This window comes from Microcaecilia unicolor, chromosome 5 (genome assembly GCF_901765095.1).
Source record: "Microcaecilia unicolor chromosome 5, aMicUni1.1, whole genome shotgun sequence".
NCBI classification, from domain to species: Eukaryota; Metazoa; Chordata; class Amphibia; order Gymnophiona; family Siphonopidae; genus Microcaecilia; species Microcaecilia unicolor.
The window spans coordinates 170,245,291-170,389,469 of NC_044035.1; the positions used below are offsets into that span (position 1 = coordinate 170,245,291).

The following is a 144,179-nucleotide window of genomic DNA, read 5'->3' on the forward strand; positions in this document are numbered from 1 at the left end:
TTTACATAAGTACATAAGTATTGCCACACTGGGACAGACCACATTCTCTGGCAATGAATTCCAGAGTTTAATTACACATTATGTGAAAAAAAAAATTTTCTCTGATTCTTATTAAATTTACTACTTTGTAGCTTCATCACATGCCCCCTAGTCCTAGTATTTTTGGAAAGAGTAAACAAACGATTCACGTCTACCCATTCCACTCCACTCATTATTTTATAGACCTCTATCATATCTCCCCTCAGCTGTCTTTTGTCCAAGCTGAAGAGCCCTAGATGCTTCAGCCTTTCCTCATAAGGAAGTCATCCCATCCCCTTTATCATTTTTGTCTCCCTTCTCTGTACCTTTTCTAATTCCACTATATCTTTTTTGAGATAGTGACCAGAATTGAACATAAGAATTGAACATAATATTCGAGGTGCGGTCGCACCATGGACCAATACAAAGGCATTATAATGTCCTCACTTTTGTTTTCCATTCCTTTCCTAATAATACCTAACATTCTATTTGCTTTCTTAGCCACCACAGCACATTGAGCAGAGGGTTTCAACGTATCATCAACAACGACGCTGAGATCCCTTTCTTAGTCGGTGACTCCTAACGTGGAAATCACAATATTGTATCGTTATAAAAGGTGCAGCACAATGCTTTGTAGTTCAGTTCAGCCAGGTAGATGGAGTGGAGGAGTGGCATAGTGGTTAGGGTGGTGGACTTTGGTCCTGGGGAACTGAGGAACTGAGTTTGATTCCCGGCACAGGCAGCTCCTTGTGACTCTGGGCAAGTCACTTAACCCTCCATTGCCCGCCGCATTGAGCCTGCCATGAGTGGGAAAGCACGGGGTACAAATGTAATAAAATAACAAAAATAATCTGATTGCTGAATCCCTGTCTCTCAGTGCTGATATATTAAACACTTTCTTATAATGCTATGGGAACTGGTTATTTAATTCTCTACTAGTGATGGTGGATGGGAATCTGGAGACTTTGAAGTGGACTGTTTCAGATTGCCCAGGGATAGTGGTTACCACTTGGCACCAGCAGGGGCGTAGCTATGTGGGGCCACGGGAGCATGGGCCCCCCAGATTTGGCCCTGGTCCCTCCCCCCACTGCCAATCCTTTTGACCCCCCCTCCCCCCCCCCCCCCCCCGCCGCCATCAGGTACCTGTGCTGGCAGGGGTCCCCAACCCCCGCCAGCCGAAGTCCTCTTCAATGCCGGTCTCTGGGCCAGTGTGTTGCTGATCTGGAAGGATTCTGTTTCTGTGTGAGTCGTTCTGATGTCCTGCATGTTCCTATGTGCAGCCTGCACGTAGGAACATGCAGGACATCAGGATGACTCACACAAACACAGAATCCTTCCAGATCAGCAACTCACCAGCCCGGAGACCGGCACTGAAGAGGACTTTGGCTGGCAGGGGTTGGGGACCCCTGCCAGCACAGGTACCTTATGGCGGCAGCAGCAGGGGAGGGTTGGTGGTGGCAGGAAGGGGGGTCAAAAGGGGAGGGGAGGGGCGGCGGTGCTGGGGGGGGGTCAAAAGTGGTGGTGGTGGCAGCGGCGCCGGGGGGGGGCAAAAGTGGCAGGGGGTCGGCAGCGCTGGGGGGGGGCCAAAATGTGCCCCCTCACCTCGGGCTCTGGACCCCCCTCCCGCCGAAGTCTGGCTACGCCCCTGGGCACCAGGCAAGAAAATTTCTTCTTACTATGGTGCTGTGTATGGTTGGGTTTTCTCTGTGGTCCCTTCAATGCCTCTTGATCTCTCACTTTTCTTTCCCCCTGCTAGTAAAATGATGTAGTAGCCACGTTAGTCTACTTGTAAGTTAGTCCAATAAAAAAGGTATCATCTTATTTTCTTTTCTATATTTTGTTTTATTTTTATTTATTACATCCTGCTAGTACAAACCAATATAGCATTATAGAAACTTTGAAGGTGGTTTATTGTAACCCAAGGGGTTAAAATAATCTTGACTGGGCTCCTCCAGAGAAAAAAATACTGGTTCTAAAGTGACATCACTCTGGGACAGCAGCTGAGCAAGCTGAGACCTGGTTGCCTTGGCAATGGCTTGCTGGTCAGTTGGGAGGTGAGTTTTAAGCTGGTCAGACGTGTGTTAGAGGTCTGAGAGCAGCTGTGTGGAACATACCTTTATTTTCAGACATATTAAGTGTACATTAAGGGTACTGGTTAAAGAAAAGTGTGATTGATGTTAGCTGTACTATTTTAAAAGCCTTCCGGGTTGGTAACAGGCTTATAGCGTGTGACAGGTGTGGCTGAGAGTTGTGGGACAGGGCTGGAGATTGTGCAGCACAGCTCTAGTATGAATCACACTGCTGTAATTGGCTTGAGGTTGTGATTAAGCTAAATTACGCTACAAACTGAGAGGGCGTATTTTTGGGTAATGTGCCAGGGACTATTCTAAAAGAAGTACTATTGAGCCTGTTTAGAATTGTGAGGTAATTTTTAAATGAAAATACCTCTCTGAAGGCTGTGTATGCTGTTGTCCCTATTAATTGCAGTGATTGAGAACTTTAATTTTGGAAATAAAAGGAATTATTTATATGTTATATTTCCTAATGAAATATTTTGTGGGAGGGATAGCATAGGGAAAAATAATTATCCGTTTTTTTTATTTGTGGGGAGATAGAGAGGAAAGTAATAAAACCTGAGCTACATTAATTATTTTTAAGGTTACAGTATTAGGTAGATTTTAGAGACTTTCTTCTGTTCATTTATTAAAGTTTAGTGTAGTAGGTTCCTGTTTGGGGGTTCCAGTGATCTTCAAGCAAGTGTATGGTACTCAACATTTGAAAGAAAGGAGAAGAAAGAAGAACAAGTCAAGAAAGCTGGAAAATAAAGTATCCTTTAACATCACCTACAAGCTGCAGTGAAATTGCAAAGGGACATTAATTATAGGAGTGTAGAATAATATACATTTCATACTTAACTTGCATTATCAGAAGAAGAACCTGAAAAAGAGAGAAAAACCCAAAGAATCAATTCTTGACAGCTGGCATATCCTGAATAGCTTTTTTTGTTATTGCAAGCTTGTTTAAGGTATAAATGGAAGAAATACTTATCTGATGTTCGTGGTATACTTTGACTGGGAGAGTGAACCTGTAAAAAAACAAAGAAACAAATGTTAATAGCTACTGTTGTTAAAACTTGAAAAGGTCAATGAGCAATAGAAACAAAGTTTGCACTAGAAAATTGAAACATAGAATCTTAAGTGTTATGATTTTGATGTGTAGAGAGCAATTTGTGAATAGAGAAGAGTATTACCATCAGCTAGTGAACAAGTTATAAATACTGAATTGCTGAGTTTAAAACAAATGTTTTAATTAAAGTAACTTTTAATCAATTCTACTTTTCACTAGTTTTTTTTTTGTATCTCCTCTCCGCTTCTGGTGTGTTTGTGCCACTCGGTCCAGACTACATTGGAAACCTGAATCTGAACACATTTGGTAAACCAGGAGTGGGGGAGGGGATTACATTATTTAACTGAATAATTTGGCCAAATATTTCAGCTTGCATTTTTGTTACTTCCATTTCACAGATGGGGAATTTTTCTGTTCTTATCTCAGGGTTTCACTCTCAGGGCTAGTTTCAATGATACCCTTCTTTCCAGTTTGACGAGCCCCCTTTGGGTGACACCCCTCTTTCCTGGTTGAGGGGCTCCCAGGTCTGTCCCATCAGCACCCGAACTTACATCAGCTCTATGAGTGGTGTACATGCGGCCACCTACAGGTTAGACGTGCTGCTAGGTTATGCTAATTCTATATAATAATTCTTACATCCAACATTCTGAGGCTGCCTGGAACCATGGATCATGTTGGAGTAGATAATAGTGATGTCACACAACCCACACCAGATTGGCCAGTAGAAGGGAGAGGGGCGGAGCCATGATACAGGGAGCAGCGAATCAGCACAACACGGGGAATGCACAGCAGCAGGAACAGAAGCCTCTCTCACACAGTCACTCTCACATACACTCTCTCAAACATACACACTCAGAGGAAAACCTTGCTAGCGCCCGTTTCCTTTCAAACAGAAACGGGCCTTTTTTACTAGTATTCTATAATAGAACTTAGGTGCCAAGGATAACATTATAGAATATACTCCTACCATGCAGCCTCAGGGTGCATCATAGAGGCACAAAGTTACAGAATTACCCTGTATAAGTCCAGTTCCCTAATGGTGCTGCACTGACAGAGGCAGCCAGGGAAAAAGTCCTAGTTTAGTGTTGCAGGACTGGGAAAGCCCCCTGATGACATGGAGCACCTGTGTTGCAGCAATAAAGCCAGCACCAGGGCATCACTGTCTGCTACTGACAAATGTTATAGGAGAAAGAGGAGCCCTGGAACACTGTACTACAAAATAGGGTGAGAGAGTGATGAATGGATGAATGGAGTAAAAGTGTCAATTGGGAAAATGGTATTTTCACTCTAATTGAATCTAAATGCAATGGTAACATTCTAATGAGGTTGGTGACCCAAGCTAAAGCTGAAGCCCTGATTGGTGTTGCCGTAGCAACTCCATGGGTGAGAAGTGATGAAAATATCCATGGAAACATAACTTTCACAGTTGAAAGAGCAGATGTGTGAATGGTCTGGCTCCTCAGTATTAAAATTGCCAAAAATACACTTTTAGGAGAAAGAACTTGTTGAAAAGTAAGAAGTGTGAAAAGAAGAAGGTGTGAGTGTTTTAAAGTTAACCCTTCAGCAGAAAATGGGATTTTTTTTCCTGCACTTATAGGCCCAGATGCTCAAAACCTAATGGCAGTACTAGGAGTGATTGGCACTGAAATTGCACAAATGTTAATGTCAGCAGCATGCATAAAACCCTCTGGTACCCGTGCTAATCTGTGCGCTGAACGTTAGCGCAAATTGTATTTAAATGCACTGAAATATATTCAGATCAGGGTGATTATGTAGTCTCTCCAATGCTCAGAAGAAAGCGCAGAAACTGATGCTGGACTTAACACAGAAAACATACTGCCAGGTTGGGAATGTAAGTTTGTGTTTGCAGGTTGGTTCAAAAGTGTATCCCATACTGGTCCAAATGCAGAGCTGCCAAGGGGTCCCAATTTTTGAGAGGGAGATTTTAGTACAAGCCCTCAGCCCCGCCCCACATTGCACTGGCTGCACCTACTCTACATGGCTCCGCCCCCTGGTACACCTCAAACCAAACTTCCAGACAGCCGATGTACAGATCAGCAGGACCCAAACCAGTCCACAAAAGTAAAACCAACCAACCAACCAAATAACAGCAACACAGTTTATACCTAATTGTTCAACCACCCTTAGGATTCACCTTTGGGTTTATTTATTTATTTGTTACATTTGTATCCCACATTTCCCCACCTATTTGCTGGCTCAATGTGGCTTTAAAAGCAAAACTATGTGCATGTAAGGACTGGATAAACGAATTAAAGCAAAGTTTACAGCAAATGCCCTTAATATGTAATACTGGGTATAAATAATGAAACAGTGATGGAATATTCACATAACAAGCAGCCTGCGCCAACAGATTTATTTTCCATTGAACATAATTAACTTTGTATGAACTTGGTAGCTAATAGTGTCTTAACTGGACAATGCTGGCACATTTAGACTGCCTGTGAACAGAACTTCTGCATGAAGGAATTACCTATCTATGAAATAGTAGTAATATAAAAAACAAGTGCGTTTTTAAAATATACCACTGCATTCCACAAAAAGGAGCAAGTTGATAGGCACAGGGGAAAAAAAAGATGTTAAGTTAAATGCTCCCAGTTTCAATCTAATTAATTTTTTTTAATTGTACTTATAAATAGTAAGTCTGATTGTTAAGTACCTGATTCTCATAACATGATGTCTATTTTGGTGGCCCTTTACTAGGTGAAAACATCTCTGCACGAATACAGGGAGTGCCTATAGCCAGCCCTTCCAAATGACACAATGATTTCAATATGTAAAACAAATAGTACTGTAACCGATAAAACCAATACTTCCTCTGTGTACAGCCGTATGCTGCACAAGCCAGTCTGTTTGAAAATATAAGTTAGATTAAATGAAAATGCTACTACCAACAGTAAAGAACGACAACGACGATGCAGCAGTTCATAGGTTTGCTTGCTTTGTTTTGAGTGTACTAGGTGACGGCTGCGCGGGGAAGGGGAAACAGAGACTAACCTAATTGGCTTTCAACTTTTTGACGTCATCCCATCTCGTGTTTTCTTCCCTCTTCTTGGTGGCTTCGCCTTTTGACGTCATGTCGTTTCCTGTTCTCAATCCAAGAAAGTTGCGTTCTCCAAAGACAAGCAGGCCAATATTCTCACAGATGGGTGACGTCACGTCGGTATCCCGCCCCTTTCAGTTAGCCGGGCCGGGGGAGGACTAGAGGCTTTGCTTACCCGGAAGCAAACCACGAGGGGCCGGCTGGGCTGAGGAAAGGGTGCTGGGGAAGGGTTGGAGGCGAGATAGTGTGCGTCTGCGGTCCTTGTACAGAAGCCTAATGAAATGGCTATTCGAGGGGTGCTGTAGGGTGCGGCGTGCGGGTCAGGTAGTGCAGGATGCCTGAAGGTTAAAAGAGTGAAGGGGGAAATCACTTTTCATCGCTTATATCTGAATATGGAATCCGAAGCAAAGCGTCTAAAGGTAGCGCGGAGACTCCGCCCCTTGCTCTTCCCAAGTCGAACCAGAAAGGGGAAACGGGAGAGGGTTGTCAGCTGGCCAATATTTGTGTAGCCAGGTGGCTTTGAGTATAAGGGTCAAGAATGTGGTAAACCAGGATGGAAAGGGAGTCAAGGAATTCTGAGGGCTATCATGTATATGGGCTTTAATGGAAGGTTTGGGGAGGCTACTGATGTTTTCGGGTAGGGGATGTGCCTTTAATGACTGGAATGTACTTTTTTTTTTTAACAGACAGGGGATGAGGTTCTGGGGGATGGATCATGACTGGGATGTGTATTTGAATGGCCATGGAAATAATGGATAGGGCTGGGAGGGTAGCCCAACCATTCGGCAGGGCTAGGGCAGCAGCTTCTTGGATGCAAGAAAGAGCAGCTGGAGACTAGAGTTAAACAAAACCATAGGTCCTGACAGACATACAGACTGAAAGAACCATCTGCATATACTTTAACTTATATTTTTAATAGGACGTTGTGTATTGATCATGATAGTTGAGTTAATTATAAAAACTTTGGAAGGGGCCGGAAAGCTAATTGGGGGGGAAGAGATATAAGGTTGTAGATTTGCAAAGCCTGAACTATATGGAGAGCAGAGTTTGGACTATTATAGTTCTAGTGCGCTATAGAAGTGATTTATAGTAGTAGTAGTAGTAGTAGTGGAGGAGTAGCCTAGTGGTTAGAGCACCAGTCTTGACATCCAGAGGTGCCCAGTTCAAATCCCACTGCTGCTACTTGTGATCTTGGGCAAGTCACGTAACCTTCCATTGCCTAAGGTACAAAATTAGATTGTAAGTCCTCCAGGGACAGGGAAATATCCAGTGTACCTGAATGTAACTCACCTCGAGCTATTACTGAAAAAGGCATGAGCAAAATCCAAATAGTATGCCCACTTTTAGGGAGTAATTTCATATCACAGCACCTCTGTAAAATGTTGAAAAATTAGCTGGCCTTTTGCCTTTAAGAAAGAGAAATAGGTTAAATGATTAGGCAAGACTAGACAGTCTTCTAGGGCAGCAGCTTCTGAAGGGTAACAAAAAACAACAGCAGTCAAAACTAAATAAGCCCTGATGGTAGCTCAAAGAACCAACAGCACATTTTTTTTAACTTCAGGGACAGTGGGCACAAACATACAAATCATAAAGCTTAATATTTAAAAGTATGATATCTAAGTATTCATTTTTTACAGGATTGTTAAGTTTAATCATCAAAATCTCAAGGGGTTGGAGAGTGTAAGGCTGAAGGTCCACCTATGACAGAGGTTCGCAAACTGGGGGTTTGGGGTCACGATCTAGAAGGACTGTCCATAGGTACATCATTGTTCTGCATCTCTCCCTCAGCTTCCGGTATACCCCAAAAGCAAACTTTGTGACGATGTAGTCTATTTTCCAAATCTTCAACTTTCTCAGTTAAGGCGGTTACCGTTAAATTGGTGGAATCCAAGTGTAGTGTTGTAGAAGTATTTTTTTTCTAGTTTTTCCAAACATTGTTCATTTTCCTCTACTCTCAAGCCCAGATCCTCTAGGTCACCCCAAACATTGTGTATCAAGGCCTTGAGCTCATTGATACGAACTGCTGTATTTTTTTTTTTTCAAAGATTGTTTGAGATCGAGAAGTAATAACTGCATGTCCCATTTTGTAAGGGGTCTCGTGGCTTCCCAGAGTGTCAGTATCACTTAAATCATTTGATTGCAGGGGAGATCCCTCACCGAGATCTATAAGTTCAGAGGCACATTCTCCACATGATTCCACATTCTCCATTTGAATTTTTGCCTGAAAGTAGTGCTTACTACCAGTCTGCTTTTTGGACATTATTACACAATCAGCAGAGGTTCTAATATCACATAAGTGCTTGTGGTTAAGAAATGCTAGTAAGGAAATGCACGTTTTCCACTTTGAAATGCTGGTCTGATCGGAGCTCCGGTACTAGACTGCCATCTTATCGATGATGTCACCAGAACTCCCTCATGTCTTATTTATATATGAATAACATTTATGTCCCACATCATCCCAAAGCTAGTTCAGGTTCTTTGTGACTTACATTGAAACAGAGGCAATTAGTTACACAATTACTAGATTACAATAAACAAAGTGTGAAGCAGTCAAAGATGTATAATTGTTTGTGAACAATGTGGTTAAAGAAACATTGGGTGACAGGTAATGGAAATAAGAACTTAAATCTGTGGTGTGTTAAATATTGTGTTGAATTCTTCCATCACCAATAGCCAATTTTACCAGGTATGCTCTTTAGCATTTTATGAAATTAGGAGTATTCTTGTATGTGCCATAGTTGTTTAGGTAGTGAGTTCCAACTCTTGGTACATTGATATGAGAAACCAGCAGTATGAGTCTTTTTATATTTAATTTTATTATGTTGTGGGTAATTAAGGCAACGGGGTCTCTGAAGGTTTATTAATATTTCTTGTTGACATCTCAATAAGGTTTTGCATATATGATGGAGGCAAACCATAAATTATATCTTGAATTTCCTTCCAAACTTTGGTTGGGCCTATCTGTTTTATGTACGCCTCAATATAAAATTTGATTAGAAAATGATCAGTCCAAGATAAGGATGTTATCTCAATGCCACCAACCTTGTGTTCAAAGATGTCGACCCCTTTGCAGAACACCAAGAGGCTCATTTTCAAAGCACATAGACTTTGTAAGTATAATTGCTTTGAAAATACACCTAGCATATAGCCCTTTTCATGGTTTGGAGATTTCATCACCTGAGTAAATCCTAGAGCTGCCATCGTATCAAGGAAGGCAGCAGTGGTGGTGTCTGGAGTTGCAATGTGTAGGTTAAAGTCTCCCATGAATGGTAGCTCGGGGTTACCTCAGTCACCAGATTTTGCAAATCTTGCACAGATGATGTGTTGTTGCGAGGTGCTCTGTAGACCACTAGCAGCCACATTGGTTTCTTATTTCCCAGCTGGATTAGGAGGCATTCTGACTCAGGTGGGAGATGGAAATTCTGCGCAGTAGAATGTCTCCTGGAAAAGCCGTATAAAGCTATCCCCTTAAACGTGCTAGAATTGGAGGGTCAGCTTTTGTTCCCAGCACAGCATATAAAGAGCTTAGTTGTTGTCCTTGACTGAGCATTAACTGTGGAAGAACAAATTACATCTGTAGCTGAAAAGGGTAGATGCACACGTAGAAAGGCAGCTGAAACCGTTTTTACAGAACTTGAGCTGAGGATGATAATACAGGTTGTAGTGTTGAGTCAACTTGATTGCTGCAATGTTGTATCCTGTGCTGCAGCTACCAGGGTGATCATTGTGGGGGCGGGGGGGGGGGGGGGGGGGGGGGGGGGGGGGGGGGGGGGGGGGGGGGGGGAAAGAACCATAGGCTAGAGCTACTCCAAAGCTTATTGCTCTTCACTGGTTGAGGATCAAGTTGTGTATAATTTTTAAGATCATTGTCCTCTACACACTACAATGTGTGTAGAGGACCCCTGAGCATTTCTCTGAATGACTGTCTTGGTATAATCCTTTGTGATCAATGAGGTCCACTGAAATGACTTGGGAAGATCACCGTACACAAGGAGATGCATTGTATATGCTGCTGGCAAAGTCATTCAGAAGAAAGTATCTTCTGTGGAGCACACTGCCCTTAGATCTGAGATCTTGTTAGCAGAAGAAAAATGGTGGTTATATGATTTGGAATGTTCTTATTGACTTTGTGAATTACAGGAAATATATTAATCTTTATTTGTCATTGTTTCTTGTATTGATTGTGCTCTGTGTTGAGCCTATTTAAATACTCTCAATAATTCTTAAAATACAAGGTGTTTTGCTGCCTCCACCACCTTTATGGGGTCTCAGATGGGCCTAATATCAAAGGGGGGAAGTACATGGTTTGAAGGAGATGGGGCAAGGAATGAGTTTTTCTCTTTTACGTACTTGGTAACCCGAACAATAGGTAGATAAAGTTTTGTTGAATATTAGGGATTTGGAGTACTTGGAAACATCATTAGGAAGAGATGAGGCAGAAAAAGGAGAGAATATTGAGAGGCAAAGCATAAATTTGTTGCATCTTCCTTTTTGATTCAGATAATGGCCGATAGTTTTAAATAGAAATCACATTTAAACAGACTGGAGGGTAGTAGAAAAAGAAGACCAAAGGAGAGAATGAATGAATAAATTAGGTGGTGGGATTTTGGTTAAGGTATAGAAGCATGCTATCATACATTTGGAAAGGCTGAAGGCCAGAAAGGGGAAATGAAGAAGCAAAGTTGAACAGAGCAAACGGGATGGCTGCATTAGTTCTTAAACAAGGAAGCAAAGTTGACCAGCCCATAGCATCAGGGATCTGTTCAGTCTCGGTAACTGGGGAGGTTGGCAGGATGTCTGGCGTGAAAAAACCAAAAGGAGTTTCAAAACTGAGCAGAAGTGGTGAGAAACATAAGGCTATATACACAGAAAAGACCATCAAACCTTAAATAAAGGAAACCAGATAGGAGGCATCCATAGAGCAACCAGATCGGCTATGTGATCTCCTGTAGCACAAGCTTATTTCAGATCTGCAGCACTTCATACATATTAATCATTTGCCTAAGTATTTTTATGAAGATTTCAATAAAATAAAGAAAATCAAAAACCCAAAAAACAGTGGCACAAGTACTTAACTGACAACACAATAAAACAGCGCTGAAGAAAAGATGAAGCTCCCGATGCCCACTGTTGTCAGTTAAGTACTGGAGTCGCTGTTTTTTAGGTTTTAGATTTTCTTTATTTATTGAAAACTTTCATAAAATACTTCAAATTAGATAATAAGAAATTAAATAGAATTATAATCAAAATGTTTTATCCAATACAGGAGGCACGTGATTAATATGTATGAAGAGCTGCAGATCTGAAATAGCTTCATGCTATAGAGATCAGCTCTATGATGCCTCCTATTTGGTTTTCCTTTATTTCTGTTTATTTATTATTAAGATTTTGCTCATGCCTTTTTCAGTAGTAGCCTCAAGGTGAGTTACATCAGGTACACTGGATATTTCTCTGTCCCAGGAGGGCTCACAATCTAAGTTTGTACCTGGGGCAATGGAGGGTTAGGTGACTTGCTCAAGATCACAAGGAGCAGCAGTGGGATTTGAACCAGCCACCTCTGGATTTCAAGACTGGTGCTCTAACCCCTCTAGGCCACTACTCCAGTTTTCTGTGTATACAGTGGGGGAAATAAGTATTTGATCCCTTGCTGATTTTGTAAGTTTCCCACTGACAAAGACATGAGCAGCCCATAATTGAAGGGTAGGTTATTGTAACAGTGAGAGATAGACATCACAAATTAAATCCGGAAATCACATTGTGGAAAGTATATGAATTTATTTGCATTCTGCAGAGGGAAATAAGTATTTAATCCCTCTGGCAAACAAGACCTAATACTGGTGGCCAAAACCCTTGTTGGCAAGCACAGCGGTCAGAGTCTTCTGGTTAGTTGATGATGAGGTTTGAACACATGTCAGGAGGAATTTTGGTCCACTCCTCTTTGCAGATCATCTCTAAATCATTAAGAGTTCTGGGCTGTCGCTTGGCAACTCGCAGCTTCAGCTCCTCCATAAGTTTTCAATGGGATTAAGGTCTGGTGACTGGCTAGGCACTCCATGACCCTAATGTGCTTCTTCCTGAGCCACTCCTTTGTTGCCTTGGCTGTATGTTTTGGGTCATTGTCGTGCTGGAAGACCCAGCCACGACCCATTTTTAAGGCCCTGGCGGAGGGAAGGAGGTTGTCACTCAGAATTGTACGGTACATGGCCCCATCCATTCTCCCATTGATGCGGTGAAGTAGTCCTGTGCCCTTAGCAGAGAAACACCCCTAAAACATAACATTTCCACCTCCATGCTTGACAGTGGGGACGGTGTTTCTTTGGGTCATAGGCAGCATTTCTCTTCCTCCAACACGGCGAGTTGAGTTCATGCCAAAGAGCTCAATTTTTGTCTCATCTGACCACAGCACCTTCTCCCAATCACTCTCGGCATCATCCAGGTGTTCACTGGCAAACTTCAGACGGGCCGTCACATGTGCCTTCCGGAGCAGGGGGCACTGCAGGATTGCAATCCGTTATGTCGTAATGTGTTACCAATGGTTTTCGTGGTGACAGTGGTCCCAGCTGCCTTGAGATCATTGACAAGTTCCCCCCTTGTAGTTGTAGGCTGATTTCTAACCTTCCTCATGATCAAGGATACCCCACGAGGTGAGATTTTGCGTGGAGCCCCAGATCTTTGTCGATTGACAGTCATTTTGTACTTCTTCCATTTTCTTACTATGGCACCAACAGTTGTCTCCTTCTCGCCCAGCGTCTTACTGATGGTTTTGTAGCCCATTCCAGCCTTGTGCAGGTGTATGATCTTGTCCCTGACATCCTTAGACAGCTCCTTGCTCTTGGCCATTTTGTAGAGGTTAGAGTCTGACTGATTCACTGAGTCTGTGGACAGGTGTCTTTCATACAGGTGACCATTGCCGACAGCTGTCTGTCATGCAGGTAACGAGTTGATTTGGAGCATCTACCTGGTCTGTAGGGGCCAGATCTCTTACTGGTTGGTGGGGGCTCAAATACTTATTTCCCTCTGCAGAATGCAAATAAATTCATATACTTTCCACAATGTGATTTTCCGGATTTAATTTGTGATGTGCTATCTCTCACTGTTACCAATAACCTACCCTTCAATTATGGGCTGCTCATGTCTTTGTCAGTGGGCAAACTTACAAAATCAGCAAGGGATCAAATACTTATTTCCCCCACTGTATAGCCTTATGTTTCTCACCACTTCTGCTCAGTTTTGCTACTCTTTTTTATTTATTTATTTATTTATTTATTTATTTATTTTCAATTTCTTACTGAGGAGTGACAGTTTTTCCCTATTAGTTTTGTAGATAGGATGTCTGGCATGGGCAGGAATAAAAATGGCAATTTCAATTAAGCTGCTGATTGGGTAAATTAGATGGGCAAATCTGCCAGTAATTTCTAACAACATAACTTTAAGGATATTTTTAAAGAAATGCTGAGAGGTTTGAAATTGTCTAAAGGGGTGCAGGTTCAAAGTACATGTTCCTAGGGATGCCAGCTTTGCAACGGGTCTAAATGTAGCCACATTGTAGCTATGGTTAGCACTTTGCTCTTGGCAGTTCACACCCGAAACATCTGTGTGCACAACTCTGAGGCTTGATGCATGATTCCCTATATAAACTGCTCGTTAGAGGATCAGCAGTGATCTCCTGCAGGTCGGTCACTCATGGAGCCAAGCAAGTATGTTAGCATAGTGACTGCTAGTAAGGAATTCTGATGAGCAGAACTTTAGCAAAATAAGTGGTCAGCCTTGTTTGGCTAACAGCTGGGTGATTGATCAATCAAGCAGACTTTTTTGGGGGGGATGGAGGGCAGGGTGCTAAATGGTCATTGTCTGTCACCATCTACTATGTTACAGTGGGGATAAATGATTAATGGAACAAACTCTGAGGAGAACTGGTAATTATGAGGCTCCTTCCTTGGGGGTGGTATTTAAAGAAATTATGGCAGAAGCAGTACCTAGCCTGAGGGAGGGATACATGGATTGCAGGTACATTTCAGCCCCTTTGAGCTAAGGGTTTCTAAAGGAGCCTTTTAGGCACCCTACTAAAAAAGGAGGGTAGTTCTTGTAAGACCCGGTTTACATATTAGAATGGAATTATGTGGGACTAACACCCAATAGTATATATCCCGGTTTTTCCATGAGCAAGTTGAAGCTGTAATTCCTTTTTTCCCTATAGAGGGTAGAGGCAACTACAAAATCATCCAGAGCTGCCAAGTTACCCATTCCAGGAGGGAGACTTTGGCCGGTCCTGGATTTCTGCTAATTTCATCCTGGTGCATTATGGGACCTGCAGCACTGATTTCAATGGCCAGAATCATGGACTACAATTACTACACTGCTTTGGGATGTAAGTCTAAAATCAGGACTGGCCAAAAGGTCTCTGTCCTGGAATGGGTTACGCAGCGCTGTCCTGTATGACAGCGCATGTGTACATCTGACTAGTGGGATCCTGATGAGGCATATGATCATTGGAATTAGGAATCCCACTAGTCAGATGTACACATACGCTGTCATACGGACAGCGCTGTGTAACCCTTGTAGCGCTTTAGAAATGTTAAGTAGTAGTAGTAAAGAGGGTTCCATCCCCCTACACCTGCTGGAAATTGGAGGTCTCCTTTGATCGGGGTGTGGAAGGGAAACAGATATTTCTGAAGGTCTGTCTGTTGTGATCAGGGTGTGGAAGGGGGGGTATGTGTACCAGATTGTAGGATCCCCTATGTGCTGTGCTCTGAATTTTGCTTCTTGCTTTGTAGCTAGCAGATGATGTTGAAGACCGAGTCCTTTCTGCAGGTGACAGTACTGGGACCCTGTCAGAGTTTTTAGAATGGTGTGAGATGATGGGACTGAAGATCAATGCAAAGGTGAGGAAGTTTCAAGTGTATTTATACTTGATATACCACACATCAAAATCCATCTGTGTGGTTTACAATTTTAAAAATGTAAGATTTAAGAGAAAAGAACATCATTACTATCAGGGAAAGGTAGAACAGATATCAAAGCAGTAGTTCTGAAGCCTTGAGCACTTCATTTTACACCCGCTGCCATCCATGATTCGGTTTGGTGTATAAAATCTAATTGCCAAATATTTTCTTGAAAAGGTAAGTTTATAGGGCAGCTGTAAACTTTTGATAGGAGGGTTCAAAATTTAGATAATAGGGTAAGGTGTTCCAGAATGTAGGTCCAATTACACTGAACATTGAGAAACGGATCTCGGCAAATTAAATTTGTCAGAATGATGGGATCACGGAATGACTATTTTGTATTGAATATCTAGTTTTTGTGCTATTCTCAAATTGTTGATTTAAGATTTAGCTGAGTTGAGCATAAAGCATGACTTGATATTTAAGGAATAGAAGGAAACCGGTTTATGGACTTTTCTTTTAGGAAATTAGCCAAACCTCATTTTAAACAGTGCTAAGCTAACTGCTTTTACCATATTCTCTGGCAATGAATTCCAGAGTTTAATTACATTCTGAATGAGGAAATATATTTTCTCCAAGTTGTTTTAAATTTATTACAGTACTTAGTAGCTTCACTGTGTGCTCCCTAGTCCTAGTATTTTGGAAAGAGTAAACAAGCAATTCACATCTACCCATTCCTTTCCACTCAGAATTTATAGACGTCTATCCTATCTCCCTTCAGCAGTCTCTTTTCCAAACTGAAGAGACCTATCCGCTTTAGCCTTTCCTCATAGGGAAGTCATTCTGCCCCCCCCCCCCCCCCCCCATCATTTTTGTCACCCTTCTCTTTACCTTTTCTAATTCTGCTACATCTTTTTTTTGAGATTCAGTAACCAGAATTTCCCAAAGTGTTAGAGGTGCATTCTATTTGCTTTCTTAGCCGCTGCTGCACACTGAGTAGAGGGTTTCAACTTCAACGATGATACCTAGATCCTTTTCCTGGGTGGTGACTCCTAATGTGTAACCTTGCATCACGTAGCTATAGTTTGGGTTCCTCTTTCCCACATGCATCATACTGCACTTGCTCACATTAAATATCATATGCCATTTGGATGCCCAGTCTCATAAGGTCATCTTGCAATTTTTCACAATCCTCTTGCGATTTAACAACTTTGAATAATTTTGTGTTATCAGCAAATGTAATTACCTCACTGGTCATTCCTATCTAATATAATAATTTGCTCCTTCAACATTCCAATGTGTCTCACTGGGATCGTAACCACCTGCTGACATCACTCCTCCAACGTTCTCCGTCCCCCCTCCCTCCCAGTTCCATGGGACCCTGGAACTGGGAGGGAGGGACAGAGGGAGGGGGGACCTTGGAAATGGGAGGGAGGGAGGGGGGCCTGGAACTCGGAGGGAGGTGGAGGGGGCAGGGGAGAGATGCTGCACATGGATGGATGGAGGGGGCAAGGCACAGAGGATGTTGCCTGCATATGGATGAATGCAGGGGAGAGAGCATAATGCAGGGAAGGGAGGGGACCCTGAAACTCGGAGGGAGGCAGGGAGGGGACGACCCTGGAACTCGGAGGGAGGGAGGGGACGATCCTGGAACTCTGAGGCAGGGAGGGGGACAACAACCCTGGAACTCGGAGGGAGGGAGGGGACGACGACCCTGGAACTCGGAGGGCGGGAGGGAGGGGGGACCCTGGAACTGGGAGGGAGGGGGCGGCCCTGGCACACACTCTCATGCTCACACACACACACTCACTCTCTCTCTCACAGACACACTCGCACCCAGTCTCACTCTCTCTGTCACACACACACACTCGCACACTCACTCTCTCTCTCTCTTTCTCACACAGTCACTCACAGACACACTCTCTCAAACATACACACTCTGAGGAAAACCAGTGGTGGGAGGCGGCCGGCGGGGCTGGTGGTTGGGAGGCAGGGATAGTGCTGGGCAGAATTATATGGTCTGTGCCAGAGCCGGTGGTGGGAGGCGGGACTGGTGGTTGGGAGGCAGGGATAGTGCTGGGCAGACTTATACGGTCTGTGCCAGAGCCGCTGGTGGGAGGCGTGGTTGGGGGGCGGGGATAGTGCTGGGCAGACTTATACGGTCTGTGCCCTGAAGAGGACAGGTACAAATCAAGGTAGGGTATACACAAAAAGAAGCACATATGAGTTTATCTTGTTGGGCAGACTGGATGGACCGTGCATGTCTTTTTCTGCTGTCATCTACTGTGCTACTATGTTAACCTTGCTAGCACCTGTTTCATTTGTGTCAGAAACAGGCCTTTTTTACTAGTCTCTAGATAATGTATAAATATGTTAAAAAGAAGTGGTTCCAGCACATACCCCTGGGGAGTCCCGCTATCTACCCTTTTCCATTGAGAATACTGACAATTTAACCATATTCTGTTCTTTGACCAGTTTTTAATCCACAATATGACATTCATTTCCTATCCCATGATTTTCTGATTTCCTCAGGAGTCTTTCATGTGGTATTTTGTCAGATGCCTTTTGAAAATCCAGATATACAATATTGACTGGCTCACCTTTATCCACATGTTTATTCACCCCTTCAAAGAAATGTAGTAGATTTGGTGAGGCAAGATTTCCCTTTACTAAATCCATGTTGGCTTTATCTCATTAATCCATAATTATGTATATGCTCTATAATTTTGTTCTTTATAACAGTCTCTTCCATTTTGCCCAGCACTGACAGCAGGCTCACTGGTCTATAATTTTAAAGATCACCTTAGGAACCTTTTCTAAAAATTGCCATTATATTGGTCACCCTCCAATCTTCCAGTACCATGTTTGATTTTAAAGATAAATTACAAATTACTAACAATAGCTCTTCAAGTTCATTTTTCAATTCTATAAGTACTCTGGGATGTATACCATCTGGTCCAGGTGATTTGCTACTCTTCAACTTGTCAAATTGTTCCATTGTCTTTTACCAGCTTCTTGCTTCTAACATGCCTAAAAAAGTTTTTACTGTGTGTTTTTTGCCTTCAGCGCAATCCTTTCAAAGTCTCTTTGCCTTCTTTATCTGCACTTTGCATTTGACTTGCCATTCCTTATGCTGTTCCCTATTATTTTCAGTAAGATCCTTCTTCCATTTTCTGAAGGATTTTCTTTTAGCTCTAATAGCTTCCTTCTGCTCACTTTTTAACCATGACGGCTTTTGTTTGGAATTCCTTCCTCCTTTTTTAATGCATGGAATACAGTGGGGGAAATAAGTATTTGATCCCTTGCTGATTTTGTAAGTTTGCCCACTGACAAAGACATGAGCAGCCCATAATTGAAGGGTAGGTTATTGGTAACAGTGAGAGATAGCACATCACAAATTAAATCCGGAAAATCACATTGTGGAAAGTATATGAATTTATTTGCATTCTGCAGAGGGAAATAAGTATTTAATCCCTCTGGCAAACAAGACCTAATACTTGGTGGCAAAACCCTTGTTGGCAAGCACAGCGGTCAGACGTCTTCTGTAGTTGATGATGAGGTTTGCACACATGTCAGGAGGAATTTTGGTCCACTCCTCTTTGCAGATCATCTCTAAATCATTAAGAGTTCTGGGCTGTCGCTTGGCAACTCGCAGCTTCAGCTCCCTCCATAAGTTTTCAATGGGATTAAGGTCTGGTGACTGGCTAGGCCACTCCATGACCCTAATGTGCTTCTTCCTGAGCCACTCCTTTGTTGCCTTGGCTGTATGTTTTGAGTCATTGTCGTGCTGGAAGACCCAGCCACGACCCATTTTTAAGGCCCTGGCGGAGGGAAGGAGGTTGTCACTCAGAATTGTACGGTACATGGCCCCATCCATTCTCCCATTGATGCAGTGAAGTAGTCCTGTGCCCTTAGCAGAGAAACACCCCCAAAACATAACATTTCCACCTCCATGCTTGACAGTGGGGACGGTGTTCTTTGGGTCATAGGCAGCATTTCTCTTCCTCCAAACACGGCGAGTTGAGTTCATGCCAAAGAGCTCAATTTTTGTCTCATCTGACCACAGCACCTTCTCCCAATCACTCTCGGCATCATCCAGGTGTTCACTGGCAAACTTCAGACGGGCCGTCACATGTGCCTTCCGGAGCAGGGGGACCTTGCGGGCACTGCAGGATTGCAATCCGTTATGTCGTAATGTGTTACCAATGGTTTTCGTGGTGACAGTGGTCCCAGCTGCCTTGAGATCATTGACAAGTTCCCCCCTTGTAGTTGTAGGCTGATTTCTAACCTTCCTCATGATCAAGGATACCCCACGAGGTGAGATTTTGCGTGGAGCCCCAGATCTTTGTCGATTGACAGTCATTTTGTACTTCTTCCATTTTCTTACTATGGCACCAACAGTTGTCTCCTTCTCGCCCAGCGTCTTACTGATGGTTTTGTAGCCCATTCCAGCCTTGTGCAGGTGTATGATCTTGTCCCTGACATCCTTAGACAGCTCCTTGCTCTTGGCCATTTTGTAGAGGTTAGAGTCTGACTGATTCACTGAGTCTGTGGACAGGTGTCTTTCATACAGGTGACCATTGCCGACAGCTGTCTGTCATGCAGGTAACGAGTTGATTTGGAGCATCTACCTGGTCTGTAGGGGCCAGATCTCTTACTGGTTGGTGGGGGATCAAATACTTATTTCCCTCTGCAGAATGCAAATACATTCATATACTTTCCACAATGTGATTTTCCGGATTTAATTTGTGATGTGCTATCTCTCACTGTTACCAATAACCTACCCTTCAATTATGGGCTGCTCATGTCTTTGTCAGTGGGCAAACTTACAAAATCAGCAAGGGATCAAATACTTATTTCCCCCACTGTATATCTGGTCTGTGTTTCCAGAATGGTATTTTTGAATAACATCTATGCTTGATATACATTTTTGACCTTTGCTGCTGCTCTTAAGGTTTTTTTTGTTGTTTGTTTTTGGTTTTTACCATTCTACTCATTTTATCATAGTCTGCTTTTTGAAAGTTAAATAGTAACATATTGGATTTTATGTGTGTACTTACTCCAGACATTATATCAAATCTGATCATGTTATGATCACTGTTATCAAGTAGCCCCAGCACCATTGCCTCCAGCACTAGATCATGCCCTCCACTAAGGACTAGGTCTAGAATTGTTCCCCCTCGTGTTGATTCCTGAACCAACTGCTCCATAAAGCAGTCCTGGATTTCATCAAGGAATTTTGCTTCCCTGGCATGCCCTGATGTTATATTTAATCAGTTAATATCAGGGTAATTGAAATCACCCATTATTATTGTGTTCTCCAGTTTGTTAGCCTCCCTAATTTCTGATGACATTTCAGCATTCTTCATCCTGGCCAAGTACATTCCTATCACTATTCTTTTCCCCTTTACACATGGAATTTCTATCCATAGGGATTACAATATGTGCTCTGTGTCCTGCAGAATTTTTAGTTTATTTGATTCAAGGCCCTCCTTAATGTATAATGCTACCCCTCCACCAATTCGATCCACCCTATCACGGCGATATAATTTGTACCCTGGTATGACAGTGTCCCATTGGTTATCTTCCTTCCACCAGGTTTCAGAGGTGCCTATTGTATCTGTCTTTTCATTTAGTGTAATATATTCTAACTCTCCCATCTTCTTTCTTAGTCTTCTGGCATTTGCGTACAGACGTTTCAAATAATATTTGTGGTTCCTATTTACAACATGCTCAACAGTTCACAGTGATAATTTGCTATCTTTAATATCTGTCTGCTTTTTAAAGATTACTAATTATCAGTTTCAACTGCTGAGCAAGTTGTAAATAGGAACAACAAATATTTGCAATGTCTGTATGCAAATGCCATAAACCTAAGAAAGAAGATGGGAGAGAGAGAATATATTGCACTAAGGTGCAGATGATCAAAAGCCCTGCACTGTTCCAAACAGCGCTCTAAAAACAGCACTGGAACAGCGCGGAGCTTTACTGTTCCTATGATCAGAGATAATAGTGTGCAAATTTAAGCACGCTGTTATCTCTGATCATAGGGTAAAAGTGCAGGAGGGTTGTGTCCAATCCTCCTGCACTTATTGGATAGGTTCGGGCTGTCAAAAGCCCAGACCTGTCAAACATAGGGGCTGGAGGTCGATGGGACCCCCAGACCCCCCTGCAATGCAAGGCCCTGGTGGCCTAGTGCCCCCCCCAAACCCCTACACCCCCCCCCCCAAGCCAGCGACGGGTGCTGGAGGTCCGGCAGACCTCCAGTCCTACCGACCCCCCCCCCGACACAAGTTCACGGGGGTGGGGGGGTGGGCTGGAGATCCGGTAGATCCTAACCCCCCCTTTGCACCCCCCCCCAAAACAAAAGCCCTGGTGGCTCAGTGGGCCGTGAACACAAGCCCCCCCACCCTGGTGGTCTAGCAGCCTCCTTCCCCGCCCACAGCCGCCTTGAAAATGGCGGCACCCAGCCCTGCGCTGCCATTTTCAAGGCGGTGCTAGAAAAGGAGGGATTGTACTACTCCCTCCGCCACTCAGGTACGGGAGAAGGGGCTGCAAAACCACCACGGTTGGAGGGCTTGTGTTCGCAGCCCACTGGACTACCAGAGCTTTTTTTATTGTGGTGTGAGGGGAGGTTAGGGGGGGCTGGAGATCCGTGAACTTGTTTTGGGGGGGATCGGAGGTCCGCTAGACCTCCAACACCCATGTCACTGGCTTGGGGTGGAGCTCGGGGGCTCCTGCGAGGGGTGGCCCATTGGGGGGGATGGGGGCCTGCTGGCATGCAAATGCATGCTGGACAGGACTCACCATTCCTCCCCAGTGTTCTGCCAGCTCCAATATGTATTACTATTAAACATTATTTAGTTATCTTAAAGCTATGTTGATATTACTGACATTTTAGTATTATCTAGTAATTTTTGCACGTTTAAAATGTTTGAGCTAAAACACAATAAAATAATGTCATTTAAAAGATACAATTAACAATGTGTCACTGTGAATACTCAAAGTGCCACCCCAGCTTTACCACAGGCCTTCAGTCACTTTGGAAAGTTCTTAAGTCTTGTTGATTGGTCCCTGTGACAGGCTGTCTCAGATAATCTGCAGCGCTTCCTTGATTTCGGCGATTATTTGCGGCTTTTGCTTGAGCTTGTGATAGGCCTCAGATGCTGCTCCCCCCCAAAAAACCCAAGTCACTTTGACATCGTTCACAGTAAGTTGGTACCCCCAATTGTTGTTGGGTTTCATTTTTCAAATTACGGAAGTTTTACAGTGCAAACATTTTTGAATGCACGAAAATCACTGGGTGGTCATACTAAAAAGTCTGTAACTTCACCGTGTTTAAAGATAATCTCATTCTACTCAGCATATAAACATGGTTAGTAAGAACCGATAAAGCTGAGTGGCCGCAGTACAAAACTGTTGAGTGCTAGCAGGCTTTAGGTGGGACTAGAGCAGGGGTGTAACTACTATTGAGCAAGTCCTTCAAAATGCCCAGGGCTGCCCAATGGTAGGGGCTGACTGAAGTTGCATCTTACTCCCCCCCCCCCCCCCTCCGAGTCCAGTATTCCTCTAGCTTTCCCTACCAGTTCTCCACATGCAGCAGAGAGAGCACTGGAACCTGCCTCTGGCTGGTGGGGCTAGCTGGTGTGATGCTAGACCCACATGGCTGCGTGGGGGGGGGGGGGAAGGTTAGGGGAGAGGAATAGGAAGGGAGATATGTAGGTATGGTGGGGTGGGGGATGGAGAGATGGCGAACTGGCTGGTGGGGGGGGGGGGGTTCGAGGGGGAGTGATGCTGGACCTGGGATGGGAGCAGAGAAAAAACGAGAGAGACCTGGAGCAAAGGGGAGGGGAAGAGAGGGGAGAGATGGTGCATTATGGAGGGGGGGAGCGTAGAGAGAGGTTGGACTAGAGGGATCATAGATTTCATATACCACCTTTCTGTGGTGCAACGGGAGAGAGGAGGACAGATGCTGGACCAACAGAGGGAGAGAGATATCAGACCACAGAGGGTGATGTGGGGTGAGGGGTTAGGGGGTGCAGGATGAAAAGAAGAGAGAAACTGGACATGGGGAGGGACAGAGAGACAAAAAAGGTGCTGGTCCTGGAGGGAACACGGACATGGACAGAGGGGCGATACTGGACACAAGGGGAGGGATAGAGTGACAGAGGGGTATGCTGGACAGGACACAGAGAAAAGATACTGAACATAGGGAGGAGGATAGGACAGGGACACACTGAACAGGATGGATAGGGGGGACACAAAAGATGAATGCTGGACATAAGAGAAGAAATGTCAAGAGTATAGGAGACCTTGCACAGAGTTAAGGAAAACAGAGAAAAGCAGAAGAGAGACACTAGGATCAAAGCAATGCTCAAGACAACAAAGGTATAGGAAAAGTATTTTTTTTCTGAATTTATTAAATATAATATGTCAGCTTTGGGAAATGTGCACCCGGCCCTTCACTTGCCCCCATCCCCAGTCTCCACTACATTGGGGGCAATATCAATACAGCAAGGAGGATTGCCAGTGCAATCGTCTTTGGAAGCGGGTGGGGAAGCTAAAGAAAAAGTAAAAGCAGGGAGAGGAAGGGTTGTGGGAAAGGTGACAGGAACTGAGATAGGCAGGGTGACTGGACTGAGAACACAGGAGAAGGTTATACAGGAGTGAGGGCATGGAAAAAGGAGACAGGACAGTGAGCTACTAGGGAAAGAGCAGAAGTGGAGGAGTAGCTTAATGGTTAGAGCAGAATCGGGGACTCTCTACTACTACTACTATTTAGCATTTCTATAGCGCTACAAGGCATACGCAGCGCTGCACAAACATAGAAGAAAGACAGTCCCTGCTCAAAGAGCTTACAATCTAATAGACAAAAAATAAATAAAGTAATCAAATCAATTAATGTGAACGGGAAGGAAGAGAGGAGGGTAGGTGGAGGCGAGTGGTTACAAGTGGTTACGAGTCAAAAGCAATGTTAAAGAGGTGGGCTTTCAGTCTAGATTTAAAGGTGGCCAAGGATGGGGCAAGACATATGGGCTCAGGAAGTTTATTCCAGGCGTAGGGTGCAGCGAGACAGAAGGCGCGAAATCTGGAGTTGGCAGTAGTGGAGAAGGGAACAGATAAGAAGGATTTATCCATGGAGCGGAGTGCACGGGAAGGGGTGTAGGGAAGGACGAGTGTGGAGAGATACTGGGGAGCAGCAGAGTAAATACATGTATAGGTTAGTAGAAGAAGTTTGAACAGGATGCGAAAACGGATAGGGAGCCAGTGAAGGGTCTTGAGGAGAGGGGTAGTATGAGTAAAGCGACCCTGGCGGAAGATGAGACGGGCAGCAGAGTTTTGAACCGACTGGAGAGGGGAGAGGTGACTAAGTGGGAGGCCAGCAAGAAGCAGATTGCAGTAGTCTAAACGAGAGGTGACAAGGGTGTGGATGAGGGTTTTGGTAGAGTGCTCGGAAAGAAAGGGGCGGATTTTACGGATGTTGTAAAGAAAGAAACGACAGGTTTTGGCGGTCTGCTGGATATGAGCAGAGAAGGAGAGAGAAGAGTCAAAGATGACCCCAAGGTTTCGAGCTGAGGAGACAGGGAGAATGAGAGAGCCATCAACAGAAATAGAAAACGGGGGGTGCGGGGAGGTGGGTTTGGGGGGGAAAATGAGAAGCTCGGTTTTGGTCATATTTAATTTCAGGTGGCGTTGAGACATCCAGGCAGCAATGTCAGACAAGCACGCTGAAACTTTGGTTTGGATGCAAGGTGAGATATCAGGGGTAGAAAGGTAGATTTGGGAGTCATCAGCATAGAGATGGTAGGAAAAGCCATGGGATGAGATTAATGAACCAAGGGAAGAAGTGTAGATAGAAAAGAGGAGGGGACCAAGAACAGAACCCTGAGGTACGCCGACAGGCAGAGGGATAGAAGTAGAAGAGGATCCACCAGAGTGAACACTAAAGGTGCGGAGGGAGAGGTAGGAAGAGAACCAGGAAAGGACAGAGCCCTGGAATCCAAGTGAGGACAGGGTATCGAGAAGTATGCTGTGATCGACAGTGTCAAAAGCAGCGGAAAGATCAAGAAGAATGAGGATGGAATATTGACCTCTGGATTTAGCCAGTAATAGGTCATTGGAGACTTTAGTAAGCGCAGTTTCGGTTGAGTGGAGAGGGCGAAAACCAGATTGTAATGGGTCAAGAATAGCATGTGAGGAGAGAAAATCAAAGCAGCGGCGGTGAACAGCACGCTCAAGTAATTTGGAGAGAAAAGGAAGGAGGGAGATGGGTCGGTAATTAGAGGGACAAGTAGGGTCAAGTGCAGGCTTCTTAAGGAGAGGTGTGACCACAGCATGTTTAAAGGCAGCAGGGACAGTCGCAGTGGAAAGTGAGAGGATGAGAATGTGACAGATAAAAGGAATAAGAGTTGGAGAGATGGCATTAAGAAGGTGGGTAGGAATGGGATCAGAGGAACAGGTGGTACATTTTGAGGAAGAAAGGAGAAGTGTAGTTTCCTCAATAGTAACTTCAGGAAAGGAGGAAAGGGAATGAGGGGAAGGAGAGAGAGGGGAACGGACTAGTGGAGGGAGAGGTGGTGAGGTAGAGAAAGCAAGGTTTATCTTTTCAACCTTGTTGTGAAAGAATTCAGCAAGGGTCTGAGGAGATAATGAAGGGGGAGTTGGGGGAGGGGGCACCTTGAGGAGAGAGTTCAATGTGGTGAAGAGAAGTCGAGGATTAGAGCCAAGAGAGTTGGTCAGTTGGATATAATAATCCTGTTTGGCACGTAAAAGAGCAGATTGGAAGGAGGTCAGCATGAACTTAAAGTGTAAGAAATCAGCAAGGGCCCGAGATTTCCGCCAGAGGCGTTCGGCGGAGCGGGTACAGGAACGTAGGTAGCGGATATTAGAAGTCAGCCAAGGTTGGGGTTTTGTACGCCTTACAGGGCGGGTCTTCAAAGGTGCAAGAGTGTCTAAGGCAGAGGATAGAGTATTGTTGTAAGAAGAAACAGCCTCGTTGACAGACGTGGATGGTGCCACAGTAGAGAGGAGGTTTGAAACATGGGAGGATAGAGATGAAGGGTCAATATCGTGAAGATTCCTAGATAAATTAGATAGGATAGGACGGGACTTGGAGGGAGGAGATTTAAGTGTGAAAGTTATAAGATGGTGATCAGAGGAGGGATGATCAGAGGCAAGGAAACTAGAAGGTGAAGATGAGATCAAGACAGTGACCATTTTGATGAGTGGGGGAGGTGGAGCATAGTTGGAGATTAAAGGACGACGTTAAAGCGAGTAACTTGGAAATATAAGAGTTGGAAGGATCATTAGCAGGAATATTAAAGTCACCAAGGATGAGAGAGGAAGGATCATGGAAGAAGGCAAGCCAGGCGTCAAAGTCACTGAGAAAGGATGAAAGGGACTTATTAGGGGGACGATAAATGACCGCTATTCGAAGAGGCAGAGGAGAGAAAAGGCGGATAGAGTGGACTTCAAAGGAGGAAAAACAGTGAGATTGAGGTGGAAGAAGGGGTTGAAATCTGGAGGAGGGAGAGAGAAGTAGTCCAACACCGCCCCCACGGCCAGCAGGGCGAGGAGTATGTGAAAATAGATAACCGCCATGGCACAGGGCTGCGACTGAAGCAGAGTCATCAGGGCAGAGCCAGGTTTCTGTTATGGCGAGCAGATGGAGGTGACGCGAGATAAAGAGGTCCTGGATATAGGGGAGTTTGTTACAGATAGAGCGATTCAAATCCCACTGCTGCTCCTTGTAGTCTTAGACAAGTCACTTCCTGTTCCCTCAGCTCATAATCTCAGCCATCTTTGTCTCTCTCTCTCTGCATAAATCTAAACCAAATAGATCATTTCTTTCTGTTCAGATCACTAAAATATACCCCTTCTTTCTGAGCATGCCACTAAAAAGCTTATCACTTCCATCACCTTTGCTTAAAATAATGCGACCTACTCCCGCAAAATCATCTTTCTTCGCTGTGCTTTATTCAAAGAACAGATGAACAACTTATCTTGTATATTGCTATGACCATGTAACCACTCTCTTAAAACTATTGCATTGGTTCCCTGTGTATTTCAACATGCAGTTTATCTTGCTGACCTGCAAATGCGTTGATTCTGCATTGATTATCATCTATCTGTACACCCGTTTTATCTGGCACATCTGTGTGTTATCCTACATTCTCCTAGATCAGTAGTTCCCAAACTTTATCGGTTCAAGGCGCCCTTAGTGTGTCAGTAATTTTTTCACAGCGCTTCTAAGTCAAAAGAAATACCTAAAGTTCAGCTTATTGATAGGGTTGCCAGCACAATTCTTAAGAATTCCTCAGTTCTGAAAGCCCCTGGAAACTGCATTAGAAATATGCCTAAAAGAAACTCTTCCTCTTAGAGAACTTTCCTCTAGTTATCACGATTCTAAGTATAACAATAAAGGGCTACTGCTGTATCTTTCCTGGCAATGCGGACAAGGTACAGTCGCAGACACCACTATACAGTCATACAAGGTCAGTATTTAGAAGCATAGCGTGCACTAGAACAGTGGCCCCCATTAAACCTCCTTGGTGGCCTTCATGGCTCCGTCCCTCTGGACACCCTTTTGCCCTGGCACTCACCATAGTGAAAGTTCCCCATGTCCGGCTCATAAAAATAAGCGACTGCCTTGGCCATGGCAGTCCTCAGCACTGCCGGCCACCTGCTAAGGGGAAGGATCAAAAGTCCCCACGCTCTCCTGCGACTTCGCAGGCCGATCAGCAAGCGCTGCCTACCGCCCTACTCTGCAACTTCTGGCCTGGTCATCGCCATTCCCTACACATCACCATATCCTGGCGTGTTATGACAGCATGCTCCGCCCAGAAGCTGGCATGTCATGTGCAGTGTCGTCTCCCTCATGAGTTTGCCATGGCACACAATTTGGGAAATGCTGTTCTAGATGCTCTAGTTTGTGATGTATATGCTTTGTCTTGATTAGACCATAAGCTCTTTGCAGCTGGGACTGTCATTTTACGTCCTTGTGTAGTGTGGCATATGGCTGAAGCTGCTTGTGATTTTGGACAGGTCGCTTAATTCTCCACTGCCTTGGGTAAACACCCAGAGTACCTGAATATAATGTGCCTCAAGCTATTACTGAAAAGACCTGAGCTAAATCCAAATCCCCTCATAGCACTTTAGAAATAATTAGTAATAGTCAAACCAAAGCATCAATGAGCATGGGGAGGCTGGATTTATTTTTTGCACACTATGCAGGGGCAGCTGAAGGCAATTTGCTACCTGAGGTGAGGGATACAGACCTGCCAAGTTATCAGTTCAAGAAGGAAGATTTTGTTGGCCAGTTCTAGTTGTAAAGTTACATCCCAAAGCAATTTGGCATTTGTAGTCCTTGATTGTTCTCATTGAAATCAGTGCTGTGGGTCCCATTATGCAACAGGATGAGCTTAGCAGAAATCCAGGACTGCCCTGAAATCTCCCTCCTGGAACTGGGTAACTTGAAAGCTTTGGGGTAAGATGGTGCATGCCTCCCTTTCCCCTACTACCAAGGCACCCAAGAGAGGAGGTTCCAGCTAGTCTCTCTCTCTCTCTCGCCTTTATTTGAACTGGATGAACAATCTGTAGCCACTTAGCCTGCTACTGCTTCAGGTACAAACTTAGTCTGTAAACTAAGATACCTGCTATACATAGAGCCCTTCTGTATGACAGATGTTCTATAATCCTACTCTTGAGGTGATGAGGTTATTACAACAGTACATGGTATATAAATGAGGCGGTTTGCTTTATCAGGGTACTGCCTATGCTGTACCTTCGTGGGCAGGATAGGGGTTATTCAGTGGTGAATCCTTGGAACAGTTTTCCAGTAGAGATGGTGGAGACAATTCAGTACCTTATGAATTAAACACTGATATGTTTTGAGGGAGAGGAAGGGATAAAAGAGCAGAGCAATTGATGTGGATGGGCAGGAGAGGACATAGAGGGAGCAATTCTATTACTGGGCAGTACAAGTTAGGCACCCAAATTACATGGGCTGTGAGCGTATTATATAAGAGCACTTATGCGTGTAAGTCGGCATATAGGTGCTTACATTTAGGCCATGCCAATAGTATTCTGTAAATTAGATGTGTAAGTGTTGGACACCCCCCACATCCCGCCCATGCTCCTTCCATTGTGAATAGCCCCTTGCATTTATGCACTAAGGCAGCTGTGTGCATAAACGATAAAATACCACTGAATGCACAGCTTGCAATTACGCATGTAATTGTAAAAGTTACATGTGTGAGTGCTAGTAATCTGTAACTTACATGCACAATTGGCACCTAACTTTAGGTGACCTGTTACAGAATGAGGGAGATGGTCTTCTTTTACTATCGTGTTCCATCTTTCTATGGCTAAGAGATTGCTTAATTTTATTTACATTTTAACATATGCTGACAGTTATTCCTGATTTCTATCCTGATAAGCTGTTCCTGGAACTGTGAAAAGCAGTTTTGTATATGTGTGATTGATGCGTTTCTCATTGATTCATGGCCTTGTCTCGCCTGACAAGGACCCATGGGTCTTTTACAAGGGTCAGGCTGCTCTTTTGAGAGCGAATAGAGCTTTCTGTTCTGTTGATAATGGGGCACAGTACCAAAAGCTATTCTCAAATCTGATTGTAGCCCTAAGGCCTCAAAATCCTACTTGGAGCACAATTTCAAGGAATCTTGAATAGCCAATAGTAAAGTTTCAGTGGTAAAGTCAGGTTGAAAGACTGACTGAGCAGGATAAAATGCTTCAGTATCACTTTTTCTACAGTTTTCAAATTTTAAGTCTTTCAGATAAGTCAGATGTGTCATACTTGTGAGAATTAATGATAGGAGATATTTAATTTCTCGTACTAAAGGGATATTTATATCTTTGAGTTATTTTATTTATTTACTTTATTTGTATCCCACCTGTACCCAAAGCGGGTAACAGAAAAACATCATACAATTAATAAAAATGCTTAAACAATAATTAATACATCGACCCAATTAGCTGAAAAACAGTTCAGTACGCTTCATTCTTCCAGAAAGGCCTTTAAAAAATAGTGAGTCTTTAAAAATCGTTTAAAATGCTGAATATTATCACACAATCTTAAATGCCCAGGCAAACCATTCCATAGCAGAGGACCAGCAATCTGCATAGTGATACATCGCTGGAGAAGGCAAACAGAGCTGTTTAGATTTCTCAGTTTTTAACGATCGTCCTGGCTTGTACATTTTTAAAACATTAGAAAAATAATCAGGAACAATCCCATATATTTGCTGGTGTATCAACACAAGAACCTTAAATATAACTCTAAATATAACAGGCAGCCAATGTAATTTTTTTCAATACTGGAGTAATATGTTCTGATGTAGACACTTTAGTAATCAAATGTGCCGCTGCACTCTGGATGACTTGCAGAGCCTGGAACCCTTAAGGATAACATACCCAAATATAAAGAATTGCAATAATCAATTTAGATTCCATTCTTTAATTTAAAACTTATCTTAGAATACTGGTTAAAAAATATTTTTTACAAATTTAAAAGTATTAAATTTAGAAAACTTATCAGAGATAATTTTAGAAAGATTGTACAGGCTTTGATAATTCCATTATTTGATTGCTGTAACTCATTATTTCTGGGCATTCCAAATAATGTGTTAAAATCAATGCAACTTGCACAGAATGCGACAGCTTGGCTTTTATCTAATACAACAAGATTTGACCGTATATCTTCAATATTATTAGGATTGCATTGGCTACTGATCAAATGATGTATATAATTCAAGATGCAAAATCGGAAAGAAGCAGAGAGATCGTGGATGCTTTTCAAAGTGCTTTACTCAGACAAATGGTGTCAGAACCCACGAGGGAGGGAGCGACGCTAGATCTGGTACTCACAAATGGGGATAATGTGTCAAATGTCCGAGTGGGTGCCCACCTGGGCAACAGTGACCATCAAACGGTTTGGTTTGATATGACGGCTGAAGAGGAGGGTGGCCACTCAAAACTCAAAGTCCTGGATTTCAAACATGCTGACTTTAGTAAAATGGGGGAATACCTGAGGAAGGAGCTGATGGGATGGGAGGAAATACAAGAAGTGGAAGGACAGTGGTCCAGACTGAAAGAAGCTATAAATAGGGCCACGAACCTTTATGTAAGGAAAGTAAATAAAAGCAAGAGAAAAAGGAAACCGATATGGTTCTCCAAGCAAGTGGCTGAGAAAATAAGGCTAAGAGTTGGCGTTCCAGAAATACAAAAAAACTCATGAAAAGGGACACGAGGAGGAATACCGGATGAAACTGAAAGAAGCCAAGAGAGAGATACGACTGGCGAAAGCGCAAACGGAAGAACAAATGGCTAGAAATGTGAGGAGGGGTGGCAAAATTTTCTTCCGGTATATTAGTGAAAGGAAAATGACTAAAAAGGGAATTGTGAGACTAAAAGATACTGCGAACCGCTATGTGGATAATGATGAAGAAAAAGCAAATTTGCTAAATAGATACTTCTGTACTGTTTTCACAGAAGAAAATCCTGGAGAAGGACCGCGATGGACTGCAAAAAGTACAAATGAGATTGAAGTGGATAGAGCACCGTTCACGGAAGAGAGTGTGTATGAACAACTTGAAAAGCTAAAGGTGGACAAAGCCATGGGGCCGGATGGGATCCACCCTAGGATATTGAGGGAGCTCAGAGAGGTTCTGGCGGATCCTCTTAAAGATTTGTTTAATAAATCCTTGGAGACGGGAGAGGTTCCGAGGGATTGGAGATCGGCGGATGTGGGTCCCACTTCACAAAAGTGGTGATAGGGAAGAAACTGCAAACTACAGGCCGGTAAGCCTCACTTCAGTTATTGGAAAAGTAATGGAAGCGATGCTGAAGGAAAGGATAGTGAATTTCCTGGAAGCCAATAAGTTGCAAGATCCAAGACAGCATGGATTTACCAAAGGGAAATCGTGCCAAACGAACCTCATTGAGTTCTTTGATTGGGTGACAGGAGAACTGAATCAGGGACGAGCTATGGACGTAATCTACTTAGATTTCAGCAAAGCTTTTGACACGGTTCCCCACAGGAGGCTCTTAAATAAACTGGAGGGGCTGAAGATAGGACCCGAAGTGGTGAACTGGATTAGGAACTGGTTGACGGACAGACGCCAGAGGGTGGTGGTGAATGGAATTCGCTCGGAGGAGCGAAAGGTAAGTAGTGGAGTGCCTCAAGGATCGGTGCTGGGGCCGATTCTGTTCAATATATTTGTGAGTGACATTGCCGAAGGGTTAGAAGGTAAAGTTTGCCTATTTGCGGATGATACTAAGATCTGTAACAGAGTGGACACCCTGGAGGGAGTGGAAAACATGAAAAAGGACATACGGAAGCTAGAAGAATGGTCTAAGGTTTGGCAATTAAAATTCAATGCGAAGAAATGCAAAGTGATGCACTTAGGAAGTAGAAACCCACGGGAGACGTATGTGTTAGGTGGGGAGAGTCTGATAGGTACGGGCGGAGAGAGGGATCTTGGGGTGATAGTATCTGAGGATTTGAAGGCGACGAAACAGTGTGACAAGGCGGTGGCAGTAGCTAGAAGGTTGTTAGGCTGTATAAAGAGAGGTGTGACCAGCAGAAGAAAGGGGGTGTTGATACCCCTGTATAAGTCGTTGGTGAGACCCCACCTGGAGTATTGTGTTCAGTTTTGGAGGCCGTATCTTGTAAAGGATGTAAAAAGAATTGAAGCGGTGCAAAGAAAAGCTACGAGAATGGTATGGGATTTGCGTTACAAGACGTATGAGGAAAGACTTGCTGAACTAAACATGTATACTCTGGAGGAAAGGAGAAACGGGTGATATGATACAGACATTCAAATATTTGAAAGGTATTAATCCGCAAACTAATCTTTTCCGGAGATGGGAAGGTGGTAGAACGAGAGGACATGAAATGAGATTGAAGGGGGGCAGACTCAAGAAAAATGTCAGGAAGTATTTTTTCACGGAGAGAGTAGTGGATGCTTGGAATGCCCTCCCGCGGGAGGTGGTGGAAATGAAAACGGTAACGGAATTCAAACATGCGTGGGATAAGCATAAAGGAATCCTGTGCCGAAGGAATGGGTCCTCAGGAGCTTAGTCAAGATCAGGAGGCGGGGCTGGAGGTTGGGAGGCGGGGATAGGGCTGGGCAGACTTATACGGTCTGTGCCAGAGCCGGTGGTGGGAAGCGGGACTGGTGGTTGGGAGGCGGGGATAGTGCTGGACAGACTTGTACGGTCTGTGCCAGAGCCGGGGTTGGGAGGCAGGGCTGGGGAGGTGAGGATAGTGCTGGGCAGACTTATACGGTCTGTGCCTGTGTCAGAGCCGGTGGTTGAGAGGTGGGGCTGGTGGTTGGGAGGCGGGGATAGTGCGGGGCAGACTTATACGGTCTGTGCCCTGAAGAGCATAGGTACAAATCAAAGTAGGGTATACACAAAAAGCAGCAAATATGAGTTATCTTGTTGGGCAGACTGGATGGACCGTGCAGGTCTTTTTCTGCCGTCATCTACTATGTTACTATGTTACTATTCTGACACTTATTTTCGAAGCACTGAATCATAAAACCCCATTAATATTGGCAACGAGTCTGAGAATTTACTTTCCACCTTGTCCAATACAGTCAGCATACAAATTCTTATTGGATATTCTCTCAGTTAAACATACTCGATTAGAAGAATATCAAGGGTTTTTTTTTTTGTGTTGAAGAGGCTAAATTGTGGAATACACTCTTGGAAAACTTATGTAATTTGAAGAACTATCTATAGTTCTATGACAGTTGTAGGCTACCTTATTTCAGCAAGTCTTCTGTTGAAAGATGCAGATTTGAATTGAGTCGTTACTGTGAATTTATGATTTTGGATCTCATATTTTAACTTTTTTTTTGTTTTGTATCCTGATTTTATTATGTATGTTAATTTTGTAAACGGCCTAGCACTGTGGATAGTGCGGTACAGAAGCTGTGTAAATAAATATATAACTAAATAAATGTTAGATACAAAAGTTAAACGATAGCTCATCAAGACAAGGAAGAGAAGCCTACTGTACCTTAAAACCAATGAAGTATCTATAGAGGAAGATAGAAGGTTTGGACTGACTTTCACAGTCCTGAGATCTCAGACATGGAACGCCTGCAAAAAGACCTAAGAATATTTCTGAGCAGGAAGAGGAGGAAATGTTCCAAAAGAAAGAAGAGAAAATTTCTCAGCTGGTACAGGAAATGTTGGAAGCTGGTATTGCTGCCAAATGAGGTGTTACAGAGTTCTAATTGAAAGGGTCTCTAAACTTTTGCACCTGCCATAGTCATTTTGAATCTATAAAAAAAACTACAAGTAAATATTTTGTATTAAAACTTGCAGAAAGGTGTTTGGCTGTCAACCATGTGAAACTGTCAGCTTCTGCTTATTTGGTGATTCAGTTGGAGCACAGAATTTGAACAGGGGTTCATAAACTTTTGCACACAATTGTAGTTGCTCACTTTGAGCTGTTGTAGATGGGACTGATTTAATAATTGACGAGACCTGGCCTGATAGTTGACCAATGTTCCCCAGTACAGCAGCCACAGCCTCTCAGATTATCTCTAAACTCATCGTTTGCAGCTTCACTAGGACAGTTGTGGCTTTATGTTCTTGGCAGGGAAATATCCCGATGTGCTTTGTCTTCATCAGTGCTCTTTTTGGGTGAACCCACCCTGAACCACCCCAACCAGATGATCTGGCTTTCCTTCAAGCCATTTTCTTCTGTCTGCTGAACATGTTGCCTTCTGCCACTATCTATACCTGGAGTAATTCTGCATAAAATTGTGAAAATTCTTCTTACAACATTTTCAACTTCTGCACCATTTTTTGTGTGTGCAGGATTTCCCCCATAGTAAACCCTGGTACCTCCTTACCCTGGACCTGGCAGCTTCCCCCTCCCTCTCCACGTTCTCCCTCCTCAAGCTTGACCAGTGTCACACTTCAGGTTCTACCCTACCTAGCTCACTGTCGTCCCAGTTTATTTCAAAACCCCACCCTAGGCTTGATTCCCTTTTCTTCTGAATGTTTGAGCCTCCAAAACACACATACTCTTTCTCTTTCACTGCCCACTAGTTCTTTCTACCCTCTTCCCCCATCCCTCTCTGCTTCCATCAGTTCTTATTAACTGCCAGCAAGACCCCCAGTTCTGTCTCTGTCACTAAGCTCCCCTCTCTGTTCCCCCTGAGCTCTCCTTCTCCCTTTCCCTGGTACCACTCCCAGCTTGCTCTCTTTATCCCTCTCCAGCACCAACTGCATGTCAAGAGGATGAATATGGCTGCATATGGGCCTTGTTCTTTTTGTTGTCCTCGGCTGCTCAGAATCAGAATGCTGATCTGAATCCCACAGCTGTTCATTTTCACCACAGTTGAAATCAACAATCAGGCCTAGGGTGGCAGAAGAGGAGAATATGACCTGATGTGCAGTCGTTTTCCTCTTCTTGCCATGTAATTGGTGCAGAGGTAGCAGCAAACCATACAAGCAGTTGCTTCTTCCTCCTACTCCTTGCAGAATTCTGTGTAAATTCTACATTACAAAAGAAAAGTGGGAAATGGACCAATGACTCCAGGAGAATGGGAGATATCTCCCATTCTCCTGGAGTCATTGGTCCATTTCCCACTTTTCTTTTGTGCTGTTATTTTCACGTGGGAGTTAGCGTTCATCCACTTAGGTGGATCACCCTTTCTAAATTCTACATTATACAGTTGTGCAGAATTCCCCAAAGAATAGCTATCAAATTTCCCAGATCATGGTTAGCTGTACCTCGTGAGGAAAATAGCATTTATATAGGCAAATTTAGCCACACAATTTTATAAATATGTTTGCTGACAGAATTGTACGTACTTATATGCAAGTTGCATGTAGAAATTCCAGGGGCATTGTTTGGTGGAGATATGATGACTTCTCTGTTAGCAAATGGGTGATTCTGGAGCAGTTACAGAACATTTATCTAGGGACTTGGATCAGAGTTCTCTCAGCTCATGTTCATTTGCGTGGGCGACATAATTGCCTCCCTTAGAAGGTAATTTTATAACAGGACACGATGGGTAGGTGCCTATGTAAATGCTACCTTACGAGGACAAGTAGGTGCTACTTGTGTTCATTGAATACTAGCGTATGTAGCACAGAATGCACTATAAATGAGGATCTCAAGAAACAACAAGGCAGCCGGCTAACAAGATCCTACATGGTAGAAAAGAACAGTAAACTGATAAAAAGGAAAAAATTCTGTTTATTCACTACACTTGCTTCAGGTTGTTTAAAAACAGATGTCCGACATGGCCATGTTTTGCCAAGGGTTGCTTCAGAGGCAAACACATCTACTATAATAATTTCCACTGCCAATGTTCTGAAGCTGACTCCGTGGCTTCACTGAATTGAAGGGTTCGTTAGGTTCGTCAGTCTGTTACCATCTCTCTCTGTCCCGCCCTCACGTCAAAACGCGATGACGTTGAGGGCGGAACAGTGAGAGGCAAGGCAGCCAACCAACGCAAATAGTTGTAAGCGACCCTGCGCACCGCCTACCCTCTATGTGTCTCGCGGTTGGTGGCCGAGCGAGCAAAGAACTCGGAAAACAAGAAAGGCGGTGTGGCGGTGAAAGCCACACGGAAATAGCTGACAGCTGCATACGCGCAGAAAAAAAAACGGGAGCTGAACTTTATCATGCTGAGTGCCCGTGGCTGCGTCAGCCCCACCGTTGCCTCTCGATGTCTGTGAGTGAGACAGTATGAGGGAGCTCCTGCTGGCTGTGGGTCAGGTCAGGACTTAGCTGGTGGACGGCAGAAGCACTATGGTAGAGAGGGAGGGAGGGACCATGAAACTCTGAGGGAGGGTGACCCTGAAACTCGGAGGGGGGTGGGGGTGGGGACCCGTGGCACACACTCATTCTCACACACAAACTCTCTCTCTCACAGACAGACTCGCACCCAGACTCACTCTCTCTCTGTCACACACACACACTCGCACATTCACTCTCTCTCTCTCACTCACACAGTCACTCTTACACACACTCTCTCAAACATATACACTCCGAGGAAAACCTTGCTAGCGCCTATTTCATTCGTGTCAGAAACGGGCCTTTTTTTACTAGTATATACATAAAAACATATTAGTAAAATGATAAATACATATTCAAACCATGTATAAACAAATTAAACCACAGCTATATCAAAGCCTAATAACACTAATAACAAAAAACCTTAAATATCAAAACAAATATGACAAACTTAAAACTGAAGATTGGCATAGACATACATTAACACCCTGATTCTATAAAGGTTGCTGAAAATTGCGCGCACAAATTTAGGCGCAGTCCTGATTTATGCACCCAATTTATTAGGATAACAAGTCAATTAGTGTCAATAGACTTTTTAATAAACAGTTATTGGCACTAATTAGATTTAATTGGGTGTTGTGTAAAGTAAGCCTCACCTAAATTTTACGCACAGCCTGAAACAAAGTGCGGAAAGGGGACAGTCATGGGTGTTTTGGTGCGGAACAGGAGTATGGCTTGGAGTTATGCATATAATTACAGAATAATGATGCTGTGCATGTAAATTTAGACGTAGACAGTTTTTGTTGGTGCAAATGTTCGCACCTAAATTTTATGCGCAGCCATAAAACTTACTTGGTGACGGTCGCTGCGATGGCAGGTCGGTGGAACGGAAACTGATCAGAGACTGTTTTCCAGTGATTATATTGAAATATATCCTTCAGTGATTTCGAGTACAGACCCCTGATGTAGGCTTTATGCCAAAACACAGTGCTGTGTCGGGTCCTGAAGAATAAAGGTCTTATCCATTATATTCCTCGTCTTGCTGGTTTCTTTCCGAAGAGCTCTGCTGACCACACTACTCCTTCCTTTGGTATTTATTGATGTAGTGGCAAACAGTCCTCCACTTTTGCAGTGTTCCCCCACTATATTCAGAGAGACACTCAACCTTCAGTGATGACCTCCATGAAGAAGGCCTTAATATGGGAACATGCTTTGTCTCAAAAACTAGTGACTCTCAGTAAACAAATAATTTCTCCATTTTGGGCTTTCATGCCTCTCATTTTGGCCTTCTACAGGAGAGCCTTAAGGAAGGTCTAACCTTAATACATGGGCATACTTGTGTTGATTCAGGTAATTTATAATCTAACCCCTTTATTCTATAACAGGTTGCCTAAAATTAGGCGCCAAATGCGCACATAAGTTATACTAACACTTGTGCACGTGAAAGTTACAGTTATGCACATAAGTGCTAGCTATGCACTTAGCGGTTTTCTGTAAGATAGGCATGTAAACGCAAGGGGGCATATACTTGGGCGGGGCAATGACAGATCCCACATGTAACACACGAAACTTACAGAATATATACACACACGTATTTACTTCTACTTTTATTCATGTATTGATGCTTACTGATCCCTGAGTGTTCAGATCTAATTTGTAAACATACTGCAGTTCTTTTTAGAGTGCTTTTATAAATGCAGAGTTATGATTCATCGTTATTTTTGCAGTGGTTGGCATAGGTTAGTATAATACTAGAGAGTGACTGTATATAGATGTTGACGGTTTGTATCTTCTCCTAGGTGTGTATTACTACAAAGGGCACAGTAGCAAATTATGGCATGATGGCCCGAGAGACACTCGCAGCAGGAGAGACAGTTTTCAGCATCCCAAGATTGACGCTTCTGTCCCAGCATACAACATCCATCAGCTCACTACTGAAGAAAAGTACAGAACTTATTATCCACAGTGGACAATTTTGTGTATTTCTCATCTAGCCTCTCTAAACAGAGAGGCCTGAAGGGAGAGTTAATATGTTTTTAGTTCTGGGATGTGTTTGATGTTATGGTGGCAGTGGAAATAGAGGGGATATCGTGAAGCAGCCCCCTGGCACCTTTTGCTCTTTTGGACCAAACGTGTATCACTTGTCTCTTGTGTTACCTTATCTTTCTTCTATTACCATCATCCTGGAGTGTATCTTAGTGAGGACTCCTGTAGAAACTGCTGGCCAACCCTTTGGGCTTTTTTAGGCTTACCCTGGTTTCTCTCTACAATATCTGTCTCTTTTTCTGGCCGTAGGTTCCTTCAGCAAAACTTGTGTGACTATTTCTGTGTCCTTAGTGAAACTTCATCTAAGTTCCCTTATCTGTCTTTACCCAGCCTTTTTTTTATCATTTCAAAGAGGTACTTTATTAGAAAACTTATAAATCAGGCAACAATTGAACATTAATGCAAAATGCATCATTAGAAAAAGGACAGATGATAAAACTGCTCATGCTGGCAAAGTAAACATACGTAACCATAAAGCCAAAATGCAAACAGACAAAACATAATGAAAATAGGCATTGATAACCTTTCTTCATAAATTCCACGCCCCCCCCCCCCCCAACACTCCATTTAGAAAATAAAAGAAACAAAAAAATAGGGAGGGAGGTTGATATATTTGTGTGCTGGTATACTTATATCTTATATTTAAGCAGGTCCCAAATTTTTCCCCATTTAGCCACAGTCTTATGGTGAGTGGCAGTTAGGTGTTCCCTATCGCAGCTTATTAAACCACTTATGCACCAGGGGGCCTTGGCTCCTTCCTGGCCGCCACAAAGATGAGCCTTCCTGCACTTCAACTGTAGCAGATGAGTAAGTGGAAAAACACGGAATGTACCTGTTTGACAAAAAGATGCCGAGATGCCAAGGAACCTGGAGGCCAGAAGGGAGACAGATTTAAAATTGGAATGCTCTTCTAATAGACCTTAGCTTTAGAGCAAGTCCACTAAATGTGAACTGTGGTTCCTGTACTGCCACATCCCTGCCAGCAAGCAGGGGAGATGGTGGGAAACCATCTGGTTAATCTATCAGATACCACTGGTATACCATCTTCGCATGGTTTTCCTGGATATTCACTGATACTGCTAATTTTGGAAGCAGGGACTCCATTGCCACCCAATCAGTATTCTCATAAGTAACTCCTAGTTCCCTCCTATGATTAAGGTCAGGGCGCTGCAGGTCCCTAAGCTATCTATATAGAGCAGCAACCAAATGTTTCATGGATCGAAAATCCTCACAAATATTCTCCAACTGAGAGACCTTTCCCACCAACCTTGATTTAATATATTTACGATGAATCAAATGAGTGCTATGTGTAGGCAAAATAGTGTGTCTGAGGTTGCTGGTATACACAAGTCAAGGACTCAACAACAAGGTGGACTTGTCAAATAGTTGGTCCCATGTTGTCAAACCATGTACTTCCCAAGTCTTAAAAGCAGAGGAAGAGAAACCAGGGAGAAACAGTGGATTATGACGTAAATCCTTTACCCACCTTTTAATTTATTTTTTTTTGTTACATTTGTACCCCGCGCTTTCCCACTCATGGCAGGCTCAATGTGGCTTACATGGGGCAATGGAGGGTTAAGTGCCTGAAATGGGAATCGAACTCAGTTCCTCAGGACCAGAGTCCACCACCCTAACCACTAGGCCACTCCTCCACTAGGCCTGCAGCTGTGATCCTTTGTTGAGGGGTGGATTTCTGTTCCTCCCTACCTCTGAGTTCTCCCAAGAACTACTTTCTCTTTCCCTCAATCCTTTTTTTCTTCCTGGCAACTTTATATAAGTTCACTGTTTTCTGCGTGTATGGGAATTCAGTACCAGATTTAGACATGGTACCTCATTCTGCCACACATCTGTTTCTTTCTTTCTCTAAAGAGTGTTCCAATTCTAAGCATGGTCATGGGAAGGGGTTATCATTGGATTTTCCCTCTATGAAGAATATGAAGTATACATCTATTTGGGAGCTGTCATTTGTTTTTCAAAATGTTTAAGATCTGGAGTGATAGTCTGATTACATCTTACTTAGAAAGGCACTTAAGACTTACCTGTATTTAAAGCAAAGATTGTAACCTTGTTAACTCGAGTTGAGGAATTGTGATTTTATTTTGATTGCAGAGATATTTCCTTCTAACGTGAAACTATTCTTGTTTGTAATCCACTTTTTAGCCTTTGGTTAAAAGTGGAATAGAAATCCACTAATACAATACAATACATGTGAGCCAGATTGGCCTCTGTTGGAAACAGGGTGCTGGGCTTGATAGACTTCGATCAAACTCAGCATGGCTTTTCTTAAGTTCTTATAAGATTTTAACCCTGGTTTTTCTGATTCTTAGCACATTGTTCAAACCACTGAGCCACTCTTTTTCCTAGTGATTACTTTGTCCATAGAACATTGTGTAGATCTGAGCTACTACTTGCAGTAATCTCTCATACACTGAGAGCACGTACAGTCTCATCTCAGATTCTAAGCATGTTGCTCAAAACTATCTCCTTTAAACTTTAGTGTTCAGCTCTAAGCTGCTCAGAATGGCTTCCTTTTAGTTCTTCAGAATTATTGGCCCTCTTGTCTTCATTAATCAAAACGTTGGCCAAGTAGCAACCTGCAGAAAGGTTGTGCATAAACTTATATGTCATCAATTGACTCCGTTTCCATAATGTAGGTTTCTCTGTGGGGTAAGCATTTTGGTGACTATGGAGCTTCAGGACTACTACTCACTGATTTTCCAATCAGTGTGATTTCTGCTGTTTGTGTTCCATTGTAGCAACTGCTATTGGGCCTGTCTGCATCTGCAGCCACTTCTAGACCAATTGCTAATCTTTTTCCCTGTTTTTCTCTTCTTTTTGTAAGGTAGTTGATAAGCAATTGATGGCTCTCAAAGCTCTCGTACTAGAAGCTATTAAGGCTTGAGGTCCATCCAGTATCTTTGGCACCATTTACCACTGTTCTGTCTGAGGTGGTTTTAAATGACCAGCTCTAATCCCACTATATGCTATGAACAGCGGTCTTGCCACTCATTGAGCCATTTTGGATAACCTTTGGATGCTGATTTCACCTGTATCTCTGGTCTCTTCTCTTTTCTTTTCTCATTTTTATTCACCCTCAGTTTGTAGTGAGGATCTTAGTATAAACTGTTGGCCTTTCATTCTTTTGGCTTCCATGGCCCCCTTCTACATCTTCTGTCTTGCTATTTCTGATTGTTGTACTTTTTTTTTTTTTTTTTTTAGCAACACCTCTGTGTTTGTCCACCTTCATGAACCCTCGTCTGAGTTCACTTGTCTCTCTTCCCCATCCTTTTCTAGGCCTGTGAATGTGGTCCTCCTCTAAGGGTGGCACTCAGTCCTCTCCCTTGAGTTCTTCTCTCTGTTTCTTATTCTTTCTTTTTTTCTTTCTGCCAGCTTTGAGTTTGCCCTTCTCTGTTACCCTGGAAACGCAGTATTGGATCTAACCACCAGTGTCTTCTATATAGTTTATCATAGGGGATGGGGTAGTGCAGGGACTAAAGAACCAAAATCAGGTCTGTGAGATTTGGGGGTGACAGTGCTGTGAATTGGGCATTGAGTTGTATGTGTGCCCTTTCTAGGGAAAAGAGAGGTTGAGGGTGACCTGTCAAGGAGCCCAGGGATTGGAAGTCACAGGCCTTGGGTTCAGGAGTGGTTTGATGTGGTAGAGTTCAGCAGTGGAAATTTGTGGTGTTTATGGATGACAGTTTCCAGCACTTTTTTGGAGGGGTGGTAACCAGAACCAAGGATCAGGGGGTCAATATGTGGTTTATGGGTGAGACTGCTAGGGCTTGGGAATGAGGAGCCAGGGTTAGGGGTTGGTTTGAGGGTAATAGAGCTGAGGACTGAGGGGTTGATACAGGGTTTGGGGGTAATAGCCATGGGCCAGAATTTGATGTGAGGGTTATAGATAGGAAAACACATGGATTGAAGATCAATATTAAGTGTTAACAGCTGAAGTTTTTTTTTTTTATTGATGTAGGGATCAGAGCATTTTGATGGTAGCTTTATAAAGGTTTTCTGTATGTAAAGCTAGTTTCACATACAGAAAAGGTCTTTTATAAGTTTGTGCAGCCATTTATACATATATGTGTACCAATTTGTACTGCTTGTAGGCATTCCTGGGAGTGTAGTTTGGGCAGATCAGAAGCGGGATTGCGAGGTACACACATACCCCAAATTCTTTAAATGGTGCTCAAAATTGCGCATACAAATTTGGGTGCACACATAATTTATTTGAGTAATGAAGCAATTAGTGTCAATCATTGGGTGCTAACAATCAGTTATTGGCACTTGTGAGCACTCTGGAGGGCTGGTACGAGGGAGAGGGGATAGTGGTTCTTTCAGCCGGCATCATCCCCAGTCATTCAGCCCAGCTAGGAGAGCAGGGCGCCCTCTAGGGATCAAACTGCCAGGGAAAGCTGTAATGCAGGAGAAAAACTACACTCCCCAGAAGCCAGTGCAGGGTCAGCTGAACTCTCAGGAGGGGGAGGGTGGAATGACTGATTGGGAGATGAGGTCTGATCCTGGAGATGGGGAACAGCTGGGGAAGCTTGGGGAGGAGGAGGAGATGGAGTGGAATAAAGCAGAGGTAGAAGGAGAAGGTAGGGGGGAATGTATGGAGGTGGGTGGTTTGGCTCTAACCCGTGCAGACAGGGTGAGAGCTTTTGTGGCCTCAGCATTGCCCCGGTTGTGGAGTTGGGGGAAGCTGGGAGCAAAGCAGTGGGGGAGCAACTGGAAAGCACAACTTGCTACCATATTGGCTGTTCCCAAGAGGTAGTGCTGTGGAAGGGGGGGAAGGGCTTTAAGACAGAAAGGCATGTGCATTTTGGGGGAACTTAAACTGTAAGAGGTGAGAGAGGAGGTGGTTCCAGCTAAATCTCCAAAACTATCTGCGGTGAAGATAGTGTGGCTGGAGGTTTGGGGAGAGAGAATTTAAAACAAAAGCCTGTAATTGAAAATGGATTAAAGTTTGCTGATAATTGGAGGTGTTTAGACAAGGCTGACATCTGTAACAATAAAGAACTTGGATTGCTCTTTCTGCTGGAGTGGGACTGATTTTCTCAGCAGCTGGCAAGGTGGAGAGGGAGAGCAAGTGAAAGTGCGGTGGCTGGCTAGGAAAGCAGACGGAAGCCAGTGAAAGCTAAGCAGGGTCCACCCTGGCTCCCACCCGGAAGGGGGACCTGGTTACAAAGTGGTGGCAGTGGTGGGATGATCTGAACAACCCGCTGGATAAAGAAGCGTGTATTACTTCGAGTTCCGGTAAGCATATACGGGACTCGGGTAACCAGGAGGAGGGGGATATAGAGGGCCAGAGTGGTGGTAATACCGCACTTGGAGAGTGTTCTTTGTCTTTCCCTTTCTCACAGGTACCAGTGGCTAAGACGACATGGAGTCGAAGGAGCTGCTGTCTTTTATGGCCCACCAGTTCCAAAAGCAGCAGGAAATGGCTCAGAGACTTCTAGAGGATTCCTTGGCTGCTTCTCGAGCACAGATACAACCGGTGCTGGAGGTGGTGCAGGAATTGTTACGGGCAGTACCCCTACCGAGGAAGGAGAGTACTTCGTTGGAGGCTACAGCTACTGGAGCTGTGCCTGGAAGCATGGAGCCTGGACGAGTTAATTGGTTGCCTTGGGGCAAATTAACAGAGCAGGACGACATTGAGGATTATCTGGGGACTTTTGAGAGGGTAGCATTGGCGGCTGCCTGGCCTCAAGAGCAATGGACCATTAGACTGGCTCCTGCCCTGTCGGGGGAAGCCCTGGCAGCTTTTCGGAGCCTGTTGCCAGGGGACGTGGTGGATTATCAGAAGCTGAAAACGGCTATTTTGGACCGGTATGGGGTAAGCAGACAAACTTATCGCAGGCGCTTTCGGAGTTGGAGGTGGAGGGCGGGGGAGACTCCGAAGGCCTTGGCTCAGAAGCTGATGGACTTGGCTACCAAATGGCTAGAGCCTGATAAGAGGGCAGTGACTCAGTTGATGCAGGATCTGGTGCTGGAGCAGTTTTTAGAGGCTCTACCGGACAGTATCAGGGTTAATTTGATCAGGAAGGGATGTGAGACTCTGGAAGAAGCTATCAAAGGCTTTGAATACTTCCTGGAGTCACAATACTCAGGGGGGGGAGAGGGGGTCTGGCGGGGTGGTCGGGGTAAAATGTTCAAAGGATCTGGGTGGAGGGAGGACGGTCCTAAGGAGGATGATAGAATGTGCTACCGATGTGGGAAGTCGGGACATGTGAGGAGGGATTGTAGGGCCAAGTTGGGGCTCATATCTCAGGTAACCCCCTCTAAGGAACCCCAGTTTACGCATTGGGTTAAGATAGGAGGGGTCCCGGTGGAAGGACTTTTAGACTCAGGAGCGGACCAGACAATGTGCTCCCAGAAGTTGTGGGGGCAGATTGCCCGGAAAGGGGGTCAGCAGGGTAGGAAGAGAGACCGGTCCGTGGCTATTCAGTGCATACACGGGGCCTCCTCAAGGTATCCGGTCCGGCTAGTAGACATACAGGACCAGGAGGGCCTTCAGTGGGTGTGGGTGGCTGTACTTCCTAGGCTACCTCAGGATCTCATTTTAGGACGGGATTGGGCTCCATTCACATACTGCCTTGGTGGTAAGCAAGCCTTGGTATCTACCCGGGCCCAGGAGAGGCAGGAGAAGGAGCAGGAACTGTCCCTGGCACAAGTATTTCCATTCCAGGGAGAGGTTATGGGGCGGCCGGGGAAGACCAGGAAAGGCTCTCAGCAAAAGAAACGAGGTCAGGAGCAAAGGCGGCAGCATTGTCAAGAGCTCCTTCATCAGGGGAGGTTCCCAGGGGATACGGAACAGGTGTTAGAGAGATTCCCTGATTTTTCCAAAGAGCAAAAAGATGACCAGACATTGCAGTATGCGTGGGAGCGGGTAGATCAAGAGGGAGAAACCAGCTTCCCTCGGTTTGTTAGGGACAAGGGGTTGCTATATCGGCTGTCCTGTTTAGCAGGGGGGAAGGAACCTCAGAAACAGTTAGTAGTACCGAGGGGGTTTAGGGACCTGGTGTTACGGGTATCTCATGATCATATCTTAGGGGGTCACAAGGGGGCTCAGAATACTCTCCGGCAGGTATTAAACAGATTTTACTGGCCCGGGGTGTATAAAGAGGTGGAACAATTTTGCAGCTCCTGTAGTCAGTGTCAGAGGGTATCAGAGCAAACACCGAACAGAGTGCCCCTACGACCCCTTCCCCGTATAGGGACTCCTATTACCCGTATGGCAATGGATATGATCGGGCCCATTGATAAGTCCCGAAGGGGGTATTCCTATATTCTAGTGATCATGGATATGGCCACAAGGTATCCCTGGGCCGTGCCGCTTCGTACCACCTCAGCGAAAGTTATTGCGGCCCAGCTAATTCGGATCTTTTGTGAGGTGGGGTTTCCTAGGGAAATGATTACCGACCGGGGGACCAATTTCATGTCACGAACCCTGGCCCAGGTGTGGGAGGCTTTCGGGATACAGCATATTCGGACCGCAGCTTACCATCCTCAGACTAATGGCCTGGTGGAGAGATTCAATAAAACCTTGAAAATGTTTTTGAGGAAAGGGTTAGGTTCCTCCCATGAGGAATGGGATCTATTGTTACCATTTGTTTTGTATGTGTGTAGGGAGAATGTTCAGGCCTCTCTGGGCGTATCACCATTTGAATTGATGTATGGGAGATCACCCCGGGGAGTGTTGGATGTGTTAAGGGAGCAGTGGGTTCCTCCGGAAGAGGAGGATCGGGATGTAGTGAACTATCTAGTGAAGCTGAAGGAACGGTTGCATAAATTGAGCCGCGGGGCTCAGCAACACTGGGAGAGGAGTCAGGATTATCAGAAAGCCTATTATGACCGGAAAGGGGAGGAGAGGGCACTGGAGGTGGGGGACAAAGTCTTGATCATGGTTTCAGACTCACCTCATAAGTTCACGGGACGCTGGAGGGGTCCTGCTGTCATAGAAAAGAAGTTAGGTCCAGTCACCTACTTAGTAAGGAATGAGCAAGGCCGGGGGCAGACCTATCATATTAATGTGCTTAAACCTTGGCAGGAGAGAAGGGGACTATTTGGTCAGTCTAGGATAGAAGCTGAGGAAGAATTAGGACCACAGATCACGGAGATATTTAAGGCAGGAGAACCGCAGATTGCGACTACATTGCCAGGGAGTCAGCAGAAAGAGGTTCAGGCACTTGTGGAGGAGTTTCGGGATGTCCTGACTCCTTGCCCAGGGGAAACCCACCTTATCATGCATGATATCATCTCGGAGCCAGGCCGGGTGGTCAGACAGAGACCTTACCGTCTCTCACCCCCAAAGAAACAAGAGGTGGTCCGACAGGTACAGGAGATGCTGGATTTTGGGGTCATTGAGGAATCTGTCAGTCCATGGTCGAGTCCTGTGGTGTTAGTGCCCAAGTCCGATGGTACGTGGCGGTTTTGCATCGACTTTAGACAAGTTAATGCGCTGTCAGATTCTGATGCCTATCCGATGCCACGTATCGATGAACTATTGGATCGGTTGGGTACTGCCCGATATCTGTCCACCCTGGACTTGACCAAAGGGTATTGGCAGATCCCTCTGACTCAGGAGGCCAAGCCTAAGACAGCCTTTTCTACACCCATGGGGCTCTATCAATTTAAACGCATGCCGTTTGGTCTTAATTCCGCAGCAGCTTCCTGCCAGCGGTTGTTAGATCAGGTTTTAAGACCACATCAGCAATATGCGGCGGCTTACCTGGACGATGTTATCATTCAGAGTGAGGATTGGCCCTCTCATATGATAAGAGTGAGGGAGGTATTAGAGGCTTTCCGTCAAGCAGGTTTGACTTTGAACCCTCAAAAGTGTTGCTTTGGGCAGGAGAAGGTTAAATATCTGGGATACCGGGTGGGGAATGGTCAGATAACTCCGCTCTGGGATAAGGTAGCGAGTATCCGGGACTTTCCCTGCCCCAAAAATAAGAAACAGTTAAGGAGCTTTTTGGGCCTAGTGGGGTACTATAGGAGGTTCATACCCCACTTTGCCTCCATTGCTACACCCCTCACTAATAAACTTCAGAAGGGGTCCCCCAACAGTCTACGATGGGAGGAGGGAGGGCTTCGGGTGTTCAATGAATTGAGATTGGCCCTGTGTCAGGAACCCCTGCTGAGAGCCGTGGATTTTGATAAGCCCTTTGTACTGCAAGCTGATGCCTCGGGGGTAGGTTTGGGGGCTGTGTTGTCTCAGGTACACGAGGGACAGGAACATCCCCTGATGTATCTGAGCCGGAAACTGCTCCCCCATGAGGTCCGGTACTCGACCATAGAGAGAGAATGTTTAGCGATAAAATGGGCAGTGCAGATGTGCCATTACTATTTAGATGGGCGTAAATTTACTCTGGTTACTGATCATGCGCCTTTGAGGTGGTTAGGCCAGATGAAAAATAGTAATGGTCGTCTCACAAGGTGGTATCTGGCTTTACAGCCCTATCAATTCAAGGTGGAGCATAGATCAGGCAAATTTCTGACAAACGCGGATGTTCTTTCTCGAATTGCCAGTACAGGACAGGAGAAGACTGGCAATCGTTTGAGCCGGGGGGTGTGTGAGCACTCTGGAGGGCTGGTACGAGGGAGAGGGGATAGTGGTTCTTTCAGCCGGCATCATCCCCAGTCATTCAGCCCAGCTAGGAGAGCAGGGCGCCCTCTAGGGATCAAACTGCCAGGGAAAGCTGTAATGCAGGAGAAAAACTACACTCCCCAGAAGCCAGTGCAGGGTCAGCTGAACTCTCAGGAGGGGGAGGGTGGAATGACTGATTGGGAGATGAGGTCTGATCCTGGAGATGGGGAACAGCTGGGGAAGCTTGGGGAGGAGGAGGAGATGGAGTGGAATAAAGCAGAGGTAGAAGGAGAAGGTAGGGGGGAATGTATGGAGGTGGGTGGTTTGGCTCTAACCCGTGCAGACAGGGTGAGAGCTTTTGTGGCCTCAGCATTGCCCCGGTTGTGGAGTTGGGGGAAGCTGGGAGCAAAGCAGTGGGGGAGCAACTGGAAAGCACAACTTGCTACCATATTGGCTGTTCCCAAGAGGTAGTGCTGTGGAAGGGGGGGAAGGGCTTTAAGACAGAAAGGCATGTGCATTTTGGGGGAACTTAAACTGTAAGAGGTGAGAGAGGAGGTGGTTCCAGCTAAATCTCCAAAACTATCTGCGGTGAAGATAGTGTGGCTGGAGGTTTGGGGAGAGAGAATTTAAAACAAAAGCCTGTAATTGAAAATGGATTAAAGTTTGCTGATAATTGGAGGTGTTTAGACAAGGCTGACATCTGTAACAATAAAGAACTTGGATTGCTCTTTCTGCTGGAGTGGGACTGATTTTCTCAGCAGCTGGCAAGGTGGAGAGGGAGAGCAAGTGAAAGTGCGGTGGCTGGCTAGGAAAGCAGACGGAAGCCAGTGAAAGCTAAGCAGGGTCCACCCTGGCTCCCACCTGGAAGGGGGACCTGGTTACACACTACTTGGTAACAATATGAATTTATATGCTCATCTTGCTAGGCACTATTCTATAAAGATGTGTGCGTAAAGTTTTTAGCATGGAACTGCAAAGGGCATGGCCACAGGAGGGGTATGGGTGGGTCAGGGGCGTTCACTTGAGATGCATGCAGTATTATAAAATATGGGAGATCCATGCCTAATTTAGGCGTGAGAATTTACACCAGGTTTCAGATGCTGTGGATCCCAACGCTAAGCGCTATTCTATAAACGACGCCCAACTCAGTGCCGTTTTTAGAATAGTGCTCAGTGTTCAATTTTGGGCACCATTTACTGAATCCAACTTATAATTTCAAAGATATACATATGAGCAAGGGATTGCGTTTGAAAATTTGTGTGCTGCGGGGCTGAATAAGGGAGCGTTTTTTGTAAAGGCACATAGGCATAAGGATAACATAGATGCCTTCTTGAACTTTTGACACAGGCATCGTGTTGGAAAATTATCCTCTATAGATGTATTTTCAAAGACCATTGATCTGGGTAGATGGTTTGAAAGTTGTCAACCCTGTATGCAAGTAAAGGTATGCATGTGTTTTTTTTTTTTTGGGGGGGGGGGGGGGGAGAGGAGCAATAATGCTGACACTTTTATTCATGGAAAAATTACGTGGACTCAGAGGTGAAGTTAGGTTGTGACAGGCAACAATATGCATAATTTTGTATTTTTAAAACTGTTATTTTTTAAGGAATCCGTATCCACAGGAAAAGTAGATGCGGATCTCTGCGGATTCATTTTCTTTAGCAAGTTTCAAAGAGGACTTACTTGGTGCAAAGTCTGCAGGGAAGAGTATCTGCAAACTTTGCAACTACCTGCATTAGTTCTGAAAATTGTTTCTTGTAAAATCTTGGTAGGTGTTAGAATCACATTTTCAGTGCTATATGTCGTCTCTCTTTCATCACAGATCAAACATCCCTGAAGAGTGACTCTGGCTGGGTGCCTCTCTTGCTTTCCCTGCTCCATGAATATAGAAAAGATGATTCCCGCTGGCAGCCTTATTTCTCGCTTTGGCCAGACCTTGGTGCTACTGATCAACCCATGTTCTGGTAAGCCTGAGTTTTTAGTGCTCAGAAGGCTACGCCACGCTGGAACTTCTACAGAATGTTTGGTTCCTATTTCCTGCCTCTAGTTGTTACCCAGGGCATTTCAATATTGGATTTATATTGTCAGACAACCCCTGACACAGGCACAATGGCCTGTGTTGGGTCATTGATGTACAAGATTGATTCATCTATGCTGTGAAATTAAGGACTTGTCCCGTTTTTGAAGGTCCTTGGTACTTTTTTGTGTGTGTGTGTTTTTTTTTATTGTGTTCTGTGCTTTGAACCCTCTCTGTTGTTCTTAAGGCTTCAGTCACTGACACTTTATGGTGATTTGTACTCTGCTTGTTCTCCTGTGCTGTTTGGTAGTGACTTGTATTTGTTGTCCTTTGTTGGGGGGGGGGGGTATGAGATAATGGATCTCTGCTTTCTGTTTTGCTCCACATGACAGTTATGGTGCTCTCCTTGTTTTTCTCATCATACAGGCCGAAAGATGAACGAGTGCGCCTACTCCAGGGCACTGGTGTGCCTGAAGTAGTTGAGAGAGACCTTGCCAACATACATCTGGAATACTCTAATATTGTACTTCCGTTCATGAGGTTGCATCCTAACATCTTTGACCCAAAGATACACACGCTGGAGCTGTATAAAAAGCTGGTGGCATTTGTCATGGCATACAGGTGAGGCGATAAGGCATAAAAAATTAGGACTACAAGGCAACCTGGACTTATGTACTGTGGAGCTGATTCTCTGATGGGGTGAAAGGGATGGTGTTAGAATTCTCCTAGGCCAGTTATAATATCTCGTTCTCACAACTGGGTGATGTCATCCAACAGAGCCCATGTGAATAAACCTTTACAGCTTCGTAAAAACATCTAGTAGTATTTGAGAAGTGCCACCACACATGTATCTGACTGTCCACCTAATATTGTGAATCAGGACCTTCTCAGTCTTCATTTTCCTTAAAGCAGGTAAAAGGTACCCATTCTCCTCTTTCACTTTTTAATAATGTTTTTGCTTCAAATTTATACTTGTTGCACATGGGCCTTTCTTTTGCCCTCTTTATATTTCTAGTTAGGATTTTTAGCAATCTTTTAAGTTGTCCTATTTGTGTGTGTTTGTTTGCCCCCTTTATTGGGTGCTTGGCAATCCAGCTGGGCCTGTATTTTCAAAATCAAGTCATTTGATAATTGCAGCAGCTGCATTTTTTGATGACATATCCTAGAAAAAAAGACCCCAAAATGTGGGTGGTGCAGCAAGGCCATATTTTGCGTGGATGCTCACAACTAGTGCTTTCAGGGGCTTGGGCTTGATCATAAACCCCCTAGGTACCATATCAAACATATAAATGGCAAGTGACCGACTCACCCGCAAATGCGCAGTAGGGAGCATGTCCTGAACGTTCTGCGCATGCGTTTAACCTCCCCTCGCGTGGCGTTAAGATTAACAACAACAAAAACCAATATGAAGCTGGGCGGAGCACCAGCGACAAGCTCAGCAATGTTATCCAATGCACAGAAGCACAACGTCAATGGGCGGAGCCGCTACGGCGAATTAGAGAACTAAAACCAATGGGCAGAGGCGCAATGATCGTGGGCGGAGCAACTGCGGCAACTTGCACTAACAAGCAATGGGCAGAAGCGCTAACATACAGGGAGGAGCCAAGAATGATGAAAACCAATGGGCAGAGGCGCAACGATTGTGGGAGGAGCAACAGGGAGGAGCCAAGAATGATGAAAACCAATGGGCAGAGGCGCTAAAATCCGGGGAGGAGCCAAAGCGGAGACCTGAGCGACGAGAAACTAAGGAAGGAGAGAAGAGAACCACGATGTGCAAGGACACAGCAGGAACGGTGACATGGGCAAGGCAAAACAAAGAACAGCAACAGAAAACAAAAAGAGATCCAACAATGTTATCGGCCACACAGAAAAAGGTAAGGAGGTGCATTCACATGCAGCACGCACACACACACACACACGAGCCCTGCTTTTCTGCCTGAAGCAAAGGCATAGCTGTCCCACCCCTTTGGCTCATTGAACAGTGCGAGTCAGCAGAAGGGGCGGAACAACAACAACATGTATGCGGCGGGGGGGGGGGGGGGGGGCGGGGGAGAAAACCGGCACGCGATTGCAACAGGAGCCTGACATTCAAAAAGCTCTAACAACTGCCTACAAGTACACAATGAACCACCACTGTGACACAGCTCCAACAACAGACTACAAGAAGACAATGAACCTCCACTGAGACAGGGAGTCATAACAGCTCACTAGCACTCTTTCTCACTCTCACACACACACACACACACACACACACACACACACACACACACACACACACACACACACACTATATGAGAAGAAGGGGTGGGGGCAGACAAATGAAAAACACACCCTGATTTCCTACTTAAAAAAAAAAAAAAACAAAGGAGCAACTAACACTCCACTCTGACAGGGAGAACTAGCTGCACACTCTCACACTGTCAATTTTCCACAGAAACAAACTTCCTCACTCACTCTCACACACAGACACACACACAGTGTTATAAGAAGGGGTGGGGTAAGGCAAAAAAAAAAACATTTGCCACTTTAAAAAAATGGATATAAGGAGGCACTGACCACCACCACTGTGACAGCTCACTCTCATGCTCTCTGTCTCTTTCCCAGAGAGAAACACTTTCTCTCTCACTCACTCTCTCACCCAAACACACACACAATATCAAACATATAAACGGCAAGTGACCGTACTCACTTGCAAATGCGCAGTACAGACTTCCCTCTCTGTCCTGCTCTCGCGTCATGACGTCAGAGGGCGGAACAGAGAGGGAAATGGAGTCGAATTGTTGGACGCTGCCGCCTGGAAAGGAACATTGCACGAAACAACCTCCCCCCCCCTCCCCGCCGCCGCTCCCGCCCCCCTCCACTGACCTGACAGCGCCTCTCACCTCCGTGTGGAAGCACTGCAGGCAGCAGCAGAGTGATCTGCAGCTGCCTGTAGAGCTTTCACACGGAGGTGAGAGGCGCTGTCAGGTCAGTGCAGGGGGCCCGGCACAGAGGGGGGAGGGAGCGGTGGCAATGAGGGTAGCTGGACATGGGAGGAGGGCAGGGGGGAGAGGCCATGGTTGCTGGACTTGGGGTGAAAGCAGGGCACAGAGGAGGGTTGCTGGACATGGGGGGAGGGGGGGAGGCCAAGGGAAAGAGGAGGATCGCTGGATATGGGGGGGAGGATTGGTGGACAGGGTGAGGCCAGGGGAGAGAGGAGGGCTGCAATACTCGCCCGTTTTTACGGGCTTAACGGCTAGTGTATTCATAAATGACCAAGAGAGGTATTTGTGGCCATGAAAAGCAATGTGAAAAGATCTTTGGTGTTTTAAAATCTTTTTTTCCAGGTGTCTGTGGGAAATATAGTGTTGTGACAGGTTGCATGTTTGAATGTTTTAGGAGTGATTGTAGAGGAGGATGGGATTGGACTTCATCAAATATCTCAAGTTGTAAAGCAGGTGTATGTTAAGATGCAGCTGGTTAGGAAATTTTTGAATGCAGATCTGTTTAAAACAGTAGTTCAGGCCATTGTCCTATGTTCTTTGGATTATTCTAATGCATTGTATGTGGGAATACCTGTAATGCTGTTAAGGAAGCTTTAGGTTGATTAGAACATAGTGTCATGCTTTCTTACTAGAACCAAAAGGGGATCAAATCAACATAGTTGCTGCATCAACTGGACTGGTGAACTATGAGGGAGGGGGCTTAATGGTTTGTTTTTGAGTGTCTGACATTAGTGCACTTTCCATTCTTTGATGATCCTGTGAGTACAAGTGGGCTTCATTGACATTTAGACACATACTAAGAATTATTCCTACAATATGGTAAGTGAAATTTTTTTTCCTATGATGGTAAACCGTGCCCATGCCTTAAAAGTATTGCAGGCAAGAATGGTTTCATGCACGTTCCCAAAAGAGATGGATCTATTTGGAGCAGGATTCAGTGGGCTTATGTCCTCTGCGCTCCTTAATGTGGCTTCCTTGGAGACACTGTTCTTTGGGCGGGGACATGTATCCTTCGATTTTGTCAACTCTTCATTATTGGGATGGTTTATTCGCTAAGCCTGATCAGGTCTTTTCTAAGCTTAGTCCAGTAACAAATAACCCCCTTTTTCCATGTGGTCTTGAGCCAGGGCCATTTCTGAATTGGTATTCAGCTGGTCTGCAGACCTGGGGTCAGTTTTTTGATGAAGATGCATTTATCCCCTTTAATGTATTGGCTGCAATGTACTCGATCTCACCTGCGGATACTTTTGCATATATACAAGCAAAGCATTTTCTTTCCACTGCAGATTTTAAGGCTAAAATTCTTCGAGAAGACTCCTTTTTGGAAGATTTATGTGAAGATTCTAAAGGAACTAGGGGTCTTATTACTTGTTTGTATACTTACCAGCGTGGGAAGGTGTGGCCCCCTGTAGATCATTGTTTGCGTTGGCATCGGGAGCTGAATTTGACATTGGATGATGATGATTGGAATTTTATGGAACTCGCTCTATCGAAGATTTCCATTTCTGTTCCTTTTAAAGAGAATGCTGTAAAAGTTTTATACAGGTCGTATCTGACTCCAGCTCGCCTCCATCACATGTTCCCGAAGGCATCGCCATTATGCTGGAGGGAGTGTGGACAGAAGGGGACTATGGGCCATCTCTGGTGGTCATGTATTAAGGCTCAGGCTTACTGGAAAGCTATTCAGCATAGGCTCCAGAGTTGGATATCTAGGCCTATTCAGTGGTCACCTGAATTTTTTCTTTTTCCTAAAAAGCCTTCTGGTCTTGCTACATCGCAATCATTACTGGTTCGCCATGCTATGTCGGCTGCTAGGGTCTCTTTGGCAGCTCATTGGAAGTCTCCTCAAGTTCCTTCCTTGGCAAAATGGTTAAATAAGCTGTGGTACATTTGTGAGATAGAGAGGCTTTGGGCCATACGTCATAAAACTTTTTCCAAGTGGGAAGCTATTTGGGATCCTTTTATGTCACATTGTTCATGTTGATAGTCAATACTTGGAAAATGGGGGGGTGGGTTGGTGGTGTAATGGAAAAACCTTGTTACAAATACTAGGAGTACCTTGCAGCAAACTTTCTTGCATTGAGAGTTTAATACAACGTTTCTTTGTTTCGGAAGTACATGTGCTATTGTATGGTTTACATATACGTGTAACTTGCCTATGCAAATGGCTGTGTTTTATTTGACTCTGTACAAATTAAAAAAAAAGTATTGCAGGCAGGGTGGCTCTTCTGAGGTTTTTTCCTCCACTACAAAAAAAATGTGTGTTGGACTATTGTGGTGCCCAGGTGCCTTGAAGCTCCACAACATATACATGAGAGTATTTGTGAATTTCTGATAATTAACTTTTGGGCTTCAGTGGCAATCCTGTCTTTTAAACTCCTAGGCATTGACTCGCCCCTCCCAACTCACTTCCTCCCAGGGTGGGATTAGTGCTCTTAAAGTGGCCCAGGTTAGAGAGAAACTTTTCTTAAGGGTGAGGGGCTGTGTCATATAAACCCCCTCACAGGGTGAGAGACGGACATGTACGGATCAGGAGAGAGACATTGGGGTGATACTGTCTGAGGATCTCAAGGCGGCAAAACGATGTGACAATTTGGTTACTGTTGCCCGTAGAATGCTAGGCTGCATTGAGAGAGGCATAACCTACAGAAGAAAGGTATTGATGCCCCTGTACAAGTCATTGGTAAGGCCCCACTTGGAGCTCTGTGTCCAGTTTTGGAGGCCATATCTCTTCAAGGACATAAAAAGACTTGAGGCAGTTCAGAGGAAGGTGGAAAAAATGGTACAGGGTTTGTGCCATAAGATGTATAAGAAGAGACTGGAGGACTTGGAAACTTGTACGCTAGAGAAAATGAGAGAAAGAGGTGATATGATACAGACATTTAAGTACAATACAGTCTCGATTATCTGACCTTCGCTAATCCAGCATATCCAGTAAAGACCCCCTGGTGACATCATTGTATCTCTTTCCGTTTTCCAACATACCTCAGAGGGAAGTTTCGCACCTGAGACAATTTGTTTCAGATCCAGGACCCAGCTGTTACAGCAAAACAGCACCATTGTGACCCAGGATCTTGCTTTTACAGCCTTTGTTTATTCATTGTTTGAGGGGTTACCATTGTTTTCTGTATTATCCGACTTTTCACTTAACAACGGGTCGATCCCATTTACATTGGATAATTGAGACTTTACAGTACTTGAAAGGTATTAATATTCAAACAAATCTCTTCCAGAGACGTAGGGGTGGTAGAACTAGAGGACATGAATGGAGGTTACAGGGAAATAGACTTTAGGAGTAATGACAGAAAATACTTTTTCACAAAGAGGGAAGGAGTGGATGCCTGGAATGTCCTTCCAGGAAAGGTAGCAGAGTCAAAAACAGTGAGTGAATTTAAAAATATGCGGGATAGACCCAGGGGATGCCTAAATAGGAGCATGGAAACACAACATGGCTGTTGAGGTGCCATCTTGGGCAAAAGTAGTGGGAACTGAGGCTGATGCTGGACAGACTTCTATGGTCTATCCAACAAATGACAAAAGACAGGTGAAGCTTCAACAACTCCAATGTTGTAGATCACTTTATTAGCAAAGATGTAGGGGAAAACATTTTTTATAATATAGGTCTTCAGAATCTACTACTACTACTAATAATAATTTCTATAGTGCTACTAGATGTACGCAGCTTGTACACATTATATGCAGGTACTTTCTCTGTCCCTCGAAGGTTCACAATCTTAAGTTTTTTTTTGTACCTGGGGCAATGGAGGGTTAAGTGACTTGCACAAGGTCATAAGGAGCTGCAGTGGGAATCAAACCCAGGCTCAAAGCCTGCTGCACTAACCATTAGGCTACTCATCCACTCTAATGTAACCTAGGCACAACAAAAGACCATAAAAATGTTCAAACAGCTTTATTAAAGTAACAAAATCAAATATATACTAAACAAATACTAGAGAAAAATAAAAAAAATAAAAATTTTGTGAGTAGGATAGTGCTCAGAATCAAGTGCACACGATCAAGACTGGTAATCACTAAATTCAATAATCACACCACAATCTTAACCCAGAAAAGCACTGTCATCACAGTTCAAGCAGCACTTCAAATGTCATACCGGGGTACAAAGTATATCGTACTGATAGGGTGGACTGGACTGGTGGAGGGGTAGCATTGTATATTGAGAGCCTTGACTCAGATAGATTACAAATTCAGCAGGACACAAATCAAACCTTTGAATCATTGTGGGTTGAAATTCCATGTATAAAAGGGAAAAGGACGGTGTTAGGAGTGTACTACCATCCACCTCACCAGGATGAGCAGGTAGACGCAGAAATGATAAATCAGAGACGCAAACAAAATGGGCAATGTGATAATAATGGGTGACTTCAATTATCCAAATATAGACTAGGTAAATGTAACATCGGGACACGCTAGAGAGGTACAATTCCTTGATGAAATCAAGGACAGCTTTATGGAGCAGCTGGTGCAGGACCTGACGAGAGAAGGAAAAATTCTAGACTTGGTCCTTAGTGGAGCGCATGATCTGGTGAGGGACACTATGGTACTGGGGCCGCTTGATAACAGTGATCATAATATGATCAGTTTTGATATCAACCTTGAAGTAACTATACACAGGAAGTCAAATACATTAGCGTTTAACTTTAAAAAAGGAGACTATGATAAAATGAGAAGAACGGTTAAAAAAAAAACTTAGGGGGGCAACTGAGAGGGTAAAAACTGTACAACAGGCATGAACGCTGTTCAAAAATACCATCCTGGAGGCCCAGGCCAAACATATTCTGCGAATTATAAAAGAAAGACAGAAGTCCAAAAGACAGCCGGCATGGTTGAAAAGTGAGGTGAAGGAAGCTATTAGGGCTAAAAGAAACGCCTTCAGAAAATGGAAGAAGGAACCATCTGAAAATAACAAGAAGCAGCGTAAGGAGTGTCAAAGCAAATGCAAGGCGCAGATAAAGAAGGCCAAGAGGGATTACGAAAAAAAGATAACATTAGAGGCAAAAAAACATAGCAAAAATTTTTTTTTCGGTATATTAAAAGCAGGAAGCCGGCAAAAGAATTGGTTGGGCCGCTAGATGACCGAGGGGTAAAAGGAGCGTATCTTGGGCTGGGTTAGAGCACTCTACACCAATCCTTGTGCTCGCCTTTTGGTTAATGGGAGGCTCACTGAATCATTTGAATTGCAGAGGGGTACCTGTCAGGGTTGACTTCTCTTCCCCCTATTGTTCCTGCTAGCCATTGAACATCTGGTTGTCAGGATCAGGGTCTCTGACACTGTCAAGGGATTGCTGCATGGTGGGAGGGAAAGCGAGATCAGTCCGTTTGCAGATGATATCTTGCTCTACTTAGATCAGGCCCCGCTACATTTGGATCCTGCCTTGCACAGCAGCAGTTTGGCCAGCTCTCAGGTTTACTGGTGAACTGTAATAACTCTGAATTGTTAGTTTTGATGAGCAGTAGACCAGAACCCTGGCAGGCTACTTTAGCTATACCACCCACTAGAAGACTGACATGCTACCTGGGGATATACTTGAGCACGAACCTGTGTACGATTTATAAAACCAATGTGATCTGTAACTTAGAGACAATAGGAAAGCTGTGTCATTCCTGGCAGGATCTTCCACTATCCTTGTTTGGGCGAGTGGCACTGGTAAAGATGGTTATGGTCCTGAAGTTACATTATTCTTTGCAGACCATTCCTATCTGGCTGACAGGTCGGAAGTTAAATTTTGCTCGATTCATATCCAATTTATCTGGAGGTCCCGGGCATATAGACTCAGTATGGACAAGCTGATTTTGGATATGGAAAGTGTGTGTGGGGGGGAGGGATTTGACACATGGGGATGTGGAAAATTGGATTTACTGTTTGCCAAAACACCGGCCTTATTAAATAAACTCTCCTACTGGTATAAAAGTCTGTTTCCCCCAGTGCAGACATCACTAACTTGAAGGATAAGTGGCAGAGGGACTTATGTCAAACTTTTACTGACCAGCAGTTTCTGGGGTTATTTTAAATAATTAGTGTCTGTACTAAGTCAGTGGCTTTGCAGGAGACCCAGCTTAAAAGATCCTTCATAGATACTACTTGTCTAGGGAGAGGGAAGCTCAATTGGGATTGTGGGAGAATGCTCTGTGTGTTAAGTATAAGTATCTGCCTGGCACCTATATACACTCCTTTTTGGAATGCCACACCCTGAACATCTGGCAGAGAGCATTACCGGTGCTTGATGCCACCCTGCAATGTTTGGTGGATTGGGACTGTGGGACCCTGTTATTAGGCTCTCAAAAATCTCGGACTGCCCATGGTTTCTCTGTGCCCCAATGCAAATTTATATGTAATGCTCTTCTCTTAGTTAAGAAACTCATTAACATATTGGGTGTCATAAGAACCTCATCCATTTCCACAATGGATAGCCAATATGAGGAGCTTGCTAATTTTGAAATATTAATATATGGCAATCTCCACAATGTTGACCGGAAATGCTATGTTTCGCAGTGAAGGCAGTTTTTAGATTGTTATCCAGGGGATGGAATAGGCTGGACACTTGGAGTGTTAACTCATACCACTAAGTAGGATAGGGAGTTGAGGGGTGCTTGATGGAGGAGTGAGTTTGTGGTGTGAATGGAGGTGAGATATGCTGGTTGTGAGTGAAGGGAGTTAGAGTAAAGTTTAGTATGTGTGGGTAAGGTACAAGTGAGTGGGTCTTATTCAAAAAATACGGTGGAGGGCAGTGAGAATTGTACTTAGTTCTCTTGCATTAGGGTTCCTTAGTTTTTTGTTCTTAGGTTTATTGCCACCTGTTTCAAGAGTTTGTGTTATGAAGTTTCTTTATTCATGTCATCACATCAAGGCCAAGCAAGCCAGCTCAGCTTCGGCGTTCTGTGTGTTGACTTGTTGCTTATAGACTTGCTTTAGATTTCTTCTACATTGGCGTTCAATTGGCCTGTTTGGGCCAGGTTTACCATGTTATACATTCCTACCCATGTTTTTACTCGCCTTTCTCCATTGCCAATAAAAATATATCTAAAAAAAAAAAACCCCACATACCATCCTCGCTGTGTTTGGCTGCCTGTATGGTTGGCATGGTGGAGACTTGACAACCAGCAGTTAAGCATGGGTTACTGGGGTCTGCACAGAGTGGCAGGCGCAGCTCTTGGCCACCTTGTAGGGCAGACTGAATGGACCGTGCGGGTCTTTATCTGCTGTTTATTTTCTGTGTTACTGTTTATTTACTGTGTTACTGTGAGACATCAGAACATGGCAGGCAGTGGGGTAAAACCAGGACTGGATCAACTTGTCCTGAAAATTTGGAGGTTATACTACACATGAGACCTGCAGACAGGTTGAGAGAGGGTTGAGTACTCCTATGAGTATCTTGTCCTTATCAGAACAGGCAGTATCTTATTGATTTATCAGAACTCCAAAGAGAGGAATTGATAAAAAAAAAAAAACCCCAAAAAACCGTATTCAGTAAGCATGCAAGTTAAAAAGTTGGAGGCTATGTTACTAATTTAGAAAATATTTATTCTCTTGTTTTCTCCTCTTTCCCCCAGCTTTCAAGAGTTGACAGAGGAGGATGATGAGCAGTCAAACACACCAGTCATGGTGCCTGTGGCAGATTTGCTGAATCATGTGAGCAAACACAATGCCCAGCTGGAGTTCACATCTGTGAGTAACATGGGGGGATGGAGGGATGATCAGGGTCAGAGAAGCCTAAAATGTAGTACCTGGCCTGAGCAAAGGAGTTACTGCTAGGGTTGGTGTTCAGTTGGAGGAGAAATGCCGGGTGAGAGTGCAGCAGCTGAAGCTCCGGAAAGAGGATGAAATGGACTCCGAGGAAGAAAGCAAAAGCTAGCAAGATGCCGCTTCCTGAGACCACTTCCTCAGTTGGCCTAATTATAGAGCCACCCCTGTTCATGGTTATGGTTTATTTCATTTGTTTCTTCCTTTAGGCAATAACTGAGAGGTGTACAATACATAAAATCAAAAGATTAAAATAAAGGAAAAGAATGCCAATTCATGAAAGGAAAGCACACGTAGGAGGAGAACAATATAGGATTAAGTAAGGTAGGAAGAAACAAACAGAAAAAAAAACCTGACAATAGAGACATAAAACAAAACCATAAAAGTCAGGAAAAGGGCTTGCAGAACTCAGTGAATCCCAAAGGCCATCGTCTTGCCCAAGTATAAATTAAAGGGTCTCTGAAATAAGTTTTCAAGGAGGATGTGAATTTTCGATAAAAAAGTTCAAGTCTAAGTTTTGAGGGAGGGGGTAGATAGGGACACAGGGAGGCATGCTGAAAGGGAGGTAGTGCTGAAAGTGCAATGCTGAAAGGGGTGTAGATAGGGACACAGAGAGGGCAATACTAAAGCAGGGTAGATAGGTAGACAATGCTGAAAAAGGGGGTGAGATAGGGATACAGAGGAGCAATGCTGAAAGGAGGTAGAAATTGGGGGACACATGGGGGAAATTGCTGAAAGGGAGGGATGATAGGGACAACAGGGGGAGAAAGCTGAAGGCGGGTAGATGAATGCAGAGGGACAATGCTGAAAAAGGGAAGGGCAGATAGAGACATAAGTACATAAGTATTGCCATACTGGGAAAGACCAAAGGTCCATCAAGCCCAGCATCCTGTTTCCAATAGTGGCCAATCCAGGTCACAAATACTTGGCAAGATCCCCAAAAAGTACAAAACATTTTATACTGCTTATCCCAGAAATAGTGGATTTTCCCCAAGTCCATTTAATAATGGTCTATGGACTTTAGGAAGCCGTCTTTTAAAACTCCGCTAAGCTAACCGCCATTACCACATTCTCTGGCAACGAATTCCAGAGTTTAATTACAAGTTGAGTGAAGAAAACTTTTCTCAGATTTCGTTTTAAATTAACTATATTGTAGCTTCATTGCATACCCCCTAGTCCTAGTATTTTTGGAAAGCGTAAACAGACGCTTCACATCTACCCATTCAACGCCACTCATTATTTTATAGACCTCTATCCTATCTCCCCTCAGCCGCCTTTTCTCCAAGCTGAAGAGCCCTAGCCGCTTTAGCCTTTCCTCATAGGGAAGTCGTCCCATCCCCTTTATCATTTTTGTTGCCCTTCTCTGCATCTTTTAATTCCACTATATCTTTTTTGAGATGTGGCGTCCAGAATTGAACACAATATTCGAGGTGCGGTCGCACCATGGGGCAATACAAAGGCATTATAACATCCTCATTTTTGTTTTCCATTCCTTTCCTAATAATACCGAACATTCTATTTGCTTTCTAAGCCGCAGCAGCACACTGAGCAGAAGGTTTCAGCGTATCATCAACGTATCATCAACGATGACACCTAGATCCCTTTCTTGGTCCGTGACTCCTAACGTGGAACCTGGCATGACGTAGCTATAATTCTGGTTCCTCTTTCCCACATGCATCACTTTGCACTTGCTAACATTAAACATCATCTGCCATTTAGACGCCCAGTCTCCCAGAAGAAAAATGGCTGAAATTGATATCCTGGTTGGTAATGTTGCGGAGAGTTACTGATATTACTCTCTGTCACAAGTTTGACTATGTTTTGTTCTTTGTTTATTAATGCTATTTTCTGCAAAAGTGAACTTTAATAATATAGTTAATGGAGGAAATGGTAATTAAGGATGTGAGGCTCGTTGTGAATGAAGTTGCATAAGTTACAAGAAATTAAGAGGAGGGAAAATTTAAGGTGATGGACAATGGGCAGGGACCAATCATGCAGATGGGTAACTAAGGTTGCTCAATCTGGGTTCATAAAATTGGTGATGACATAGGTATTTGAGGGGGGAGGGGGGGCTGGGTTGCCTGGATGCTGGTGGGTTACTTCCTCGCTTCCCACTACTGGGACTTGATCCCGTTAGTTGGTGCTAGACAGGGGGGGATGGAGGGGACATGGGTAGGAGGAGGGTCATCATTAGGGGGAGGGAGGGTTAGGGAGGGAAGGGAGCACAACTGGTATTGGATAGAACAAAGACATGAAATGGATGGATCCCACCTGGTGGGAGAGATAGCTGATGTAACATCCCAGAAATGAATACAGACTTAAAAATCCTATCATATAATGTCAAGGGGCTGAATATGCCTCAGAAAAGACAGAAGTTTTTCAAAGAGATGCAGATACTTAGGCCGCACATCGTATTGTTGCAGGAGACCCATTTCCGCAGGGCACATGAGAGGCTGTTAACTCATCCAGAATACCCACACTCCTTCTTCGTTTCCTCTGCTGACGATTCCAAAAAACGTGGGGTGGCAGTTCTGTTCCATAAAACAATATCAGCCCAAGTAAAGAAAATTAGGCGGGACCCGGGAGGGCGTTTCTTACTTTTGCAAATTGTCCTGGATCAGGTAGATCTCACGCTTGCTTCGATTTACGCTCCTAATGAACATCAGGGGTCCTTTTACACTAAGGTGAAAAACACTCTGGCTGCATTCACTCGGGGCTCTTTGATTATGGGGGGTGATTTTAACGAGGTTATGGACTCTTGCGAGACTGGGAGAATGGGCGTGCAAGTGGCAGATGAAGTTCAATGTTGACAAGTGCAAAGTGATGCATGTGGGTAAGAGGAACCAGAATTATAGCTACGTCTTGCAAGGTTCCGCGTTAGGAGTTACGGATCAAGAAAGGGATCTGGGTGTCGTCGTCGATGATACGCTGAAACCTTCTGCTCAGTGTGCTGCTGCGGCTAGGAAAGCGAATAGAATGTTGGGTGTTATTAGGAAGGGTATGGAGTCCAGGTGTGCGGATGTTATAATGCCGTTGTATCGCTCCATGGTGCGACCGCACCTGGAGTATTGTGTTCAGTACTGGTCTCCGTACCTCAAAAAAGATATAGTAGAATTGGAAAAGGTACAGCGAAGGGCGACGAAAATGATAGTGGGGATGGGACGACTTTCCTATGAAGAGAGGCTGAGAAGGCTAGGGCTTTTCAGCTTGGAGAAGAGACGGCTGAGGGGAGATATGATAGAAGTGTATAAAATAATGAGTGGAATGGATCGGGTGGATGTGAAGCGACTGTTCACGCTATCCAAAAATACTAGGACTAGAGGGCATGAGTTGAAGCTACAGTGTGGTAAATTTAAAACGAATCGGAGAAAATTTTTCTTCACCCAACGTGTAATTAGACTCTGGAATTCGTTGCCGGAGAACGTGGTACGGGCGGTTAGCTTGACGGAGTTTAAAAAGGGGTTAGATAGATTCCTAAAGGACAAGTCCATAGACTGCTATTAAATGGACTTGGAAAAATTCCGCATTTTTAGGTATAACTTGTCTGGAATGTTTTTACGTTTGGGGAGCGTGCCAGGTGCCCTTGACCTGGATTGGCCACTGTCGGTGACAGGATGCTGGGCTAGATGGACCTTTGGTCTTTCCCAGTATGGCACTACTTATGTACTTATGTACTTATGTACTGGGTTAGATAGATCTGGGAGCTCTCAACACCCAGCTTCTAGGGACTCAGTGGCATTGGGCTCTTTGGTCCGTTCACTGGGCACCCTGGATGTATGGAGATTAACTCATATGACGACTAAGGACTACACTTTTTTTTCTCCTGTACACAACTCATACTCTCGGATCGATCATATCTTCCTCGACGTTACATTAGCAGAGAGGGGCCCGAAAGCAGAAATTGGCAACATTACATTCTCAGACCATGCCCCAGTCTGGGTAACCTTGTCGAACATCAGAGCTGAGGCCAAAGATCAAAGATGGACACTTAACACAGACCTATTGCTGGAGGGGGAGGCTGTAGAGGGGTGTAGGAAGGTCCTGAAGGAGTATTTGGAGTTCAACATGGAATCGGGCCCCCCCCTTAGTGTGGTGTGGGATGCTATGAAGGCAGTCTCAAGAGGGTACTTCATACAGTTAGCCAGTAGGCGAGCGAGGGTTCGTAGGGCCCAGCTGGCACAGTGCTTGGACAGGATTAGGATCCTAGAGGCACAGCATAAATCAGGTGGTTCCCCCTCTGTTTTGGAGGAGCTGCGTGGACAGAGGTTCCAGTTGGATACTATTTATTCTGATCAGCTAAGTTGGTTACAATCCAGAAATAAAGTCCGATCCTATGAATTTACTAACAAGGCAGGTAGACTCCTGGCGATAAAGCTGCGTAGGCAAAGAGTGGACCGAACGGTCCCTCACATTAGGGACTCGAAAGGAGAGTTGTTGAACACCTCTGAGGCCATAAGGAAACGCTTTAGTGAATTTTACCAGAAATTATATGCGCAGGAGACTAATCCATCTGAAAATGCTATCTTGGACTATTTGGCAGAGAGCGAATTGACTTCTATAACCAGCCAGCAGAGGGCAGCCCTAGATGCACCGGTAACTCCGGTTGAGGTCCAAAAAGCCATTCAACATTTACCTTCCTGTAAATCACCAGGTTTAGATGGATTCCCGAATGAATTTTACAAGAAATATGCCCTTGAATTGGCTCCCCTGCTGGCTGACTTATTTAATTTGATTGGGAAGGGGGAGTCTTTGCCCACTTCCATGTTGGAAGCATGGATTGCAGTACTGCCCAAACCGAATAAAGACCATAAGGATTGTGGATCCTTTCGCCCTATATCTGTCTTAAATGCTGACGTCAAAATCCTAGCTAAAGTCCTGGCCAACCGTCTAGCACCTTTGCTCCCAGCTGTTATTCATCCTGATCAGGTGGGATTTGTCCCTTACAGAAAAGCAACTGATAACACTAGGCGAGTGGTCGATTTAATATATTTGGCTAAGAGAATGAAGAAACCCCTTTGTCTCTTAAGCTTAGATGCCGAAAAGGCTTTTGATAGGGTGCATTGGCCATTCATGTATAAGGTGATGGAGACCTTTGGGATAGGACCACAGTTTTGTGGATGGATACAAGCATTCTACAGCTCCCCTAAAGCCTGTGTTCGTGTAAATGGGGGTAACTCAGGGATGATACCCTTACATAGAGGCACTAGACAGGGCTGCCCTTTGTCTCCTTTATTATTTGCAATGGTAATGGAACCATTTGCAACCAGGTTGAGAGCTAACCCCCATATATCGGGACTTACCATGGGTGGGAGAACACATAAATTAGCCCTTTTTGCAGACGACGTTCTGTTATTTGTTACTAACCCCCTGACCACTTTCCCTGGGCTTCTGCGGGAGATAGAGGAATATTCGATTGTGTCGGGATTTAAAGTAAATATGTCCAAATCTGAAGTCTTAAACATAACCCTACCGACGGAGCTTATGGAGTCATTGAGGACTTCCCACGCATTTAGATGGGCGGATAAGAGCATTCGCTACCTAGGGATTAACTTGACAGCAGATCTCTCAGATCTCTTTTCGGCTAATTATAAAGGTTTGGGAGAGGCAATTACAGAGGATCTGGGTAGATGGGGGGATATTACTCTCTCGTGGTTTGGCCGAATAGCAGCAGTAAAGATGAATGTCTTACCGCGCCTGCTCTATTTGTTTCAGGCCCTTCCAATCAAAATGCCACGTAGATTTCTATCAATGCTACAGGATCGTATAATGCGCTTTATTTGGGGAGGGAAACGCCCACGCTTGGCACGTACGATTCTGTACCAGGACAGGGCGAGGGGAGGGCTGGGAGTACCCAATTTGGCCTGGTATTATAGAGCAGTTCAGGCACGCGCAGCAGTGGAATGGTTCCAGGACTACCCAGATAGGCAATGGGTGCAGCTTGAACAATATACCTTAGGTGATAGGTCCTTGGGGGCTCTTATGTGGATACCGGGCTCACTTAGGTCCCTGGAAACAGGATTATGTCCTTCAATATATGTTACCCTTTCAAACTGGGACAGCATGTTCACACTCCGACGCACAACACTATCTCGTCTGTCCCCCATAGCCTATAATCCTTTGTTTTACCCCGGTACGACAAAAGGAATATTCACAAGATGGTACGCTGGGGGATTACGACAGTGGGGCCATTTATTTGATGGCGAGAATTTATTGTCTTACTCTGCAGCTCTTGAGAAATTCCCGATAGTGGGATCTGATCGATACGCCTATTTTCAATTGGCATCCTTTCTTAAGACACGGGCAGTTCGGGAGGTTATGGCCAGAGAACAGACAGCGATAGAGCTTATCTGTGAAGGTCCACCTACGACTACTGGGCTGGTCTCTCGCCTGTATCACATTATTAATAGACAATCCCCGAACTACACACTTCATAGGAAGAGTTGGCAGAGGGAACTGGGCATGGAACTGGAGGAGGCTACATGGGAGAGGTTGGAGCGGGCAGTGGTGAGGGTGTCGTCTCATGTGCCCTTCAGGGAAAATGCGGTGAAGGTGCTGTATCGTTGGTACTTGACACCTGAGCGTCTTCAGCGTATCTACCCCACATTGACGGGGCTGTGCTGGAGGGGTTGTGGGGTACGTGGCACAGCTGGCCACATATGGTGGACCTGTAAGAAGGTCAGGGCCTATTGGAGATCGATTCACAGCAGGTTACAGAGATGGATGGGCAGCCCAATGCCATGGAGCCCAATGTTCTTTCTATTTTTTGGGGGAGCAGTGAGCCTTTCCAGAAATCAGCATATATTTGTGGGACAGGCCATAACTGCCGCAAGAGTTATAATTGCTGCATGTTGGAAGCAGCCCATGACTCCGCCTATCACCAGATGGGTCCAAAAACTGAGATACACCTGTGAGATGGAAAGGCTTCTAGCAGAGAGGCATAATCAATTAGACAGATGGCATCAGATCTGGGATTCTTTTCTTCTTCATGTATAACTTGAGATAAGGTTTTTGTTAAAGTTGTGCCGGAAGGGTGGGTGGGAAGGGAAGGGAGGGAGGGAGGGATGGGTAAACAACAGAATATTATAAATGAAAACTCTGAAAATGTGAAGTTTTGGAATCATAAATCTGAATAATTTATTTGACACTCCAATGCAATAAGAATTATTTTCTTTTTGGTACATAGAGCAATAATCACTCTGACTTGTATTGTATAACCGTGAACTTTTGAGAATGCTCTGGCTTACATAAATGACATGTAACACGGCTTGCATAATGTACTATGTTTCAGATGTTTTGTATTATCTATTAATAAAGACTTCAAAAAATTAAAAAAAAAAAGCAGCAGTCCGAGCACAGACCCCTGTGGAACCCCACTAACTATCCTTCTCCATTGAGAATACTGACCATTTAACCCTACTCTCTGTTTTCTATCTTTTAACCAGTTTTTAATCCACAATAGAACACTACCTCCTATCCCTCCTCGAAATCCACCACCTGCTCTTCTGATCCCATCCCCACCAACCTACTTAACATCATCTCTCATACTGTCACCCCCGCCATCTGTCATATCCTCAACCTCTCTCTCTCCACTACAACTGTCCCTGACACCTTCAAGCACGCCGTAGTCACACCTCTCCTCAAAAAACCATCACTTGACCCTACCTGTCCCTCCAACTACTGCCCCAACTCCCTCCTACCCTTCCTCTCCAAAATACTTGAGCGTGCCGTTCACAGCCGCTGCCTTGATTTTCTCTCCTCTCATGCTATCCTCGATCCACTTCAATCCAGTTTTCGCCTTCTACACTCGACAGAAACAGCACTCTCTAAAGTCTGTAATGACCTGTTCCTTGCCAAATCCAGAGGCCACTACTCCATCCTCATCCTCCTCGAGCTATCCGCCGCTTTTGACACTGTCAATCATGATTTACTTCTTGCCACACTATCCTCATTTGGGTTCCAGGGCTCTGTCCTTTCCTGGTTCTCCTCCTATCTCTCCCACCGCACCTTCAGAGTCCACTCTCATGGATCCTCCTCCACCCCCATCCCGCTATCTGTTGGTGTTCCCCAGGGATCTGTCCTTGGAGCCCTTTTCTTCTCAATCTACACCTCTTCCCTGGGCTCCCTGATCTCATCTCATGGTTTCCAGTATCATCTCTATGCTGATGACACCCAGCTGTATCTCTCCACACCAGACATCACCGCGGAGACCCAGGAAAAGGTATCAGCCTGCTTATCTGACATTGCTGCCTGGATGTCCAACCGCCACCTGAAACTGAACATGTCCAAGACTGAGCTCATCGTCTTTCCACCAAAACCCGCTTCTCCTCTTCCTCCACTTTCTATCTGTTGTTAACACCCTCATCCTCCCTGTCTCATCTGCCCGCAACCTCGGAGTCATCTTTGACTCCTCCCTCTCCTTCTCTGCGCATATCCAGCAGATAGCCAAGACCTGTCGCTTCTTCCTCTTTAACATCAGCAAAATTCGCCCTTTCCTCTCTGAACACACCACCTGAACTCTCGTCCACGCTCTCATTACCTCTCGCCTTGACTACTGCAACTTACTCCTCACCGGCCTCCCACTTAGCCACCTATCCCCCCTTCAATCTGTTCAGAACTCTGCTGCACATCTTATATTCCGCCAGAACCAATATACTCGTATCACCCCTCTCCTCAGGTCACTTCACTGGCTTCCAATCAGATACCGCATTCAGTTCAAGCTTCTCCTTCTTACCTACAAATGCACTCAGTCTGCTGCCCCTCACTACCTTTCTACCCTCATCTCCCCTTACGTTCCCGCCCGAAACCTCCGTTCACAGGACAAATCCCTCCTCTCATTACCCTTCTCCACCACCGCCAACTCCAGGCTCCGCTCATTCTGCCTCACCTCACCCTATGCTTGGAACAACCTTCCCGAGCCCTTACGCCAAGCCCCCTCCCTGCCCATCTTCATGTCTCTGCTTAAAGCCCACCTCTTCAATGCTGCGTTCGGCACCTAACTCTTTCAGGAAATCCAGACTGCCCCAATTTGACTGCCCTATCAGACTGACTGCTCACGTGTCCTTTAGATTGTAAGCTCTTTGAGCAGGGACTGTCCTTCTATGTTAAATTGTACAGCGCTGCGTAACCCTAGTAGCACTTTAGAAATGTTTAGTAGTAGTAGTATCCCATGACTCTCCAATTTCCTCTGGAGTCTTTCATGAGGTACTTTGTCAAATGCCTTCTGAAAATCCAGATACACAATATCAACTGGCTCACCTATATCTACATGTTTGTTCACCCCTTCAAAGAAATGTAGTAGATTGGTGAGGCAAGATTTCCCTTCACTAAATCCATGTTGACTTTGTCTCATTAATCCATGCTTTTGGGAATATCTTATTTAAATTAGTATGTTTAATTTCTTTCTTATCAAATATCTCTTGTCTCCTTCTAATAGTGGACTGGATCATTTATCAAATGATTATTTTACTTTAACCTGTTGTTTCATTGAATATTATACTGTTGACTATTTTCTGGTACAAGTACATTTTGCTTGGAAAAGTTTGAAATTTCAATAAAGTTTACAAATAAAAAAATAAATAATAAAACATTTTTTTAAAAGTTAACCAAGCTTCTACTAAAACATTTTCCACTCTAGTGCAATCGCAGTTCTCCTTTGAGACCCTTTCTGTCCAAATGCACCTCAGCAAGATTAAAGCTCTAATGCTATGGAAAATAATCTTTTCTGTTTATGCTTTCCAAAAATACTAGGACTAGGGGGCATGCAATGAAGCTACAATATAGTAAATGTAAAACGAATCTGAGAAAACTTTTCTTCACTCAACTTGTAATTAAACTCTGGAATTCGTTGCCAGAGAATGTGGTAATGGCGGTTAGCTTAGCGGAGTTTAAAAAAGGTTTGGACGGCTTCCTAAAGTCCATAGACCATTATTAAATGGACTTGGGGAAAATCCACTATTTCTGGGATAAGCAGTATAAAATGTTTTATCTTGACTATTTATTGTAATTTAATGATCTCAAGGTTTGCTTTTATGTAACTATTTATACATTATGTATTTATTTTTATATTTGTTGTTCATTGTGGATATGTGGTCAATACTTAATATCTGCAGCATTTTACATTCATTTTAAATGTTAAGTTTTTCACGGTTCCTCTTTGCTTTCTTTTTTTTTTTTTTTTTGTTACATTTGTACCCCGCGCTTTCCCACTCATGGCAGGCTCAATGCGGCTTACATGGGGCAATGGAGGGTTAAGTGACTTGCCCAGAGTCACAAGGAGCTGCCTGTGCCTGAAGTGGGAATCGAACTCAGTTCCTCAGTTCCCCAGGACCAAAGTCCACCACCCTAACCACTAGGCCACTCCTCCACTCCTTTCATAGCACACAGAGCACTTCCTAGTTCCAATGATGATTTTTGCGTCATTGGAACGCTATTATAATGATCTCTGGTTCACATACATTTTAAAACTTCTTTTAAGTATTTTGGCGTGAATTGAGTATTCACAATAATTCAAGAAACTCTTGATATGAAAGATAGAAGGAGATTAGTAATATTCAAGTTATACAAATATTCAAATAACAAACAAAGGAAATTTCTCGGCCCCCCCCCCCCCCCATACTCAAGTCCACAATTTAGAAGGGAAAACAAGGTACAATTCCATGAAAAATATATTCCACTAATTAAACTTAGCAGGTGAGTAAAGAAGAGAACTTAGTGCCCTATCATTAACAATTACGGAGTAGATGATGATAATGCTGCTGGCTGTAGATTAGGAGTTATAGCAACCTTCGAGTCTATAAAGGAACTCAAATGAGTGCGATCATAAAATATATATTTAACTGAATTGACTTTCAATACACATTTATAGGGAAAGTTGAGCCAAAATAAACCACCCAATTGTAGGACCCAGGGTCGAAGTTTTAGAAATAATTGACGTCTCTTTTGAGTTGCTCTTGCAATGTCAGGAAATATTCTAATCTTATTGTTCATAAAGAGTTCATCCCTATGACGAAAAAATTGTTTCAAGATCCAATCACGATCTGGTTCCAAAACAAATGATACAATTAAATTTGCTGGTATAGTACCCATCTCATCTTCTTGAATTATTTGTGTAAGATTCAATATATCAAATGAAACATCGGCTCCTTGCTCAGCTTAATATTTCCTTTTTATCCTTTTTATATGGTGGCAAATAATATATTTTAGAAACTGGCGGATAAGCCTGTTCAGGAATCTTCAATACTTCGGATAAATATTTCTTGAAAGTTATTAAAGGGACTATAGATGTTATTTTAGGAAAATTAATCAACCTTAGAGTTTTGGCTCTTAGTTGATTTTCTAAATTTTCCATTTTATAATGAAGTAACATATTTTCCTTTATCAAGTTGGACTGAGTTAGTTGAAGAGATTTTATATTGTCTTTATTCATTTCTGTTGTTTTCTCGATGTTTAGTGTTCTTGTTTTCAAGATTGAAATTTTTTCCAATGGCAATTTAGTAGTTTGGGTCACCAGTAACAGTTTCTGTGAAAAAGAAATTTCTAAGCTCATAAGAGCTTCCCAAATTGAGTCCAAGGTAATAATGCTTGGTTTAGCAGGCAAGAAAGACTTACTAAGTGATGTAAAGTCAGGTGAAATTTGACCCGATAGTTGCTTCTCCTCTACCGCTCTGGAGATTGCCAGGACACTGGCTCTTCCCGATACCGCGCCTCTGCTGATGATATCCAACGGATCCACGCTGCAGTCAGGCCCCACTGGAGGAAGCACTCCTTGACCTGAGGTAGAAGGGGTTTCCCGCCCCTGTTGCTGCTCCACCGCCGGCATTGTCGGAGGGCTCTGTCAGGGCTGAATGAGATTTTGGCCTCAAGCTGGGGGAGCGGGACACCTCCCACCACTCCCTCCAGCAGCGAGGCATCCGGCCCCGAAAGGCTTCCAGGCACTACAAAGCGGTCCATCGGCCCTATTGATCTCACAGGTGCAGTGGGACCAGCGCGCTGTTTACCCCTCCTTTTTGGCATTTTCTCAGGTAAAACGTTTCAAGTTAGAGGAAAACAGGGAGAGAGCCGCCTTGCTGCGTTCTCCTCAAGACGCCATCTTGTTTTTCCGGTTCAACAATTTTTATTGATGACACAATACAAAATTATCTTGATAAACATTACATGTGAAAGCCAACCAACTTAGTACCAGTGGCAACTACACAACAATATTGAGAAGAATCCGTCATCTGTTATCTGTATTTTATCTCATACCCTTACCCTGTAGACCAACCCCCCCCCCCCCAAAAAAAAAGCCCAAAAGGGGAGGTGACCAAAAAGAATATCCAGATCTAAATCCTAGGGCAAGGTGCGCGCACCTCGACGCCTGCGTCCAGGTCAAAATCTACCAAAACAAAATGATCTTGTGGCAATCCAGCAGTTCACCTGGTCAACTAACAAAAGGATTGTTCTTTCAAGGGGAATTCAGTATCAAACTCCTAGCCCTATGCGGAAGGGACCTTGCATACACCTCCCAGACTGCTAAAAAGGCCTTCCAGCATTTCAGGGAATACCTAGCATACCTCTTTTCTAACAGTATCATATCATGTAATCGATTTCTCCAAGCCCAGAAGTATGGGGCCATCTCCCCACCCAGACGCTCATAATGACCCGTTTACCTACAGCTCCCGCCTTACGTAACAATAATACCTGTGAGCAGTTATGTAACCTGTAATTTTCATTATTGTCCAGCAACCACCCCTCCGGAGAAAATGGTAACACCCGATCCAATAACTTCTCCATATACCTTAATATTTCCCTCCGAAAAAGTTTTACCTTCGGACAGCCCCAAAAAGCTTGAAAAAAAAGAATTAGTATCTACATTTTTGACATTCAGGAGTTTCCATGCCCCCAGCCTTAAACTTCTGTTCTTGCGTAAAATAAGCCTTGTGTAAAGTTCGAAACTGATACTCCCGGATCTCCACACTCACCGAAATTTCCGGAATTCTCCTAATCAACTTACAAAAATCAAGAGAACCCGCTGAGGGCCCTAAATCTCCGCCCCACCTGCGGATAAGATCCTCTTTCTGAATGAGACGTCGCAAAAACACATGTAGAGCCGAGACTGTCAGGCCCCCCTCTCTGAATTTGTAAAAAAAAAAAAAACCTGTAAACTTGCCCCCAGAGATGGAAACAAAGCCATCTCAGAAACAGCACGAATGTAATATTGTAACTGACAGTAAGCTAAAAAATCTTTAGCTTCAACTACTCCTCTTGCATGCAGTGAATTCCAGGAGAGCATCTTTCCCCTATCATTCAAAACATGTTGTATCAGGGTAATTCCTTTCGCACCCCAACGTTGAAAACTAGCTCCATCGTGTCCTGGAGTAAAGCCCAGATTTCCCCGGATGGGGAGCTGATCAGAGATCTCCGGCTGTCTTCCCAACAGTGTCACCAGATATCGCCACGTCTGTCTCAGCGAACCAACAATCATGCTCCAACGTAAAGTAAGCGGCAAATCTGCTCTCGCGCTATGCAGCAGCAAATTAATGTGCCACAGGTGATAATAAGCCTCCTCATATTCTCGGGGTGTATAATTCCGCTCTTCAAGTACCCAGTCTCCGAGGTAACGGATAAGACACACATAGTTATAAAGGTGTATATCGGGAAGTCCCAATCCCCCGTATTTAAAGGTTCCAATTAGATACTCAATGGCTATTTTTGGCTTTCGGCCCGCCCAACAAAAATGGGACAAAAGCTTCCTTAAGACATTTAAATCCCGCTTCAGCACTCTAAGAGGTAACAACTGGAGAGTGTAAAGCCATTTGGGAAACAAAACCATATTAAAGAGCTGTATTCTACCATGAATCGATAACGGAAAATGCATCCACTTAGACTCACTTTAGTTTGTTCCAATAGTAGTGGTAAATTCACCTGACATAATATAGAAGTCTTAAAGGGTAACTGAATACCCAAATATCGAAAAGAGGTAGTTTCCCACTTCAAGGGAAAAGGACCATTCCAGGTATCCCGAATTAATGAAACTGTAGGTATTGCCAAAGATTTGTTTGCATTCAGCCTAAAAGCAGAAAAATCTCCATATTCCTTAAAAATCTCCAACAACTCCGCCAAGGATGTCTGGGGCTCAACAATATGCACCAACAGGTCATCCGCAAAAGCCGAAAGCTTTAACTCATGACTTCTTATGCGGACCCCCTGAATATTTCTGTTACACATAATGTCACTAACCAAGGGATCTAGTGACAAGACAAAGAGTAACGGAGAGAAGGGGCAACCCTGTTGTAAAAACCTTTTTAAAGCAAGAGTGAAAGTTCACCTCTGATCTCGGGGGGGGGGGGGGGGGGGGTTACAACCCACAGAAAATATGGCAGTTGCACTGTGATTGCTGATGTGATGGGAACACTGCCACCCTGAGGAAAGAAGTGCTGCACTGTGAGTACTGTTTGCACCCATAATGTTTGGCTTCTTTGCCTCCTTTTGAAAGACATCCTTTAACCATGAGAATCTGTAGCAAAGTTTTACTGCTAAAGGAGCTTGAGTGATCTGTTTGCTGCTGTTTTAGGTTGTGGATTGGCTTTGACTATTTGGAGAAGGTTTGTTTTTGTCCCCAATAGGTATGTTTCCCTTTTGGTGGTGTTTCATTTTGAGAATTCTAGCCTACTTGTACTGCCTTTAGTGAACTCTTCTGTTAATCACATTGCATGTTGAAGCTCAATTCTTGTCTGATTTGTTTTTTGCTAAGCACCTAAATGATATACTGCACCCTGTCTTGGTTACACTCTGCATTGGCTTCAGAGACCACTAAATTGCTCACCGAGAGCATATTACTTCAGCTCTCAGCACAAGCAGGTACTTGCAGAGGAACTCTCCGTCCTTCTCGAGGCCTGTGTGGTCGAACCCGTTCCACAAGGGGACAAAAGGAAGGGATTCTATTCCAGGTACTTCCTTGTGCATCCCATCCTAGACCTGAGGGGCCTGAACAAATTTCTGGTCAAAGAGAAGTTCAGGATGGTTTCCTTGGGCACCCTGCATCCCATGCTTCAGGAAAATGATTGTCTATGCTCTCTGGACTTAAAGGATGCTTATACTCGTATCTCAATACTTCCAGCTCAGAGGAAGTGTCTTTGATTTCGGCTGGGGACATGTCAATTCCAGTATCGCGTGTTGCCTTTGGCCTCGCGTCGGTTCCCAGGATTTTCACCAAGTGTCATGCAGTAGTCGCAGTGTCGCTATACAGACTGGGAGTCCATGTGTACCCCTATCTTGACGACTGGCTGGTGAAGAGCATGTCACGGGCTGGGGCTCAGGCGTCCATGCGGAGGACTGTTATGTTATCTCTCACCAACTCTCTACATACAGATTAACAAGGCGAGTTACAACCTATTTAGAAATAAGAAACTGATAACAAAACACCAGAAATTGTATAAGTGCGGAAGAAAAAGAAATAATTCATTACATATGATAACTAATTGAAACCCCCTGAGCCTAGAAACCAAATATGTTTTCAAAGCTTTGCGAAACATAAAATTGTTCCAATAGCGAATAGCTAAAAAGAAAAATGATTGAGCATACGCGGCCTTAAACCGAATATTCTTAATTGAAGGAAACACTAGCAATAAATAAATAATTACATCTTCTGGAGACCATCTAAATTTAAGTTCAACACATTCAGCAATTGCGCCTCACTTTCAGGACACAAACCATTCAAAAACTTAAACACTAAGCAAAGTATCTTGAAAACAACCCAAAATTTCACGGGTAACCAATGCATTGTTTCCAATAAAGGACTAACATGAATGATCCAGCCAAGTTTTCTGAAATATTAACCTAAAGGCTGAATTCTGGAAAGTTGCTTAAATGAAAGACTTAAATATAATGAATTATCATAATCCAATAATGATAAAATTCTTAATTGCACAATAATTCTAAAATGATCTTCTAAAAAAATAAGATCTTAATAAATGTAATTGCTGTAGTTTGAAATAAGCTTTTGTAATCAAACTGTTGATATGTGGTTGTGTCGTCATAGATGAGCCCAAGATCCATCATCACTCACTATTGTCTGTGAGGATTTTAATTTAAGTCCATCAAGAACCATAATATCTTGGTCTTTTCAGTGTCAAGTTTTAATTTAGCCCTGACAGACCAATCTTGTATCCTTTTTATACAAACACTGATTTTAGATGAAACAGAATTTACCGTACAACTTGGCTGACAGGAAACAAAAATAAAATATTGTCTGCATAGGACAGCATAATCTCATCAAGTGTTAATAAAAGTTGACCAAGGGAGCTTGGTCAACTTTTATTAACACCTGATGAGATTATATATATATAATTTTTTTTTTTTTTTGGGGTGTTAGAGCTACTAGGGTTCGTTTTAAACTACTTCAAATCTCATTTCTCCCTGTGCAATTTGAGTTCATGGAGCCATGCAGGACACTCAGCTGGCTCGGACTTTTCTTTCTGTGGCACGGGCAGATGCTCGTCACCCTTGCCCTCATGTCCGAGCATCTCGGTAGATGTTGAGGTTGTTGGGCCACATGGCCTCTACTGTTCATGTGACACCCATGGCATCCCTTCACATGAGAACTGCCCAAATGGACCCTAGCTTCCCAGTGGTATCAGGCTGCAGGGGATCTAGAGGTTGTCATCCAGGTTCTGCTTCAGCTGGTTCAGTCCCTACTCCGGTGGACAGTTGATCCAGTTTGACTCTGGGACTCCCATTTCAAATTCCCCAGCCCACGAAAGTGCTGACGACAAATGCATCCCAGTTAGTGTGGGAAGCTCATTTAGACGGGCTTCATACTCAAGGTGCTTGGGCAGCCCAGGAAACATCTCCAAATCAATGTTCTGGAGCTCCGGGCAATCTGGAATGCTCTAAAGGATTTCAGGGATTGGCTAAACAACCAAATTGTACTTATTCATACAGACAGGCTGCCATGTACTACATGAACAAGCAGGGGGCACCAGATCACACCCTCTGTGTCAGGAGACTATCTGAATGTGGCATTGGGCACCAGCACAGGATGCTCCTCAAGGCCACTTATCTGGTAGAAAAATTCAACAGCCTAGTCAACAGACTGAGCAGGGTCATGCAACTGCACGAGTGGGCCCTCAAGATCTTCCGAGCATGGGGCACCTTCTCGGTGGATCTCTGTGCCACTCAATCCAATCACAAAGTCCCTCAGTTCTGCTCCAGACCCTTGACAGACTAGTGTCGGATGCCTTCCCTCCTTCATTGGAGTACAGGACCTTCTATATGCGTATCCTCCCATTCCTCTTGTGGGGAAGACTTTGCTGAAACTTGATCTTGATCACTACCTACTGGCCCCAGCAGATCTGGTTCTCTCTTCTTCTGGAGTTACTCTCCGAAGTACCTTGGAGTGTTTTCCGACTCTCATCACCCAGAACAAGGGATCTCTCCTGCATCCCATCCTCCGGTTTCTAGCCCTCACAGCCTGGATATTGAGAGCTTAGAATTTGCTTCCTCTTCCTGAGGTTGTCTCCAGGGTCTTGCTGGCTTCCAGAAAAGATTCAACTAAGAGGTGTTACTCTTTTTAAATAGAGGAGGTTTGCCGTCTGGTGTGAGGGCAAGGCTCCAGATCCTATTTCCTGCCTTGCACAGACCCTTCTTGAATACCTTCTGCACCTCCACTCTGAGTTTGGTCTCAAGACTAACTCCGTAAGGGTTCACCCTCAGTGCAATTAGTGCTTATCAACATGTAGAGGGTAAACCCATCTCTGGGCAGCCTCTAGTTGTTCACTTCATGAGAGGTTTGCTTTTTATAAAGCCCCCTGTCAAACCTCCATCTTATCATGGGACCTAAGTGTCATTCTCACCCAGCTGATGAAAGCTCCTTTTGAGTCACTTGCTGTCATCTGAAGTACTTGACCTGGAAGGTCATATTTTTGGTGGCTGTTACTTCAGCTTGCAGGGCCAGTGAGCTTTCAGGCCTTGGTGGCAGATGCACCTTATATGAAGTTTCATCATAATAGAGTAGTCCTCTACATCACCCTAAGTTCCTACCTAAGGTTGTGTCAGAGTTCCATCTGAACCAGTCAATTGTCTTGCCAACATTCTTTCCCCGACCTCATACCCATCCTGGTGGAAGTGCACTGCACACCTTGGACTGCAAGCAAGCATTGTTCTTTTACTTGGAGCGGACTAGGCCCTATAGACAGTCCCCCCAACCTTTTGTTTCTTTTGACCCCAATAGGATAGGGGTCGCCATCAGGAAACGCACCATTTCCAGTTGGCTGATCCGTGAGGGTCATGTCAGGGCTCACAATGTCAATGCCATGGCTGCGTCAGTTGCTCACTTGAGGTGAGCCTCCGTTGAAGAAATTTGCAAGGCTGTGACGTGGTCTTCAGTTCACACATTCACATCTCATTACTGCCTTGAGCAGGATACTCAATGCGACAGTCGATTTGGACAGACAGTGCTGCAGAATTTATTTGGGGTCTAGAGTCCAACTCCACCCTCCTAGGCCCATTTTGTTCTGTTTCAGGCTTCACTACTTTTTTGGGTTAATTACTTTTTTTGCCCTCACCGTTGCAAGGTCCAGTTGACCACTAGTGGTTGTTTTTGGTGAGCCTGGAAGCTAGGGATTCCAATCTGTGAGAATTTTATAGGCCTGCTTGTCCTCAAAGAAAGTGAAGGTACTTACGTGTAGCAGGTATGCTCCGAGGACAGCAGGGCTTATATTCTCACATACCCTCCACCTCCCCTTGGAGTTGTCTCCTTTTTATTATGCTTTATATTGTACTGCTGCTCCCGTGTTCTCGTGGCAGGCAGGAAGGCATTCGCACATGTGTGATGGAACTTGTCTTGCTCTCAGAGATCTATTTTTTAAGCTAGTTACAAGCTCTGGACCGGCAACACGGATATGAGAACATAAGGCCTGCTGTTTTCTGAGAATGCCTGCTACAGGTAAGTACCTTTGCTTTATCTGCCATCATTTACTATGTTTTTATGTTACTCTTAAGTACCAGTACTATTGGGTCAGTATTCAAAAGCACTTATCCTGTTAACAACACCTACAATAAGTAAAATAATATGCAACAGAAAATTGTTGTATTCAAAGCAGTCAATCTTAGAGTACATGCTAGCTGAACTGGTTTCTCCTCTTTCTTACAGACGTGTTGAAAATGTCACAACTCAGTGCATTGCAGAAGGGCAGGAGGTATTTAACACCTATGGGCAGATGGCAAACTGGCAGTTGCTGCACATGTATGGATTTGTGGAGCCGTACCCTGGCAACACCAACGACACTGCAGATATTCAGATGATGGACCATGCGCAAGGCAGCCCTGCGGGTTGAGTCCCTGCTTCCCCCCATCATAGACCTCTAACTAAGTGGAATTCAAGAGCAATCCCTCATTGTTAGATTAGAAGTATCACTTTGGTTTGGTTTAGGCAAAAAAAGGTTTTAAATCTCTGAGCCAAAGAGACTCTTCCTGCAACCCTGAAATCCAGAGCCACAGGAGGAAAGAGGGCAGAAACTGGATTCACTACTCCAGAATATACAGTCTTGAATCATGACTAGCCCAGAGAGCTTCATGGACTTAATTTTCAATTATTTGGTAGTCACAGATAAGCTGAAGGGACTTGAAATTGAATTTTGTCTTTCTATGTCAGTTCCTGTTCTATTTCTTCTCATATCAGTCTGGACAATGGACGGCCCAAACCTGTCACTTCTTTGTCTACAACATTTAGCAAAATTCGCCCCTTCCTCTCTGAATATGCTACCAGAACCTTATCCAAACCCTTGTCACATCTTGCTTGGATTATTGCAATTTGCTTCTCACTGGTCTTCCGCTCAGCCATCTCTCTCCTCTCCAGTCTGTCCAAAATTCTGCGGCACGACTTATTTTCTGCCAAAATCGTTTTACCCACACTAGCCCACTCCTCAAGTCACTTCACTGGCTCCCTGTCTGCTTCCGCATACAGTTCAAACTTCTCTTACTGACCTTTAAATGCATCCATTCTGCAGCCCCCCCTTACCTCTCCTCTTCATTCTCTCCTACATTCCTCCCCGTAATCTCTGCTCGCTGACAAATCTCTCTTGTCGATCCCCCTTCTCCTCCACTGCTAATTCCAGGCTTCGTTCCTTTTCCCTCGCGGCACCTTATGCCTGGAATGGACTTCCTGAGCATGTACGCTAGCACCCTCTCTATCTGTTTTCAAATCTGTGCTGAAACCCACCTTTTCACTCCTGCTTTTGGCTCCTAACCACTACTCAATCCCCTATCCTTGTTTTCTCTCACCCAGTACTTTCCTCGACCTAATTGTCTTGTCTGTCTGTATTTTTAGATTGTAAGCTCTATCGAGCAGGGACTGTCTGTGTCAGGTGTTCAGCGCTGGTGAGTCTGGTAGCGCTATACAAATGTTAATAATAATAATAGTGGTTGCAGTCTCTACATGGTTAACATCATTTTGGGAGACTTTTAGGGCTGAAGATACCATGTAATGACAAACTTCACCAGGTGAGACATTATGTAGCTTAATGAAAACTGAAAACTATTGAAAAAGCTTAGAATTGATACCAACCTGCACCAATATGAAAACATTGGAAAAACATTGTAACCAGCTAATAAAGGAAGGAAGAATCAAATTAGTGGGAAGGTTTCTAGGAAGCTACATAAATGAGAGAGATTCTAGGGTTGGGGCTCAAACCTAGGGTGACTAAAACCAACATATATAGAGTGTAGCGTTGTAATCTGTGACCTGTGTGTGTGGTTTTTTTTTTAATATTTAATGTTTATACAGTTTTAAATAGAAATCAAATTACATCATAAAGAAAAATACCAACCCAAATATAAAAGGAGGCGCATTTAATTTGTGCTATTACAAACAAAAAACAAATGTAGCCCACAAAAAAATGGGGAAAGAACAGAAAGTAATCACTAATAATCACATAAGAAAATATATAAATGCATAGAAAAAGCCCTTATTCCCTTAAGGGTCAGCATCAAGCAATTTAAGGCCAGGATAAGTGCTTTTTTCTTTGCGCCGCATAAGATTACTCATGAAATTGTATCCAATAGTTCACTTTCAGCCATATTCCTGGTTACAAAGTCAAATAATTCAAATACTATACTATTCATAACTTATATTCCACCATATCATCATATGGATTCATTGTGGATTACAAGAAGAAAGATATCCCAATAGGAAATGCAAAAAACAGATATAATACCTTAAAAATGTAACAGAAATCAGGCTAAATCCAAATCTGAATACATAAAAACCTTCAAATGTTTTCTAATCCCATTCCAAACCTTTGCAGGCAAATATCTAAAAGAAGTATCCAAGTAACTAGATTTGTGAAACATAATTTGCCTTCCTGAAATCCATGCTGGTTATTGTTAATTACACTTGGACCGATATTCAAAAGAAATTAGATGTTCACTGGTGGTGGTGGTGAATGTATAACTTCCCTATTTATGGAATTTTGGCCCCTATACAAATAGTGTCAGGGCCAGAAATCTGAATAGCCTCATAATATCCATATAGTACTCCTGCCATAATTCTGCTCCAAAAATAAATCAAATTAAAAGGTCTGTGCACAAAATTTGCACAAATTCTGCAAAATTCTTTGTTTGTCATAATTTAAACAATATTAAAGGCCCCCTCCCTGTACACAGATACCATCCACCTTTTTTTACAGCCCTCTTCCCAGTACTCACACACCATCCATAGTTTTTTCCAGCCCCCCCTGCCTCACCCGCACACCATATATAGCTTTTTCCAGCCCTGCATCCACCCAGGAGCTACAATGAGGAGGAGCTGCGTCAGGAGTACCTCTTTGGGGCAGGAAAGAACTTGACTCTTTCCTGCCCACTGCTACTCCTCTGGGTCAGTACCACTGTTTCTTGCAAATGGCTGCCAAGACTTCCTGCGGCAGCCTCACGAGATTACCGCTTGAAGTCTCAGAGGCCATTTTGAAGAAGTGAAGCACCAGCCAGAGAGCAGCGGCAGCGGGCAGGAAAGAGTAGGGTTCTTTCCTGCCCCTGAAGAGGCCACTAGACCACCAAGGAGTGTTAAGGTAGGCCTGGGGAAGGTCCTCTGAGGCTCAAGAGCGGGCAGGAAGGCCAGCTTGCCAGCCTTCACCACAACTTTATCACAGGCTAAAGGGGCTAAAATAGCCTAGTTCTCCCTTTGAGTGCTACATGGAGGTCCACTGCAGTAAATCAGGTGACTAACGTGCGCTTTCATCACCTGATTGGCAATTCTGCACAGAAATGCTGAATCTTGCACGGCTGGGAATTCTGCGCTGCACAGTTGCACAGAATTCCAGCAGGAGTAATATAGGAAAGGGGCACTGAGAGAAGAGAGTAAGAGTATACCGTGTAATCTGAATAGCAGTAACATTCAGGCTTTATCAGGGTAAGGTATCCATTTAGTTTAGTTGTGCTGAATAGCACTAGCTGCTTTTACATATAGCAGTGATGAATATATGATATAAATTAAATGCCTTATTATGGTCACCATGCTGGCTAACTATCAGGCCCACTGTTTCCTTCTGTATATTTAATGATTTTATTCTTGATTATCATCTCTTCCTTTGTAACCAGTATTAATGTTGGGCTTAAAAATCTGTAATTTCCTGTTCCCCCACTGGAGCCTTTCTTGAAAACTGGAGTGTGACAAACCGGTGGTGTTTTAAGCCTGTAAAACTGCCTTTATTAATTCTTGAAGTGCATTTCTCTAGTTTGGCCAGCAGGTGGTGCATGTTATGTTTTAAGCTGTTTCAAAGACCTGAACTTTTAGCACACAGATAAAGGAAATGCCTATAGTGATGTAACTTGGGCTCTGATTGGCCCAGGAACTCTTTTCATTTGGATTGTACTGGCTTTTGCCCCAGTTTCAGCCCAGGAGAAGAGAGAGAGAGAGCTCTTTGCTGAAGCCCTGCAAAAAAACTGTTATATTTGATAACTGGTGAGCAGCTATATGACCTGACCTTCCCAGGTACTTTTTAGAAAGTAAACAAATGTATAGTTAGTGTTTTAATTGATCCATATTTCAGGTACCTGTTATTGTCTGCTACTTTTTTGTTCATTGTTCAGTTTTTAAGACAATAAACAATTTAGTTATTGCCTCTTTGTCTGGACTGATAAAGAATTCTGGTGGTTTGTGTGTTAGGTCTGTGAGTGCCTTCTGGGAACTGTGGGACCACTGGGAGTGTGATCCCAGTAACCTAGAAATCACTGGGGATAATTTGAGAGCGGGAAACTCTCCCAGAGGCAGTTGTGACCCAGTTGGTGGGAGGAGGATGCCAGTGTAGAGCACAAGCGGCAGGTGCAGGCAGAACTGAGCTGTGCTGGGGATAGACCCTCAGAGTGGCTGCGGGGTAACCCCAGGCAGGTGGCTAGGCGTTTCATGACATGGAGTTACATTGTTGACTTTTCAGGCCACTGGCAGTAACACTTCTCTGTCTTTTTTTCAAATGTTAGTGTCAGCAGCTGGGTCCATTTCTCTTTAAGTTGGATCCCATTCTATTGGTATTGGCTCCCTCTTTCTCCAAATGTTTACCAGTTCTGAACAGATCTAAAGCTCTCTTCACTGCATCATTGTCTCTGGAGCTCAGATCCTATGCACTTGTCCCAAGTTTTCTTGAATTCAGATACAGTTTTTGTGTCCACCACTTCCACCGGGATGCCATTCCACAAATTCACTACCCATCCATGAAGAAGTATTTCCTCAAATTACTTCTGAGTCTGTCCCCTTTCACCTTCATAGTAACATAGTAGATAACAACAGATAAAGATCTGTACAGTCTATGTAGTCTACCTAAAAAGATAAACTCATAGTATAAGGTATGATATGATACTACATATGCATACTTGATCTTGATTTGGCCTTGCCATTATCAGGGCACCAGCCTTCTTCTCCAACTTCTGAAGTTGTCATTGAAGCCCAACTCTAGCCCATCCAAATCTGTCCAGCCACAATCAGGGCACAAACCGTAGAAATCTGCATGGCACTGACTTTACTGGTGTTGCAATCTAATCACTGCTAAGCTTGTTTGCTTCCATGCCTTCTATATAGGATTCCTTTGCGTTTTTGAATTCTATTACTGTTTTCATTTCCACTACCTCCTATGGGAGGGCATTCCAGGTATCTACCACACCCTCTCCGAGTAAAAGTACTTCCTGACATTATTCAGCCCCCCTGCAACCTCTCAATTCATGTTCTCTAGTTCTACCACAATCCCATCTCTAGAAAAGGTTTGTTTGTAGATTAATACTTTTCCAATATTTGAATGTCTGTATCATATCTCTGTCATGCCTTTCCTCCAGGGTATACATGTTCAGGTCCTCAAGTCTCTCCTTGTATATCTTGTGACACAAAACCTATATCATTTTCATTGCTTTTCTCTGAACTGCTTAGTCTTTTTATGTCCTTAGCAAATACTACCTCCAAAACTGAAAACAGTACTCCAAATGGGGCCTCACCAATGGATTACACAGGGGCATCAACACCTCCTTTTTTTCTGCTGATTATACCCCTTTATATGCAGCCTTGCATCCTTCTGGCCACGGCCACCGCTTTGTCACATTGTTTCATCACCATGATATCCTCAGATACATCACCCCAAGCAGGGCTGTGCCTACCGTGTTTCCCCGAAAATAGGGCATCCCCATAAAATAAGACCTACCGAGGTTTTTGGTGCCCTTAGAAAATATAAGGCCTCCCCCGAAAGTAAGGCCTAGCAAAGTTTTGTTTTTCCCGGTAAGTAGGGTCCCCCCCCCCCCTGAGATCGCCGGGCCCCCCGCCGTCGTTCTGAAACTAACCCCCCACCCGAGGTCGTCCCCCCCACCCGAGATGGCGCCCCCACCCGAAGTCGCCGGACCCCAACCCCCTCTGTCGCTCCGAAACTAACCTGCACTTAAGCCTCCTTTCACTTTCCTTCCAGTTCGCAGCAAGCAGCAGCAGTAGGAGGGCAGGCCACTCCTTCCTTCCGTGTCCCACCCTCGCCTGACGTAACGTAACGTCAGGCGAGGGTGGGGCTCGGAAGGAAGGAGAGGCCTGCCCTGCCCTGCTGCTCCTGCGAACTGGAAGGAAAGTGAAAGGAGGCTTAAGTTCAGGTTAGTTTCTGAGCGACGGAGGGGGGTGGGGTCCGGCGACTTCGGGTGGGAGCGCCATCTCGGGTGGGGGGGGGCGACCTCGGGTGGGGGGTTACCGGTAGTTGCAGGAGCGACGGAGGGAAGGTGGGCGGGCCAACCGTGTTTCCCCGAAATATTAAGACATCCCCTGAAAATAAGAACTAGCGCCTTTTTGGGCGCAAAAATTAATATAAGGCAGTGTCTTATATTCGGGGAAACACGGTAGGGTCTCCGGCGCCCCCCTGCAGTTGGCCCCACCCCCCCCAAAAACTATCGCTACACTACCCGCCCTCTTCTCCCCAGATCCTTTTCCTTTTTTTTTGTTTAAATTTATCTCTGTCCGGCGGCAGCGTAGCGTTAGTGAGAAGGAGGCGGCGCTCCCCCGCCCCAACATGTCAGTCTTCCCTTCGCTCAGTGGCCCGCCTTCTTCTGACGTCATTTCTGATGTCAGAAGGCGGCGGAACTGAGCGAAGGGAAGACTGACACATCGGGGCGGGGGAACGCCGCCTCCTCATTAATGCTACGCTGCCACCGGACAGAGGTAAATTTAAACAAAAAAAAAAAAAAGGAAAAGGATCTGGGGAGAAGAGGGCAAGGTAAGCATGGTGCGGCGGGGCACCCCCCCCAGAGGATGGCGCCCTCCTGCCATGCTTACCTCGCTTACCGTGTTGGCACGGCCCTGACCCCAAGGTCCCTCTCCTGAGCTGTGCTTCTCTCCCTTCCTATCTAGTACATCTCAATTGGATTTTTTCATCCTATGCTCCCTCATTCCAGAACTTCCTTTCAATTGAAAGAAAATCTCCTCCTGTGTATTTATGCCGTATAGATATTAAACATCTCTATCCTATCTCTCCTCTCCCATCTTTCTTTCAAAGCATACATTATTGAGATCTTTGTCTGCTCCCCTATGCTTTATGACAAAGACCACTGACCATTTTAGTAGCCACCCTCTGGACCAACTCCATCCTGTTTATCATTTATTATATTGGTTTTCTCCAGAACTTCGGATCCTTAAATGCACAGGATGGAAACTAGAAAGGAGATGGCGTAAATCTCGCCTGTATGAAAACAGGCTATTTTCTGTTTTAAAAGCATTTTCATTTATTTACTTACCACACAAGTCAGACTTACCGGCCTGTAGTTCCCAACATCTTCCTTCTGCTTTTGTGGAAAGGGACCATATCTGCTCTTCTCCAGGCCTCAGGGACCGCTCCCAACTCTAGAGAAGCATTGAAAATGTCAGCCAGCAGAGTCGCCAGAACTGCCCTAAGTACCTTTAGTACTTCGGATGTATGCCATCCGGCCCCATCCCCTTTGTCCACCTTTAGCTAGCTCCTCACGAACACAGTTCTCTGAAAATCGTTCAGGGACTACCACACCTCCATTCCTATTTATGTTTGATTCTGCGGTCCTGCTCCCGGCCCTTGAGCTGTGAACACAGAACAGAAATATTAAGCAATTCTGCCTTATCTTTATCAGCTTCTACATATTCCACCCCTTCACCTTTGACTCTCAAAATGTGACTTTTGCACTTCCTTCTATCACTAACATATCTAAAAAATGTCTTGTCCCCCCCATTTTACTATATTGGCTTTTTTTTCTTCCATTTACATCTTTGCTGTCCTGATTACTCTACCAGCTAACATTAACTTTTCCTCTTTCTGTTGTAGTTCATAAAGGCTAATGTCTTCTTCTTTACCTTTTCAGCTACTACTTTTGAGACCAAATCAGCCCTTTCCTCTTACTTTTATTTACTTTCCTTTCAAAAAGGCTTGTTGCCCTCACAATACCTCCTTTCAGTTTTGCCTACTGCTTTCCTCCTCCTTCCATATGTTTTCATCCAGACAACAGTTCTTTGAGATAATCCCCCATCTGAACAAAGTTAGTTTTTTTTTGAAGTCTAGAACCTTCACTTTTGAATGAACCCTTTCCACACCATCCATCTTTCCCCTAAACCAACCTCTCCTCTTCCCCCATTCTCATCCTCCCTGCCTCATCAGCTCGTAACCGTGGGGTCATCTTTGACTCCTCTCTCTCTTTCTCTGCACATATTCAACAGACTGCTAAAATCTATCATTTATTTTTCTATAATATTACTGAAATTAGTCCTTTTCCTTTCTGAGCACACTACCAAAACCCTTATCTACACTCTTATCACCTCTCACTTAGACTATTGCAACTTGCTTCTCATAGGTCTCCCACTATGTCATCTCTCTCCTCTTCAATCAATTCAAAATTCTGCTGCACGGCTTATATTCCTCCAATGTCACTATGCTCATATTAGCCCTCTCCTCAAGTCACTTCATTGGCTCCCTATCTGTTTCTGCATTCAGTTCAAACTCCTCTTATTGACTTACAAGTGCATTCACTCTGCAGCTCCTTGGTACCTTTCCACTCTTATCTCTCCCTACGCTCCTCCCTGGGAACTCTGTTCATGAGGTAAATCTCTCTTATCTGTAACCTCCTCCTCCACTGCAAACTCCAGACTCTGTTCCTTTTATCTTGCTGCACCATATGCTCGGAATAGACTTCCTGAGCCAGTACGTCAAGCTCCATTTCTGGCCATCTTCAAATCTAGGCTAAAACCCCACCTTTTTGATGCTGCTTTTAACTCCTAACCCCTATTCATTTGTTCAGTACTCATGTCTGTTTTATCATTCCCACATTAGTAATTCCTTTATCTCTTATTTGTCCTGTTTGTCTGTCCTGATTAGATTGTAATCTCCGTTAAGCAGGGACTGTCTCTTCATGTTCAAGTGTACAGAGCTGTGTACATCTAGTAGCACTATAGAAAAGATAAGTAGTAGTAGTAGGATGCCAGATGATCACCCTCTGTAACATCAAACACTCCCCCCATTCATAAGCACTAAGTTTAGTATGGTCCCATCCTGCATGAGTTGTATTACCAACTGCTGGAATAGTTACCCCTGTAGAGAATCCAGGATCTCTCTACTTCTGGAAAACTTCACAATTGGGATACCCCAATCAACATCTAGCATATTAAAATAACCTATTACTAGTACTTCCCCCTTTCACAGCAATACAGTGCAATCCGCTTAAGTGCAAGGGTCTGGGACCAAAGAAATACATGCAGTTAACCGGAGCTTGCACTTAACCGTTGTGACCCAAAGAAGCTTGGCATGTGATAAACATATGTACAGTACTGTTTATTATACGTACAGTATACAGTCTCCGTTAACTGACGTTATACAGTCTCCGTTAACTGACGTTAGGCTTACTTGAAGTAATCAGTCATAGTCCTCTGTAAACTCTTGTGTCTGTGAGTTCCATAGACTACATCTGCCAGACGGTAAAAGCTGTCATAGCACTGACATCCAGATAGGCCCGCACGGTGTTGAGATTCTCCAGCGCTCTTGCAAAAGTGACAGGAGGTTGTTGAATTTCGTCAGCATATGCCTCGCTGCTCATTTCATCATCTGTTTCATCATCAGCCGTTGCCTGCGTGTAGGCGCATATCTGGACATCAGTGCTGTCATCAGCTGTTTGTAGATTGTAATCAACAGCTACGTAGTGATGAAATTCCTCTTCAGTAACACCGGCTGCGATGTCAATAGCCTGTTCATTGGACGCGTTTGCAACAGCTGCATCTGTTTTGTCCCTCTCCACATCCCTAACAAAGCTTGTCCGCTTGTAGCAGTTCAGAATGGTTGCCTGTGTAACATGATTCCAGGCTTCTTGCTGCATATTTAGGGAATCCAACAGTGATAGATTACGAGCCAGTTCAACAGCACGTTTATCCTTGCCAGTCTGGTCATCCAGACTTGGAGTGGAGGAGTGGTCTAGTGGTTAGGGTGGTGGACTTTGGTCCTGGGGAACTGAGGAACTGAGTTCGATTCCCACTTCAGGCACAGGCAGCTCCTTGTGACTCTGAGCAAGTCACTTAACCCTCCATTGCCCCATGTAAGCCGCATTGAGCCTGCCATGAGTGGGAAAGCGCGGGGTACAAATGTAACAAAAAAAAAAATCCATAACGCTCATCAGATGACGTAGCACAAGATAATGTTGTTTGAAATTGTTTATTATGCCCTTATCCATAGGTTAGATCAGAGAGGTAGTGTTTGGTGGCAGGAAGACCACCTTGACGTTAGACAGCCTGACATCATCACTGTGTGCAGCACAATTATCATAAAGCAACAAAATCTGATGCTTTTGTGCCCACATTCTAGTGTCTAACTTCTTTAGCCACTGCTTCCAAATTTCCCCAGTCATCCATGAATTTGCATTAGCCTCGTATGACACAGGAAGTCACTAACATTCTTGAAGCAAACGGGGCTGTTTGCTCTTTCCAACGACGAGTGGGTCCAACTTCTCACTCCCATCCATATTGCAGCAAAGGAAGGGGGGGAAGGGAAATGGGACGATATACTACCTTTCTGAGGTTTTTGCAACTACATTCAAAGCGGTTTACATATATTCAGGTACTTATTTTGTACCAGGGGCAATGGAGGGTTAAGTGACTTGCCCAGAGTCACAAGGAGCTGCAGTGGGAATCTAACTCAGTTCCCCAGGATCAAAGTCCACTGCAATAACCTCTAGGCTACTCCTCATCAGTCGGTCCTTCAACGTTTTACTTCCTGTAGTTTCGGCTTGTTTGAATGCAAGTGTTCCATCAGGAATCGCTTGCCAGTAGAGATCGTTTTCGTCAGCTTTGAAAATGTCACGAGGTGCAAACTCATTCAAGATGATAGGAAGAACTGAAACAACCCAATTTTCAGCACCAAAGTCATCAGCGTCTTGTTTTTCACCATGCTGTTTCTTGAATTTTATGTTGTTCCTCTCCTTCCATCTTTCCAACCATCCAACAGTGGCTATGAATTCAGTTAGTCCAAGATTTTCAGCTAGCTGATTAGCTTTCTCCATAAGCAGTGGACCACTGACAGGAAACTGTCTGCTCCTGACTTGAGAAAACCACCGAAGAAGAACATCTTCTACTTCCTCAGCTTTTCCCGCCCGTTTTCGGTGTGGATTTGTATTGTTTTGCCAGTCTTCCAGAAGCTGGTCTTTCTGCTTCAAGATACGTGAAATGTGACTGGGATTGACACCATATTCTTTAGCAATAGATGCTTGACTTTTTCTAATTTTTTAAGAACTTCTATTTGTTCAGCCAATGTTAAAGTCTTACAGTTGCGCGACGACGACTCCAGTGTACACTGTAACAACATTCTTTCGCTTATTCTGCCTGTGGCAATTAACCAATGAGATTTCAAATTTACCGCCCCTTTGTCACATGCCAGTCGGCTTCCATATTCCGTGCATGTGCTTTTGCGGAGTCTTTCCTGCAGAGGAGCAGTCTTAAACCATGCATATAAGCGAATCTTGCACTTATCAGTGGTGCGCTAAACCGAAGTTTGTCCCTGTAGAAATTGATGGTGCCAAAAACGGGACCGAAGTACGGCATGCAGTTAAACAGAACATGCACTTATCCGACATGCACTTAAATGGAGTGCACTGTGTTTTGAATGTCTTCAATTAAATCTCTGTCCGTTTCTTATGTCTATGAAGAAGGCCTGTATATCACACCAATGTAAATACATTTTCCATTCCCTCTTTCCAGACTGACCCACAGTGCCTCTTCCTTACCCTGTAGGTCCTGCAATTTGTGGCTTTAATATTATCTTTGGGCCTTCAAGAAAGAGATAATAGCCACCCTTTATTGTGAAAAAGACCCGACACGGGCTGTGTTTCAGCGCACAAGTGCCTGCTTCAGGGGTCAGGGTATGTCTTCACAATGTATGAGCAGAAGTTCTAAATGAATTGCCTTTCTTGAAGGCCCAGTGGTGCTTTTTTTGTCTGTGTTGTATACTTGTATGCTGTAATACCCTCTCTTTTGTTACTGCATTTAATATTATCTTTAACATATAAATGCCACTCCTCCTCTATTTCTTTGTACCCAGTCTTTCCAGAATAGATTGTAGTCTTGTTATATCCATATCCCAGTCATGGTTCTCCTTGAACCATGTCTCCATGACTGCCACTAAATCTGAATTAGCCTCTTCCATCCTAGCCTGTAGACTGCAAACCTTATTTCCCATACTACAGGCATTAGTATTTACTGCTTTCTCGATGTTGGCCCATTTGCTCATTTGTGTAGCAGTATTTATTACTTCACTTACCTGGGGGCTTTGATCTCCCAGCCCCGACGATTCTAATTTAAAGCCCTAAGAGTGTAACACCTGGGGGGTTTCAGGTCTTCCCTTCTCTCTCCTCTCCCCAAGAACCGAAATTTTGTATTCTGAAGAGGTAGCCAGTGTTGTGCCTCAGTCCCTGCTTCTTTGTTAAAGGGAATCTTGAGAGACCAAGCTAAGTTTTCCCCACAGCAGACAAACAGAAAGAGAGAGTAATTGCAGTCTGTTTCTAGTTACAGTGGAAGGAGAAGAATTGTTTTTCTTAGATATTTGGAGAAAGGGTAGATTTACTCTTCTTCTGCTTTCCCCTACAGTGACCATTTTCAAGTCCTGACTGAAGTACTCAGTACATCCACTGTATTTACAATGGCAGTGCAGCCAGAAAAACTGAAGTGCTGCTTGGCAGGCAGGCAGGCATTGGATCGACTCATTGGGTGTGATAAGAGACTGGAGAAATTGTTCTCAGCTGGAGTGATAGCTTCTGCCACATCACAGCGGGATGACCCCCTGAGCTGTTTAGCAGTCTTCCCCAAGGGTTGCTGCAGACCTGGTTTTGAAAATAAAAAGTCTGTATAGAGAGAATATAAATATTCAATCCTGATACTCTCTAAAGCAACTATTTATATTATATTAACCATTCAAAAAATTTTAAGTGTAAGAAATCACTCAGCATGTCACCAAAGCACACTGCCAGTGCGTCACTTAAACAGAATAGAGCTGTTAGCTACTTCCGCTAACTGTGGTGACTATGTTCACACATCCCTGTGATTTCTTATGTGAACATGATATATAAATGAAAATATAAAGGATATGTGTTCAAAATCTCAACCAACCCATAAAGACCATATAGTAACATAGTAGATGACGGCAGAAAAAGACCTGCACGGTCCACCCAGTCTGCCCAACAAGATAAACTCACATGTGCCATTTTTTGTGTATACCTTACCATGATTTGTACCTGTCTTTTTCAGGGCACAGACCGTATAAGTCTGCCCAGCACTATCCCCACCTCCTAACCATCAGCCCTGCCTCCCACCACCGGCTAAGCTTCTGGGGATCCCTTCCTTCTGAGCAGGATTCCTTTATGTTTATCCCACGCATGTTTGAATTCTGTTACAGTTTTCCTCTCCACCACCTCCCGCGGGAGGGCATTCCAAGCATCCACCACTCTCTCCGTGAAAAAATACTTCCTGACATTTTTCTTGAGTCTGCCCCCCTTCAATCTCATTTCATGTCCTGTCGTTCTACCGCCTTCCCATCTCCGGAAAAGGTTCATTTGCGGATTCATACCTTTCAAATATTTGAATGTCTGTATCATATCACCCCTGTTTCTCCTTTCCTCTAGGGTATACATGTTCAGGTCAACAAGTCTCTCCTCATACGTCTTGTAACGCAAATCCCATACCATTCTCGTAGCTTTTCTTTGCACCGCTTCCATTTTTTTAACATCCTTCACAAGATACAGCCTGCAAAACTGAACACAATACTCCAGGTGGGGCCTCACCAACATCTTATACAGGGGTATTAAAACATCTTTTCTTCTGCTGGTCACACCTCTCTCTATACAGCCTAGCAATCTTCTAGCTACGGCCACCGCTTTGTCACACTGTTTCGTCGCCTTCAGGTCCTCAGATACTATCACCCCAAGATCCCTCTCCCAGTCCGTACCTATCAGACTCTCACCGCCTAACACAGTGATAGCGAACCTTTCAGAGACCGAGTGCCCAAACAGCAACCCAAAATCTAATTATTTATTGCGAAGTGCCGGTACTCATTATGGGCGGGGTCACCACATGACTCCACCCCTATGATAGCCACACCCTCTTACACCAGCCATGGCGCATAAAAACAGACATCATTGAAAATATTATAATAGTATAGGAGAAAAAAATAACATGATTTTCTTTCATTGTAAATCATTTCTGTAAGTTGTTACAGCTCCAGTATACCCAGTGCAAAATAAGACAGCAGATGTAAATTCTCAAATTGGACATATTCCAAACACTAAAATGAAAATAAAAGGATTTTTTCTACCTTTGTTGTCTGGTGATTTTGTTTTTCTATCCATATTGGTCCTAGTCGCTGATTCTGCTGCTCTCTATCTGTTCTCTTAACTCCGTTTCCAGGGCTTCCTTTCCATTTATTTCTTTACTTTCCTCCTTTCTTCTTCATTTCTTGCCTCCATTTATTTCTTTACTTTCCTCCTTTTTTCATTTCTTGCCCTCCATCCATCTCCAGCAACCCTCCTCTCCCCTCCAGCCACAAATGTCCAGCCTCCCTCCCTCCCAGCACTAAGCATTAGGCCTCCCACCCAGCATCAGGCCTCCCTCCCTCCCACCACGCAGCAGCACCCAGCGTCAGGCCTTCCTCCCACCCAGCAGCACCCAGCGTCAGGCCTACCTCCCTCCCACCCAGCACCAGGCCTCCCTCCCTCCCACCAAGCACCACGCGGCTTGCCCTCGCTCCTTCCCTCTTCCAAACAAGCATCAGCCCGCCCGCCTGTCCTTCCTCCCTCTCAGTACCACGGCCCCCCTCCTCCTCTACAATTGAAAAAACGTACTGGGTTAAGGCAGCGTCGGCAGCGGCAACGAAAAGCGTAGTCTTCACTCGGTGCGCTTCCCTTCTGTCTCACTCTCAAGCTCTGGCGGGACCAGAGCTTGAGAGCGAGACAGAAGGGAAGCGCGCCGAGTGAAGACTACGCTTTTCGTTGCCGCTGCCGACACTGCCTTAAAGGTACGTTTTTTTCAATTGCAGAGGAGGAGGGGGGTGGTGCTGGGAGGGAGGGAGGATGGGCGGGCTGATGCTTGTTTGGAAGAGGGAGGGAGCGAGGGCAAGCGGTGTGGTGCTTGGTGGGAGGGAGGGAGGCCGGCCTGGTACTCGGTCAGAGGGAGGGAGAGTGGGCGGAGCGGACTGGCGCGCGTGCCAAGGGAGAGGGCTCTGCGTGCCCTCTCTGGCACGCATGCCATAGGTTTGCCATCACCGGCCTAACACATACGTCTCCCATGGATTTCTACTTCCTAAGTGCATCACTTTGCATTTCTTCGCATTGAATTTTAATTGCCAAACGTTAGACCATTCTTCTAGCTTCCGCAGATCTTTTTTCATGCTTTCCACTCCCTCTGGAGTGTCCACTCTGTTGCAAATCTTGGTGTCATCCGCAAAAAGGCAAACTTTACCTTCTAACTCTTCTGCAATATCACTAACAAATATATTGAATAGAATCGGCCCCAGCACCGATCCCAGAGGCACTCCACTACTCACCTTTCTCTCCTCCAAGCGAACTGCATTTACCACCACCCTCTGGCATCTGCCCGTCAACCAGTTCCTAATCCAGTTCACCACTTCAGGTCCTATCGGGGCTTTTTTTTTTTAGGGGGTTCTGAGTACCTGCACCTTTTCCATTGTCTGCTAAAATTGACCCATGGTCCCCAAGTTTTAATGATAGAGCTCAGGCTCTACATACCAATTCTGCCTTGTCTTAGATTCTGTGACTGGTTGCAGGGGGCCTGGCTATTGTGGGGTAGGTCCCTCAGTGATCACCCCACCTTTGGAGGGTGGCCTGGCATTTGAGTACTGGCACCTTTGTTGCTAGAAAAAACACACTGTAGTATATTGAAATATGCCTCCAATTCTATCGTGCAATCGCTACTATCAAAGCGATGTAAACCTATGTATCACTTAGCTGTGGCACTTGTAAAATTGACTCAGCTCTATGAGGTGTCCTGTTTTGTATTCCTTCATTATGAGCTATATATGCAGCCAACAAAATCAAATTCTTTTGCCATCACAACTTCATTCAACCAGACACACAGTTGAATGAAGTTGTGTTGGGTCCAATATAAGGTATCACAGCCTTCAAGGAATTCATATTTATGATGTTTGATTGTAATCTACTGAGTATTGTAAGATTATGGAGATACAAATAATTTAAATAAAACCTTTATTGGTCTCTTCACTTGTTTCTGCTGTGATGCCCTCTAGAGCCAAGAGGGAAATGTCCCAGAATAGAAGCCACATACTATAGCTCTTCGAAAATGAACTGCAAAGCTGGGTGTTTTGTACTTTTTTTTTAAATGTCATATTAAATATTTTAATTACATAAACAAAAAAAAAATACTCCATGCATAGGAAGCACATTGATGGCTATTAAAAAAAAAAAAAGCAGAAAACATCCAATTGATCAATTTTAGCCTGGGGTGGGGAACAAAATCTAGAAAATCAAAAAAATTAAACCATCTGAGGATTTCAGTCTTAGGCTAGGTGAAGAAGTAGCACCTAGCTCCTGCATAATTTTGAAGAAGGCTACCAACTCAGAGGTTTCATAAGATATACTTGAGTGACCAATATTTAATAACACATTTAAAGGAAACTTAAGCCAAAAGTGGATTCATCAGTTCTAGATCCTATATGAGGTGGTTGTGTTATTAAGTATATTAATATCCTTTTCTTCTTGTCTTTTCCCATCTTCCTCTCCTCAACACAAAAAATTCCCAGAATCAAAGACAGAGCAAGAGCATCAATTGGTGGTTGAGAAATGGGACTTCCTGCGTCAGTTGGAGCTTGTAAATGAAGGAGGAGCCTTTGTGATTGGTCTGCATGGGGTATTGACAGAGGAGGAACTGCTAGCCACGTTGAAGGTCAGAGGCCTGAACTTATCTAGGCAGAGAACACATTCTGAACTTGTAGTCTTTTCTCCTTTTTGCATCTAAAGAGGCATACCTTGGACAGCTAGTATGACATGTTCCTTGAGCGTGGTTACCTATAACCATGCAAAATCCATCATATCTCATAGTAGCATTCTGGGACTTCACATTATGCTAGTTTCTGGCACAGTAGGTTTTTTTAAACCAGTCTTCTGAATCCCACTAACCAGTCTAGTTTTCAGGGAATTCACAATGAACATGCTTGAGATAAAAACAAGTGCCATGTCTGGTATCAATAGCTAGTTACTAAAAACATTAATGTTTAGGATCTAGCAGTTTCCCAGTTCAATTTAAGCAAGGATTGGGATCCCTGTGCCATGATCCTTCATTCACAATTACCCAAGGATCCCCCCTCCCAGTCTTACCTTGCCCACACACAGTGTACAGCCAGAGCCTGTGTAGCTGGGTGTCATTATGCAATTTGAATTTTAGATTTATTGTTCGTCCTCTTCCAAATTCAAGTGCAAGGCAAGTTGAGTTCTTTCCCTGCCCAAACTGGTTCACAGTCTATCTTGTACCTTAGGCAATGGAGGGTGAAATAACTTGCCCAAGATCATTGAATGTAAAGGGGAGAAGCAGATTTGAACCCTGGCTTCCCTGGTTTACAATCCATTTCTCACTGACCTACTTCTTGGACTCTCTCTTCTCTCACTCCCCTCCACCCCCCACCCCAGGTTTATCATCACCTTCCCTGGCCAGCCCAGGGAATGGAGGATCTCACCCTGGAATCAACCCAGGATTTCTGCAAGGCAATGCACAGCACTGCTAATGAGCAACTGGGCTAGCCTTCAGCTGATAACATTTTATTTACAGGGGGTTTATAGTGTTCCTTGTGCCCAGTGAACAGTTCATCTGAAATCCCTTTCTAAGACATGTTTTTCCCCTCTGCTGTAGATTAGCTGATGGCCCTATATCGGAGTAGCAAAATAGAAAAGAGGTCTCCACTAGACTCAAAGAAAAATACAAAACATTTATTCCAAAATCTTGTAAAAATATATTCATATGGTCTTCTCAACAGTAAAATAGACTCAAAAGCCTCACATTAGAGTCATATTCCATATATTCTTCAAAACATTCCAATCTTCTAATTTTTTCATCTTTTAAGATAACATCATCAAACATAAGGATTCAAGATGAGGACAGTTTATTTGTTAGGTCTGCCTCTTCTGTTTGGGCGGCAGCAGCATGGGCTTTCTACTAACCTGAGAAGAACTGCACATCCCCTCTAGATACTTAATCACCCTAACCTGGTATCTGCTTATGACAGGGTTACACAGTCAAGGCAGTATAAACCTAGGAACCCAGTATTTAGTAGATAAAGAAATATAGTTTATTAACATTGATATCTCACCCAAATGTAGTACAAGCAGTTCAGGCATTCACGTGGTAGTACAGCACTTCACGACAGATGACATGTGCCTTCAAAGGTTACTGGCTTCACTCTTCTTCTCTCCAAAAAACTGCTTAGGTAGCAGACATTTTATACTTTTTTGATCCCATAGATCCCTATGAGCATTTCTCTTTCTCACCTGCACTTTCGTCGTAATTGGCATGTATATCCAATTATGCCCAAGTTCTAACTTTTCTTATCTTTCATTCAATTAGGACCAAGTTTCAACCTTAGCAAGTTTTCTTATATCTTATCCAGTCATGACCAAGTCTCAGTTTTCTTATCTCTTATCCAATTATGACCAAGTTTCAGCTCTCCTATCTCCAAACTTCGCTTACCCTTAAATTGAACTTTTCTTCACCTGGCCCAATTATGTTTATAGTTTCTCAGTATGCCTATGTCCAGCTATACACAACCCTTGCCAACTTTGTAACTCTGCCAAGGTTAAGCAGGCTGTCACATTTCTTCAGTGAAGTATCAGGACTGAGAGATGCTATGATTTTAGAGGCCTAGTTTACTTTAGAAAGCCTGAACCTGTTTTTCACTGCATTCAATTTGTGACAATTATTTACAGGACATAGTAAATGCCTTCATGCAGCCAATATCTTATAAGCAGAGATTCAGTTTTTCAGATGTAAATAGAACTCAGTCCAATGGGACCCGTTTCACCAGACTGGCTTCAGTAGTGTCATAGGTTACAAATTGGCACATGTTTTTTGAGTGTTCTGGATATGACTACGTGGCAGGCTGCTTACTCGTTGGAAGCTGTGAGTCTATTTTACTGTTGAGAAGACCATATGAATATACTTTTACACATTTTGGAATAAAAGTTTTTTATTTTTCTTTGAGTCTAGTGGAGACCTCTTTTTTAGTTTGTTACTTCATATGCAGTCTCCTTGAACGCTTGTGTTTTGTGTATTGGAAATCCTATATAGAAGGACAGTGTTCAAAGCAATCTAGCTATGTTAAAATGCATAAATATGCCTAAGTTCAAGTACAGTTTTATTTTTTTAATAGCCATTCAAAAAAGAGCCATTCAATGTGCTTCCTATGCATGGAGTATTTTGTTTTGTTTATGTAATTAAAATATTTAATATGACATTTAAAAAAAAAAGTTCATAAAGAATTTAAAATATAATGTGTTGGGGGGGGGGGGGGGGGTGGAATCAGTATACACATAGATACATAAACATTAAAAGAAGGCCTAACAGGCACAAAAGGAAGCAAAGGCTTAGGTGTGGTTACAAGCTTATTAAGAGAGTATAAGGGAGGGAAATCGCAGGAGGGACATAAAAACATCTCTCAGTCATTCAATTGCTGGACAAAGGCAAGGGAGTAAGTTACAATGGACAGACTGCAAAGCTGCTGAACAGTAGAGAACTTTTAACAGAGATTTGAATTATGTTTCAACAATTTTTATTGATTACAAATCAATGTAAATACAACCATCAGCAATACAACAAATATGCCAATAGCAATGCTGTCATAATCAAGCTATAGCAGTGCCTGCGGTCTACAAACTTTTCACATTTATATACTCTCATATCCTTGTCCTAACACAAATGTGCTAAATACATTGATTCCCCAACACCTTACATTAATTAGAATTACGCAACCGCCCCCTCCCACCCTCCCCCGCCCTACCCCTTACCCCCCCCCCCCCCCCCCCACCATCCCCAAGCTCTACCATTAGGTAACTCTTCCCAAATTCACAAGGTATTGACAATAAGGCTTCTCCCCCTTGGGCTCAAACTAGATAGGTAGGGATTCCATATCGCCAAAAAATCTTTCCCCCGCCTAGGGGAGCCTCTAGCGTCCCCAGCTTCCCACTTTGCCAACAAGTGTACCTGGTTCCTCCAGTGCCAGTATGCCGGAGGCTCCTCTGACACCCAATTTTGTAATATGACTTTTCGGGCCACTAGGGCCAGCTACGACTCAACATGGTTGCATTTTCCTGCATCAGAAAGTATGATTTAGAGGATGAATTGTTCCACTGACCCTCTCACCCGCACCTTCAAAATGCTGGCCAGGAACCGCCTCACCCGTTCCCAAAATTGTTGTATTCGGGGGCACTCCCATATAGCATGAAAAAATGTATGTCTGTATTGATTACATTTATTGCAGTTTGCCCCCACCTGCGGATTCATGTGTGAGAGCTGTGTTTTAGTTATGTAAGCACGAAGTATCACCCTTGCTCCACACTCCCTTAAACGTTCATCTCTAGTCAACAAGGGGGATAGCCCTAAGCTATCCCAATCCTCCAAAGTTTCCCCCAAATCCTCCTCCCACCGTCTCTTAACTCCTAAGTAATCCCTAACCGGGGTCATTTTGCTGACAGCCTGTCGAAGCCCTGATACCGAAACCCCCATATCCCATATCTGCTGAAAAAACTCCCTTATCTTAGTCCCCAACCTATTCCCCACTGAGGACCCATCCAGAGTAGACAGATAAAGTTTAATTTGTGCATAAGCAAACCTATTGCCCCAGGTAGGACCCACTCTTTCTTGTATCTCTTCAAATGTCATCAGCTTCCCCTCCTCCGTTAGCAAATTCTCCAAAAAGACTATGCCCTTCTGCTCCCACCACTTAAATATTGGGCTGTCTAACCCCGGTATAAAATCCCCATTACCCCTCATCAGTATCTGGTCAGAAACCATTGCATTGCCCCCAATTTGGTCACTAACCCCCTCCACGCTTCCCTCAACTGGCACAACAAGACACTCCCTTTCAACTGGGACGGGATTTGACTTTTCTTACAATGTAACAGGTATCTGAAATTATAAGGTGCATAAAACTCTTTTTCCAGCTCCACCGGTGTGTAGTCTTATTTCCCAACCAATCGCTTAAGTGCCTTGTCAAACACGCATGATTGTATAATTGTACATCGGGCAGCCCTAACCCTCCCTGTGTCCAGAATCCCAACATAGCCACCAAACGAATTTTGGGCTCCCCCCCCCCCAACAAAAACTACTCAACAGGCTATGTAAACGGTGCGTGTCTTTTTTCCTCATACACAGTGGAAGGCACTGAAGAACGTATAACCACTGAGGAAACTGAACCATCCTCACTAAATTTATCCTCCCCAGCAACAATAGCGGTAAAGCCTTCCATCCTTCCAACTGACTTCTAGTGGCCTCCATAAGATACATAATGTTCCTACTATATAGAGTACCCGTGTCCATTGTCAGTCTAACCCCCAAATACTTACAAACGTCGTTTGCCCACCGTAATGGAAAGTTGACATCCCACAATCTCTTAACATGCTGTGATGAAGGCAACGCCTCCGACATTTCCAAATTTAGACGAAACCCTGCGTAGTCTCCATACTCCCGGAAGTCCTCCAACAACGCATCCAACGATTCCCTTGGTGCTTCCAAATGCACTAGCAAATCATCCGCAAACGCCGCCACCTTGAAACACTGATCCCCCACTTGAATACCCCTAATGTCCGGATTAGCCATTATTCCCCGTATAAGAGGGTCTAGGGTCAGCACAAAAAGCAATGGGGACAAGGGGCAACCCTGTCGAGTCCCATGACGTATTGAAAAAGGCTCAGAGTTCCTCTCATTAACCAGCACTGTAGCTTGGGGTGATGAATATAATGCCCTAATGACCGAGATAAAGCAACCCTCAACTCCATAGGCCCTTAAAGTATCAAAAAGAAAATCCCACTTTACCCGATCAAAAGCCTTTTCGGCGTCAAAACTAATAAGTATAGATTGAATTCCCCTACGTTCCCTGTATTCCAGTGAGGTCAGTATCTTCTGCATGTTCTTGGCCACCGAGCGTCCCCCTACAAAACCCACTTGGGCCTCGCGGATAATATCCGGTAAAACCCTAGCCAACCGATTCGCCATTATCTTTGCGAGTAACTTAACTTCAAAGTTCAGCAGTGAAATAGGCCTTTAAGAGGCCGTACACGTGGGGTCTCTTCCTGGCTTAGGTAGCACTATAATTTGAGCTAAATCCAAAGACTTAGGCAATGCTTCTTCCTCCACGATTTTGTTAAATATTCTAGTTAGCGGCGGGACTACTGCCCTACCCCATAATTCTATAGAATTCTGCTCTAAAACCATCTGCCCCAGGGGCTTTTAACAGGGGACTATGCTCAATAGTTGTCGCTACTTCCTCCTCCGTTATTAAAGCATTCAAAATGCTTCTCTCCCTTTGACCCACCTGAGGCAGTGCCACATTACTCAGATATAAGTCTCCCGAGAGACCCTCATCAGGGGGAGCCGCATACAAACTCTGATAATACTCCCGAAAACTCCCACCTATCTCTTCGTCTGAATACACCCTCTGCCCTCCATCATCTTGAATCGCGAGAATTCTCCAGGGTCCTCCCACTGGTGTAATCAGCCTGGCCATCAACCTTCCCCCTTTGTTGCCATGTCGGTGTAGCATATACCTGTAATATTGCTGTGACGTGGGCCCTTTGATGGAGGAGCGTGTTTAGCGCCACTTGATATTCGAACAGCCTCCTCTTACCCCCTCCCGTGGATGACATACCAAAACTCTGCCTGGCTTTCCTAATCAATCCCCCCAGCCTAAAAATTTCTCTGTCCCGTGCTTTGCGCCTATAGTGGGTATAGCTAATTATTTCCCCCCTCAATACCGCTTTTGCTGCCTCCCAATACAGTACGGGGTTACTCTTGTATTCTGCATTCGTTTACCTATAGGAATCCCAACAATTCAGCATCTTGTCCCGGAACCCAGGATCCCCATACAACTCCCTAGGGAACTTCCATTGTCTTGTACGTTTGCTATGTTGCCCCACCTCCCAATCCATCCACACCCGCGTGGTCTGAAATAACATAAGGGCCTATATTCGATTCCTGCACTGTCCTAAATTCCCCCCTGGTCACCAGTACATAGTCTATTCTAGCCTGCGTATCATGTGCACGCGACAAGTGGGTGTAATCCCTATCCAAGGGATGTAATTCCCTCCACACATCCACCGAATCCAACAGTTTATTCAACTGTAACAGTCCCTTATTCACATAATATCCCGCTACGGGCCCAGATGTAGACTTGTCCATCCTCGGATCCCATACTGCATTGAAGTCCCTGCCCACCACCAAAGGGCCATACTCTTCAGTAGTCAAGACTTTAGCCACCCTGCTATAGAATTTCCTGTCATATTGATTTGGGCATAGATATTACATATGTAAACTATACGCCCGTTGATGACCGCTTTAACCAAATAAAACGCCCCTCTAGATCTTCCCTTATTAGCTGTATCTCTTCGGCCACCCCTTTTCTAAACAGAATAGCCACCCCCCCCCCCTTTCTTCCCCTGGGCAGCCACTACAATGCACTCTCCTACCCACCAAGGTTTTAGCTTTGCATGTTCCTGTGCATCAAGATGTGTCTCCTGGAGCAATGCTACATCCACGTCATATGTTGTAATATTTTAGATCTCTTAATAGGTGAGCGTATCCCTCTTACATTCCAAGTAATTAACTTTACCATTGCCTACTGGTACATATCCGCTTCATTTTAACGCCTCGTTTACCCTGCCATGGCGGGGGGGGGGGGGGGGGGCAGCCCCGCCTCCAACCCCCACCCTCCAAACATTTCCAGCCCTTTTTTTGCATGCCAACACCTCATTCTTAACCTAACAGTTCCCACTGAACCCAGATACCTCTTACTCCTATCCCTCCCCTCTACCCTCTCTCTTCCCCCCCTCCTCCCCAATCCCTCCCACAACAACCTGTTCCCCCCGTAGGAACAATACTTCAAACGCCCCCCCCCCCCCCCAGTCATCTCCTTTCTCGGCATTAACACAAAGTTTTTCGCTACATACAGTCAAATTCCTACACCTCTCCCTCCTCCCTAAATACTCCATCTTCTACACTTCCATACACACCTCTCCCTTCCATTCATCCTTTAATTAACTGTTATTGCCCTGATCAAAGACGCCTCCGACCTCCATCACTCTTCTGCTCGTCTGCTAATTAACCATAACCCTGAAACAAATGTCTGAGAGTTCAGGTTCTGTGCTGAATTACCGTCCTCCATCCCATAACTCTTTTGACCATATGGTGCATAATACCCTCTCCATGTCCACCGTTCCAACCATGCAATCTCGCAGCCAGCGAGTCTATTATGCATTTTCTCCATTCTTCCTTGTACTTCCCTCAGCTTTCTCCTCCACTCGTACCAGAAATTTCTTAGCTTCCTCCACTGAAGTATATGATGAAGTCGATCCTCACTGTGTGATTTTAAGAGTTGTTAACGCAAACTTGATCTTGAGTGCAAACAGCCGCGAGCAGATGGGGGAAAAAGCTCTGCGCTGGGCTGCCACCTCTGCAGAATAATCTTGAAAGCATAAGATTTTTTTTATTGTCATAGGTGAGCATTTTCCCTGCTCTGAGTGCTTGTAATATCTCCTGTTTCTTGGCAAAGTGGAGAACTCTGAAAATAATCAGTCTAGGTCTATTTGTTGTTTGTGGCCTCGGACCTAGCCTGTGTGCCCATTCAATCCTTAAAGGTCCATTGCTTTCCGAGAGCTGCAGTTGTTCATTAATCCATTTTTCCAGGAAGCCCTGCAAATTTCTGTCTGGCAACGCCTCCGACATGCCCACCAGCCTTAAGTTTTCTTCTAGACCTATTTTCTAGGTCCTCGAGCTTGGCCTCCAACTCTGCCACTTTCTTCTGCAGAGCTCCCTGATCACTCTCTACCGCCGTAATCCTATCCCCTCCACCTCCGCTGTAAGGATTTGCACCGCTGTCCAGTCTTTAGCCGGATCTTCCATTCAGGTATTCGTTCCAGTTTTGCATCGAGAGGAGCCAGCTGCCTCTCCAGCAGATCCTCCAGTACCGTTGTCATCTCCGCTATCCACGTGGAGGAGACCGTGAGGGCCACCGGGCTCTGAGGCGCCACCATCTTTCCTTCCGCCGCCTTGCTTTTAGATTTTTCTTTATGCGCCGACTTCGCTGCCATGTTCACACTACCAACTCCTCTCTCCAGCTATAAAATACCTCCGGCTGCCGCACCAACCAAAAAACTGATTTTAATTCTCTTTAGGTGCGTTGCAAGTTTTCAGGAGATGCCTGGGGGCCCGGAGAGACTCGATTTAGTGTCTTCCTCCAAGCATGGCGTCACTTGATCCCCACAGAGATTTGAATTATTACTGAGATAGAAGGCTATTTCATAGGGTAGGGGCAGAGACACTAAAACAGGATTTCCTGGAAGTTTCAAAGCAAACTTAATGAAAAGAGGGTGTTGTTAAAAACGCTGATGTGAAGAGTTCTTGCAGGGAAATATGGTATAAGGAAGGTAGCCAGTAATTCAGAAGACTTGAGGATTAATATGCCTTTATTACGGTCTGAAAATTGCACTTTATTCTGCTGAAGTGCTCATGGGTTTGAGAACATGTCTGTGTAAAGGAGGAAATTAGCACATGTACATGATGTTTTCAGAAGTATGCAAACTGATATGCCCACCTCAGCCTCTCAAACAGTTAGTTTCCCTTTGAAAGTAGTTGTACCATCTAGATAAGAATGAACACAACATATGCATCCCTATAGTGTGCACATACTTTGCAACCACACAGGTTTTTTGTAGATTGCCACCTTAATAATTAGTAATATTAATAAACAAAATTTTAGAAGGGGGTCACGTGATGCGCTAGAGGGCTCAAGACGTGTTTCTGTGCTCTCTGAGGTTCCTCCGTCAATCTACACCAATTAACTGATTAAAACTTTGGATTCCAGTCCTGGAATTGATAGCGGATCAATAAGAACATCTAATGGATAAATTCGTGGAACCGCAACTTAAAAGCTTACCCGCTAGAAGCGCAAAAAAGGAAAAAGAAAAATCAAAAGCGCTGAGCGGCGACGAAGAACATGCCAAGTGCGACAGCCCTACTTTTACCCCGAAGCAATTAAAACAACTTACGGAAGCGGTAGGGCTAGCACTGGCACCGAAATTTGAGCAGCTGGCGTCCCAGATCGCTACTCTGACAGCTTCTTTAACGGACACCACAAATCGTACAGGAGAACTCGAGCGCCGTGTCTCGGAGTTAGAGGACACGTGTATTTCTACTGTGGCACAGATGAAGAAACAAAATGGCACGATTGAGCAACTGTTGGCGAAAATCGACGATCTAGAGAACAGATCGCGCCGAGCAAATCTACGAATCGTAGGGCTCCCAGAATCGGTTGGAGACAGATTCTTGGCCACGGAGTTAGAGCAGTGGCTGAAGAGAGAGTTCGCGCTCTCGGATAGCATGGGCCCACTGTGCCTTGAACGGGCTCATCGTGTGGGGCGCCTCCAAGATGGCCGCCAGGCCCCACGAGTAGTTCTCATTGAAATCCATAACTATCTACACAAGGAGGAAATTCTCCGTGGATACCGGCAGAAGCGGGATTCAACTAAATATGATGGAAAGCTGATCCGTATATTTCAAGATTACTCCACTGCATTGCAGGAACGAAGAAAGCAATTTAACCCTATTTGTCAGAGGCTGTATGGACAGAAAATTAAATTCATGCTTCTTTACCCCGCGGTGTTGAAAATCAAGCAAGGTAATGGGTGGAAAGCATTTAATAACGCGGAAGAAGCACACAACTTCGTCCAACACCTAGACATTACATCAGATAGTGGGATGGATGCTGCGACAGAGACCTGAAAGTTAATCCATGTGTGTAACGGGAGTAAAGAGAAGGTATTGATAAAATGTGAGAACTGTGACACTATATGGACTGAGATATTGCGATTGTTGGTGTGGAGGGACGGGGGGGCCTCTAGCATGGAAGTGACCTCTATCCAGTTGTTAGACAGGAGAGTATGGTTTTTGGATTGGTAAAAGGGAAGGGGGGGGAGGGGGGAAAAGAGGGAGGGGGGTAGGGAAAGAGGGAGGGAGGGATGGGTGGGATTCTCTTCAGGATGTACCCAAGGTAGATTAGAAGGGCGGGCTGGAGTCAGCATTTATAGTCATTGGAGTATAAAACCCCCCGGGGGGAGGGGCTGGGCCTCCTGGGGTTCCCATAGTGGTGAAACGTCAACAAACTTCACTGATTTAACTTGATCCCATAGGGTCCCAGTGCGACTGATGTCTTGGAATGTATCGGGGATTTCTTCCCCGATTAAACGGACCAAGATATTAGCCCAGCTGAAGCGACATAAGGTCTCTATTGCGTGCCTCCAGGAGACGAAGTTGAGCGATAAAGAACATGAGAAACTAAAACAGCAATGGGTGGGAGAGTGTTTTTACTCATCATCTGGGGCTAAAAGAAGTGGTGTAGCGATTTTGATTAGGAAGGGTATCCTATGCCAGCCTAAGCTGATATATAGGGATCGGGAGGGTAGAGTGGTCTTAGTCCGCATGACCCTGTATGGACAGCATTTGTATTTGTGTGCGGTGTACGGACCAAACTCATATTCCCCCCTTTTCCTTCAATCTTTAATTTCTCTGGGTCTGCGATACTCTGACGCACCCTGGGTGTGGGCGGGAGATTTCAATCAAGTACTGGACCCAGAGGTGGATAGATCCACAGGAACTCTGCGCAATGAGAGATGGGGAGAGAGGGGGCTATCAGCTCTGTGTCAGTCTCTAAATTTGGTAGACCCGTGGAGACTGCTTCATCCTTCAACAATAGATTTTACACACCAGTCTAGGGTTCATCATTCGTGGTCGAGGTTGGATTATATATTGGTGCAGCATTCCTTGTTCTCTCAAATTACTCAGGCTGAGATAGGCCCTATGGAAATTACTGACCATTCCTTGATCTGGACAGAGTTGCAGTTTAATGCTCCAGGGGAACAGACTTACTTTTGGAGATACCCTGCTTATTTACATAAAGACAAAAAATTTAATGAATATATAAAGGCTCAGTGGGAACAGTATCTCATAAACAATCAGGATTCCTGTGATTCCCCAGTAATTCTGTGGGAAGCCTCGAAAGCAGTTTTGCGGGGGGCCATCATCGCATACACGAGTGCTAGAGTAAAGAGACTGGCTGCGGGAATAATTCGGCTAGAACGCACCTTACGTTTAGCAAAAGCGCAATACTTGCAGAACCCCTCCCCGGAGGCGAGTGATTTACTGTCCTCCACTAGAGTTGCTCTTAATTCCTTAATTCACGAACAAACTCAAAGGAGACTAACTGTAAGGGGATTCAATTACCGTAAATATGGGAATAAACCCGGAAAACTGTTAGCGCAAATGGTGAGAGCACGTAGTCAGAGAAAATTGGTTGCATCAATATTGACTCCCCAGGGGGACAAGATTCATTCTACAGAGGGGATTGCTCAGGTGTTCCATGCCTATTTTTCTAAATTATATTCAGGAAAGGGAGAATTTACAGATATGGCGGTGGAGGATTATCTGGTGGATGCGGGGTTTCCCCGCCTCCCCCCCTCAGCCCAGAGTGTGCTCGCGAGTCCGTTACAAGCACAGGAAATTCAGAGAGTGCTGAAGTCTCTCCCCCTGGGTTCTGCTCCAGGCCCAGATGGGTTCTCAGCTGAATACTATAAAACCCTGCCCCCACAGTTTATAGGCCCCTTTATTGAATATTTTGAAGAAGTGATAGAACGAGGGGAGCTGCCCTTGGTGAGCAACGAGGCTTTAATTACCCTGATCCCAAAGCCGGGCAAACCAAGTGATAGAGTGGAATCGTATAGGCCTATCTCCCTTATTAACGTGGACCTTAAAATCCTAGCCCGGGTCTTAGCAGATCGGCTAGCCCCCTGTATGAATACCCTGATTGGGGAGCACCAAGTGGGATTTATGAGAGATAGGAACTCAGTGCTTAATGTCCGCAAAGTACTTTTGGCAATTGCACACTGTCATGCTAAGGATGCTGATCTGCTGTTGGTTAGTCTAGACGCCGAGAAGGCGTTCGACAGAGTGCGGTGGGAATATTTGTTCCAAGTACTATCATACGTGGGAATAGGAGGCTGGTTTTTAGAAGCAATTAAAGTGTTGTATAGAGAGCCCGTAGCCAGACTCCTAATTAATGAGACAAAGTCCCCTCCACTGCGGATCAGAGCTGGTACTAGACAAGGATGCCCCCTCTCTCCTTTATTATTTTTATTATACGTAGAGCCATTATTGCGCACTTTGGAGAAAGATCCGGATATCTGTGGGGTATCTCTCCCGGGTCAACGGGTAAAAGTCTTATCTTTTGCGGATGATATTCTATTAACTTTGACTCATCCTCAACAGTCCCTCCCCAGGGTCCTGGCCGCCATTGATGAATTTGGATTGTACTCAGGGCTTAGTTTGAACCTACAGAAATCTACAGCACTTCCATCTAAAGCATAGATTCAGTTGAATTGGGAGGGTCCCTTTCCCTTACAGTGGGCTCAGGAAGAGGTGACTTACTTGGGAGTGAAAATCCCTATTGATTTACACTCATTATATTCACGAAATATGGTACACCTGAAGGGGCGGGTAGCCCGGTCCCTCCAATGCTGGCAAGCCCTTCCAATTTCATTGATGGGTAGAGTAGCACTTTACAACATGGTCTTATTCCCCGTTTGGATATATGCTTTCCAAACTCTACCCATGTTCCTGACCGCTGGGGATGAAAAATGGTTGAAGGCAAAATTAAACCTTTTTTTGTGGCAAGGGAAACGGGCGCGCATGACTATAAATAGAGCCATTCTCCCAAGAGTCAAGGGGGGTCTGGGTTTGCTGGACCTTCGCTTGTTCTCCGTGGCAAGTAGCATGCGCCACATATCGGACTGGTTTAGGTCCACTAACCATTTCTCCCTCACAACAGCGGAAACTAGCTGGCTGGGGTCTCTACATTTTTCTAATTGGCTACATCAGGGTAAGAGAACATCTCCGGGTTTGGGAATGGCGGGCCCTGTGCTTTGTCCGTTACGCCAGGCTTGGAGATGGCTATGCAAGTTTTTTGGCTTAAACAAATCGGTCTCTCCTTTGCTATCACTACGGGGCAATCCTGAGTTCCCAGCGGGAGACACCTCTAGAACATTCCGCGAATGGGAGGCCAAGGGAATTTCCTTTTTGAGTCAGGTGGTAACAGATCAGGGCGAGATTAAATTGCTCCCAGAAATAAGCAGAGAGTTTCATTTGCATAGGAAAGATTCATTTGCATTTCTGCAGCTCCAACACTATGTGCATTCTTTACCTAAGAAAGACTTATCTATGGAAGTGTATGAATGTTTTAACTCGATGCTTGGACTTGATGCGCAACTCAGGATCCCCTTGAAGTATTTTCATGCGCACTTGAGAGACCATCTGCACTCCTCTGATTTTGAACGGGTGGCACAGCAGTGGACATTGGAACTGTCTACACAAGTAACCCCGGAGGCCATCAAGTCCATTTTGGCTGGTACCTACAAATTGACTGCAAATGTAAGCTGGTGGGAAATACAGTACAAGTTTCTCTTTCGCCTGCACATCTCACCCAGGAGAGCACACCGGGCCACTTTGTGTGACTCTGACTGCTGTCGCAAGTGTGGAAAAGAAAATGCCCATTTGAGTCACATGTTCTGGTCCTGCCCTGTTATTCAACAATTCTGGAGAGCCTTGGCGTCACACATTTCATCCATGTGGAGAGTGAGATGGCGACATACTGCCACTCAACTATTTGGGGACTACTCTATACAAGGACAGCCTAAGCCAGGCTTGCGTACCTTTTTACACAGAACTTTACTGATGGGGAAAAAAGCAATCTTACAACTTTGGATGACCACAGACACCCCCACTTTAGCCCAATGGCGTTCACTCATGATTTACATGTGCTCACTTGAACGCAGTGGCATTGCGGATTTGGCAGGGACTAAGGGAGACCTTTTCTGTACAGCCTGGGCACCCTTTTGGGACACATTGACTTCAGTAGCCCGCAGCAGAATCTTGAATTCCTGAAGATGGGGGGGGGAGGGTGGTGTGGAAATGGGAGGGGGAGGGAGGGGAGAAAATGTTGAAAAATTGGTACTTGTATGAGAAAGGACTGGTTAGTTCCGTTTTGTAACGTTTTTTTTACATGGCTTGTGTCCTGTTACTGAACTTTCTGTCAATAAACATGAGTTTAAAAAAAAAATAAACAAAATTTTAAATATTACTTCCCTTTAGCTCAGTTACAGTTAAAAAAAAAAAAAAAAACCAAGAATGTCGTGCATGGGGAAGCAATGTGCTTTAATGTGTGTGTACTTTCAGGTGCTGTGTTTGTCGGCTGAAGAGTTCAGAGAGTATAAGAAGAATGATGGCTGGCAAGATGACACTGAAGATAAAGATGATATGGTGCTGTCTAATGAGTCCATCCGAGAACTTCAAGAATCATGGAAGAAGCTTCTTCATAGTAGCTTACTTCTGACCCTACAGATCTATATCTCTGACCTCACTGCAGATCAGTACCTCATTGAAGACTCAGTGGCATATTCTAAGCTGAGCCATCGAGAACAGCAAGCTCTGCAGGTACGGTATGGCCAGAAGAAGATCCTGCAGGAACTGTTAGAGCTGACCAGCTAGCACCAACTATGGATGGAGCTGGGCATAAAAGATAGAACCTGTGTCTGGGGACTTGAACTGCTCTCTTTAAAGGATGGGCATAGGGGATCTGGGCAAAGCGGTCTACTCAGGAGTAAGGTTCAGACCAGAATAAATGGAGTTGTAGAATGTGGGATTCACAATGTGCTGTCACAGTTTCGAAGGTATATGTAGTCAGCAGAACGTTGGAGGATGTTTTGAAGCCATTGATTAGAACAGGAATTACTTTAGTCCAAAACAGGATTTCCTTACCTTTGAGGTGCCAAGAGACATGTATTATAATCCCATATACTTTTGATATATAGAAACATATAATGCTGAGTAATCAATATGTGGTTGCATATTGTGTGCTTGGGACAAATTGGTGTAATCCCGCTCCCCAGGATGAAACATTCTCCACATCTCAACAAGAGCCAAAGTAGTGCAGAACAGCAGCAAGCCCCTACTGGCTGTAAAACATTCCTGAAATCCTGGCTTAAATTTATCTACCAGATACACCTGGTTGAAATCTCCCCCTACAATGAAAGGTGCATCCTGCTGTTGCAACAGAAGTAATACAAAAGATAAACCAGAGTAGTGAGGAACTAAACACTACTCAAACCCCTAAGGGTATCCAAGATATGGATGGAGAGCTCAAAAGCCAGCCACGTTCAAACGAATGAAATAGTATTATAATCTACTAAAGGTTACAAAAATTATTTGTGTGGAGGAGAGGAGAGATTCTCAGAGGCTAAACTCACCCAAGTAGACAGCCCACAACGTAGGCTTGTCCTAATGGGTGGATGAGTCTCTCCTGAAGTTAATTAGTGCACCCGTAAGCACCCAAGAGCTCCCTTATGCTCTGTAATCCTAATACTCAGTAACGAGACAACAATTATTGACTATCTGTGAAAACTAAGCGGGCAACTTATGCACTTTGTTTCTGTTCAAATATCTTTGTTTTAATATATCTAATGGGGAGGTTCCTGTAATTCCCTTCTTACCTGCTCTAATTGTGGGGCTGACACAATTACCTTGCCTCAGGTACAGAACAGGCAGTGAGGGAACGTATACACATAAAATATAAAAGGTAGCTCTCTGGAATGTAATTAGGTGTAATTAATCCCTCCAACAGCAAAATCCAAGCTCACAAAGTCCAAAATAATCACTGAAAAGAACTGGACCCAAGGCTCAGATATTATAAAAAATATATATATAAATACTACTTTACACTTTTTTTTCTGGCTGCCAATATAATAAAGTAGAGATAATGAACTTACACTAATTTCTCCGAGTACAAGCAGGCTGCTTGTTCTCACTGATGGGTGACGTCCAATGGCAGCCCTCAGACCGGAGATCTTCCCTAGCAACAACTTTTGCTAGGCCTCGCGAGAGCATGCATGACACGCATGCGGGACCGCCTTCCCGCCCATATGAGAGCGGGCTCTTCAGTCTTCTTTTTTCCGCGGCTCAAGACGGCTGTTTACGGTCGTTCTGTGCCTCAAGGAGATCCTCGCGCGTTTTTTTGCCGCTTTTTTCCTTTCGGAAGTGTTCGGAAAGTTCTCCGTTCGCGTTCTTCTTTGTGTTCTTGTTAAAATAAACAAAAAAAAAAACTTTTCCGCTATTTCCTAGTGTTTTTCCCCGTTAAGTTTCCTTTCGTCGGAAACGGCCTTTTTGGCCGCCCGCACGGGTTTTTTTCCTGTTTTGGTGCTCTCTTTTGGCATCATCGCGGATTTTGATTTCGCCGGCATGATTTTTCCACCCATGTCATCGAAGCCTACCAGCGGCTTCAAGAAGTGCACGCGGTGCAGCCGGACGATTTCACTCACTGACAGGCACGTTTCGTGCCTTCAGTGTTTGGGGGCTGGTCATCATCCCCAAACCTGCACTCTTTGTCTTCTGCTGAAGAAGAGGACTCAGGCGGCGAGATTGGCTCAATGGAACCTTTTGTTTGGAGCCTCGTCCGGTACTTCAACGCCCGCAGTACCGAGGTCATTGGAGGTATCAATGTCGCCGGAGGGTGCATTGTCATCAGGAGCGCAGGTGAGGGCTGTCCATTCCCCTGTTGGTAGCGGTGAGCCCTCGAGTAGGTCTCCGCCTGTCTCGAGGGTTCCTGCGGTACAGGCCCCCCAGGATCGACCTGTTTCGGACCCGGCCCTGAGGAGGTGTTTGGATTCAACGGCCTCCTCTTCGGTACCGGGAGGTACCGATGACGTGCTTCGTGCGAAGGCAAAGAAGCATCGTCATCGGTGCCTTCCCGTCGCGGTACCGAGAGCTCCGGGTCGCCGAAGGATTTGGCACCTGCTAAGTGTCGGCGCTGGGAGGACCGCTCGTCCTCCATACAAGAGGTGTCGCGCTCTACTACGGACAGCCCGGTACCGCCTCCGCGCCCCGGACAGATTCTGACCTCGTCGCCTGTACCGGACCCCTTGCCTTTCTCGACAGCCGCTCTGAACGAGAGCCTCCGGGCCATCTTTCCAGGGATCCTGGAAGAACTGCTATGCCCTTCCGCTCCGGTACCGGGGATGCTTGCGCCGCCGGTGCCGTTGAGAGAGGCGGCGGCTGGCTCCTCGCCCGTGGTGAGGTCTCCGGTCCTGGTGCCGCTTGTGGTACCCGCATCGGCGGCCTCCCAGGCTGACTCCCCGACGACATCGATGGAGGGAGCTTCATCGCCACCGGTGCGGGGGGCTTCCTCTCAGCGTGCCCACCATGGCCGCGTTTCCACAGAATCGAGACAGGCTCGGCTTCGGACTGAAGGTCACGAACTGGTGTCCGATACCGATGGTGAGGCCTCGTGGAAAGCAGAGGAGGACACGAGATATTTCTCTGACGAGGAGTCTTGCGGTCTTCCCTCTGATCCTAGTCCCTCTCCTGAAAGGCAGCTTTCTCCTCCCGAGAGTCTGTCTTTCGCGGCCTTTGTCCGGGAAATGTCTACGGCCATTCCCTTCCCTGTGGTTACAGAGGATGAGCCAAGGGCCGAGATGTTTGAGCTTTTGGACTATCCTTCGCCACCTAAGGAATCGTCCACTGTACCCATGCATCATGTCCTCAAACAGACATTGCTGGCGAACTGGGCGAAGCCATTAACTAATCCCCACATTCCCAAGAAAATAGAATCCCAGTATCTGATCCATGGGGACCTAGAGTTAATGAGGACCCAGTTGCCTCATGATTCTGGTGTGGTGGATCTGGCCTTAAGAAGGTCAAGAGTTCTAGGTAGTACGCTTCGGCGCCCCCAGGCCGTGACTCTAGAACCTTGGACTCTTTTGGGCGGAAGGCCTACCATTCTGCAATGCTCATTTCCAAAATCCAGTCATACCAGCTCTACACGAGCACTCATATGCGGAACAATGTGCGGCAGTTGGCGGACTTGGTGGACAAGCTCCCTTCTGAGCAGGCCAAGTCTTTTCAGCAGATGGTCAGGCAGCTGAAGGTGTGTCGTAAATTCCTAGCCAGGGGTGTTTATGATACTTTTGATGTCGCGTCCAGGGCCGCTGCTCAAAGTGTGGTGATGCGCAGACTCTCATGGCTGCGTGCCTCCGACCTGAAGAATAGGGCCCAGCAGCGGATTATGGATTCTTCTTGCCGGGGGGATAATATTTTTGGAGAAAAGGTCGAACAGGTGGTAGAGCAACTCCACCAGCGGGATACCGCTTTCGACAAATTCTCCCACCGGACGCCTTCAGCCTCTACCTCAACTGGTAGACATTTTTATGGGGGACAGAGGACTGTTCCCTATTCTAATAAGTGTAGGTACAATCCTCCCTCTTGCCAGCCTGCTGCCCAGGCCAAACCCCAGCGCGCTCATTCCCGTCAACAGCATGCGCCTCAACAGGCCCCAGCAGCTCCCCAGCAAAAGCAAGGGACGGGCTTTTGACTGGCTCCAGCAGAGCATAGCCGACATCAAGGTGTCCGTGCCGGATGATCTGCCGGTCGGGGGGAGGTTAAAATATTTTCACCAAAGGTGGCCTCTCATAACCTCCGACCAGTGGGTTCTTCAAATAGTCCGGCTAGGATACTCCCTTAATTTGACCTCCAGCCTCCAAATTGTCCACCGGGAGCTCAGTCCTTCAGCTTCCGTCACAAGCAGGTAATTGCAGAGGAACTCTCTGCCCTTCTCAGCGCCAATGCGGTCGAGCCCATGCCACCGGGGCAGGAAGGGTTGGGATTCTATTCCAGGTGCTTCCTTGTGGAAAAGAAAACAGGGGGGATGCGTCCCATCCTAGACCTAAGGGCCCTGAACAAATATCTGGTCCGAGAAAAGTTCAGGATGCTTTCCCTGGGCACCCTTCTTCCCATGATTCAGGCAAACGATTGGCTATGCTCTCTGGACTTAAAGGATGCTTACACTCACATCCCGATACTGCCAGCTCACAGGCAGTATCTTCGATTCCGTCTGGGAACACGGCATTTTCAGTACTGTGTGCTACCCTTTGGGCTCGCCTCTGCGCCACCCTTTGGGCTCGCCTCTGCGCCCAGGGTGTTTACAAAATGCCTGGCTGTCGTAGCGGCGTCTCTGCGCAGACTGGGAGTGCATGTCTTCCCTTATCTCGACGATTGGCTGGTAAAGAACACCTCCAAGGCAGGAGCTGTACAGTCCATGCAGATGACTATTCGACTCCTGGAGCTACTAGGGTTTGTGATCAATTACCCAAAGTCCCACCTTCTTCCAGTACAGAGACTAGAATTCATAGGAGCTCTGCTGGACTCTCAGACGGCTCGTGCCTACCTCCCCGAAACGAGGGCCAACACTCTTCTGTCTCTCATTTCTTGGGTCCGGGCATCGCAGCAGATCACAGCTCAGCAGATGTTGAGATTGCTCGGCCACATGGCCTCCACAGTGCATGTGACTCCCATGGCCCGTCTTTCAGCTCATTGGACCCTAGCTTCTCAGTGGTACCAAGCTGTTGGGGACCTAGAGGACGTAGTCCTGCTGTCCACGAGCTTTCTCCAATCCCTGCATTGGTGGACAATTCGGTCCAATTTGACTCTGGGACGTCCCGTCCAAATTCCTCAGCCACAAAAGGTGCTGACTACAGATGCGTCTCTCCTGGGGTGGGGAGCTCATGTCGATGGGCTTCACACCAAAGGGAGTTGATCCCTCCAGGAACAAGGTCTACAGATCAATTTGCTGGAGTTGCGAGCTGTCTGGAACGCTCTAAAGGCTTTCAGGGACGGCTGTCCCAGCAAATTATTCATATTCAAACAGACAATCAGGTTGCCATGCATTACATCAACAAGCAGGGGGTCACCGGATCTCGCCCTGTATCAGGAGGCCATCAGAATGTGGCTTTGGGCTCGCCGGTACGTCATGTTTCTCCAGGCCACGTATCTGGCAGGCGTAAACAACAGTCTGGCCGACAGGTTGAGCAGGATAATGCAACCTCACGAGTGGTCGCTCAATTCGAGAGTGGCATGCGAGATCTTCCAAGTGTGGGATACCCCCTTGGTGGATCTCTTTGCTACTCGAGTCAACCGCAAGGTCCCTCAGTTCTGTTCCAGACTTCAGGCCCACAGCAGGCTAGCGTCGGATGCCTTTCTCCTGAATTGGGGGGGGAAGGCCTCCTGTATGCTTATCCTCCCATACCTTTGGTGGGGAACACATTGCTGAAACTCAAGCAAGATCGAGGCACCATGATTCTGATCGCTTCCTTTTGGCCGTGCCAGATGTGGTTCCCTCTTCTTCTGGAGTTGTCCTCCGAAGAACCGTGGAGATTGGAGTGTTTTCCGACCCTCATTACTCAGAACGAGGGGGGGCGCCAACACACAGAGACTATACATGTTTCTCCCAGGTTCATAATTCTTTCTCTCGTATTGATTTTTGGCTGGGGGACAGGGCTGTGATGGGATGTGTCAAGGACCAGCGCATTGAACCGCGAACATGGTCGGACCATAGCCCAGTCATTCTTGTTTTGCGGCCCCCGGAGGTGCGAAGGGCGTATCCCACAGTGGCGCCTAGATGATGCATTGCTGGCTGAGGTGACTCATGTGCTTCAATTTGAGAGGATTATTAAAGAATATATCCAATTTAACGATAACGGAGAGGTTTCCCCAGGGGTGCTTTGGGAAGGATTCAAGGCGGTCATGAGGGGCCATTTCATTGCCTTAAAAGCTCATATACGACGGGAAAGAACTCAGGCGGAGGAGGCTGGGTGTAAGCGATTAGCACAATTGGAGAAATTAATAAGCAGATGGAGCCCAAGGGGCCCATCCCAAACTTTATTAGACCAAGGACATAAACTTAGGCAAGAGATCCGGGAGCTTCAATTGGCAGATCTCTCCGAGCAGTTGCAGAGGGGTACGCCAGACACACTTCGAGTTTGGCAACAAGGCTAGTAGGCTCCTGGCACACAAACTAAAACAGCAGGCAAATAAAATGCATGTTACTCAGTTGAGGGATGAAAGAGGGGATAGCATAACGGATCCGGTGGCCATGCAAGCACTGTTCAGGAGTTTTTATGAAAAACTCTATACCCCAGATATCAGCCTGGAAGAGACAGAGATCATGGCCTTTCTAGATAGGGTCACATTGCCTACACTCTGAGAGCGCCCAAAATAGACTTTCTAGACCAATTGAGTTAGAAGAAGTCCTACAGGCAATTAAAGACCTGGCACCAAGTAAAGCCCCAGGACCCGACGGTTTTACGAATAAGTTTTATAAAACATTTGGATCCCTTGTGGTGCCTATGCTGCAAAGGGTATTTAATGATCTAGAAGAGCAGAGGTCTCTTCCAGAGACTTGGCATCTGGCAAACATTCTAGTCCTACCCAAATGGGGCAAGGATCCACAGTTATGCAGCTTGTATAGGCCAATCTCGCTCTTGGGGCTGGATTATAAAATTTTCACCGCAATACTGGCGTCTCGCCTGCAGCAGTACCTTCCGCAACTAGTTCATGAGGATCAAGCGGGGTTTGTGCGGGAACGCCAAACGTTTGATAACATCCGCAGGACACTACACCTCATTCAATATGCCCATATAAAAAAGCTCCCGCTATGTATAATCTCACTAGATGCGGAAAAGGCGTTCGACAGGGTGCACTGGCCATTCCTGTTTGCAACCTTGAAGAGGGTGGGCATCTCAGGAGGTTTTATGCATTGGCTTTCTTTATTATACAGAGTGCCCACAGCCTCGGTTCGTGTTAATGTGAGTCAATCTCCAGCGTTTTAGCTGAAGCGGGGGACGAGACAGGGCTGTGCCTTGTCACCTCTCCTCTTCGCCTTGGTTGTGGAACCACTGGCAGCTTATATTAGATCACACCCAGATATTGGAGGAGTGAGTAACATAGTAACATAGTAGATGACAGCAGAAAAAGACCTGCACGGTCCATCTGGTCTGCCCAACAAGATAAGCTCATATGTGCTGCTACTTGTGTATACCTTACCTTGATTTGTATCTGCCATTTTCAGGACACAAACCGTAGAAGTCTTGCCCAGAACTAGCCCCATTTTCAGGACACAGACCGTAGAAGTCTTGCCCAGAACTAGCCCCGCCTCCCAATCTCGGCTAAGCTTCTGAGGATCCATTCCTTCTGCACAGGATTCCTTTATGTTTATCCCACACATGCTTGAATTCCGTTACCGTTTTCATCTCCACCACCTCCCGCGGGAGGGCACTCCGTGAAAAAATACTTCCTGACATTTTTCTTGAGTCTGCCCCCCTTCACTCTCATATCATGTCCTCTCGTTCTACCGCCCTTCCATCTCCAGAAAAGGTTTGTTTGCGGATTAATACCTTTCAAATATTTGAACGTCTGTATCATATCACCCCTGTTTCTCCTTTCCTCCAGGGTATACATGTTCAGGTCCGCAAGTCTCTCCTCATACATCTTGTAACGCAAATCCCATACCATTCTCGTAGCTTTTCTTTGCACCGCTTCCATTTTTTTTACATCCTTAGCAAGGTATGGCCTCCAGAACTGAACACAATACTCCAGGTGGGGCCTCACCAACGACTTATACAGGGGCATCAACACCTCTTTTCTTCTGCTGGTCACACCTCTCTCTATACAGCCTAGCAACCTTCTGGCTACGGCCACCGCCTTGTCACACTGTTTCGTTGCCTTCAGAACCTCAGATACTATCACCCCAAGATCCCTCTCTCCGTCCGTAACTATCAGACTCTCCCCGCTTAACACATACTTCTCCCGTGGATTTCTACTCCCTAAGTGCATCACTTTGCATTTCTTCGCATTGAATTTTAATTGCTAAACCTTAGACCATTCTTCTAGTTTCCGCAATTCCTTTTTCATGTTTTCCACTCCCTCCCCGGTGTCCACTCTGTTACAAATCTTAGTATCGTCGGCAAAAAGGCAAATTTTACCTTCTAACCCTTCGGCAATGCCAGTCACAAATATATTGAACAGAATCGGTCCCAGCACCGATCCCTGAGGCACTCCACTACTCACCTTCCCCTCCTCCGAGCGAATTCCATTCACCACCACCCTCTGGTTTCTGTCCGTCAACAATTGAATCTCGGATTCTATTATTTGCGGACGATATCCTCCTCACATTAACAAACCCTAGTACATCACTTCCAATCATAGGGGCAGCCTTGCGAGATTACGGCTGGGTGGCTGGATTTAAGGTTAACCTGGACAAATCAGAAGCATTAAACATCACTATCCCTGAGGACCAAATAGAAGGTTGCGAGTTAACTTCCTTTTCCGGTGGGCTCCCAGAAGTATTTAATACTTAAGGGTAAATATCACCAAGCGTTTGGAGGAGCTATATGCGGCCAATTTCCCAGCAAAAATACGGGAGCTTTTCTTGGAGATGGATAGATGGGAGGGCTTAACGATTTCATGGATGGGGTGGATAAGTGCAATTAAAATGATCCTGCTGCCGAAACTGCTATAATCTGTTTATGGCGCTTCCCATTCTTTTACCTGAAAAGTTTTTTAAAGGCCTACAACGTAGAGTCTTTTCCTTCATATGGAAACGGAAGCCACCATGGGTGCACCGGTCAGTAATGCATCAGCCGCGGGCACACGGGGGCATGGGAGTACCATCGTTTTTGCTCTACCATCAGGCGGCTCACCTCCACATATTAGCGGAGAGGCAGCATGGGGGAGCAAAGGCCTGGAAGACTATGGAGCAGACTTGGTGCTATCTACACCCATTAAGAGCCATCCCCTGGTTACCTGATCGAGTGCTTAAGGAGATAATAAAGGAAGTGCCACCGATTGTAGGGTGGCCACTTGCGACTTGGAGTAAAGTCCATACCAGCTTTTTTCGGGGGCGCACACACTTTTCACACACGATAATTCGCTTTGGACTGGGATTTATCCCAGGATCCTCGGATCCCTGTTTTAGGAATTGGGAGGGGGGTATGTGGGAGTTGGGACAGGTATGGGAGGAGGGGGAAATACTTACTTTTGGGGCAGTGCAAGAGGAATACAGGATTCCTGCCTCGAATGCATTCCAATACTACCAGCTAAGGGACTTTATCTTGAGGCGGGCGAAGGAAGAGCTGAGCTTGGGAGAAATGCACATGGAGAGGGCAATGACTGGTGGAGGGGGTAGAGGGGGGATATCTAGGCTATATAAAGAACTCTTGTTACAAGCACATCCCATTCTACACTACACACACAAATCGGAAAAAATTATTGGGGGCTTCCTATGAATATTCATGGTGGGAAAGGGTGTTTACATCATTACTCAAGGTGTCAATTTCTAATGCTCTTGTAGAAAATGGCTATAAAATACTATATTGCTGGTACTACATGCCACAGAGACTAGCAAAAATGTTTAAAGGGGGGGTCGGCTTTCTGTTGGTGTCAATGTGGAATGGTGGGCGATATGGTTCACATATGGTGGGCCTGTCCTCATGCTCAATATTGGATGAGGGTTGTGAATTGATTGCTAGCATAACAAAAATAGCTTTTCCCATGAAACTTGAACATTGTTTTTTGCACGTGCGACTCCAGGGAAGCAAAAAATATGCACATCAACTTGCCACACAGCTACTGCTGGCAGCGGCATGGAAGCAACAGACTTTGCCGGGACTAAGAACGATTCTACGGAAACTGGACTATATTCAGCTGATGTCCAAGCTAACAGCAATGCGAGAAGGTCGCCTGATATTTTACCATCATGTGTGGGATCCATACATTGAGTGGTCGGCGCAGCCCGACCCTACCTTGCCAATTAATTAGGGGGGGGGGAGAGGGGAGGGGGGAACACATGGGGGTTACAGCTTAACAAAAGTTTAATATTTGCATCTGGAAATATTTATGATGTATGTATGCTCTGTTTATTCTCAATAAATATAAATAGTAAAAAAAAACCAAAAAAAAAAAACCGAGGGGGCGCTTCTGCATCCCAACCTCCAGTCCCTGGCTGTCACGGCCTGGATGTTGAGAGCGTAGATTTTACCTCCTTGGGTCTCTCCGAGGGTGTCTCCCGAGTCTTGCTTGCTTCCAGGAAAGATTCCACTAAGAAGAGTTACTTTTTTCTATGGCGGAGGTTTGCCGTCTGGTGTGACAGCAAGGCCCTAGATCCTCATTCGTGTCCTACACAGACCCTGCTTGAATACCTTCTGCACTTGTCCGAGTCTGGTCTTAAGACCAACTCTGTAAGAGTTCATCTTAGTGCAATTAGTGCATACCATTACCGTGTGGAAGGTAAGCCAATCTCGGGACAGCCTTTAGTTGTTCGCTTCATGAGAGGTTTGCTTTTGTCAAAGCCCCCCATCAAACCTCCTACAGTGTCATGGGATCTCAATGTCGTTCTCACCCAGCTGATGAAACCTCCTTTTGAGCCACTGGATTCCTGCCATCTGAAGTACTTGACCTGGAAGGTCATTTTCTTGGTGGCAGTCACTTCAGCTCGCAGAGTCTGAGCTTCAAGCCTTGGTAGCTCATGCTCCTTATACTAAATTTCATCATAACAGAGTAGTCCTCCGCACTCACCCTAAGTTCTTGCCAAAGGTGGTGTCAGAGTTCCATCTGAACCAGTCAGTTGTCTTGCCAAAATTCTTTCCCCGTCCTCATACCCGCCCTGCTGAACGTCAGCTGCACACATTGGACTGCAAGCGAGTATTGGCCTTCTATCTGGAACGGACAAGCCCATTCAGACAGTCCGCCCAAATGTTTGTTTCTTTTGATCCCAACAGAAGGGGAGTAGCTTTTGGGAAACACACCATTTCAAATTGGCTAGCAGACTGCATATCCTTCACTTACGCCCAAGCTGGGCTGACTCTTGAGGGTCATGTCACGGCTCATAGTGTTAGAGTCATGGCGGCGTCAGTGGCTCACTTGAAGTCAGCCACTATTGAAGAGATTTGCAAGGCTGCGACGTGGTCATCCGTCCACACATTCACATCACATTACTGCCTTCAGCAGGATACCCGACGCAACAGTCGGTTTGGGCAGTCGGTGCTGCAGAATCTGTTCGGGGTTTAGAATCCAACTCCATCTCCCTAGGCCCATTTTTATTCTGTTCCAGGCTGCACTCTCAGTTAGTTGAATAAGTTTAGGTCAATCTCAGTTATGTCCTTGCCGTTGCGAGGCCCAATTGACCAATGTTTATTGTTTTGAGTGAGCCTGGGGGCTAGGGATCAGTGAGAAGAAACAGCCTGCTTGTCCTCGGAGAAAGCGAAAGCTACATACCTGTATAAGGTATTCTCAGAGGACAGCAGGCTGATTGTTCTCACAAACCCGCCCACCTCCCCTTTGGAGTTGTCTCTTTCCTTGTCTTGCTATTTACTGGACTGATGAGCACGCTATTGTACGGGCGGGAAGGTGGTCGCGCATGTGTGTCATGCATGCTCTTGCGAGGCCTAGCAAAAGTTGTTGCTAGGGAAGATCTCCGGTCTGAGGGCTGTCGTTGGACGTTACCCATCAGTGAGAACAATCAGCCTGCTGTCCTCGAAGAATACCTTCTACAGGTATGTAGCTTTCGCTTTACCCAAAATGATGGTAATGATTGTTTATGGACCTGTCAAAACAAGGCAAAGATAATTCACACTTTATACCCTATGTCCTGAACTAATTAGGACTCCTGATCCCATGCACTAAGAAAAAGGTAGCTATGACCTGACAGATGATGGTATGGCTCCTTCACTCTCACAGAGGCAGAGTCAATCAGAGAGTTTGTGCTGTCTCTGGATGATCACAGGAGCGGCACCAGGAGCTTGGACAAGGCCAGAGGCAGGAGCAGTGTACATTAGATTGGTCGTATTCGGTGGTGTTGATGGGATGGGAAGTAAGGCCTCCTTATGTGGGAGGGGCTTCGGAGACGCACAATGTAAATTTATTCTAGTAGCCACTCTCCTCATTAAAAAATGCATTTTGCAGTCCTGGGTTTGACACTTCACCTCCATCTCTTAGTACTTGTCACAACTTTATGCGTGAGATGGCAAATTGGTTACTTACCGCTCTTAAATTTTCATTTTGTCCGGGTCATTGTCAATATCGTGATTTATGGAACAGGTATATCTCCTTACACACAGTAGTGGAATATTTCTCATTGACTAAACTCATGGATGGAGAGTGGGGAGGGGTAGATGGGGAGGGGATTTTCTTTACTAAAAATCTGAGTCAGGGGTGGGCTAATTGTATTTCTGTTTTGATTGTATAGTTTTCTATATTGTTACTCTGGGATAGATTACTGTATCTTGTTACGATACTTGTTTTGCTGTGATAGGGGGTATAATTCCTGCATATTTTGTTATAAAGATATTATTAAAAAAAGATGAGAGATGGTAAAATGGAAGGAAGCTGTGCTAAAAAAAATGGGATTTCATGCTGGTATATGGTTACCTGCAAAACTAATGGTGGTGGATAATTAAGTGAAAAAGTTTTTTAATACCTTGGAGCTGGCAGCCAAGTTTGTTGTGAATCTGCAAAAATAATCCCAACAGCACCAAAAGCAAGGGGAGCACAAGACGTAACATAAGAAATCTTATTATAATAAAAAGCACCTCCAATGTTCTGAAGCTGACTCCGTGGCAGTGAAGGGTTTGTAGGGTTCGTGCTGGCTGTCACCATCTCTCTCTGTCCCTCCCTCACGTCAAAACGTGATGACGTCGAGGGCGGAACAGTGAAAGGGAAGGGCACTTCACACGCATGAGGGTGTCGTCATCCATCCCTCCCTCCCTCCCTTCCAGTTCCAGGCCCCCTCCCTCTGATTTTTAAAAGTCATCTTCACTTACCAAGTCAGGGTTACGGTGGCCGGCAGCGGTAAAACGCGTGCAGGCTCGGCCCTTCTCTCTCAGCTGTGGTCCCACCCTCATTTCCTGTTTCCGCAAGGGTGGGACCACAGCTGAGAAAGAGAGAGAAGGGCTGAGCCTGCACGCGTTTTACCGCTGCTGGTCACCGCCATAACCCTGACTTGGTAAGTGAAGATAACTTTTAAAAATTGGAGGGAGGGGGCCTGGAACTGGGAGGGGGGAGGGGGGCCCCTGGGAGGGAGGGGGACGACGACCCTGGAACTTGGAGGGAGGGGGGACCCTGGAACACGGAGGGAGGGGGGACTGGAACTGGTTGGGTGGGAGGGAGGGGGGGCCCTGGCACACACACACTCGCACCCAGTCTCACTCTCTGTCACACACACACTCGCACATTCACTCTCTCACACGGTCACTCTCACACACACACACACACTCTCAAACATACACACTCCGAGGAGAACCTTGCTAGCGCCCGTTTCATTTATTTGCGAAATGGGCCTTTTTTTTACTAGTATACCATATCACAGAGCTCAGAATGGTTTACAATGAGAGGAACCTAATATACAAATTCAATAAACATTGTATTAAAAAGTTTTTAAAATAGAAAAAGTGAGTACAAAAAAGTTAAAAAAAAACTTAAGAATAATAATGAGAAAAAAAGCTAAGTTTTCCTGAACCTTAGATAATTGTTTTCATTCAGAATTTCAGAAGGTAAAATATTCTATATCTCGACAACAGCATATGTGAAAAGTCTCTTAGAAGCAACAGCCAACCTCGGATTAGGAAAAATCAACTGTTAAAGTTTATTCACATGCAAAAGCCTGGTCATACTCTCGTAGAAGGTTGAATTATGATTAATGATGAAAGATAGTCTGAACAAAAACCATTCTTAATCTTAAATATCAGATATAAAACTTTGAAATGTAATTTAGCTTGGGCAGGCAACCAATGGAGAATCAAAAACAAAGGAGTAACATAACATGTTCATACTTAGGACCTTGTTTACTAAGTTGCGCTGTAGGCGTGCTAATGTTTTTTTGTGCTAACACTAGAAACACCCATAGGAATATATGGGTGTCTCTAGTGTTAGTGCACGCTAAGTTTTAGAACTTGCTAAAATCACTAGCATGCCTTAGTAAACAGGGTCCTTAGTTTTGTGAAACAATAAATGATCAGTGGTATTTTGAAGTAATTGAAGTTTAAATAGGAATTTAGATGACAACACCAAAGAGAATTAATCATAAATGCTTGAACTATTTTTTGTAAGTCATCTAACGAAAAATACAAATGTACCTGTTGTAAATAGTTAAGCTTATGGAAGGTTGTAGTGACTAATTTCTTAACATGAAAGTCCCCTTTCAAATCAGTCGATCCAAACACCTAAGCTTTTTGAGAACTTTTGTTAACCCTACTGAAATTGATGCAAAATCTTTGGGAGCACTCAGATTTGGTACCAGTACTACGGGACTAGCCCACGGACTGTGGGACTCCTTTATGACCCCAAGGTCCAGCATTTCTTGCGCCTGCCTGATAATCTCCTGTCTTCGAGCCTCAGGCACCCGGTAGGGTCTTTGGCAAATGATCCGCCCTGGTTCAGTATGAATATAGTGGGTGATCACCCGTGTTTCCCTGGGAAGGGGGTTAAGCACGTCCTGAAACTGCCTCAACAGTGCCTCCACCGCCTGCCTCTGCTGGGGCTCGAGGGAAGTACCTATACCCGGAGTACCTCCTGCCTTGAGGTCACTAAGCTGGGGTCCTAGGTCCTCCTCTTGGACCGCTACCATCCCGCTTTGCTCTATCCATGAGCGTAGTACATTCACATGATACACTTGGACTCTTCCTTTGTCATTTTTAACCCGGTAGGACCAAGGACCTACTTTACCGTCTATGGTGCAAGGCCCTTTCCATTGCGAGAGGAACTTAAGAAGGTCTGAGGGGATAATTACCAGGACCCGCTCCCCTACCTGGAAGTGCCTAGCCTTGGTACCCTGGTCATAGTACCCCTTTTGAATACCCTGGCACATTCCCAAATTGCTCTGCGCATACTCTGATAGGCGATGTAACCGGGCCCTTAATTCCTGGAGATATATACTGATGGCTTGGGGATCTTCTGTTCTCTCCACCCACTGCTCCTGTATAATGTCCAGAATTCCCCGGGGTAGCCGTCCGTATACTAGCTCAAACGGGGATACCCCCAGCGATGCCTGAATATTTTCCCGGCAGGCGTATAGAGCAAAGGGAAGTAACTGATCCCAGTCCTCATACCGCCGGTTTAATCCCTTCCTCAGCATGCCCTTAAGGGTTTTGTTGAACCTTTCTACCATTCCATTAGACTGGGGATGGTAGGCGGAGGTTGTTATATGCCGGATGCCAAAAGCCTCTGTTGAATAAAAGCATAAAAATGTTGAATAAAAGCATAAAAAATTGGAGTGGAATGCTTCAAAAAAAAAAACATGCAGAGCTAGCTGTTTCAACACTAAAACCTCCTGGGACATGATGGGGCCCACATTAGCCAAAGGCATGGCTCCAGAAAGTCTGGCAAGAAAGGGGGGCCGATAAGGGAAAACAGATGTAGCATGTTCTGCCCATGATTAACAGCTTTGTGGTATTCAGAGACTTGCACAGGAATGTTGTATGAGAGAATTGGTCAGATGCCAAAGAAGGACGGTATAAAAACAGAGTGAAACAAAGAGGTATTAAGCATTTCGATTTACCTTGAGCATTCTAATTTCTTTGTCTGTCTATAGCATGCTGATTTCTTTGCTTTACATTGCTTTGTTTTAATCATTCATTCTGGCTTGTATATTGATTATCAAGAAATGCTTCCTGCAATAGCCCATTGAGTTATGCAGAAAAATTGTAAATACACTGTTTATATTAAATATCGTCTAGCCTTCTCTACAAAAGTGGCGGCATCCTTTTCTTCAAAGTAGCGAGCCAGCCAGGAGTAGGAGTAGGCCGCACACGGAAAAGAGAAGGCGAGACAATTAAGTGTTTGTTGTTAACGAAGTTTTTTACAGGATTTTGAGAGAGCAAGCGTTGTTTACGCCTGATTACTATGTACCACGGATTTGGGAGTGATCAAACTATTGAAGTGGACATACAGGTGATGGACTCCTGGGCTTGCTAAAGAGAAATAAGAAGACGCGTGAGTAAGCTTACATTGTGGACGTATTAGTGGTATTTGTTTAGCTTTGTAGTTTTCTTTTTTGTATATTTTCTTTGTTTAAGTGCATTAGTATATTTTTGTAGGTTGTGGCTCTATAGGAGAAATTGTAATAGTCAGAATAAAATGAAAGGGAAAGGGGCAGATAAGAAAGAAAAGCCTCCTGTATATGCTATGTATTTAGATTTAGATAGTTCAAAAAAATGCTCCCCTTTGCAGCATGTCATAGAATTATTCCCATTAGAAAAAAAACAGATTGAAAAAATACATGAGAAATGGATCAAATATGATGCAAACTGGTCTCAGTATGGATCATTTGATCGTCCAAAATTATTATCTCTCCTGGAATACTTACAACAAAATAAAAAGAAGAAGAAAAGCTTAGAATGCAGATGTAGAAAAAAAAAGCAGCCTTTGGTTCAGCCTGAAGGTTGAGGAATGTCATCTGTTTTTGATTTCTCGGTGTCTGGCTGTTGCTAAGCTAACGGTTGAAATTTTTTTGTTCCTTTTAAAAGATTGTTTTAGATTAGATTTAAATAAGTTTGATTTTGTCTTATAAGGTGATCTCTGTTTATTTTAAAATATGTGTTATTCTGTTTCTAGTTCTCTATGTGGAATGTCTTTGCAATTTAACTTTGTTTGACTCTTTTTTAAGTGAGATTCCTGCAGTGTTAAGAGATCATCTGGCTTGAATTAGTCACAGTCCTTAGTTCTGTGTGTAGGGCTAATAGGGAAAGAGGTGATTTAAAATCTCTAATAACCTCTGAACAATATGATTTGTCAGCAATATGGTCACTATGCTTCAGAATGTTATCAGAATGCAGGAATGCCCCAAGTACAAATGCAGACGCAGCAAGGATTAATGCCACAAGTAGTAGGGATGCCTGTGAGTGCCCCGCAGACTGCAATACAGCAGCCAGCGATGCAATCACAGGGACCAGGGGCTGCAGTACAGAGACAAGGCACAGAGACAATGCCACAAGTAGTAGGGATGCCTGTGAGTGCCCCGCAGACTGCAATACAGCAGCCAGCGATGCAATCACAGGGACCAGGGGCTGCAGTACAGAGACAAGGCACTGTAAATGCTTTTCCAACTTGGCAGAATATTCCAGACCAATGCTATTGACTGGAAGCAAACCCGTGTCAGGAAGAGGGAATGATTTTCAGGTTAGACACAAGGGAACCCTTTATTACATTGACAATTGGCAAATATGGAACTCCTGTGAGATTTTTGATAGATACAGGGGCGAGTACCTCTGTATTGTGTGCAAAACCACAGGGAGTTAAACTTTCAAATCAGTATAGAACAACAGTGGGATTTACGGGGATAGAACAAAGAAAAAGGCTAACAGAACCCACTCTGGTGCGCTTGGAATGCCAACCGCACGGTTCAAGGGAGGCTGTGGTACCCTTTTTAGTGGCACCTGATTGCCCAGTAAATTTGTGTGGTAGAGACTTATTGTCTCAATTAGGATTACACAAAAAGTAATGAGACTTTATAAACATTTGAAACTGCCCGCAGCCACACCAAAGAATACACTAATTGTATTGGAAGAACAGGATAAGATGGTATTGGCTAAGATTGTGAGGGATTTATTATCTCCAGGACCGTTAGCAGTAATAGATATCCAATCACCTGTGCATTTGTGGGTAAAAGACATGGGAAATAGTTGGGCAGCTATGATTAATCAAAACAATGAAGTAAATGCACCAGTAGCTTTTTTGTCAGGCTCTTTTAATCATGTGGAAAAGGGAATGAAAGAAATACCAAAGTTACTGACAGCTATAGTGGCTGCAGTAGGTAAATGGAGAGCACAAATGCCTTTTGTTCCTATTGTAATACATACCAACCACACGATTAAAACGCTGTTGAGCCCTAGCCAAACAGCATTGACAGCCACTAGATTTGGAAAATATCAAGCAGTACTTTTAGGACAAGATATAAGAATAATACCATTAACTAAAGAACAGAGAAATAAGATAGATCTGCTTTTTCCTGTCGATCAAGAGGGTGAGATTGATACTATAGAAATCCCTACATTTCATTGTCTTACTTTTGAACCCTTATCTGATGGGTTAATATGGTTTACAGATGGCGCTTGTGAAAGGACTGTTGCAGGCTTTGCCTGCGTGCAGGTAGATGAGAATCTAAGAAAGATAATGCAAGTACAATATAAAACCCCTCCTGATCAGACTGCACAGCATGCTGAACTTTTAGCCGTTATTACGGCCTTACAACACACTGATATGACTCAAAATGTCACTATATATACTGATAGTGGTTACGTTGCAAGTTCACTACAGTATCATATATTAAAATGGCAGCATAGGGGGATGATAACCAGTGCAGGTAAAAATTTACAACATTACACATATTGGAAATTGCTGTTTGAAATTTTGGCAAAAAGGGAACGTGAAGGTAGAAAAACTGCAGTTGTGTGGACCCCGGCCCACACTGAAAAGCCAACCTTTGAAGCACTAGGTAATGCAATGGCTGATGCAGCAGCAACGGAGGTGGTTAAGCAAAGTGAAAAGATTTTGTATAATACTAGACAGACACAGGAAGGGCCACTTACGAATGTAGATAAGATTGAAATGTGGCAGCCAGAGGGACAGGAAAGTGAAAAATGGTTGAAGAGAGGATGTATGAAAGTGGGAAGTGAATGGTTTAATGCAGAAGAAGGATTACCTTGTATGCCAATGAGCCAGGCGATTAAGGTATTGGCTGAGTGGCATGCAACCATGCATTGGAAGGTAAAAGGGAGACAGCACATGAAGTGGTACAATGCCTGGTAACTCATATTATGCCAAGACATGGGTGTCCGTCTAGAATAATTTCTGATAACGGGACACATTTTAATAACAGTGTTTTGAAAGAAATGGCAACGATTATGGGTTTAACACACAGAAAAGTATCAGTGTATCGCCCCACCTCCAATGGTTTGGTGGAACGCTACAATGGTATTTTAAAAACTAAATTGAGAGTATTACTGAAGGCTTTAAACAAGGAAACAGCAGGTAAACCATATACCTGGCTTGATTTGTTACCATTAGCTTTGATGGTTATAAGGGCCCAACCTAATGGGCGTACTAAATTGACCCCATTCCAAATTCAGACAGGACGTCATTTTTTCCCGATGCAGACAGCAAGTACTGATAGCATAGCTCAGTACTGGCAAAAGCTACAACCTATGTTGAACCTGACAAGTGATATGATCCGAACAAATGTAGTATCACAGGCAGGAACTACTAATGATGTTTGTGCTTTTAAAGTAGGTGACCTAGTGCTTCGAAAGAACTTTACACATAAAACATGGAAGGATCCTGTGTATGTAGGGCCTTTTGCTATCACGGCCCTTACTCAGACCGCTGCCTGTCTGGAAGGTCATACTTCTTGGATACACTTATCAGATATTCGACGAACTAATAATATTGAAATGGACAAAGAATAAACAAACATGTCCCGAAACATGATGGTATTGGGATGTTGTTGTTTGTTAATGGACAATGAACACATATGATAATAGACTTGTTGCAGCGTCCAAGATGTTGAATCTGACTGATTGTATCATATGTGCCCACATCCTTGTCCTTGCCAGCTATGATATATGGGACTACAATGATAAAATTGAGTGGGCACCATGACTGTGATCCCAATAATACCTGTGTAAGGGATGATGAAAACCTTCATTGGACAAATGAGACTATTTATATTGCTTATGGACAAGTGCCCACAGACATCATTTTGGTGTCTGATTAATAGTATGACAACTGAACACATTCCCTCGATAAAGTGCACTTACACGCAGAATGTTGTAACAACTGATTCAATGAATGTTATGCTTTTAATTTGTGTAATTTTTAATGCCACATCAACTAATGAGAAGTAAGAATGAATGACAGTGTATTCCCCTTTGATGAAGCTCACTGTCTGTATTCAAAGGAAATATAAATTTTGTACCCTAGTACAATTGAATCTGTTTAATGCAACATGTATTAGCATGTTTGCAAAGATGTGTCAAGATGCTTTTAAAATAACAATGATAACTGAAATTCAGAATAAATAGAACTTTAATATGTCAGCCAAAAATATTGAAAAAAGCGTGCAGAAACTGAATGCCACAAACAAGGGGGGAGGAGATTTAGAAGGGAGGTAAGAAAACAGACTGGAGCTGAAACAGATGTGTTGAGGCCTGGAATATCAGTCCTCAAAGGGAGGATGTTGAATAAAAGCATAAAAATGTTGAATAAAAGCATAAAAAATTGGAGTGGAATGCTTCAAAAAAAAACATGCAGAGCTAGCTGTTTCAACACTAAAACCTCCTGGGACATGATGGGGCCCACATTAGCCAAAGGCATGGCTCCAGAAAGTCTGGCAAGAAAGGGGGGCCGATAAGGGAAAACAGATGTAGCATGTTCTGCCCATGATTAACAGCTTTGTGGTATTCAGAGACTTGCACAGGAATGTTGTATGAGAGAATTGGTCAGATGCCAAAGAAGGACGGTATAAAAACAGAGTGAAACAAAGAGGTATTAAGCATTTCGATTTACCTTGAGCATTCTAATTTCTTTGTCTGTCTATAGCATGCTGATTTCTTTGCTTTACATTGCTTTGTTTTAATCATTCATTCTGGCTTGTATATTGATTATCAAGAAATGCTTCCTGCAATAGCCCATTGAGTTATGCAGAAAAATTGTAAATACACTGTTTATATTAAATATCGTCTAGCCTTCTCTACAAAAGTGGCGGCATCCTTTTCTTCACCTCCCATAACTGTTTTAAGCTACCGGACTTGAAATTAGAGCCCTGGTCAGTAAGGACCTCCCTAAGGAACGCTATCTCACAAAAGCGTTTAACTCGGTGGCTATTCCCTTGGCCTTGATGTTTTGTAAGGGAACAGCCCAGAGAAACCGCGTAGCTCGGTCCATGATGACCAGAATGTACAGGAATCCCCTAGGGGTTCTAATGAGGGGCCCGATAATGTCCATGGCTAGGCTAGTCATAGGTTCCTTTATGATGGGAAGGGGCAACAACAGGGCTCGTGAGGGAAGCTGGTCAATCAGTCTGACACTGACAATATTCTTGTCCCTCCCGATGTACCCCTGGCCAATAAAACCGCTCCAGGATTTGTTTTACTGTGTTCTGAGAGCCCTTATGACCTGCTAACGGATGATCATGGGCGCCCTTGAGAATAACTTTCTGGAATACCTGGGGATTACTAGTTGCTGCGGATGGTGCCTCCCACCGGTTCCCGAATTTCTGTATATAATAATTCCTTGTCTAGCCTAAAGCGGGGTTAACATTCTGAAAAAGCTCCCCCAGTTTGCTCAAAAGCTCTCTTGAGGACAGGATCCCCTCTCTGCTCCTGGGCAAAGGCAGGGAACCTTGCTACCACCTCCCCTGCAACCGAAGGCATGGTTTCCCCTTGACCTATATCACGGAGAGCCTGGGCTCTCTTCCACCTTTCTAGGAGCCGGGAGGCCCTAGCCTTCCGTCCCTTCCCTGGAGCTCCCAATACTGTCTCATGAAAGGAGAAGATTTGCCCTAAAGAGTCATCCTCCAAGGGTACTGTCCCTCCTTTTGCCTGTTGGACCCGCGTGGTTACCCACCCATGCAATTCCTGGAGACACCTAGAAAAAGGACCCCAGTGTCTCTCCAGGTCGAAGGGTAGCCTAGGCAGCACTGCTAAATTGAGGAACCCATTAAAGAAGGGGCTGTGGAGCCTTTGGGGAGGGGAGCTGGGTGGGGGATGGCTTATCAGGGGAGTCCAGTTTGGCTCCTCTCCCTCCATCTGCTGCCTTCTTTGAGGCTCCAGTTGAGGGGAGGGCGGCTGGTCTTCCAGTGGAGGCACCTGGTGGCCTGGCCTGTTTGCCTCCTGGGGGCTCTCAGTCCTCGGGAGGACGGGGTAGAGAGTTTGGCTGTGATTCTTGGACACTCGCAGCCTTCCTGCCTGTGCCAGGGGGTTCTTCAGGGGGGTTCCCTACAAGCGCGGGCAGCCCCTCTGCCGGTTGGGGCCCCTTTTCTCCTTGGCAGCCCTTCGGTTGGCTCTTGTGGGCGGCGCCTGTAGCCGTTCCCCCAGCAGACCCCTGAGCCAGTTGGCCCCCAGTGGCAGATATGCATTGGTTGTTCCTGGGGTCCCCTGGGGGAGGGGCAGGGTTGGGAGCCATTGAGACTGGTCCTGCTGCTGCCCTCTTTTTGTCTTTACAGGTGCAGGGCTCTGTGGAGCATGCGGAGCTGGTATCTGGTGTGACTGGGCAAGTGGAGCCTTGGATGGAGGGACACTTCTCTGTATCTGCGGTGACTGGTGCCAGCGGCAGGTCTGGAGCGAACCCCGCCATTGAGAGGTCATCTGGAGATGGCCCTGCTGCGGTCCCGGGGACTTCCATGGCAGGTGCTGGAGCTGCAGGATTGGGTAATAAATCATCTGCTAGTCGGGCGTGGGACCTGGGCACTCGGCGAAAAAAGAGGGAAAAGGAAAGCAGCATAGGGCTTCTTCCTATTCTTCTGATTCCTCTTCCACATCCTTCTCTTCTTCTCATTCTGTGGGTGTATCCCGTCCTGCGGGGTCAGCGGCGGCTGATGGGGAAGGGACGAGAGGCCTACCTGCCTTGGTGGCCCTTTCTGAATTATGGGAGCAGGTCCCACGCTCATTGTGTAGGAAGAGTAGGCAGAGGAAGTGTATTGACATTTTGGTTGCTGGAGGGCAGGGGACTCCGTACGGTTAAGAAGAAGGATAAGAAACAGGCTGAGGGTACAAGGATGCGCAAGGTGGCAAAGATGGTGGTTAATTGGATACGACCCTTTCGGCGCTTGGCCAGTGTACGGGGACGTCGAGACCTGGGCCAGTATGGGCTTATGTTAGCCTATGCAGATGCCTTTCAGCGGTTTGGGGGCTTGGCATGGTTGAATTACGACAAAGCGTTTAGGGACAAGATGGAAGAGAACCTCCATATGTCCTGGGGGACCCAGGATATCAACTTGTGGTTGATACACTTGGCTTCCATGGTCCTTAGCGGTGGGAGTGGGGTGAAGGGTTAGGCGGGACTTGCCCTTGTGACAACAGCCAGGTCCTTTCATGCCTCAGGTATAGGGGTCAGCGCCCCCAGTGCCGGATTGTTTTTCTCCTCTGAAGTTTGTTGGTTCAACAGAGCATCATGTCCCTTTCTAGACTGTAAGTTTTGACACGTCTGTTCCACCTATGGACAAGGACCTGCTGCGGCAAAATGTCCAAAGAAGGGGGCGGGAGGACCATCCTCTGAAAAGCCGTAATTGGTTTAGTCGAGCCCCTACACCGGTGCAGGTTGATGTGATGCTGCCATGGCTCCATCGGTACCCGGTTAGGGAGGCTGCAGAGGTCCTAGGGAGGGGTTTCACAAATGGTTTTGTCGTTCCATTCCAGGGTCGGTTGGTCAACAACTGGGTGCACAACTTGGTGTCTACCACTTGGCTGCAGGAGGTGGTGAGGCAAAAACTGGCGGAGGAGATCGAGTTGGGCAGGATTGCTGGCCTTATTTGATTGTCGACCTTTTCAATATTTTATGCTCTCTCCTTTGGCGGTTATACCTGAAAAAGCGCCTGGGAAATTCCACCTCATTCACAACCCCTCGTACCCGATGGGTCACTCAGTAAATGCAGGCATTTCCAAGGAATTCTGTTCATTGCAGTACACATCGTTTGACAATGTGGTGCGTATGGTACACCATTGTGGAGTAGGGGCGCAATTGGCTAAGGTGGATATCGAGGCGGCCTTCTGGCTGCTGCCTGTCTACCCTTCTTCGTTTCCTTTGCTGGGTTTCCATTTTGAGGGGTCGTTCTACTTTGACAGATGCATGCTGATGGGCTGTTCGGTTTCCTGCTCGTATTTTGAGCAGTTCAGCTCCTTTGTACAGTAGGTGACCGAACAGAGGTCCGGGTTTGACAGTTTGGTGCACTTCATTGGGATGTCAGACGGTGTGGACTTCGGCCATTTGCTAAGTGTCTTCATGTCTGTCGTGGAAGAATTTGGCATCCCTTTGGCTGACAAAAGAGAAGGCCCCGCTTCGGTGCTAACCTTCCTGGGCATCGAAATTGATGCTTAGTGGATGGTTACTTGTTTGCTGCAGAAGAAGGTTGCGCAATTGGAAGGCCATAATAAGGTTCTCTTACATTCCATACAGTCACTTGTGGAGAGCCTTAATTTTGCATGTTGGGTCATCCTGATGGGTCGTGCCTTTTCTCGACACCTGGCTTTGCAATGTCCGGGGTTAAAAAGCCCCATCATTATGTACGTTTATCCTCGGGGGTTCGATGTGATCTGTGTATGTGGTTGAAGTTATTGTCATCTTGCAATGGTACTTTGGCGCTTAAGAGTGTGGAAGTGTCCAATGTGGACCTTGACTTGTTTAGGGGTGCTGCAGGAGGCTTGGGTTTCGGGGTGTACTGTGTAGGCTCTTGGTGTGCTGCCCCATGGCCGGACAGTTGGACATAGTCCGGGGTTACGAAGAACATTACCTTTTTGGAGCTTTTTCCATTTGTGGTTGCCTGTGAGTTGTGGCCTGAGAAGTTGCAGAATAAAAGTATCCTGGTGGAGGTGGTGAACAAACAGGTTGTGCATTGCTTTTTGGTGAACTCCTTGATTAGGGAATTGGTTCTGCATCTGCGCCTGAATGTTCACCTGCGGGCTAGACATGTACCGGGAACTTCCAATCGCTTGGCTGATTCTCTCATGTTCAATTTCAGACCTTTCGGGCTCTTGTGCCAGAGGCGGACGAGGAGGGACAGCCAATACCGGTGTATCTTTGGCGGCTAGGAGACCTGAGGTGTGGGAGATGCTGAGAGCCTCAATTGCACCTGCCACGTGGTCAGTGTATATCTACAGTTATCAAAGGGTGACCAGTATTCTTAGGAGTTAAGGTTGGACATCGGGTCGGGCATCGGACGAGCTATTAGCTGCGTACATTGCTCATACCAAGTCGAGTGGTAGTTCTCAAAGTGCAGTCACTCATCTGGCAGGGTTTGCCTTTTTCAGCAAAGCTTTTGGGTGGGGGCAGCCATTCTCAGGTTTTCTAGTGCGCAGCTCTTTCATAAGTACATAAGTATTGCCATACTGGGAAAGACCAAAGGTCCATCAAGCCCAGCATCCTGTTTCCAACAGTGGCCAATCCAGGTCACAAATACCTGGCAAGACCCCAAAAATGTACAAAACGTTTTATACTGCTTATCCCAGAAATAGTGGATTTTTCCCCAAGTCCATTTAATAACGGTCTATGGACTTTTCCTTTAGGAAGCCGTCCAAACCTTTTTTAAACTCCACTAAGCTAACCGCCTACCACATTCTCTGGCAATGAATTCCAAAGTTTAATTACACGTTGAGTGCAGAAAAATTTTCTCCGATCCGTTTTAAATTTACTACATTGTAGCTTCATCGCATGCCCCCTAGTCCTAGTATTTTTGGAAAGCTTGAACAGGTGCTTCACATCTACCCGTTCAACTCCACTCATTATTTTATAGACCTCTATCATATCTCCCCTCAGCCGCCTTTTCTCCAAGCTGAAGAGCCCTAGCCGCTTTAGCCTTTCCTCATAGGGAAGTCGTCCCATCCCCTTTATCATTTTCGTCGCCTTTCTCTGCACCTTTTCTAATTCCACTGTATCTTTTTTGAGATGCGGTGACCAGAATTGAACACAATATTCGAGGTGCGGTCGCACCATGGAGCAATACAAAGGCATTATAACATCCTCATTTTTGTATTCCATTCCTTTCCTAATAATACCTAACATTCTATTTGCTTTCTTAGCCACAGCAGCACACTGAGCAGAAGGTTTCAACTTATCATCAGTGACGACACCTAGATCCCTTTCTTGGTCCATGACTCCTAACGTGGAACCTTGTAAGACATAGTTTTAATTCGGGTTCCTCTTCCCCACATGCATCACTTTGCATTTGCTCACATTAAACGTCATCTGCCATTTAGACGCCTAGTCTCCCAGTCTCGTAAGGTCCGCTTATAATTTTTCACAATCCTCCTGCGATTTAACGACTTTGAATAACTTTGTGTCATCAGCAAATTTAATTACCTCACTAGTTACTCCCATCTCTAGGTCATATATAAATATGTTAAAAAGCAGCAGTCCCAGCACAGACCCCTGGGGAACCCCACTAACTACCCTTCTCCATTGAGAATACTGACCATTTAACCCTACTCTCTGTTTTCTATCTTTTAACCAGTTTTTAATCCACAATAGAACACGACCTCCTATCCCATGACTCTCCAGTTTCCTCTGGAGTCTTTCATGAGGTACATTGTCAAATGCCTTCTGAAAATACAGATACACAATATCAACCGGCCCACCTTTATCCACATGTTTGTTCACCCCTTCAAAGAAATGCAGTAGATTGGTGAGGCAAGACTTCCCTTCACTAAATCCATGTTGACTTTGTCTCATTAATCCATGCTTTTGAATATGCTCTGTAATTTTGTTCTTAATAATAGTCTCTACCATTTTGCCCAGCACCAACATCAGACTCACCGGTCTATAATTTCCCGGATCTGCTCTGGAACCTTTTAAAAAAATCGGCGTTACATTGGCCACCCTCCAATCTTCCGGTACCACGCTCAATTTTAAGGATAAATTACATATTACTAATAGTAGCTCCGCAAGCTCATTTTTCAGTTCTATCAGTACTCTGGGATGAATACCATCCGGTCCAGGAGATTTGCTACTCTTCAGAACTGCCCCATTACATCCTCCAGGTTTACAGAGAATACCGACTTGTCAGCTTCGAATACCATTTCCGGCACCGGTATCCCACCCAAATCTTCCTCGGTGAAGACCGAAGCAAAGAATTAATTTAATCTCTCCGCTATGGGTTTGTCTTCCCTGATTGCCCCTTTCACTCCTCGGTCATCTAGCGGTCCAACTGATTCTTTTGCCGCTTCCTGCTTTTAATATACCTAAAAAAAATTTTACTATGTGTTTTTGCCTCCAACGCAATCTTTTTTTCGAAGTACTACTACTACTTAACATTTCTAGAGCACTACTAGGGTTACGCAGCGCTGTACAGTTTAACAAAAAAGGACAGTCCCTGCTCAAAAGAGCTTACAATCTAATGGGCGAAGTGTCAAGTGGGGGCAGTCTAGATTTCCTGAATAGAGGTATGGTGGTTAGGTGCCGAAGGCAACATTGAAGAGGTGGGCTTTGAGCAAGGCTTTGAAGAAGGGCAGGGAGGGGGCCTGGAGTATGGGCTCAGGGAGTTTATTCCAGGCATGGGGTGAGGTGAGGCAGAAAGGGCGGAGCCTGGAGTTGGCGGTGGTGGAGAAGGGTACTGAAAGGAGGGATTTGTCTTGAGAGCGGAGGTTACGGGTAGAAACGTAAGGGGAGATGAGGGTAGAGAGGTAAGGAGGGGCTGCAGATCGAGTGCATTTGTAGGTTAATAGGAGAAGCTTGAACTGTATGCGGTACCTGATCGGCAGCCAGAGAAGTGACTTGAGGAGAGGGGTGATATGAGTATATCGGTCCAGGCGGAAGATAAGACATGCAGCAGAGTTCTAAACAGACTGAAGGGGGGATAGATGGCAAAGTGGGAGGCCAGTGAGGAGTAGGTTGCAGTAGTCAAGGCGAGAGGTAATGAGAGAGTGGATGAGAGTTCGGGTGGTGTGCTCAGAGAGGAAAGGGCGAAATTTGCTAATCTTATAGAGGAAGAAGCGACGGGTCTTGGTAATCTGCTGGATATGCGCAGAGAAGGAGAGGGAGGAGTCGAAGATGACTCTGAGGTTGCGGGCAGATGAGACTGGAATGATGAGGGTGTTATCAACTGAGATAGAGAGTGGAGGGAGAGGAGAAGTGGGTTTGGGAGGGAAGACAATAAGCTCGGTCTTGGCCATGTACAGTTTCAAGTGGTGGTTGGACATCCAGGTAGCAATGTCGGATAAGCAGGCCGATACTTTGGTCCGGGTTTCTGCAGTGATGTCTGTTGTGGAGAGATAAAGCTGGGTGTCATCAGCATAAAGATGATATTGGAAACCATGAGAGGAGATTAGGGAGCCCAGGGAAGAGGTGTAGATTGAAAAAAAGAAGGGGTCCAAGGACAGATCCCTGAGGAACTCCAACAGAGAGCGGGATGGGGGTGGAGGAAGAACCATGAGAATGTACTCTGAAGGTACGGTGGGAGAGTTAAGAGGAGAACCAGGAGAGGACAGAGCCCTGGAACCCAAATGAGGACAGTGTGGCGAGAAGTAGGTTGTGATTGACAGTGTCAAAAGCGGCGGATAGGTCGAGGAGGATGAGGATGGAGTAGTGACCTTTGGATTTGGCAAGGAACAGGTCATTGCAGACTTTAGATAGTGCCGTTTCTGTCGAGTGTAGGGGGCGAAAGCCGGATTGAAGTGGATCGAGGATGGCATGAGAGGAGAGAAAATCAAGGTGTGGAGGAGAGGCCTAGTGGTTAGGGTGGTGGACTTTGGTCCTGGGGAACTGAGGAACTGAGTTCGATTCCCGCCACAGGCAGCTCCTTGTGACTCTGAGCAAGTTACTTAACCCTCCATTGCCCACCGCATTGAGCCTGCCATGAGTGGGAAAGCGCGGGGTACAAATGTAACAAAAAAAAAAAAGGCAGCGGCTGTGAACGGCGCGTTCAAGTATCTTGGAGAGGAAGGGTAGGAGGGAAATGGGGCGGTAGTTGGAGGGACAGGTAGGGTCAAGTGATGTTTTTTTGAGGAATGGTGTGACTACAGCGTTTGAAAGTTGCAGCACTTTGCATTTGACTTGACATTCCTTATGCCGTTTCTTATTATTTTCAGTCAGTTCTTCTATTTTCTGAAGGATTTTCTTTTAGCTCTAATAGCTTCCTTCATCTCACTATTTAACCACGCCGGCTGTCGTTTGGTCTTCCGTCCTTTTTTAATACGCGGAATATATTTGGCCTGGGCTTCCAGGATGGTGCTTTTGAACTGCATCCACGCCTGATGTAAATTTTTGACCCTTGCAGTCGCTCCTCTAAGTTTTCTTTTCACCGTTCTTCTCATTTTATCATAGTCTCCTTTTTTAAAGTTAAACGCTAACGTATTTGATTTCCTATGTATACTTACTTCAAAGCTAATACGTATCAATTCTTTGAAAGGTTGGAGCAGGTCCGCTCCTCCGGTGCCGGACACTCGTTGGCTGATTACTCAAGACCTTTTAGTGCGCCTTTTGCAGGCTGTCTCAAGTATGACATTTTTAGATTTCAAGATGAGTCTCTTCCAAGTGGCCTTTGCATTGGCGTTTTATGGTGCGTTCTGAGTGGGTGAGCTTGTGGAGAGCCGCAGGACAGGTACTGTGTCGACAGGGCTTGTGCGAGAGAACGTCTGTATAAAGGATGGCGTGCTGCAATCACCACACACTGAGCAGAGGGTTTCAAGGTATCATCAATGACGACGCCTAGATCCCTTTCTTGGTCGGTGACTCCTAACGTGGAACCTTGCATTATGTAGCTATAATTTGGGTTCCCCTTTCCCACATGCATCACTTTGCACTTGCTCACATTAAACGTTATCTGCCATTTAGACGCCCAGTCTCGTAAGGTTCTCTTGTAAGTTTTCACAATCCTCTCGCGATTTAACAACTTTGAATATTTATTTATTTGGATTTATTTACTGCCTTTTTGAAGGAATTCACTCAAGGCGGTGTACAGTAAGAATAGATCAAGCATGAGCAATAGACAATTACAGCAGTAAAAATATTCAAAAACAATACAAAGTATGACATGGTATACTATTTACAATTACAAACTCCAATCGCACAGCTCAAACACTGCGCTTGTACTACTAGTGGTACCACACCTGATGTGACTCCAACCTCCAGACACCATTCAGCTATTAGGCAGTGGAGAAATAAAGCCTCAGTGATACCACCCAGCCAGCCTAGCTATCCCAGCTATAAGGCGTGGATGCGGTAAACCATCATGTGGCTCAAAAAAAACTCCACAGATACTTAAGCTTTAGCATGTACTGAAGAGTCCGAGTGACAAACCAGTGTGTATATATTCAAAACACAGGATGTAAAAAGTCCATACAATTCAGTCTACTTCAGTTCAACTCTTTGTTAATTTCAATACAACTATCTACTGCAGGTTAGACAGCCCAATAGCACTTATTGGAGGCCGTACCTTGCGAAGGATGTTTAAAAAATGGAAGCGGTGCAAAGAAAAGCTACGAGAATGGTATGGGATTTGCGTTCCAAGACGTATGACCAAAGACTTGCTGACCTGAACATGTATACCCTGGAGGAAAGGAGGAACAGGGGTGATATGATACAGACATTCAAATACTTGAAAGGTATTAATCCGCAAAAAAATCTTTTCCGGAGATGGGAAGGCGGTAGAACGAGAGGACATGAAGTGAGATTGAAGGGGGGCAGACTCAAAAAAGATGTCAGGAAGTATTTTTTCACGGAGAGGGTGGTGGATGCTTGGAATGCCCTCCCGCGGGAGGTGGTGGAGATGAAAACGGTAACAGAATTCAAACATGCGTGGGATAGGCATAAAGGAATCCTGTGCAGCAGGAATGGATCCTTAGAAGCTTAAGCTGAAATTGGGTGGCGGAGCAGGTGGGGGGAAGAGGGGTTGGTGGTTGGGAGGCTAGGATAGGGGAGGGCAGACTTATACAGTCTGTATCAGAGCTGGTGATGGGAGACGGGACTGGTGGTTGGGAGGCAGGAAATACTGCTGGGCAGACTTATACATTCTGTGCCCTGAAAAAGACAGGTACAAATTTAAGATATGAGTTTATCTTGGGCAGACTAGATGGACCATGCAGGTCTTTTTCTGCCATCATCTATTATGTTACTATGTATGTTATCTGAAGATCCAAATGTCAGTCCCGTGTCTCCAATGCACCCCGTGCTTTGCTGCCACTTCATCCTCTGGTTGACTCATCCAAATAAACCAACAGGAAGTCCCCGTTTCGCAAAAAGCTGCATCAGGGGTTCTTCTGTGTCCGTTCTGCTGAGTTGAAAACGGGAACTCCCCTGTTGCTAAACGGGGACTCCCTGTTGAGTCATTCCCTCGGTCATTCTTTTGCCGGCTTTCTGCTTTTTATATACCTAAAAAAAAAATTTACTATGTGTTTTTGCCTCCAGCACAATCTTTTTTTCAAAGTCCCTCTTTGCCTTCCTTATCAGCGCTTTGCATTTGACTTGCCATTCCTTACGCTGTTTCTTATTATTTTCAGTTGGTTCCTTCTTCCATTTTCTGAAGGATTTTCTTTTAGCTCTAATAGCTTCCTTCACCTCACTTTTTAACCATGCCGGCTGTTTGGTCTTCTTTCCTCCTTTTTTAATACACGGAATATATTTGGCCTGGGCTTCCAGGATGGTATTTTTGAACATGCCTGATGTAAATTTTTGACCCTCGCAGCCGCTCTAAGTTTTTTTTTTCACTGTTCTTCTCATTTTATCATAGTCTCCTTTTTTAAAGTTAAACGCTAATGCATTGGATTTCCTGTGTATACTTACTCCAAAGCTAATATCAAATCTGATCATATTATGATCACTGTTATCAAGTGGCCCCAGCACCCTTACCTCCTGCACCAGATCATGCGCTTTACTAAGGACTAGATCTAGAAGTTTTCCTTCTCTCATCAGCTCCTGTACCAGCTGCTTCATAAAGCAGTCCTTGATTTCGTCAAGGAATTTTACCTCCCTAGCATGCCCTGATGTTACATTTACCCAGTCAGTATTGGGGTAATTGAAATCACCCATTATTATTGTGTGACCCAGTTTGTTAGCGTCCCTAATGTCCTTTAACATTTCTGCATCCGTCTGTTCATCC

General features: G+C 44.9%; 1 protein-coding gene across 1 annotated transcript; it reads left to right on the top strand.

Annotated features, from left to right (window-relative positions):
• The first annotated feature begins 6,420 nt into the window (after nt 1-6,420).
• SETD6 (SET domain containing 6, protein lysine methyltransferase) lies at nt 6,421-113,499 on the top strand. The gene is made up of 10 exons (XM_030203592.1): nt 6,421-6,624; nt 14,980-15,087; nt 38,674-38,818; nt 50,332-50,473; nt 50,953-51,147; nt 61,080-61,194; nt 79,894-79,901; nt 80,399-80,577; nt 97,011-97,153; nt 111,746-113,499. The coding sequence occupies exons 1-10, from the start codon at nt 6,598-6,600 to the stop codon at nt 112,055-112,057; spliced, it is 1,374 nt and encodes a 457-aa protein (XP_030059452.1). The 5' UTR covers nt 6,421-6,597; the 3' UTR covers nt 112,058-113,499.
• Nucleotides 113,500-144,179: the final 30,680 nt, after the last annotated feature.

Excerpts from the sequence above, each read along its gene's own strand:
- SETD6 (XM_030203592.1), top strand. The coding sequence starts at position 6,598 with ATGGAATCCGAAGCAAAGCGTCTAAAG. Across the intron at positions 6,625-14,979 it reads CCGAAGCAAAGCGTCTAAAG|CTAGCAGATGATGTTGAAGA; the intron begins GTAGCGCGGAGA and ends CTTGCTTTGTAG. Across the intron at positions 80,578-97,010 it reads TGCGCAAGGCAGCCCTGCGG|AATCAAAGACAGAGCAAGAG; the intron begins GTTGAGTCCCTG and ends AAAAATTCCCAG.